Raw genomic sequence first — 144,179 nt, 5'->3', positions numbered from 1 at the left:
ACCTGGACGGATGGCCATCGTTGCAGAGCTATAGATGGATGACTACCATTGCAGAACTAGATAGATGGCCATCAGCAGAACTAGATGGATAGTCAGCATTGCAGAACTGGATGGATGGTGAACATTGAGGACCTAGGTGGATGGCCATCAGCAGAACTAGATGGATGGTCAGCATTGCAGAACTGGGTGGATGGTGAACATTGAGGACCTAGTTGGATTGCCATCAGCAGAACTAGATGGATAGTCAGCATTGAAAACCGGATGACTCACCATCAGCATAAGCCTGAACTGATGGTCACCATTGAAGCCACCTATGTAGACCGCGGATGGATACTTTCATTGTAGACCTGTATGTGGGGATGAGGCTTCACGAATTATTATATTGGTTGAAGACTGGTGTGATACAACTCATATGGGTTGAATATTGCTCAGCGTGGCCATACAACAACAAAATAAAGCTATCAAATGATATAACTGAACACTGGCATTAAACACCAACCCACTCACTCTATACTGAAGTGCTTTCTGAAAACCATCATCGTTAAACGCCATAGCTATTTATACAACCGCCAAGGACTTTAGTGCAGTGTCATGTGTCAGTTTGACGTCAAAACATTACGAAATGTATCAGTTGGTAGTGTCACTTTTCTTGTCGATTTTCATTCCATTTGTATCGGAATATCTTCAGTCTTACATTTTCACTTGCACTTCCTGGTAAAGAAGATATCAGATAACTCTCCGGTGTTCAATTGGTTTAAATATATTTATGTCTTGTACATCGTTTTATGTGGATTTCTTCTGTGAACGTTTTCTGATTTGCGTTGACAGATGAAAGAATTAGAAACAGTGTTGTCATAATACACTACCCAATGAGTGTAAATGAAAGATGTGTTTGGAAGCCTTATGAAAGAATTGCCACTCGTGCATGAAGATGAAGGTGCCAATTACGTGGCGGAATTTGTATTTTCGGAAAGGTTTTGGTAAACATTTATTCGACAGACTTACTTTAACACGGGACAAACGTGAAGGCATAATTGTCACAAATGTGATCAGTGACGTTTTATTTAGAAATTCTGTATCTTAACAAAACGCCTTAACAAGACGTTTGACACCTCACGAAGTTCCAATCTTATTGTCGAGTTGAATCGGACAATAATTGGACAGCCTAATTAAGCAGAGACAATGTGCGAATTCCACACAGGGCAAGAATTGTCTAGACTGGAATTGGTCACTAGACCTTGGAGAATCGACAATCGTCAACACTGTGTCAACATACGTGAGGTGATTAGTGCCCGGACTGGGACGTTCGTACTCAATCAAGTGTTAATGTGAGTGAGTGAGTGAGTGAGTGAGTGAGTGAGTGAGTGAGAGTGAGTGAGTGAGTGAGTGAGTGAGTGAGTGAGTGAGTGAGTGAGTGAGTGAGTGAGTGAGTGAGTGAGTGAGTGAGTGATGGGGATTCGAACCCGGATCATCACGAGGGGATTCTTTAATCATTAGGCTACCCGAGAAGAGTTGGATTTAATGCTGTTTTGAACAATAATGTGCAGCTTTGGTGAAACCATCTAGTACGACTATAGTACTGACATAACCAATCAGTAATTGAATCCACGGTCAGGTTTTACATTGGCCGACCATATATTTCACACAAAACATATAACTTAGTATATATTCCCAATTTGCGTTGCGTATGTATTCATCAAATAGCTAATTTATAAATATACATATTAAATCAGATAAAATGCTTACCCGCAGATAAAAACAACAGAAAAAATAGTACATGCAGATAAAATGAAGTGATAAACTATACATGCAGATTACAAAACTGATACATGCAGATAAAATCAAAAGATAACAGACAGGTATATGATATCATTAGATAAAATAAACACATAGATAAGGACTAGATAAAAATCTACATGTCGATATAATCTAAAGATAAAATACAGAAGAGGGGCAATGTACAGTTTATACAATCCGTAAAATCAATCAAACATTTGATATCAACAAGCGGGTTATCATTCCATCTTCATCTATCAATGTTCACGCCGAAGACCCGGGTTCGAATCCCCACATGGGTACAATGTGTGAAGCCCATTTCTGGTGTCCCCCGCCGTGATGTTGCTGGAATATTGCTAAAAGCGGCGTAAAACCAAACTCAGTCAGTCAGTCAGTCTATCAATGTATCATTTCATCGAACGTCGTTTTGTGTTTTTTTTTTTAATGAATGATATATCTTGTACTTATTGAAAACTGCGCCGCAAACAGCGAGTAAACTGTCATACAAAACAGTGGCATAGACTCAACTTCTGAAACAAGAGATGCCAGACTAGTTTAGTACCTCATACAGAATCTAGATCGTCCAAGACCGCCCGCCTAGCGTAGTAATTTAGCACTAGCTCGATACGCTCATTAATAACGAATTTCACGCAGTGATCTCCGAACCAGCTTGTCGAGTCCGACACACAGACCGTGGCAATGGACCAACCGGTGCAAAGTCATGATACGTAGTACACAGCGCCTTGTTAATAGCTGGAACATCTGTCCAATAGTCATAGCCGGTTAAACAACAAACCACATAATTACAGCTTTTTCTTTATTAGCAGTTGTTTGGAATGACTTAATCATTTAATTCTCCATGAAGGGAAAGGTTGTCGTTTTCAGACACGGTGGCGGAGAAGACGACACGAGTTACTTCCCTTACCTCAATTCCCAATGACCCCCATCACAGGACGCTGGAGGGTTTATTTCGTAATGTTGGCATGTTTGATGTAATAGACTCTGAAAGGGCTTCTTTTAAATGGGTTTATGTGTTACGGTCAAAATTACATATATTCAGAGACTAAGCGTTAGTCTAGTTATCGCCATGATGATGATGCACTATAAAAAAATTTTATAGGCTTTACAGTGACAGTTTACAATTTTATTACCCCTGTCAGTGAGTGAGTGATTGAGTTTGATGTTACGCCATTTTTAGCAATATTCCAGCAATGTCATGGCGGGGAACATCAGAGATGGGCTTCACACATTGTACTCATGTGGGAAATCGAACCCCGTTTTGTTTTGTGGCCAGCGTGACGAGCGGACGCTTTAACCACTAGGCTACCTACCGTGCCCTACCCGTCAGTGGATATGTGTACACTCAATGTCAATTCTTTGTTTTGTGTGGAGTAAATAACTCAGGCTGCATGTTAGGGGCTAGAAGTTTAACACATTGCTATTTTATCGTACCTGGTACCCATTCACTGATGGGTAAACAGAGGCGAATTTCGAAGAAGGTTACTTCCCTTTGTTGTATACCAGAGCATGTTACCATGTAGAGTATATTAAAATGGATTACCTTGTATATCAGAATCTGTGAACACATAGTATATCTCGGAATATGTTACCTTGTTGTACATCAGAATATGTTACCTTGTTGTACAGCAGAATATGCTACCTTGTTGTACATCAGAATAACCTTGTTGTGCATCGGAATATGTTACCTTGTTGTGCATAAGAATATGTTACCTTGTTGTACATCAGAATATGTTACCGTGTTGTACATCAGAATATGTTACCGTGTTGTACATCAGAATATGTTACCTGGTTGTACATCAGAATATGTTACCTTGTACATCAGAATATGTTACCTTGTACATCTCAATATGTTACCTTGTTGTATATCAGAAAATGTTACCTTGTTGTACATCAGAATATATTACCTTGTTGTACATCAGAATATGTTACCTTGTGTTACCTTGTACATCAGAATATGTTACCTTGTTGTACATCAGAATATATTACCTTGTACATAAGAATATGTTACCTTGTTGTACATCAGAATGTCACCTTGTTGTACATCAGAATATGTTACCTTCTTGTTCATCAGAATATGTTACCTTGTTGTTCATCAGAATATATTACCTTGTTGTACATCAGAATATGTTACCTTGTTGTACATCAGAATATGTTACCTTCTTGCATATCAGAATATGTTTACTTGTTGTACATCAGAAAATGTTACCTTGTTCCATATCAGAATATGTTACCTTGTACATCAGAATATGTTACCTTGTTGCATGTCAGAATATGATACCTTGTTGTAAATCAGAATATGTTACCGTGTTGCACATCAGAATATGTCACTTTGTTGTACATAAGAATATGTAACCTTGTTGCATGTCAGAATATGTTACCTTCTTGTACATCAGAATATGTCACATTGTTGTACCTCAGAATATATTACCTTGTTGTACATCAGAATATGTTACCTTGTTGCATGTCAGAATATATCACCTTGTTGTCCATCAGAATATGTTACCGTGTTGCACATCAGAATATGTTACGTTGTTGCATATGAGAACATGTGTCGTTAGTCAATACTGGCTGACATGTTTCAACAGAGACACAAAATCCAGAAACATGACACAAATATAAACTCCTCCCCCTTTTCACGTCCACTGTGGCAATGTTTCCACGTTTTCCATCAAATGTGTTTTTGTCACACAACATGGTGACATTCACGACAGCATGAAACAACTCTATCGACCTGTACACCGCAAACTTCAGTGTGAGAGTTAATACCATGGTCATATTACCGAACAACTCTGGAAGGATGAATTGATGTCATGTACGTCGATTCAGAAATATCGTTTCGGGTCACGAAATGAAACTATTTCAGCAAAGCTGACATCGAGAACAAAGATCCACATTTACCACGAAGCCTTTTCAAAGCTTCCAGTAAGAGTGACGTTTTCTCATTTTGCAATGAGTGAGTGAGTGAGTTTAGTTTTACGCCGCGTTTAGCAATATTCTGGCAATATTACGGCGGTACACTTTGCAATGGAGACAAGAAATATTAGACTTATTTTCCATTTTATAAACCCTTTCAACAATATCGGTATTTACAAAATTAGTTTAAAGATGCTAGACGATTCTGTCAAAATCGATTGGTGTCGTTAGGCCCTATTTGTATAATGACTGATCCAAATTGATCCCATTTCTGTGTTGTTTTACCTCGATATTTAATCATGTCATGTAAAATCGGTTTGTATTCTCAAAACAGTGTCGGCCCATAAGTTTTCACATGCAATACAGCAATTAATACTCCCTCGTTGTAACCCGTGTTAGGTGGTATAAACCTACACATGTTATTTACATCATCATTCACTTGATGGTCAGTTAATGAATTTATAACAGGTATAATTAGTGGTAACACATTTAGATTACCCGACAAAGGTTCCCATTTGGCATTTCTTGTGTCTGGAGTAAATATTCAACATTATAAAACATCGATCAAAGGATTAACCGATAACACGCTGATTGATTAATTACTTTTATCTTACACAGCGGAATTGTCAAAAGGTAGTGTTTATGTATGTAGATTTACTAATCTATACTGAATACACTCTGTCGTGTCGGTGTCTGCGTAAAACAACGTCCTTCTTCAAAGGATTAACCGGCAATACATTGATTGATTGCCCATTATTGGGTAACTAAATTACTGCTTTTAAAGAAAGGCGGACATTATGCAATTAGGTGCCATGTGTGCTATCTTGGGTGACCAATGAGACTATACACCAATACCTCGAAAAGATTTATCACTTTTTCGTATATTAAACTGTTAAAAGACACATCATTTGGAACAGTTTTGTGGATATTGATGGATACATTCCTCGAACAAGGTGTAATGGCCTGATATTGTTCCTATAACTTTGATCTGTTTTAATTTTAATATTTGCATTTTGTTTTTATTCATTTTGTCGTAGCATTCAAGCAGAATCATTGTTTTTCGCCGTGAAGTGTAATGAGACAGACAACATGCACTAGGGTGTGTGTGCGAATTATGATTCACATTGGCAAACTATAAAATGTCTAGATATTACAGTTCTGTTATAAATTCACTATAAGTATCAGCAGATCGTCTGCTTTTTATTTAGTTTCAAAATGCATACAAGTGTGATAATAAACTAATTAGGATTATAAGACCGAATATAAAGACGCACATTGACTAGTATCTACATACTGGTGAGTGGACATTAACCATGGGAATGGAGCAAGAAATTTATCGCGCAGTATTGTGTTATAAGTTGTGTCATGCAAAATCCGTTTGGTTATGATTCTAATACATATTTAACAACGAGTAGAAAGTAGTCTTGATTTTCTAACTTGATGAAAACAAACTATAATCTCATTAATTCTAACAGATTTTTTTATTTTTAAAAATGGCGGCGCCCTGTCGGGAACATCCGCCAGTCTGAGGATAAATGGTATTTAGGTTTGTTTTCACCGAGTTACTAAATCAAAACTACTTTCTACTGGTAGTAATATATGTATTTTATTGATGGCCAATAGGATTTTGCATGACATAGCGTATATCATAACAATTTCTCTCCTGGCAGCGAGGTGGGTGTCAATATACTTGATAATGGAAGAAATACTTTACAGTGGCATTTCTCTATCAACATATCAGTGAGTGAGTGAGTGAGTTTAATGCCGGTTTGAACAGTATTTCGGTCTTGACGTTTACCTCCTTGGTGAAACCCACGATCGGATTTGCTAAAGAGTGAAATATGGAATTATAACATATGAACAGCGGTTGCTGGCACGTCTAAGGGAAGTAACTCTGCTCAGTGTCTTTGATCCATCTGTGACACTTTTCCATTATTAATCGGTATTATAATGTGTATATGTAGACTTGATTTTCTTTTACATTTAGAAGTAAATATATTATCCGATGTGGCTCATATTGTATCAGTCGATATGAAGCTTTCTGTTGATTGGTTCGAAACCCAAATTCGACCATCCTGATTATTAACAGATAACTATCCACGCGGATTTCAGGAAACTAGCACACATTTCTGACCACAACTTTCGGCTTTCAATGCCTATTAAGCTTAAGCTTCACGTCGTGACATATACGACTCAAATGAAGGTAAGACCAACCAATTCTTTCATTTATTTTAAAATTAACTGAAGTGGTGTGAAAGAATTGGGTGATCGACAACTGTTCTGAATATTATGTCGATTACTATTGAACCCCATATGCCTCATTCATTGTTGAGGATGATAGTGCAACCTATTGATTTGAAGCTGGTAGAGTTGCATCCCAGAGCCGTGTCAGGATCCGCTAATCTAGGAGTCGTCCTCATAAGGAGCCATGGTGTTTCAGAACCCTTCATTATCACGATTTACTTTTAAATGACGATGCTCTACGACCTGCATACAATGTGTGAAGCCCATTTCTGGTGTCCCCCGCCGTGATATTGCTGGAATAGTACGGCGTAAAACCATCATCTAGGGGCAATGGGTTAGCCTAGTGGTAAAAGTGTTCGCTCATCACATCAAAGATCCGGGTTCGATTCTCCACATGGGTACAATGTGTGAAGCCCATTTCTGATGTCCCCCGCCGTGATATATCTGCAAAAGTACGGCGTAAAACCATCATCTAGGGGCAATGGGTTAGCCTAGTGGTTAAAGTGTTCGCTCATCACATCAAAGATCCGGGTTCGATTCTCCACCAATGAAGCCCATTTCTGATGTCCCTCGCCGTGATATTTCTGGAATAGTGCGGCGTAAAACCATCATCTAGGGGCAATGGGTTAGCCTAGTGGTTAAAGTGTTCGCTCATCACATCAAAGATCCGGGTTCGATTCTCCACATGGGTACAATGTGTGAAGCCCATTTCTGATGTCCCCCGCCGTGATATTTCTGGAATAGTGCGGCGTAAAACCATCATCTAGGGGCAATGGGGTAGCCTAGTGGTTAAAGTGTTCGCTCGTCAAGCTGAAGATCCGGGTTCGATTCTCCACATGGGTACAATGTGTGAAGGCCATTCCTGGTGTCCCCGCCGTGTTATTGCTGGAATATTGCTAAAACCTCACCCACTCACTCACTCCATGACCTGCATCACTCTCCACCAATTTAGCTGACATGCCGTAGTTAAAATGAAATACCGTTACAACCAAGCCCCTTCGCTTGGCGTGTTTCCGTCGCGTAGCGGGACTGTCACGAGAGGTATGAGCCAGGAACGGTGAAAAAAATGCCGGTATTTGCCTGGAGCATGCAATGGCTGCAAACACAGCAGTCGGTCGCCCTGGCACTCAACCACGCCACCATATCTCTCCTGGTCTCTCTCTTGTCTCTCCTAGTCTCTCTCAGTCTTACAGCCAGGTGTTGCCGAGTAGGAGTCATTCGTTCCTAGCCATGCTACAACCATAGAACGAGATGCCATAAATGGTGATCACTTCTTGGACCTATGAGGAGAAGCGAACAAGGATAAAAGGATGACCGCACTACCTACTTGCCTACTTTCGATTCAGCTCAGCTTGACGGGTATGTATATTCTTTTCAACAATGACAGGAAATACAATTCCCTTCTTTTCATTTTTGAAAGCTTATCTGAACGAGTATAAACATGACGAAATCAATACTGCATCTTTTGACTTTTGTGTATATACACAAATAATGAACATTTTATTTTTGTTTGACTAGATATATTTTCTCAGTGACTTCGAGCTGACGAAGTTTCTCTGTATTGGTAAAATCGGCTAAGGAAACAGTTACAAAGAGTCACTGACCCTGAAATGACGTTCTCCGTGTGTTGGCTTCCCTTGCTGAAAAATTCTACTGAATGATAAGTCCATGGATGTACAGTAATTGTATCCTTAAAACAGGTAAGTCTAGATAAGCGGACAGTCTTAAGAATGTATTCTATACGTATAACCTGTTACTATTCATATAATTTAGAAACTATAATTGGAAGCAATAATATATTTCCTAAGGGAAACACAACATTCTAGACGAAACCTCTTCGTGTCGAAGCGGTGGTTGGGTAGCCTAATGGTTAGAGCCACCGCTCCTCATACCGAAGGCCTGGGTTCGATTTCCCACATGGGTACAATGTGTGAAGCCCATTTCTGGTGTCCCCCGTCATGATATTGCTGGAATATTGCTAAAAGCGGCGTGAAACCATACTCACTCACTCACTCTTCGTGCTGATAGCATGTGACGTGTGTATGGACAAAATAAGGCCCCGATTTCTCGAAACAAACTTAAGTCTGAGTTTTGACTTAAGTTCGAGTTTTTACTCAAATAGAGAAAATGCATTTAGCAGAATGAACTAAAATTGATATTAAACTCAAACATACTAGACAATTTGAGTTTGGTGGATGGATTACTTAAGTTGTTTGGGCTTTTTTATTTTAAAAATGCAGTTGAGTTATAAGTTCAGCTGTTTCAAATTGTCAAACCCAGTTTGAAATTTGAGTAAAAACCTAAGTTTGTTTCGAGAAATCGGGACCTGTCCCTTTTCGCGAAAACCTGGTGTCAGCAATGACTCAGGGATCCATACATATAATTTCTCCGCTATATACAGCGACTGGAATCTGTTTTGTCAGATAATCCAGGCTGATTATCATGTGCCATGGCGTTATATTTGCCCACGTCAATACCGCCATTCATTTGTCTCCCTTTAACTCGAACAGAAAGGTCACACTACGTGAAGTAACAGGCTTCTTGTTCAGTTCGAAGATCAATTACTTTTTAACCTGAATATAATCTGTATACTTCATCAGCCGATTCAAAACCGTTCTTGAAAGTCAGCATAATGAGAAAGGCATAAATATAAATAATTTGTTGACTGGAGCGTTTTCCTTGTTGACGCAACAGTTCGGCAAAACAGGGTCGACTTTCAAAAGATCCAAACGCCGTCGTGTTGAAGCTGACGGGACCTCAGTAAACACTTCGAGTTATTCGATGTTCATCCGAACATTCAAATGATAGCTTAAAAAGGGAGACGTCCGGACTAGCTATTACTTCGAGACATTTATTCGACATATCAAACTTCGACATAACGGTGTTTGTATTTTATATGCCACTTTAACACGACCTATTTTTTCCTGTTCTCAGACCTTTCGTTTACAACTCAAACTGTGTCACTCTGCTGTTGTTGACAGTATATTCTCTGGAACGGTGACAAACACAACAACCACGATAAACAAACGTCTATCAAGCACACCTAATGTGACGTGCATGTACACATCGTGTGTTTGGACACAGTCTTGCGGGGTCACAGATCTCGGGGTATTTACAAACTCGCTACTTGTTTAAGTTGAAACAAAACATTTAATCTTCCCAAGTAAGTCCAACTATCAAATAGAATACTTTTCTAAGTACCTCAGGATTTAAAAAATCGGCTTATATCAACGGTAATTTGTGTATAATGTGTATAATATAGATCCATGCCTATTTACACGAGAATATGGTGTAATCACTACCTGTACGTTAATACGAAGTAAGACCGCCTCTGTGGTGTAGTGCTTAGAGCGTCCGCCCGGAGAGCGGAAGGTCGCGGGTTCGATCCCGATCACATCATACCAAAAGACGTTACAATATGGTACTTGCTGGTCCCTGCCTGGCGCTCGGCATTAATGGGTACAACAAGGACTGGTCGGCTCGGAGTCAATATAACGTGTCTGAGTGGGGTATTCATGCTTCACTGCGGCATGGTATCTCAGTGGGCTGGCACTATAAAGCCAGCTTACGGCTGGGCTAGTACAAGCAGCCGCATATACACATATACATGCATGCACGTCGTCATATGAGCGAAATATTCTCAAGCACGACGTTAAACCCACCTCACCTAATACGAAGTAACCTGTTGCGAGTACCCGAAAGAGATCCCGTGAAGATCCGGGTTAGAACTGATCTTCAGTAAACCATGCTTGTCGTAAGAGGCGACTAACGGGATCGCTGACTTGGTTGACACATGTCATCGTATCTCAGGTGCGCTGATCGATGCTCATGCTGTCGGTCCCTGGATTGTCTGGTCCAGACTCGATTATTTTCAGACCGCCCCAAAATAGCTGGAACATTGCTGAGTGTAGCGTTAAACAACAAACCAACCTGAAAGAGAAAACGAAGTTATCTGTAATGACGACCTGTACGAGCATAAGGAGTTAGGTATTATGCAAGACAATAGGAAGGTCTATGTTATGACTAACTGTACGAGGCTACGGAGCTATGACTAACTGCACAATCATATACTACCCATCAAAAGTTTAGACTCACTAGTGTAAATGTAGCCACTTACTTCAGTCAACTGTTCTGAAATAGATTTGCAAAGTATTCCAATACTGTTTAAAGGTACTGTTTACACATGAACTGATGTATTGTAAAACAAATTCGTAACGTTGAAAAGATTATTGTCATGAGTTCACTAAATGATGAAAGTCCGTGAAAATTTGCGAATTTTTAACAAAACTTTACACCAAAATGCAGCTGTTCCTATGCACGATATTTGTACATGCTTTTCAGCAATTTGATGCATGACCCTCGTACAATTCATCTGCATAAGGTTTACAGTTGGTTCTCCCAAGTTAGTGGAGAAATCAATCTTCGATGTAACCATATATATATACATAACATACAGTGTGTGCTTTAAGTGAGTCTAAACTTTTGATGGGTAGTATATTTGGTAAATGGAACTGCGTGAACGTGTTGGAGGGAGGACGGTTTGGACAGATTTTATGGCACTTCGAAGGATTGTAGCATTACGCATGAGACGTCAAGGATCAAGCATCCTCGGCCTATCCCCAAATAACTTGCCGGTCGTGTGATATTTACACAACTGAACAATCATAAACCTCCCTCAATGAGAAGCTATGTTTCACTGCCTGATTTCTAATTTCAGTCAAGGTCAATGCATCAGCGACAGGAATTGAAACTATGCTTCGGTTTAACTAGGAGTGAGTGAGTGAGTTTAGTTTTACGCCGCACTCAGCAATATTCCAGCTATATGGTGGCGGTCTGTAAATAATCGAGTATGGGCCAGACAATCCAGTGATCAACAACATGAGAATCGATCTGCGCAATTGGGAAGCGATGTGTCAACCAAGTCAACCACCCGATCCCGTTAGTCGCCTCTTACGACAAGCATGGGTTACTGAAGACCAGTATTCTAACCCGGACCTTCACGGGTGTTTAAATAGGATTACCAGTTCGTGCCGAGACTTATTGCTAAAGAAAGATTGTGACATAAACCATTCAATATCCGATCCATATATATATATATATAGAGAGAGAGAGAGAGAGAGAGAGAGAGAGAGAGAGAGAGAGAGAGAGAGAGAGAGAGAGAGAGAGAGAGAGAGAGAGGCGGAGAGAGAGAGAGAGAGAGAGAGAGGGTGCAGAGGTGCGCATCCCCACCCTTTTGTGCTGAAAGTTTGTTAAATGACCATTGAAACTCGGGTAAAGATGAAGTGTGCACCCCTCCTTTTCTCAATAGTATGCACCCCCCCTTTCTCAAAAAGATGTATCCGCCCCTGGAGATACAGCCTAACGCTTCAGTCGCCCCATAGCGATTTATTAAAAAGCGGACCAAGAAAAATCGCCTTGTACCCAGACAGATTCGGAGTTCTGACTTCATACGTCCGATAACCACAAACTATATGCACTCTTGTGATACATGCAAAAATATTGTGTTTCAGGAGCCATGGGAAACTCAGTCAAGTGAAATGATGCGCGGAATGGGTGCGGTATTTGTATAATGTTCCAGGACCATGGTGAAAGTTTTAAGCATACAGAAATGATTGCTGTGTACGTCCGATTGAATCTTACTTAAAGGACCAAGACATCCTAAGAGTGGTCGAGTGGTCGCCCCAGGTTAAATTTACATGCCATGATTCATGACATCTGCAGTGTATCAAAACATCACGTCAGAATCCACGGAGTTCCACATTATTTTAAAATGATGCATCTTCGCTTCATCCCGTAAGCGATCCATCGTCACACATTACCGAAAGCACGTACACCGTTCACGTAATCCATCTCTATGCGTTATCTAAAACTGCAAACAAGTAACAAAATCCACAAAACTACAGTAATGTTAAGATTTATGTACCATCACACGCGACTACCAAGACCCTGTGTGAGCCACGCCATCTTGCTTCTTACAGGGAGTTTAATTTTGTGCACGATTTTTCTTAAGTCGCCGTGTAGGTTCGTAAACCTGACCCGATGCTGCTGTATACAGAGTACCAGTCCACCGCACTCCAAACACCTCATCCCCAGGAACAACATCAGTGACAGCACTAACTTCATCCTCAACTCCGACCACTGTAGACTCCGAGCACCTGTATGGATGGTCATAGGGGTAATCTCTGACGTCAGGAACTTCCAACGACGTCATGGTATTCGACACACGTGGGGGTCAGCTGTCCGTCGATCCAGAATTCCAACCAGAAACGTTTGTCTGATATTCCTTGTTGGTCTCTGTCATCCGTCCGTACAGGAGATGCTAGAAGCGGAGCACAAGCAATATGGCGACGTTGTTCAGGTGAACACAGACGACACTTATCAGAACCTTGTATGGAAGAGCGTTGCGTTGTTAAAATGGACGACCGAATTTTGTACAAGCTTCAGCTTCTTGTTAAAGATCGACGATGACGTTTTCGTGAATTTGGCACAGCTCTTCAAAACGCTGGATATGTTTGAGTCTGAGCCGAAATTTATCATGGGTCAGATAAACAGAGGTACTAAGCCAACGAGGAGATCAAAGTCAAAATATTTCGTCTCAAGAAATGACTACCCTGACGACTTTTATCCAACATACGTCACCGGTGCTGCTTACGTTATTTCCGGTTTACTGACACGTGATCTCCTGGAGGTGATACCTACCTCACCGTTAGTGCACGTGGAGGATATTTTCATCAATGGAATCTGTGCACAGAGAGCAGGGGCTGTTCTTATTGGTGACTGCGGTTTTTCCACTCGACATGTTAACGTGGAACATGTCCACTGGTATCCAAATCAGATCACATTTCATGGATATACACCGAGTGGAATGAAAGAGCTGTGGAGACAAACAAGAGTAATCACTCCAAGTTATCACTAAATATAAGCGAGTCTTGGCTTACAAAGCGATGCATCCTGACTGACTGACTGAGTTGGTTTTACGCCGTTGTTAGCAATATTCCAGCAACATCACGACGGGGGACACCAGAATTGGGCTTCACACATTGTACCCATGTGGGGATTCGAACCCGGGTCTTCGGCGTGACGAGCCCATGACACACGAAGCAATTAAACCCTTAAACCTTGCCGCCATTTAGGTTGTTGCAACACCAACGCAACTGACGCCACCCTTCTAAACTCACATGGGACATATAACACTGTCATGGAAACTAATGTGTGTGTGCGTGTGTGTATGGTATCTGTACAACAGATTACAATCAAATTACTTCGTTTTGATAATGTCTTTATAATATAAAAAATCTACACAACAAATTATTACCTTCTTTAACACTGTTGTATTTTGATTAAACAACTGGGCCAGTTGTCATATCCTCAGAAAGAATTTGAGTCAGTGAGTGAGTTTAGTTTTACGCCGCACTCAGTAATATTCCAGCTATATGGCGGCGGTCTGTAAATAATGGAGTCTGGACCAGACAATCCAGTGATCAACAGCATGAGCATCGATCTGCGCAATTGGGAACCGATAACATTAGTCAACCAAGTCATCGAGCCTGACCACCCGGTTAGTTGCCTCTTACGACCTTCATGGGTCTTTCAAAGCAAAGTAAGCATGAGGTGTGCATTTACGGGTTGTCGTCAACACTTAAATATTGACAAGCATGTGTGCGTACGTGCGTGCGTGAGTGCGTGTTGATGCACTCTAGTGTAACACAGATTTTATTGCGGCAGCCCACTGAGATGATCCATCATGGTTTAACAAGGTTACCCCACTCAGACATGGTGTACTAACTCAAGGAAACCCATCCTTGTTTTTACCCCTTGAATTCAGGCACCAGGCAGGGCAACAACAAATACCACCTATTAACATATTTAAGTGAGACACAAACCAGTGAAACCACTCCATCCAATGGCTCCATCCACCAGATCATGGACAGTCTAACATAAGCATGACCTCAACAAGACTGGCTGGCTGGCTGAGTATGGTTTTTCGCCGTTTTTAGCAATATTCCAGCAATATCACGGCGGGGGACACCAGAAATGGGCTTCACAAGTTGTACCCATGTGGGGAATCGAACCCGGGCCTTCGGCGTGACGAGCGAGCGCTTTAACCACTAGGCTACCCCTCAACAAGAAAACCAAGAGAATTTAAATAGAAAAAGTATTGCTTTATTTGTTACATAGTTAAACAAGCAAACAGAACAGCAGCCAAGTGAAGCCTAGATAGGTATGAGTCTCTACGGAGCAGCTACATACATCATCTTCTGCATCTACTGATCTCATAACATGTCTTAATAGAAAATACCTACAATCCAAATACAAGGAAAACATTACTCTTGCTGCTCTTGATACCATTATTTTTATAAATATTCGATAGTCTTAAAGCTTCAAATTAAAGCGCGCTTAACATTTTTTCTTTCAACCCATCGCATTAATAAGCACAACCAGGAAGCTCTCTTCACAATTTATATCACAATACTTGTTTCCCTTTCAACTTAGAAATATTTGTATCACATTTCAGATGTTTCTGATATGTGAAACATTTGTCCTGGAATTTTCAAAGTGTTAAATAAATTTTGCTGACAGATACAACAATGGCAGTTAGGAATAGATATCAAAACAAATTTACTAAAATTCTCTGACCATGTTAATTTCATTTCGTCTAATGGTGAAAATACCAAGAAGCAGGCACTGTAAATTCTGGTTTAAAGTTAATTTTCCTCTTGAAATTAAAGAAAACAAAATTACAACTATCAAAAGATAGCCAGATAGCCATTTTAATAATATTTTCTCTCACATTCAACTTATAGGATTATCTGGAAAACAACATGACATTTACTGGTCAAATAGATGATTCTAAACATATCAAGAATTTAAGAGTTTCAGCTTGTCACAACCAGGAATACAATGTACAACAGGAGGGTGTACAATAAATATATAAGAAAGACTTACGTGATTGACGAAGATCACTTTAAACAAAATGTAAAACGAAGATAAATTTGAGGAACTCTATTAGCCCTAAATAGCAAACCAACCCGATGATGTTATAGGAACAAAATATACAATATGTTCAACAATCATAAGGTCACAACCACAGTTATACTAGGGTCTGCTTGAACCTTTAGGCAGGCATTGTTCCCAGACAATGAGCAAGAATGTCCTTATGCTTTGTCTTTAATAAGGCATGTTTAATTTGCTCTTGACGCTTCTATTTTAATGAGGTCACAAAATTTAATTTACTGTTTTCATGACAATCTGTGATCTTATACAGCCTGAAAATAAGTTAGGTCACAAAATATTCCAATCAGTCTTGTTATCCAAATCAATAGTATCTATTAGAAATTTAAATTCTTTGTGATAAATTACCATATGTTAACAAAGAAAACAGCAAATAGCTTTTCATCTTTGAAAAAACACACCAAAATTTGATATTATTTTGACAAAAAAATTCTAATTAAAAATGTTTTCAATTTGAGGAACAAATAAAGGATTTAGTGTGATGTTACTTATAATACATAAATATAAACAAATATGTTTCTGTCCCATATTTCAGTCATTTTATATCAAATTTTGAGAGTCACGAATTATAAAGGTGGATCTTGACCCACATTACTTTAGCCATTGTCTATAAGTCTGTAAAGACCAATCCTCGATAATCTCCAAGGAATACAATCCGATAAATCTCCACTATACCCTAGATGCATCTACGGCTCGAGCCGATGAATTTATTACCTCCCGTTGCTGGCTTTTTATCCAATCAGGTGTCTACGCTGGGAAGTTGAGCGTACCAGTGACAACACACTTTCACTTTTTTAAATTATCTAACCGATTAAACTTGGCAACACAATAATATATTGTTGCAGAGGTACTCTGAAAGAGGTAGAAGGAGTTCTTGCATATATTTTTTCTAAGATTTCAGACCTGTCAATTTGTCTGTATCTGAGTAACACTGCGAACAAACTTTCGCGGCTGCGACCGCTATCTTTGTTGACACTGGCAAGCTCGGTTGTAACAGAAGCTTCTCTTATTGGCTACTGTGAGAATGCGGATCCAGCAAAAGGAGGTAATAAAATCATCGGCTCGAGCCGTAGATGCATCCAGGGTATGGTGGAGATTTATCAAATCGTATACCCTGGATATTATCAAGGATGGTAAAGACCCTGCCAAACATACAACATCCAACTGAAAATGAGTAAATGTCTAAGCTGTCACAAGTTAATGGTACTGAGCTGATTCTCCGGATGCCAAATTGTATTAAAAAGCTCCACAAGCTGATTTAGCAGGCCCCTACATACAATCCACCTTCCATGTTGAGAAGAGTCCTTAAGGACCCTATTCCACAAAGCGATCGTAACTCTTAGGTGATCGTAACTCCCATACTTTGACATCGGCTTACGATCATCCTAGCACCAAGAATGGTTTGTATAATGGGACCATCCTCAGCATAACTTGCACTGCCATTCTAATCAAATAATCAATCAATCAATCAATCAATCGACATGATTAAATCTAATTGAAACTATCAGCTCGAACCATTCGTATCAAATAAATATTAAACATACCAATACGTGTATATGTATGTGAATAAAATAATTGTTAAACATTTAATAACACAAAATAGTTACATTTGCCTTATTGCAATCATCCATCCTTCTTCCTAGAGATTACACCATGGAATGGTTTAGACCACCAGGTTTGGCCATGATCACATGCGATCAGCCCTAGAATACATATGGAAATCTAGGCACACACTTAAGATACCCTGGACTGGACAGAAATATAACATAAACTATATATTACATATGTTCCATCAGCACTAACAGAAAACCTGACAGTTCAGTTTAACTTGAAGGAGAATAGCAGCTGTAAATGACATAAGTTACATTTCCGTGGAAAGACAGTCTGTGTGGTTCTAGCAGGCAGTGTATTTATCTATTAGTGGAACTAAACTGAAAAATCTGTGGAAACAGAGCTGACATACGGAATTTGAACGATTCCTTCAAAGTACTATTTTGGTACAAACTGATTAATTAAGTTAATTCACCTGCAGTCTGTCTCTGGGATCCTAAAATAAATCCAACTCACTTCTGAAATAATTTTGCAATGCAGGTATAAACTTAAGCATTATTATAGGCAATATTTAGATGTTATTCATTATTTTGTACATATATATATTTTAAATCAGATAATGTTTTGCCTGCGACTAAATATTTGTCCACTTCTATTCATATCAAAACACAGAGAAAATAATGTCTGAGTGAGTTCAGTCAGATCATACAATTCAGATCATTGCGGAGAATTCTGTTTTTTGTTTAAATCATGCAGCTGTGGCTCCAGGCCACACAGATGAGATTCACATTAAAATGTACAATGTATGCTTAATTTCATGAATCTGTGTATTATCCCAACACCTTCAAGGCTATTCCTCACACAGCAAAACATTGTGCTTGTACACTGTATCAAAATCAAGAGACAAGGCCCTGCATGGTATTCACAGCAATGTCGGCAATGTTTGGTAAAGATATAATATAGACAAAGACAGACCTACATGTAGACCATTTTCATTAGAGAAAGTGAACCCTGCATATAATTTGTACATAGTGAGCGAGTATGGTTTTATGCCAATTTTAGCAATATTCCAGCAATATCGCGGCAGGAGATACCAGAAGTGAGCTTCACATTGTATCAATGTCTGGAATCGGACTCAGGTCTTCGGTGTGACAAGCCAATGCTTTAACCACAAGGCTATCCCCACTGCTCCAATTGGTACATACAGTGAGTGAGTAAGTGAGTTTGGTTTTACGCCGCTTTTAGCAATATTCCAGCAATATCACGGTGGGGGACACCAGAAATGGGCTTAACACATTGTACCCATGTGGGGAATCGAACCCGGGTCTTCGGCGTGACGAGCGAACGCCTTAACCACTAGGCTACCCCACCGCCCCTGGTACATAGAGACACTATAACTGAACAAAGCTGAATGAATAACATCATCAACTGAAAGTACCAAATTTACCATAATTTACCCTGGATGCTTATATAATTATCAAAGGGGTGGAGGCGAGGACATTTATTAAATCCATACACGTTAAAACTTTTGTCAGAGATGAAACAGTGGGGAAAAGACTTATTTCAAATAAATTTATTAACATTCATTCTGAAACAAATTTCGCCAGAATTAAACATTATAACCCTTTACACAAGAAAATAAAGACTGGTTTTAAAATTGTCAGGGGGTTTAGTAGGAGCATGGCATTTAAAACAGTAAATATGGTAGCAAACATGACAGTGTGTCTGGTCTAACAGAGCCAAACGTACAAGGCAATTTGCAAAGTAAGATGAAAAAGTGTTTTCTAGATCAAGCCTTTTGTTCCGTCTGCAATAATAAATGTATAAAAAGTAAAGATATTGAACACATGAATACAGAGTTTCTAACAAAGCCCTGCTAGAAGCCAGCATATGAGACAGAGAGGAAAAAAGGACAGTCAACCTTGGAAATCACAAGCAACAAGATGAATGAGAATTCAACTTCTGGTCCTTCTTGGCTAAACAAATGTAAAGCTGTGTTAGAATTGAATCCCAAATTCATCTGGGAGTTCCATATGCAAAGGTTCAAGATGAGCTTGTATGCCAACAAGCATCTTTCTTTTACAAGCCATTTGAAATTTGTATTTAGCTGTTGGCCAGCCGTGATGTCTCACATGGCAATAGTGAATGAGTGAGCTTAATATTACGCCGGCTTTAGCAATATTCCAGCAATATCACAGTGGGGGACACCAGAAAATGACCTTCACACATTGTACCCATGTGGGGGATCGAACCTTGGTCTTCGGCGTGACGAGCGAACACCTTAAGCACAGGGCTACCTCACCGCCCCCACTTGCCACAGCATGAATGACCACAGTGATGATAAGGGCATTGGTCAATTTCCAAGATATACTGACATCAGAAACTTTATCATGTTTATCAGAAATTTGCGGGTCAGCTGCAATGATAATACCAAGCACCATATATATCCGTCAATATAACATTAAATTAGAAACAAACGATTTCACAGAAGACATCCATCAGTCAGGATCGAAGTATTATGCTAAACAATTAGTGAAGACACTGCAGTGGGATATTGACATATTGTACAACTTAGCAGAAAAATATAACATCAAGTTGTCAAAAAAATATACCTGGAATCTAAACATGCAGTGAGAAATCACATTTGCTATAGTGGAGGGAAAATATGATATTGTGGAACTTTCTTCCATGACCACAGACGCTGGTGTGTCTCTATGACAGTGTGTGAGTGAGTGAGTTGAGTTTGACACTGCTTCCAACAGTATTTCAGCTATGTCAGTGAGTCAGCTCATCTGGAGTAAACTTAAAATGATGAAGTTTCCGTTTGAATTCAAATTTAAACCCACAAGTACAGTACTGACAACCTTAGAAAATAATTAAGTTTAAACTCACAGTTAGTGGTTTCTTGAACACATCTGTGCCAAGAAAATTACAATGCCCTAGACAACTTGGTCTCTTCATTTTCAGATTCTTTCATTTCATGACACATATCACATTTAAAAGTAACTGTGAGTGAGTGAATATAGTTTTACGCTGCTCTTAGCAATATTCCTGCAATATCACGGTGGGGGGACACCAGAAACGGGAACCACACATTGTACCCATGTAGGAAATCGAACCCGTGTTTTTCTCCGTGCCGAGCGAACGATTTAGTTAGTGAGTTTAGTTTTACGCCTCCTTTAGCAATATTCCAGCAATATCACGGTTGGGGACACCAGAAATGGGCTTCACACAGTCATTGTACCTATATGGGCAATTGAACCCCGACCTCGGGCTTAAGGAGTGACATTTCACCACTAAGCTACCAAACAGCCCCAAAAGTAACTATGAAAGAAAATGTGAGTCCCAACATTGTCAAGAATTTTAGGGCTCAGATTATATTTTAATCACATCTCAGTCCCTTCCTCAGCTTATCAAATGGTCGACTATCCTCATGCTTCAGGAGTCAATATTCACCAGCTCAGCAGTTCATCTGGAGGAATGTTTGAAGACACTACATGGATCATTTCCATGACTTCCTTGGTTAGCAGGGCAATCAGGTTACTTTATTTCCATCCATTAAGAAAACTGAAAATTTATATTTACATTAATATTCCGACAATACAGTTAAAGTATCAGTTGACGTCAGGATTCATACAGGTTATCACCCATCAAATTTAAGGCCTCTTTAGGGGTTTTCATGGTCCTATCAACAATTTCAAAGATCTATGCAAACACATAAATGGTTGAATACACAGGAGGTTGGTCAAACATGGGACCAACCATCAAAGGGAAATAACTCTTAGCTACATCGCTGCACTGGGTAAGTTTTGTTTTGCGATGGAGATTAAAAAACACCCACTGTCATTGCTAGCTATTCCTATTATGTGTTATTTTCCAGTAAAATCATAACTTGACAAATTTTGCTAACTATAAGGACTTTTCAGGGCAAATCACTTGCAATTTGGGCCTTGTCAAGGTTAAAACAAATTTAGGGCCTTTTAAGGGTCAAATGTCTCAATTTCACGCTTTTTTCAAGCCTGTAGGACCCTTGACAATATGGTTTAACACTGCTTTCAGCACTAATTCAGGGTCATAGCATGTCCATTTAAGGAGGGAGAACATTTCAAATTAATCCAGGTCATTCATGGTCACCACCATAATTACAGCATGCATTTAGGATCAAAATTGAAAATCTGGATTCAAACTCACAACCATCGACAACAGTAGGAAACTACTGTGATTTGATACAGAGAAAAAAATATAAAACTACAACAAAAAAATATATAATTATAATCAGATCTTTCACTTGGATGTGATTAGATGTGCAGGAAGATCTAAGGACACCAGTGTTAAAGGTCACCTTACTGATCAGCCAATCAGCATCAAGGCAAAGAATTTTTCAGTATGAGTGTGTGTAGAATTAGCAAAAGCAAATCTCATTTGGTTATTTTAAAAGCAAACTGAAACAACCTAAACAGAAGTGCCCTTAGATCTTAATGTAGTTTCTAAACATATCGGTATAAATGGGATGATTTTAATGATATTATTATAAAATGAGGAATATCTAGAAATTGAAATCTTGAGTGCATTTGAGACTTCAATCAAAATTCCCATCCCAACAATAACATGAACAACAGGACACAGTTTGTAATGCCAATGAACAAATTAATCAAAGGATCAAACAATCAAATCTACAGATCCAACAAGTTTAACAGCCATGCTACCTTCAACTGACTTCAAACTTCTATTCAGGGGGAGATAACTCTGGTTCCCCTCCTCACAAGGCTGTGCTTGCATATTGTAGCTTATGGGAATAGGAAGGCACCAGCACCGTGCTGTGTGAGTGGAATATATACATGGACATATATATACATGGACATAAAAATGGACATTTTTTATGGACATCATCGTGTAATTACTGGGACAGATTTCTCATTCTTGTGTGTGGATATCAGATTACAAAATTTCTCATTTTTGAAATTAATCTTTTAATACTAAAACACTTCTTAAACACTACTTTAAGACCATACATTTCTATTAGGCCAGACCAATAACATTTCATTTTACCAGTATATTTGTTAGCAAAGAAATACACTCAACATCCCTCAAGTCATCCCTGGCCACATTTCACATCCAGATCTTTGTTAGAGAAGGACAAACTCTGAACAACTTCCTTATTCAGGTGATACGACGTTTTGATACAGATTCTTTTCTTGTATCGTTGTCAAGCAGGTATAATACCAGCATACCTTATTGACAATGATAGAAGTGAGTGAGTGATTTTGGTTTTACGCCACTTACGCAATATTCCAACAATATCACAGCAGGGGACATCAGAAATGGGCTTCACACATTGTACCCATGTGGGGAATCGAATCTGGTTCTTCGGCGTGACGAGCGAACGCTTTAACCACTATTCTATCCCACCACCCCAACGATACAAGAATCTGTATCGAAACGTCGCATCACCTGAATAAAGAAGTTGTTCATCCATAAAGTTTGTGCTTATCTGACTCTCCAACTTCTAAAATGCCACTCAAAGAAGTCGTATCATTGTTCACATTGGTCTGGCCAAACAGTTCACACAAAAGTCAGGAGTTAATCCTCAATTTCAGACATCGGAAAATCATAGCATGATTAATTCAAATATTAATGTGGCAATCAAAATACCGAGTGACAAGTAAAATATATGATCCTGGCTATGACGCAATGATGATATGGTATTCCAGGAATTATGAAAAATAGCGCCACATAAAACTTCAAAATCCTTACAATCCCCAAATGCCTGCATGGGGATATAACAACATCCCCCATCCCTACCCTTTACAGAAAACCCAGTAACAATGGCAACATAAATACAAATATATACAGAACACGGGGTACAAATAGCACTATGATGAACAGACAGATCTTCAACGTATGACATTACCTCGTCATCAGAACTCCAAGGTAAAAGGATGACAACAACACAGGGTTAAAATGATGCTACAGTAAATGGACCACGAGCACCTGGTATGGTCAAATATCCCATGCTGACATATTCACAGAATTTGGGGACCATTCATAAATTATGGCTAGGGGGGTGATGATGATTTTTATGGAGAATCATGTACAATGTGAATGCCCCCAAAAATTAAAATAAATTAAAAATTATGTACATAGAAAGTGACCCCCACCCACCCCTGCAAGTCATGTACAAAATCAAGCCCCCACACACACACAATTTTTAAGCATAATATATTATGACCACCCTACATCCCCAGAACAAAATGGGTGCCCCTACCACACACCCTAAAATCATTATCACCCCCCAGCCATAAATTATGAATGGTCCCTTACATCATCAATTATTATTGAACACTGTCTAAACATAGGTGATATAAAGTTGTCAAAATCATGTCTCAAAAGGGTAAAAAATCTTACAAAAACGATTATGTATACAACTACATCAAACAGCAAAGGCATCTGATAATGATAGTGATTCGTACTAACAGAAAAGTCAATCCCACTGTTTCACATTAAGCATGGTAAGCTTGTCGACTGTGTTAAATAAGGCAATCAGTATAACCACGATTTTCTCTATTTTATTTTTAGGTGGGGGATTAAATTTTTTTTAAAGTCTTGCCTGTGTTAAATAAGAGCATGAATCAGCAAAAGACATGTGGAAGTTAATATTTCTGGTGCAATATTGTATGTTGCGTAGTTGAAAGCATATTCTGTGTTTTATACAAGTTTGGCCTGTGTCTCAACAGTCAAAATGGCTAGAATGTGTCTGGTCCAGATTGTATGTGTTCGATCTGTTTGTGCCTGTGTCTTATACAAGTTTGGCGTGTCTCAAAAGTCTTGTACCACCGGACACCTTGGATCAAAATATGTCTGATCTGTTCTGTATGAGTACGTGAATGCGACCAAAAATTTGAACTGCACATGTGTTTGTGGGTCTGGTTGTCAGACAGGATCACATAAAAAATTTGTCTGATTTGAGTCTTTTTGCATTGATTATACATGTGTCTTGGATGTGTCTTAAAACTCAAATGTGTCTGAACAGTCTTGCATGTCACATCTATATCTAGACTGTGTCTGAGTGGAATCTTGCACGAGAATTGTCTGATCTGCACGAGAAACTCCAGTGTTGTCCCCAATCAATACCTTTGTCCAACAGAGAAGATGAAGTCTTGGAACAGCATTTAGGGAAGTTGAAAATGGACAATACACTGTTTTCAATAACCAGATGCCAATCTTGTTTGTACCCTCCTAATTGGAGCAACAAAATAGACCCAAACATCTTAATCAAAGGGATGAGAATGAAGTTTTGAGAAAAACTCTGAAAACTAACCAAAGTTCCTGATATTTAGGCATTTTAGACCTTTAAAACTGGTTCAGAAATGACAATATCATGAACACAGCAACCATTAAAACCTTTAAATCTGCTGAAGCACATTCATACAATTGTCAACTGATTTAGGCGATTCACAAAATGGCCTTATGAAATTCCCGAATTCCACAGATCTGCGGAAAATTCTCATCCCTGTAATCCTCGCATCTGAAGGCGTTAATATTCTCATAAACATTTCTAACATCATGAGGTGTAATCATAAACAATTATTGCATCAACATGATATATGAGTTATTTCAACAGCACATTCAGATAATTTCTAGCATTTGATGGCCGAGGTCACCAAGGAACCAATTCTCATTATAAACCATATGAAGAATCAAACTCGAACCTTCTGAAATCAAACACTAACCACTCGGCTACAGCACCTCCCAGACATGACAAAGACAAGAAAATGATCTACACTGCCCTTCTACTCTACATGGGTTCCAGGTGTCTTCTAGCTCATGAGATGTGTATCCATCAATGAGAAGTGGATGGATGAGATGACCTGATGCCCGTGTCTAGTAACTGTTGTTGTAGTACTCCGGCATGGAGGTCTTCTCCCGACTCACTTCCTGGTTCTCCTGCTTCAGGAAGAAGAAGATGGCGGCCCCCAAAAGGAAGAGGAGCCCACCGAACGCCACGCCATACGTCCAATCGATATCCCAACGTTCCATGTCACCGCGATGAGCATTCATTATGTCTTCGGAGAACTTCACGGGGAAGATGATGACCGATATCAGGATGAACACAGCTGCAACCAAACAATAAAGTACCATAAGCTCTTTGACTCATTCCACAAATCCTTTTAACTATATTGGAATTGGTCATCTTAACTCTTGCTTAATGGAATGAATGTTGATATCAAAATATACAGAAAGTCAATATGCATGGTTACATAACCATTGGCGGATCCAGAGGGGGGGTTCAGGGGGTCGAACCCCCCTTTTGAAAATGACTTAAGACCACATTAAAGATTATTTTTTGCGTTGGCGAGCCAATGGGGAGTGAACCCTACCCCCCTCCTTTCAAAATTCCTGGATCCGCCCATGACATAACCATTATATTTATTTGTTTAAAAAACAGTTGGAATTGGATGTAGAATGAGTGAGTGAGGAAGTTAAGTTTTATGCCGCTTTAGCAATATTCTAGCAATATCACAGTGGGGGACAGCAGAAATGGGCTTCATACATTGTACCCATGTGGGGTCTTTGGCATGATGAGCAAGTGTTTTTAACCACAAGGCTACGCCATCGCCCAGGATGCAGAATGGGTAACCAGAGCAACGTATCATGATGACAATGGTCATAAATCATCGTTGCGTAACCATAACAACACTGCTACTCCCTGTTTGTTTGATGCTGCACTCAGCAACATTCCAGTTGTATGGGGTGGTCTGTACATATCTGACAATCCAGTGATTAACATCATGAGCACCACTCCAGACAAACTTTGGTAGCTGAAGACCAATCCTACACAGCGTTTTCAGAGGGACTACCGCCTCTGTGGTGTAGTGGTTAGAGCATCTGCCCGGAGAGCGGAAGATCGTGGGTTCGATCCCCGACCATATCATACCAAAAGACGTTAAAATATGGTGCTTGTTGGTCCCTGCCTGGCACTCAGCATTAATGGGTATATCAAGGGCTGGTCGGCTCGGAGTCAGTATAATGTGTCTGAGTGGGGTATTCATGCTTCACTGCGGCATGGTATCTCAGTGGGCTAGCACTATAAAACCAGCATCAGTCTGGGCTAGTACAAGCAGCCGCACATACACATACACACACATGCACGTCGTCATATGAGCGAAACATTCTCAAGTACGACGTTAAACCCAATTTCACCTCAACTCACCTCACCCTCAGAGGGACTAATTCTCACCCAGATCTTCATGGGGAAAAAAGCATGGGCTGCTGAAAACCAGTATCAACCCAGATCTTCATGGGGAAAAAAGCATGGGCTGCTGAAAACCAGTTTCAACCCAGATCTTCATGGGGAACAAGCATGGGCTGCTAAAAACCAGTTTCAACCCAGATCTTCATGGGGAAAAAGCATGGGCTGCTAAAAACCAGTATCAACCCAGATCTTCATGGAGAAACAAGTGTGGGTTGCTGAAAACCAGTTTCAACCCAGATCTTCATGGGGAACAAGCATGGGATGCTAAAACCAGTATCAACCCAGATCTTCATGGGGAACAAGCAAGCTAAAAACCAGTTTCAAACCAGATCTTCATGGGGAACAAGCATGGCCAGATCTTCATTCATGGGAAAAAAGCATGGGCTGCTAAAAAACCAGTATCAACCCAGATCTTCATGGGGAAAAAAGCATGGGCTGCTGAAAACCAGTATCAACCAAGATCTTCATGGGGAACAAGCATGGGTTGCTGAAAACCAGTATCAACCCAGATCTTCATGGGGAAAAAGCATGGGCTGCTGAAACCAGTATCAACCCAGATCTTCATGGGGAACAAGCATGGGCTGCTGAAAACCAGTTTCAACCCAGATCTTCATGGGAACAAGCATGGGCTGCTGAAAACCAGTATCAACCCAGATCTTCATATAGAACAAGCATGGGTTGCTGAAAACCAGTATCAACCCAGATCTTCATGGGGAACAAGCATGGGCTGCTGAAAACCAGTTTCAACCCAGATCTTCATGGGGAACAAGCATGGGTTGCCGAAAACAGTTTCCAGATCTTCATGGGGAACAAGCATGGGCTGCTAAAAACCAGTTTCAACCCAGATCTTCATGGGGAACAAGCATGGGCTGCTAAAAACCAGTTTCAACCCAGATCTTCATGGGGAACAAGCATGGGCTGCTAAAAACCAGTTTTAACCCAGATCTTCATGGGGAACAAGCATGGGCTGCTAAAAACCAGTTTTAACCCAGATCTTCATGGGGAACAAGAATGGGTTGCTGCAAACCAGTTCTGACACAGACCTTCATGGGGAACAATCACAGGTTGCTGAAGACTTGTTCTACGCCAGATCTTCCATGATGACAGATGGGTTCTTGAAGACAAATTCTAACCCCATGCTGACATCCAGTCTGTGACAGAAACCAGTTTTATTATCAAGTAATACTGTCACAAGATTCAAAATGTATTTTAAGAAATTTGATTTCTACAAAATTGCTCCAGGTCATTTAACTTACAGGAAAATGTAATTAGTGGATCCCAATAAAAAATGTCAATCTTTGAGTCTTTAAAGTTTGTGCTTGCTTATTTGACAGTTTTACAATGGATATGAGTCTCTTGTGTGTACACAGACCACAAATGCGAGGCCTAAAGCTCCTACTGCTCCAATCAAGGCCAGAACCATCAACGCTGCACATGCTGACATCCAGATCTGTGACAGAAACCAGTTTTATTATCAAGTAATACTGTCACAAGATTCAAAATGTATTTTAAGAAATTTGATTTCTACAAAATTGCTCCAGGTCATTTAACTTACAGGAAAATGTAATTAGTGGATCCCAATAAAAAATGTCAATCTTTGAGTCTTTAAAGTTTGTGCTGCTTATTTGACAGTTTTACGATGGATATGACAAATAATCCATTTCTGGACCAAACATTCCTTTATTCTACCTTCATGTAAAATACTTAAATTTTATTGGTCAATGACGCTTTACCAAGTATCCGTGTCGCCCCTCCCAGGAAGGTGACAACTGGAAAAATTATTACCAGCTGCCACGGTAACCGCCAAATTCTCCGCCGAGAAGCTGTATTGTTAACAATCATATGACATCATAATATGACGCACAGAGTTCAAAAACTGTTCGATTAGCTGTTTTTGATTTCTCTATGTACATATTTATTTACCGACTTTCGCTGCTTTATTTAAACTATTTTATACACTGCATCATTGGCACACTAAACTTAAACATAATCAACCATTTTTCCAGCAGTTTTAGACTTGTCAGAATATGTCTCACTGATTTTAAAAATCCAGTCGAGAAACAGAAACAGTTCGGTAGTTTGCACAGGAGGTAGGGATGTGTTAACTTGTTACTATACTCTGTAGTGACTCTGGGTTAGCTCATTAATTAAATAGGGGTGGACAGCATGGCTCAGCTAGTTAGTGTCCTCATTGGGTCTGCCTTATGGGAGGTCTGTCTTTTGGGGACTGACTGACTGACTGAGTTTGGTTTTACACCGCTTTTAGCAATATTCCAGCAACATCACGGCAGGGGACACCAGAAATGGGCTTCACACATTGTACCCATGTGGGGATTCGAACCCGGGTCCTCAGCGTGACGAGCCAGCGTTTTAACCATTAGGCTACCCCACCGCCCCCTTTTGGGAGTGAACCTTTGAGTCTGGTGTTAAGGGGCCTGAGGGTTTCGCTTTGTATCAATTACTATTAGGCCTGGCTTCCATTTGTTTCTTACCACCCTGTTATATGCCACTATTGTTACCTCATCAACTACGCCTGGATTTCTGGATTAACAATAACCCTCGTTATACCGTTGTTGTTTCAACCATATTGTCCATCCACCCAGTTAGTGCCATCCACTTTGTCGCTTCATGGTAATTCTCTGATTATCCGAAATGGACCAATTTCTGGACAACACACATTGCTGTTTAAGCTCCCTGGCGATGGATTTGCTCATTATTTACTAGTAATTATGTTTTTCCATACAGCCGCAAGTATGATTCTTTATGCTACTCAGTGTTTCGTAGATTTCTTTGTTTCAACATGTACATATATAGCTGTTTGTTCCTAATTGTTTGATTCAACTGATGAAGGAGTAAGAACATACTTCGAAATGTCGTGATCCTTCACAATAAAGACATTGTCATCCATAAAACAAACAAGTTTGGGTTAAGACCAGATCTATTTGACTGGATATAACATACATCCAGGGCTCCAGATAATTTTTCAACATCAGGAGTACTGGAAAATCTTAAGAGTACTGAATGAAATTTAATGGCATATTTTAACCTTGTGTTTCGTGTCATATATGCACCACAACGTTGCTAGTCTTGTGTAAACAGGTTAATAAACAATAAAACAATACTTTTTCAGATACTGTACATATCGTCTGTAAATGATTCTAGGACCATTGTCGTCGTCCGTATCTGCTACGTTTTCCAAATTATTTCCTGCCTTATCGTGCATATTTTTTATCTGTACGTACGCCGATACGGCCCTAATCCAAAGACTAGATGGACTGCTGCTTGTATAGCATGCAAAGCTTCATTGTGTCGATAAAATATTGCAGACATCATCAACAAAACAGATGTCTCACCTTTCTTGACACAAGCCCTGAGGGAAGACGTGATCTCGTAGCACTCCTCCCATAGACCCCAGGACCGCCAGCCATCCTTTACAGTCGTGAACTTGACATCCACCCAATCAGCTGCAGCAATGCTGATGATGAGGAGCAGCAACGCGATCCCCGTGAAGATCACAGCTAATAGCTGTTGGAGAACAAGAAATGTCAATCAGTTGATAGCAACACTTGATCAGCTCATTAGCAGATGGGCCCAATTAGATGATTATGTGTACCTGACAAGACCAGGATGTTGTACGTCTGCTGTTTTGATGGGTCATTATTCTACAGTAGATGTTGTACAGGGTTGGATGAGAAGGTAGCGAGTCTGACTTTACAGTTTGGAGTGAGTGAGTGAGTGAGTGAGTGAGTGAGTGAGTGAGTGAGTGAGTGAGTGAGTGAGTGAGTGAGTGAGTGAGTGAGTGAGTGAGTGAGTGAGTGAGTGAGTGAGTGAGTGAGTGAGTGAGTGAGTGAGTGAGTGAGTGAGTGAGTGAGTGAGTGAACTGACGAGTTTAGTTTTACGCAGTCTTCAGCAATATTCCAGCAATATCACGGCAGGGAACACCAGAAATGGTCTTTACACATTGAACCCACGTGGGAAATCGGACCTAGGTCCAATGATGACCAAACGCTTTAACCTGTGACTAGGCTATCCCACCACCCCCAACATGGAATAAGTGAGCCCTCCTCTTTGAGCAATATGGACATGAACTTCTCAGCTGACAAACTGAGCCATGAAGGTCCACATCACCCTTGAGAATGCACAAACGGTGTAAAATATCAGCAAGATAATTAGAGTTTTATACAAACAACAGCACACTTTTAAATGAACTATAGTTAAGATTATACTGAGGTTAGCTGCATAAGAAGTTATGCTGGTATAAAAATCGTAAGTTGGAACAATATTTCAGTTATATTTGGGCATATCTGCCTCACCAGTGTTGATATCGAAAGGGATTTAGAAAAGGGGTTTAGAAGTTGTGTTGCATTCAAGAATACTGCACTCTTACAGAAACATGCATGCATGTGTGTGTGCTACAAATAGTCTTGAGGCCACTGAGATGTAGACTAACATCTATTCTCTGAAATGAACATATTTAACAGAAAAAAACAGTTCCTGAATTATAATAATAAAATACAAAGAAAAGGAGTGCAGAGACTTTCTTCATTTTCTGAAACTGTGGAAATCTAGACTTGCCACATATTTTGAATTGCATGGGCTTTCTGGGATATTTTTGTTTCAGGGTCTGTATGACAGATTAACTGAGATGCAATGCCACAGATTAAAATGGACAGCCCACAGCCCCTACATTATATGGATTCTGACCAGCATGTATTTTATCTCATTAACACTAAGCACCAGGGCCTAGATTTTCGAAGCTCTCTTAGCGTTAAGATAGTCTTAAGTGCCATACATTAACAGTAACTTATGACTATCTTAGCGCTAAGAGAGCTTCGAAAATCTAGGCCTAGGCAGGGAAACAACAAGTACCATCTTTAAGATCTGGCATGCTGTGTTGAGGTGAACATTAAGTATCAGCTTTGCCACATATCCTGCACCAGTATTCCACAGATTCTCATTAGCGACGAAGTGGAAAAACTTTGATATGTCAACATGATCAAACATGGGTTTATAAGTCAACAGTAACAACTGACTCACTACAGTGAGACACATACTCTACAAGGGTCTACAAATTCCAATTTAAAACAAACCCAAAACAAAAACATTCAAACAATTTTCCACTCTTGATCAGAAATTCGTACAAAGTACAAAACATGAACTAATTTGCACAGTCAGATCCTCAAATAGAACAGAAAAGGGAGCGAATTCATTATACCTTTCTGCACTCTATAAAGAAGCATGTTTTTCCAAGCCAGTGCAAGCAAGAGAACTGAAAGGTGTGGTATGACATGCTCAGTGAGAATATCCGTGTTAGTTTATTTTCAGACTATTTTCAGCCACAATTAATTGCCAGGTCTGCCAGTGTAAAAGCTACTGTTGATATACCTCATAACTGGCACATTATGTCATGGTGTTTGTGAAATGTTTCACATAATTGCTGAATGTCTATGAGTAATACAATCAGGAATGCCTGGAGCCGAACAGCCAGTGTTTAACAGCATACAACACTGTAACTGAGACACTGTCTAAACACTGCCATAATTCCTCGTATCAACAAGGTGCTCCCTCCTGTTCAAATGTATTCACTATGACGTAATACATATTTCTCAATATAAACAAATCTGTACTGGTTATTTAAACCCACTAGATCTGTGAGAATACTGAATAAGATTACAGACTCCTAGGGCTGCGCAATATAACCGGTTTACCGGAATTTACCGGTTCAGACATGAAAATGATACGTTTTGCGATACGCTGATCGAAAACCGGTATTTTGACTTGCATTCGGAAAACTTCGTAACACTCGGAAATCTTCGGATATTTCCTTGTTTCATTTGTGCCAAATAGTATTCACATTTCTATTTTATCATGATGAAAAGTCGTTATTAAAGCTTAATCACGCATAGTGATTTTGATGTGTTTTTGCTCTATAAATCAAGCATTAACTCGATTATAAGTTTTTTTTGTTTAAAAATACTTCATGCAATATATTGCAATACATATCGCAATACATGCTTTCGCATTGCAATATATCGCAACATGAAAATTCTCTGCTATACCCACCCCTACAGACTCCCAGTGACTGTTTGTCAAAAGAGTGAGTGAGTTTAGTTTTACGCCACACTCAGCAATATTACAGCTATATGACGACTATCTGTAAATAATCAAATCTGGACCAGATCTACCCCATTGGGGTATGATGACATAGGTCAACCAAGACCACCCAAACTTATGACAAGCATGGGTTACTGAACACCAATTCTAACCCAAATCTTCAAGAGACAACAAAACTGATCAACTACACTTCATTTGGAGGCATGAGTAGACACAATATGATTGTGAATTCTTTGAATAATGGGGACCGAGGTTGTAATTATCGGTAACTGCCAGTTGTCTGTGGTCTGTGTTTGCCAGGATTAGGACCCCATCCTGGGGGATCGGCTTATGTATGAAACATACCATTTTGACACTGATTTTAAGGGTCAAGTTAGGGTCTCGGCTTATGTATGGGGTCGGCTTATCTACTGTAATATACGGTAAATGCACAGTGTCCAGCTGGATGACTTCAATTTATGTCATTGTATCTCAGTTCGTGCATCATTTCTCACCACTGCAAATTTGTCTAGTCCAGAATATTTACCAGGGTTTTACGGGATGATTCCTCATAATCAGAAATTTGATGAAACAGAATATTGCTGATATTGTTCGATGTTGTCCATAAACATTCGTTTACAATCATTTTTCTAATGAAATAGAAAGTAAAACATATTATAACCTAATCATGATCAATTATTGCAAGCAAAGTGAGAAGTTTAGTTTTATCCAAACAATGCTGGGACACGATGACATTTAATGAGTGAGTGAGTGAATATGGTTTTACACCACTTTTAATAATAATAATAAAAATAATACAAAATATTTATAACGCGTCATTCCAGGCTTCATATCCTGCTCAAAGCTCACAATCTGATTATAAATATCCCAGATAACCCAAGCTGCCTGTGCAACATTCCTGAAACATCACAGCTTGGGATACCAGAAATGGGCATCACACATTGTACCAATATGGAGAATTGAACCCAAGCCTTCAGCGTGACAAGTGAACACTTTAACAACTTGGCTACCCCACCACCCCGACATTTTATGAAATACATCACCATGATCACCAAGTCTGACCCTCCAGTCCATATAGTTGCCTTTTACAATAACTTAGGTTGACAGGAACCATTCCAACCAAGAATCCCACATGTGGGAGTGTCAACTCGATCACGCTAGTGTTGGTAATTGGTTAAAATCTCATAATTGATGATTGGTATCAGTGTTTCCGCTGACTTAATTATTTATCGGACACTGTGTCAGGCGACCTAAAATTTTACCGGTCATGAATGAAATTTGACGGTCGTATCCTATTGCCATACTGTAAGTACTCATTTTAAAGTTATTTTTAGCCTGGGTATTTCCGAAACAAAAAGAATTTTTGCGACCATGAAAGCACAGCTAAGACTGTCATTTTTAAACTGTTTTGTTTTCACCATATTGTTTTTATTTTGATACATGATTATTTACCAGACACAATGTCCAGTAGTGGGTTTCAATTTAGGTTGACGGTCCCCAACAAATTTTACCGGTGATTTTCAGGTATATACCGGAGAACGGAAACACTGGGTATATTACAACCGATCAATCATCGAAAAAAATCGGTTGGCGTCATTAATGAAATCTGTTAATGCACATAAAAATAAGGAAAAAACATGTAGTTCTTTTGGGGTGTTTTGGGCAAAATTTCACTTCTTTAAAGAATGACTAGTATGTCAGGAACATAAATTTCTTGGAGTCTTTAAGATAAATTCAATCATGACTTGAAACGAGCTTGTAGTGCTTATGAAATGTAACAGACAAAAATAACCATGTGAAAAATATTGTTTATAAAAACAAGTGTTCCAGAATTGTTTGTGTTCGATTATGAGAAAACATGATCGATTGCTTGGTCGTTTAGTCACTGCGACCAATCTTCGATTATTTCAATTAATCGGACTACCACTAGATCACGCTTAACACGTATATGTATGTGTATGTATGTATGTGTAACAGCATGTTATTAAAAGCATCAACCACTTAAAACCAACCTCAACAATAAAGATGTAAATATTTATAATTTTGGTATATACAAATTCACTTTCAAACCATGGCAACACCAAATATGGCAAACAATCAAATAATACACAAAACATAGGAAAGCTTTGTGAAATACTATTCTATCACTCCACAACTAGGAATTACTTGGGGCATGTATTTTAGGGCCCTAACACAGAATAGTTAAGTCCTACTGGTTAAAAAGTAATGTTACCTGTTGAAGCCGGAAAAAGATGGTCACAGATGGATGCAAAGGCATGCAGTTAAAAATAGATATGGATTTCCCGAAATAAACCAATTCTACAAGTTACCTAGCACTTTTTAAGTGGCATTTAGAAGCTGGTATGTTGAAGAGGGACAATTTTCATGGACAGACTGACTGACTGACTGACTGAGTCTGGTTTTACGCAATATTCCAGCAACATCACGGTGGGGGACACCAGAAATGGGCTTCACACATTGTACCCATGTGGGGATTCGAACCCGGGTCTTCGACGTGGCGAGCCAACGCTTTAACCCTTAGGCTACCCCACTGCCCCCTCATGGATAGACAACCTCTTTAATGCAATACATAAATGTTTCTGTGTAGACGCTGACACTGTTGTCACTTGGTTAGTAACAGAGTTAGCATTTACACTGAAATGCCTTATGTATTTCAATAAACAAGTTATCTATCCATGAAAATATTGACAATGTCAATCTCCAAGTTACCTTGCATAAGGAAATCCTAAAGCATTGTGCATTGAATGTTTCAATGATGACTTGGTATATTGGAAGATATTAAAATTGTACCAAATCAGACAACAACAGTTACTCCTATCCCAGCAGGGGTGGAAATAACCCATTGCCTGACGTCCGAGTCCAGTGTTTTTTCCAGTCGGGCAAGCTAATTTGTATATCACACTGTACCAATGTCCAGTTGACTTTCCAATGTTAATTATGTTGTTTATTTAAAAAATCAAAAAGAAAATTGGCCAGTATAGAGGAAAAATTATCAGATTTTACATGTGCCACTGTACCGGTGTACACTAGCAATTTTAAAGTTATTTCTACCCCTGCCCAAGTCGATGTTCATGCTGTTGATCACTGGATTGTCTGGTCCAGACTTGATTATATACAGACCGCCACCATAGAGCTGGAATATTGCTGAGCACAGTGTTAAACAACATCCCAAACCAAACCAAACCAAACCTAAAACATGCATGAGTTTTCCGCATCCCAGTGGAATAATTTCCATATTTTGAATCCATTTTCAATGATTACGCATAAAGGATGTCGGACTATGGTCCAAAACAGCGACATTCATGAAGAAGCTCTAACATCCTCTGACCAGGTCAGAAAAGGTCAAACCATCACATATTACTGTCCATGAGAGCCATAATAGATTTACATCACGTCCAACCATCCTCACCTTATATCCACATGTTTGAATCTGATACATATAAGTCATCATGGAAACAGCAACGGCAGGAGCAGCATCACGCTTCTCCACACTGCGAGATGGAGGGATGTACTCTGTTGTGACAGTGCCAAAACATTCTCCCCTCAGTATCAATCCTTGTGTTAACCCTCCCACTCACAACGGTATGGCATATTTACCCTTTAGATGCTGATGATCACCTCGACCTTTCTAAACTGTTTTCTCTCTTTGCCATGTTTATTAAGTCAAATATATGACTATTTTATGTTTAATCGACTGTATACCATCTTCTTTGATCTGATGTGTATTGAGGAAATCCAGAATTGCTGTTTTAGAGAGAACAAAGCAAAGCTGGGATAGATCAAATAGCTGGCAGAAGAACAATATGATCGATATTTTTTTTTGCTTATATTAGGCTTTCTGTTACTTTTAGCATGTTTAGCTGGTTGATGTGACCGACTGTGAGTGAGTGAGTGTGTGCATACGTGGGATTTTACACCCTGTTTAGCAATACTTCAGCAATATCACAGTGGGGGACTCCAGAAATATTACTTAAAGTTGTAAGGAGTATTGCAGTAGGAATAGAAAGGGTGTCTCTTTGAAATTCTTTTAAATATTAAAAACAAATTGAACCTTACAGGAATTTGTTTGTGTGATTTTATCTAGCATATCTGTTCAGTTTTTAGAAATTGTAAAGTATCGGGATATGTATCATATCGCCACCATTGAATCGTGATGATAATCGTCTCTCAGGTTCCTTGCCAATACTATACGTGTTATATCTTCTCACCTTATTAAAATGGTATCGGGGTATATCATCTTGCCACTTAGGTAACGAGACACAACTCTAGTTTAAATAATGGTGAATAATACACCTAAAAATAAATATTCCACAAAAATCCAAATATATATTGGCATATTGCCATGTTTGGTTTCCAATCATTCAGCACTAATATGGAAGATATGTTTTAAACCACCTTTGTTGAATATTAGGCCCAAATATGTGTACACCAACTACGAGAAAGAATATATGGATTCAGAAAATATCTTTTGGGTCTGGGCTACCAAAAATACAATATCTAAGATATTTACTTCAGTTACTTATTAAGATTTGGCAGGTGTGAGAACATCTTATCAGCAACAAAACCCATGTTGATTAGGATTAGGATTAACTACATTGTAATTGTATTGGACATGAAATTTGTTTCAATATACACAGTAAATACGTTTTGCTTGTTTGATCCAGTTAACCGGACGCCTCGCTATCCGGGCGATTTCCAAGTGTAAACAAAATGTCCGGATAAACGAGGTTCGACTGTATTGTAATAAACAGGTTAAACAAGGATGTTTTGACTCACATAGGACCCCCTACTAAGCATAACCTGCACTGTGAGTGCACCTATGGTGTGCATACTAACATGCATGTGCACACACACAACACTAACATAAGTGCAATCTTTAAACGACCTTTAACGCTTCACTTAAACCACACCTCTCCCACATTTTAATGAAACAGAGAGTTACCATGGTTACATTCTTCAAGTGCCAGACATTCCTTCCTCTAAAGTTCTTCAGTGATCATGGTGAATTATATACATGTTCTACAACATTTGAGGTGATTATGTTCAAACCCAGTCCATTATTTATAATTCATACCAGTGACATTTCTCAATGCAAATACAGCATGTATAAACGTCTCTATTAACTGTCAGCTGCCGAATCTCTTCAAGCATCATCCTTCAACATGCATGAATAAGATAATCACGACAATGAATGTGAGCGAATGACTCACTTAATGATATCAGAGAATTCAAGCATAACTGCAGCTTTTGAACAATTTGTTTTGATAACAAAGGGCAATGTTTTTTTTTTAAATGGTCGACAAGTGTCACCTTTGAGAATCTCCCAAGTCAGTTGTATGATCGGCATTTCCTCCCAAGTCCACCTGTGAAGGTTCGGGTTAGAATTGATCTTCAGTAACCCATGCTTGTTGTAAGAGGCGACTAACGGGATCGGGTGGTCAGGCTCGCTGACTTGGTTGACACATGTCATCAGTTCCCAATTGCGCAGATCGACGCTCATGCTGTTGATCACTGGATTGTCTGGTCAAGACTCAATTGTTTACAGACCCGCCATATAGCTGGTATATTGCTGAGTGTGACGTAAAAGTAAACTCACTCACTCACTCACTCCCAAGTCATGCCTAGACATTATTCAGTGACATGTGGTCATAGCTACAGATTCATAAACTTCATCATGTTGAACTACCGGTAGTTAGCTGTTTTTTTAAAGACAATGGAGTTCTGCAGTTGTTCTGCGGAATAACCCAAACTCAGTTGATCAACCAATCGAAAATTGAAAGCATGGCTCTCAGTGAGCATACTTTTACTGTAGAAAATTTCTTTATCATGTTTATGTCATCTTTTATAACATTTGCAAAAACAATATAGCTTGGGTGGGATTCTAACACTGACCATTGGCTTCTTGTACAATGATTTGTGGAGCCTGGCTCACCTGTGTGCCCAGTTTTTATATTAATATTCAAATTTACAATTTAAAATAAATACCGTAACCATGGTAACAGAAAAACTCTGAATCGTGACTCCCCTCATTCCCTCCAATTAAATAATATCCCAGATGCCAGTGGTAGTGTTGACTTTGTCAACAGCCCAACTACAGTTTCTGGTTGTCATCAACCAGGGCACCAGCATGTAAGTTTCTCACTTTTTCACTCTAGGATTTTGCCTTCACAATCAATGAATAAACTGCCCCTGTGCTTTAAGGGTTAACAATAAGCTGGAATTCTAAACAGCAGGAATGCCTTGGAAGACACATGTATTTGATATCAGCTGTTTCTTGCCAGTGTGGAGGGATAAACGCTGTGCTAAGTTGAGCTTCAACACGTAAACACAATTATTGACAGAGCGATTTCTTCAATTGCTAAGAGATTGTGGAGGATTTTATCACTTTGAAGTTTGGGGCCCAACCAAAACAATCAGTTCATAACTCAACGACCTCGACCTTCACACTCTGAAAAACTCAGTCTCTAAATTCGACTTGGATCTGTCTAGACAATTAGGCAGCCATGACATGCACAGCCAATATAAAGGTTGCTTCAGTTTTACTTACATATGATGCTGTTAATGATTATAAATTAATATTACTATTATGTTGAACACTTGGACTATTGTATCTCACTACGAATTATTAAGGCCCACAAAGAGTATTATGTTTCTAATTCCCATCGGAACATTTTCAATTCATGGTATTTGACTTTTAAATAAATAATTGATAACATGGATAGGGTTCCTACAATCAGAGCAGCACACTTTCAGATAAATTTCACTTCACTTCAGCAGACATCACATGTGCAGAATGGAGGGCATGATTTCATTTTCTTTCACATCCTGCAACAGGTGCAAGCAAGTGAGCTAATCAGGTTGCACCATCAAAATATTGGTTGCTCCATGTTATCAATCCTATTGCTGTCACTGACAAAAGATGATACTATTATCAGCAGTCAGATGGATATTCCTAACCAACTTCAATATCTCCAGCAAAGCTCACATTATTTGATGTCTGAAAGCATGTTTTAACAGATATTTGCTTTTTAACCAACATTTTCATTCATGAAATTAATCCCTTTGCTGCTTAACAAAATCATATTGTCCACCATTACAAATGATGTACATGTATTACACAGAGACCTCTGGCCTGCCACACAATGTCACATGACTGTTTACAGTGAGTGAGTGAGTATGGTTTTACGCCGCTTTAGCAATATTCCAGCAATATCACGGCGGGGGACACCAGAAATGGGCTTCACAAATTGTACCCATGTGGGGACTCGAACCCGGGTCTTCGGCATGACGAGCGAACACTGTAACAACTAGGCTACCCCACCGCCCCCCTGTTTACAGTGTGTGATCCACACACAACAGACTTGTTTACACTTTTGGTTCTGGTAGTTCATTCACCTGATACACACCATAAGAGAAAATTTATTTAATACTGGAAATTTAAACCAATAAAACTGCTGCCATCCACTAGTGTTGGGAGTTGGGTGAAATCTCACAACCGATGATTAGTTCATTACCAACGAGCAATCAAAAGAAAACCAAGCTCTATGGATAGTCAACTCACTTCTTTATTGCAATGAGTGCGACGTTTCGGTGTAGGTACTAACACCGTTATCAAGCAAGATAGTCAACTCCTTTATTGCAATGAGTGCAACGTTTCGGTGTAGGTACTAACACCGTTATCAAGCAAGATAGTCAACTCCTTTATTGCAATGAGTGCGACGTTTCGGTGTAGGTACTAACACCGTTATCAAGCAAGTATCACTTTCTTGATAACAGTGTTAGTACCTACACCTAAGTGAAGTGAGCATTCTAAGAATTAAACACATTTTCAGGCCCTGTCAACTTCTAAAATATGGTCCATTGTCAAGTGTTTTAAAGTTAAAACTTAGTTCCAAAATTGTTTGTGTTTGATTATGAGAAAATATGATTGTTTGGTCACTGCGACCTATCTTTGATTATTTCCATTAATTGGAAAACCACAACCATCCACTTGTGGTTCAAAATGTTATCTGCAGTGCGTGCAATCTGACTATAAAAGTTGCTCGCATTATTAATAATATACCTTCCCTGGAGCAGCCCGGGCATAGCAAAATTATTCCCTGGTACAACAGCTGTGAATTAATTAACTGGCATCAGGCACTTACAAATATATTCACATGTTACGTCAGACCATGGAAACCATCAATTTGGGAATCAGATCCTGGGACGGCAAAGGGAAGTGACTCTGTACAACAAAAAGGGCACCTTAATCTTTCCCCTTCCTAACAGCTGACTGATGTTAGCAGGACCTATGAGAAACTGAGGATATATCTGGCATACACACAGCAAGTATTTCAACATATGGCTGACAAACCAAATAACTTATCTAAGGTAGGTCACTCTGTTCGACATAGCAAAGGTAGGTCACTCTGTTCCACATGTGTAGTAGAAACATTCCTGAATAATCCTGAAATATCGGTATGATTTAAGTATGGGATAGTGAATTGGAGCTTATCAAAGAACTATCTCACTTATGATAATAGTGATAAGCATGTGTGTGTGTGCATGTGTGCATGCATATGTTCACATATGTGCTCATGTAACTTGGATCAGTCCAGAAGAATACCAGTATTTTAGCACTGGCCTGCTAATGCCCCCCCCCCCCCCTCCAATATATATATGAAATTATAAAACAGGGTTGGTAGGTAGGGTTTATCGTATATTTTCTTACATTTTGTACATTACAAAGTTTTGTAGACTCAGTATAGCAGTGTAACGATTTACTTAGACTGGTTTGTGATAGGCTCGGTCAGGAAACTGTAAACACACATTTTTGGGGGGGGCCTAAGACACCATGCTGCAGTTTAACATAGATGACCACACTCAGACACGTTAAGAGGCGGTGGTGTAGCCTAATGGTTAAAGCGTTGGCTCGTCACGTCGAAGACCCGGGTTCGAATCCCCACATGGGCACAATGTGTGAAGCCCATTTCTGGTGTCCCCCTCCGTGATGTTGCTGGAATATTGCTAAAAGCGGCGTAAAACCAAACTCAGTCAGTCAGTCAGTCAGTCAGTCAGTCAGACACATTACATAGCGAACCTGTCCTTGTTTTATCCACTTGCACATTGTAAATGCAGATCACAGGGAGTGTAACACCAAACAATATCCTTCTATATAATTTGACATGATGGTGCAGGCAGATCAGACCATGACCTTACACTCCTCGATCTTCACTAAACAACAGTGTCCACTAACCCACATCAAAGGCTAGTTTCCTCAGCTTACTATTTCAAACCTACTTTTCAGTGCAAGAATATCAGCGGACTATCTTTGAGCAGAGTTGAGTTGTTTTAATCTAAATCCAGATTCCCTCCATGTCACTTCAAGCCTATTTTTCTGTGCAAAAATTACAGGACTATATAGAGCTTAGTCCGTTGATAATGTTTGGCTCTGTTGTAACCATACCCGTGAAGATCCAGGTTAGAATTGATTTTCAGCAACCCAGCCCAGCTGAAATGACACCAGAATTGATACCTGATGTTTTTCCGTGCTAAAGCATGGTTACCTACATTTCTTCATATGGTATGCCATGGCAGACCATCTTAGACAAAGCAATGGTAGACCATGGTCATCTCAGAGCTCCAGATAAGATTTAGCTCATGTGGGTACTGTACCCACTGTATTTTTTTGGAGTGGGTATTATGAATGTTGAGTGGGTATTTCATTTTCCGTTACCCATTGTTTTCAAATATGTGCATATTTCAGTCATTTTACTCACCTAAGTATTATGTCATTGAGTAAGTTTACTAAGCAGGTATGTTCTGATCAATGGAAATGATTTCATAAAAAATCACTCATCCTATACTGACAGTAAAACACTTGTCCTCTACTAACAGTACAACTTGATAGCAATCGATGTCTTTTTCATTACGCAAGCGATTTTTATAAATATATTCCGTACGCATTTGTTTTAAACCTTTTGCGTATCTAACATTGTAAATGCGTAATTGGTACGCAACAATTATTTTTCAATGTGTAATTGGAAATTTTATATGCGTATTTTACCCGGATACGCAGCTTATCTGGGCCTCTGAGTCATCTCACAACAAATCTATGACTGTAGACCAATTTTACATTTCAAACAATGAAAAATATTAATTAATATTGAAATCCTGACTGTTTCATGACATTGTGTTTCACTTATGAATAACAAAGAACGAGCATTCAATGAAGTGTTACCATGGTTATACGAGCATATCAAGAGGTGGCTAACAGGATCGGGTGGTCAGGCTCGCTGACAGTTGGTTGACACATGTCATTGGTTCATAATTGTGCAGATCGATGCTCATGCTTTTAATCACTGGATTGTCTGGTCCATATACATATCTGGTCCAATTATATACTGACCGCTCTGAATATTGCTGAGTGCGGCATAAAACTAAACTCACTCACTCACTGTCATAGCAAATACGCACATACGTTCTTTAGGTAGTAATACTTCACAAAGTCATGTTGTACATGTAAATCCCCAGTCTAAGTCTGCTGTACAGAGAAAGTACACATGTACAACCAGTAGTAACACCATAATAATATCCAGGTATAGATGGTGTAAAGCGATGTTGTTGAACTCTGCCATACTGAGAGATGCACACATGTTCTACAGGGTAATAACTTCCTGATGTACAGTTGTAGATGCTGTAAATCCCTCATCAGTGGGGAGGAAGTGCCCCTATTGATACCCGAGGCTGCCAAGGCGATGCAGAGAAATGATGCTGAAAGATGGCAGCAATCACATTTGATTCAAGGCAGCTGTCTAAGGGAGATAATCCACTCAGCAGTTTTCCCAGATTCATCCTCTGTCAGCCTATCTGAGTGAGTGAGTGAGTAAGTTGTGTTATATAAGCCTCCCTTTCACAATTGTCCCACAATATCTTGGCAGGAAGCACCTGGAATGGGGTTCACACATTGTACCCATGTAGGGAATCAAACCCAGGAATGATTTTATGTTTTGTACTATCAGGTTTGGTTTTTTTTGGTATGCCTATTTTCTTAAATTCAAGTGTGTGGGTGTGTGCGTGGGTGTGTATAGCCTAGTGGTTATAGTGTCTGCTAATCGGGGTTCCATTGACAACCTCAGGGTACTATGTGTGAAGCCAATTCTGGAATCCATTGCAGTGATATTGCTAAAAGTGGCGTAAAACTAAACTAAACTCACTTACTACATTGCATTTAATGTAATCATCTAAAACCAAGCAATACAGCCTCTCCTTCTTGATGACCCCTACTGATATCTTCAAGGCAATAACATCACACTCACGATATATCATGAACAAGGCAGTTTTTAATTACATTTTGGGAATTATCCTGACATTTCCTGTAGAGCTGGGGCCAAATATTGACCTCAATGAAGGAATAGATATCATACAATCATCATACATAATACATTGCAATAATACATTTCACAGAACCAAAGATCAATACATTCTTGGAAATAGAGAAGGGAGGAAAATGTTGATGAAAATGTTGATGTAAATGTAACATTTTCCATCAGTGTGACCTTTTTAGCTTGCAGATAGCAGTAACATTTAGCCAGGGCACTGACCATCTAAGCCACTGAATCTTTAGTTGCCTTTCTTATTGGTTAACTATCTCAACAAATTCATCATTTATACCTCCCACACGATAGCAGGCTTTGGTATTAGAATGTTCATCATTACTATGAGGAACAGGAAACCAGTGTTGGGAATTGGTTAAAATCTCATAATTGATGATTGGTTCATTACTACCGATCAATCATCGAAAATAATTGGTTAGCGTCATTTATGAAATTTGTTCATGCACAAGCAAATAAGGAAAGAAAACATGTAATTCTTTTGGGTTTTTTTGGCAAAATTTCATATCTTTAAAGGATGACTAGTATGTTAGGAACGTAAATTTCTTGGAATCTTTAAGATAAATTCAATCCTGACTTTAAACGAACTTGTAGTGCTTCAAAATGTAACAGACAAAACCAACCATGTGAAAAATATTGTTAATGAAAACAAGTGTTCCAGAATTGTTTGTGTTCGATAATGAGAAATTATGATCGATTGCTTGGTCGTTTAGTCACTACGACCAATCTTCGATTATTTCAATTAATCGGACCACCACTACAGGAAACAGCAGATTCCACAGCTTAGAAACAGTGTGTATCATGTTTATAATTTACATATATATATATATGTTTGAGTACGTTTTTATGTTTATTGAGTTAGATATGCAAATTTAACAAACATTGCACACACATCACAACTGATACATAACATATGCTAAGTATTTACATAGTATGCACATTTTCATGTCCATACCCTCAAAAATGCAAAAAATATATGGCTCTTTTCTACAAAGAAAGTGGAACGTAAGTTTATGTAAAAGTTACAACTGTTTTAGTGCTATGATTGTTTTGTGGACAGAAGTGTTGGGAATTGGTTGAAATCTCACAATAGATGATTGCTTCATTACCAACAAAACAATCATCGAAAAAAATTGGTTAGCGTCATTTTTCAGATTTTCCTATCCAGGTTGTTATTCCAGATAGGTATAACATGATGCAACTTACTACTTTAAAGTGATGACTAATATATCATGAACATAAACTTCCTTGAGTCTTAGAGAAACATTCAGTCATGGCTTTTCAGTTAGTAAAGTGAGTTTTCTAAGAATTAAACACGTTTTCAGGCCCTGACAACTTCTAAGATATGTCCCATTGTCAAGGTTTTCAAAGACTAAAACAGTAGTTCCAAAATCGTTTATGTTCGATTATGAGAAAATGTGATCGATTGCTTGGTCGTTTGGTCACTGCGACCAATCTTCGATTATTTCAATTAATTGGAACACCGCTAGTGGACAGTTCCCAGGGTTCTACACAAGACAGAAATGAGCGCCTTGTATGCACAAATCAAAGTATAGATTGGACAAAGGAAAAAAATTATTGGGTCTAAAGGGACAATATTCATCATACCAAATACTTGACAAGATATATGAAGTTAATTCAATTAAAGTAACTATTAAATCTTACAGTAAACTACTAGTGGTGGTCCGATTAATTGAAATAATCGAAGATTGGTCGCAATGACTAAACGACCAAGCAATCGATCATGTTTTCTCATAATTGAACACAAACAATTTTGGAACACTTGTTTGCATTAACAATATTTTTTCACAAGGTTGGTTTTGTCTGTTACATTTCATACGCACTACTAGCTCGTTCCAAGTCATGATTGAATTTATCTTAAAGAGTTCAGGTAATTTATGTTCCTAAGGTATCAGTCATCCTGTAAAGATGTGAAATTTGCAAATGCATAGCGTGCAATTTAAAAAAAACAAAGAACGACATGTTTTTTCATTATTTTCTGTGCATCAGGAAACATAACCAGAAAAATTTGATAAATGACGCTAACCAATTATTTTCGATGATTTATGACTGACTGACTGAGTTTGGTTTTACGCCGCTTTTAGCAATATTCCAGCAACATCACGGCGGGGGACACCAGAAATGGGCTTCACACATTGTACCAATGTAGGGATTGAACCAGGGTCTTTGGCGGGCGAAATAGCGCTTTAACCACTAGCTACCCACAGTTGCCCCTCAATGATTTATGAGATTTTAAACAATTCCCAACACTATATAACTACACAACACCATTTCATCACTTTATCATTGTTTATGGGAAACACAGTAGTCTTATATTTGCTAGGACTACCCTGAAAAAGTAAATACATTAGGGATCCACTTGGCCCCTTGTATTATAGGTCAAGGACAAACCCTGAAATATTGAAGTCAATATTATAATGGTCTTGCATATTAAAAATGACTATTAGGTACCTATGAAGAACTGTCAGCTGAATAAATGCTGAGAATGACATGTAGTGTTCACTCAGTTTTTCATTGCCATCTTTTTGTACTGACTGACTGACTGAGTTTGGTTTTACGCCGCTTTTAGCAATATTCCAGCAACATCACGGCGGGGGGACACCAGAAATGGGCTTCACACATTGTACCCATGTGGGGATTCGAACCCGGGACTTCGGAGTGACGAGCCAACGCTTTAACCACTAGGCTACCCCACCGCCCCCCATCTTTTTGTAACACAGTGTTTTGACATCATAAATATGAATAACAGCATATGCTTTAGAGTTAGTGTTGGGAATCGGAAACCAAATCCACTATCGATTATCGGAGGATTGTGGTGAACGATTATTAATTATAATCGAAATATATACATTTTTAATGTAATCACCAATTTTAAGGGTTTTCTCCAGGTTTTTTTCTAATTACTAGTTTCTTTTATAACTAGTGCAGTCATGCAATGAAATGCACACCTGCAAGAAAGACACTGGAATTGTAATTAAACAATAAAAGTGGTTAAAATTTTACAATGTGCATAGCTTTACGCTGTTGAGCGCATGTTTGTTCGTGAATATTCATCAAATTTGATTGTTAGTTTACTTCATTCAAGGGGGTTATACAAAAACAACAGAATTCTGATAAATCAAAAATATGTTTTTTACATTCGATAATCATTTTTAATCCTTCTTTCGATCGATTTTCGATTATTTTCGATCATCGGAACATCACTATTTAGACGTACATGTATAATGATCATGATGATAGAAAGAGATCTCCACAAGATATGTATCCAGTTAATACGGTACACTAACAACTAATGTCTGAAATGAACATATTTTACAAAAAAATTGTTCATAATCAAAAAATGTTTATATAATGAAAAGGAGCCCTGAGACTTCTTCAATTTCAGATTTCCCGAAACTGTGGAAATCTAGACTTGCCATATATTCTAGACTTTGCATGGGCTTTTTTAGATATATTTGTTTCAGGGTCTGTATGACAGACTACTAATACGGGTGTGATACGATTTGTATCACAATACAGAACTTTTATTAGCTTAGTTCATAACCTCTCCCATTTTGAAAATAAATCACAACCCTGGATCACTGGTTTCCAAACACAAAAGCTTGGGGGCACTGTGCAGATTCTGCTATTTATAGGAAACCAGGAAATACTAGAGAACCTGTATAAACTTGGTTGTCTTGCAACCAGTGCCAGGAATCTGTGTATCTATAGTATACATAGAAATGTTTGCTTGTATCAGCATCTCTTCATCTAATATGCATATACGGGGGGTAGGGTAGCCAGTTTAAGGGATTAAAGCCTTCGCTCCTCACGCCGAAGACACAGATTTGATGGGTGTAATATGTGAAGCCCATTTCTGGTGTCCCACGCTATTGCTAAAAGGGTTGTGAACCAAACTCACTCATTAATGCATATCCGGAATACTCGGAACAGCATATTCTAAACAATGCTGAAACAATCATCCAGATTCATTTCTTATACCAACTGTGACATATTACCTTATATAATCCGTCATTGTGAACACTAATGGACATATCTGGCATATAAAGCTTGCAGGAGCTAAAATTTCAAGGCAAGACACCCTCTCGTTTCCGATAACAGGGCACAGGTGATTTCGACCTACTAAATCGATCGTTGTTTAAGAGTTTTAGGCGATCTTAAATACGTCAGTGTAAAGTACATATATACGTCTGTAAACATTATACCCCTGTGTAAACACCTTTCCCAGGCTATCCAGTTTCTCACCTGTCAAGTTTTGCAAAAACATCGTAACAAATGATATCCCTAAATATTGAGGATCTACATTGCCAGAAAATGTCCTCACATATATGACAATGAAAAGTAACCATACATATTCTCACTAATCTCAGTGTCCGAATGTATCATTTCATGATTTTATGTCATTTCACCTGTCGCACCTGCAGCGTTCTGCACCTTGATTGCCATACTGCCGTTTAATTAGTCCTTACCTTGATGGGACGGAACTTGACAACTTCTATTTCCACCATGTCTTTGTTGATTACGAGTTCAAACACAGTAAGTCTTATGTCAACAGTGAAATAACTCGAGTTGGCACACGGTCAAGATGAAGACAACACTATTTACCTGATGCTATACGTTTCACAACTAATGATATATATCAGTGCATTCCGAAACCTTCTGTTGGCTTCCGCGCGATAAAATCAAATAAAAACAAGGAACTAAAATTATTGGGTATACAGTAGAATAGATGGGATTTGGATAATTACGTCTGCACATCTTATTAATATACGCAACAATGCTTCACTCCTGATAGGTGCATCACCTTTGTTTGTTCAATTTTGAATGAGGACGGACGGAGAACTAATTTCCACCATTTTGTTTCCAACTATATTTCTGGATGTTAGTAATGCACTATCTGTCATATAGCCACAGTCGATCAGAATCCTTCGGTAGGTATAAACCGAATTAGCCAGAACATGTTGAAAGTTGTTGGGAAAGCACTCCATACCTGAGAGCTGACACACTTCCGCATGTCAGAGGTTAGAATTAATGCATACCGTTGTGTTAGCTCACAGATGTTTGAAGCGGTGAGCGGTGGCTTCGGAAAGTTACACTTTCGAAATGTTGAAGCGTTACTGCTAGATATGGTCTCCGATTTGTAATTATGAACTTATGATTTCTTTAAACACAGACAACTTAAGACTTTATGGGTAATTTTTTATTTGTATTTAAGTGAACACACTTCGCTTACATGAGAAGATAAGGGTGGTTAAAGGTTCAGTTTGAACGGGTGTGCCAGATCAGGTTGGTCTGACTTTTAAATTTGTTTGTTCTGAATGACTGGCCTCAAAGGGAACGCAAACATAAATATGTGTTGTTATATAAGTCTTTTTGAAATGGGGTAGCCTAGTGGTGGTTAAAGTCTTTTGAAATGGGGTAGCCTAGTGGTTAAAGGTCCGCTCGTTACGCTGAAACGCCTGGTTCTACTCCCTCGCATAGGCACAATGTGTGAAGCACTTTTCTGGTGTCCTCTGATATTGCCGGAATATTGCGGCGCAAAACTAAACTCACTCACTCACTTTAATAAAGCCTATTTTTGTTTTCTGGTGTCCCCCGCCGTGCTGTGTGTGCGATATAGATAAATTTCGAGCGACAAGTAGTATTCATTTCCAGCAAATATATGTTATATGCGATGATATTTGTAGTGCTCATGACATGAAGTCATGTATTTTTGTCCTATATCTAGTGCGTGTTTGGACATCGTAGTTCGACAGAATTTGAAGTGTAAAATCCTCCCATACCAATTCTTTCCTGGTATAAGTGTTTGTAAAAAATAGTTCGTTAGCTGACAATAAAAATACATGGTTCCACCAGTTGAAACTATAAATGTGTTTAACAATACAATTCATTTTAAAAACAGTAGATACTTGATTTTAAGTATTTTGTTTCTTCCCGAAATTCCTACATTCAACTTCGGCATAACGCGAAATAAAAGGAGGGCACGGGTGGCACGGTTGAATCTGAGGGAACGTCAGACACCTATGATCTGGGTTCGAATCCCGTTTCTACCGGATTGTACTTCACGGTTTGTTGAGTCCATATCCGAGCTCTTAAGTTTCATCGACCTGGTAAACTCCATATACCTACTTCACTTTAGGCTTCCCTCACCCTTCACCCCCACACCCCCACACACACCGGTGTACTACACAGTCCCTGAACCACATTTCCCCTGCCCACCCCTAAAAAGCCCTAAATAAAAAGCAAGTCTATTTCAGGAAGCTCACACGCCGTGGTGTAAACCGGTGTACTGTCATAAGGAGATCAGTGAGCCCCGCCTCAGGGTACTTGACCCTTGCAGGCACGTGTGTCTAAAGTATTATGTCTCACAAACAGGGTAGATTACATAACGGTTCTTCCTGTGCACTTATACTGATTGAACGGTCATATTATATACCTGCCAGTCATATCATTACACGCCTCAAAGGAAATAATAGAGCGTTAAGAAGTGCTTCAGGTACTATAAGAGCGAAAAAGTCTCGATAAAGTTGGTGTCTAAATGGTGGACTGACTGACTGACTGAGTTTGGTTTTACGCCGCTTTTAGCAATATTCCAGCAACATCACGGCGAGGGACACAAGAAATGGGCTTCACACATTGTGCCCATGTGGGGAATCGAACCCGGGTCTTCGGCGTGACGAGCCAACGCTTTAACCACTAGGCTACCCCACCTCCCCTCAAATGGTGGAACGTTGAGAAGTACTTCCGGGACTATAAGGGCGAAAAAGTACATATGACATATACATGTATTTCCATAACCTTGTCATAATAACACGTCTGTCTTAAGTGTCTCGATAAAGTTGGTGTCTAAATGATGGAACGTTGATAAGTTCTTCCGGGTCTGTAAGAGCGAACAATTCATGCACAAGAAATAAGGAAGATATTTCCCTAACCTTGTCATGATAACACGTATATCTCATGACGTGTCTCAATGAAGTTGGTGTGTTAATGACGGTATGTTAAAAAGTACATCTGTTCTATATGAGCGAAGAATTCATGCACAAGAAATATAGAAGATATTTCCCTAATCTTGTCATGATAACACGTATATCTCATGACGTGTCTCAATAAAGTTGGTGTGTTAATGACGGTGTGTTAAAAAGTACATCTGTTCTATATGAGCGAACAATTTATGCACAAGAAATAAGGAAGATATTTCCCTAACCTTGTCATGATAACACGTATATCTCATGACGTGTCTCAATGAAGTTGGTGTGTTAATGACGGTGTGTTAAAAAGTACATCTGTTCAATATGAGCGAAGAATTCATGCACAAGAAATAAGGAAGATATTTCCCTAACCTTGTCATGATAACACGTATATCTCATGACGTGTCTCAATGAAGTTGGTGTGTTAATGACGGTGAGTTAAAAAGTACATCTGTTCTATATGAGCGAACAATTTATGCACAAGAAATATAGAAGATATTTCCCTAACCTTGTCATGATAACACGTATATCTCATGACGTGTCTCAATGAAAGTTGGTGTGTTAATGACGGTGTGTTAAAAAGTACATCTGTTCTATATGAGCGAACAATTTATGCACAAGAAATAAGGAAGATATTTTCCTAACCTTGTCATGATAACACGTATATCTCATGACGTGTCTCAATGAAGTTGGTGTGTTAATGACGGTGTGTTAAAAAGTACATCTGTTCTATATGAGCGAACAATTTATGCACAAGAAATAAGGAAGATATTTTCCTAACCTTGTCATGATAACACGTATATCTCATGACGTGTCTCAATGAAGTTGGTGTGTTAATGACGGTGTGTTTAAAAAGTACATCTGTTCTATATGAGCGAACAATTCATGCACAAGAAATAAGGAAGATATTTTCCTAACCTTGTCATGATAACACGTATATCTCATGACGTGTCTCAATGAAGTTGGTGTGTTAATGACGGTGTGTTAAAAGTACATCTGTTCTATATGAGCGAAAAATTCATGCACAAGAAATATAGAAGATATTTCCCTAATCTTGGCATGATAACACGTATACCTTTTGAATTGTCTCGATAAAGTTGGTATGTTAATGACAGTGCGTTAAAAAGTACTTCTGGGTCTGTATGGGCGAACAATTCATGCACAAGAAATATTTCACTAATCTCGCCATGATAACACGTATGTCTTATGACTGACTGACTGAGTTTGGTTTTACGCCCGTATGTCTTATGAAGTGTCTGGATAAAGTTGGTGTATAAATGACAGTGTGTTAAGAAGTCCTTCCTAGTCTGTAAGAGCGAACAATTCATGCAGAAAAATGTAGAGTATGCCCTTATCTGGCCACGATAACACGCCCGCCTCTTAAATTGTCAACACAAAGTTTATGTGTTCGTGATATAAAAAAGTGCTTCCGGAAATATAAGAGCGAATAATGCTTTAACGATATTTGCGTGTAATTAATTTGGATGTCTGTATATCTGCGTGTATGTATACATACCTCGTAGATACATACATTATGTATTACACGTTCGAGTATGTTTGCTGCATAAGGATCCAAAGAGGAAAGCTGAATATATAAGTATGTTAACTGTTCGATCCGTGCAGTCTGACATATACCCGTGAAGATCCGTGTTGGAACTGATCTTCAGTATAACCCTTGCTTGTCGTAAGAGGCGACTAACGGGAGTCGCCTCTTATACAACAAGCGGCGGTGGGGTAGCCTAGTCGTCACGCCGAAGACCCGGGTTCGATTCCCCACACGGGTACAGTTTGTGAAGCCCAATTCGTGTGTCCCCCGCCGTGATATTGCTGGAATATTGCTAAAGGTGACGAAAAACTAAACTCAGTCAGTCAGGCAGTCAGTATACGACAAGCATGGGTTACTCAGGATCAATTCTTACTCGCATCTTCACGGGTACGCAGCCAATTTGAAAAAAAACAACAAAAGTTGGACATTTTGATGACAATCCGTCTCTTTAGTTACAGTTTACAAACTGTTTCATTAATCGTTGTTTGGGCCATGGAGAAGTCAAGATAGGCATCCGCCCGTCATTTCGGTAAATGTATAGTTAGTGAGTGAGCATAAGTATGGTTTTTACGCCGCTTTTAGCAATATTCCACCAATATCACGACAGAAGACACCAGAAATGGGCTTTACACATTGCATGCATGTTGGGAATCGAACCGGGGCGTTCGGTGTTAACTACAAGCCTACCCCTCAACTTGTCTGTCTTACAGACCCTGAAACAAATATATCCAAGAAAGCCCACGCAAGTCTAGATTTCCACAATTTCAGTTTCTGAAAATGAAGAAAGTCTCTGGACTCCTTTTCATTCAATATTATGATTATTTTTTATGAACATTTTTTTCTGTAAAATATGTACAATTAAGAGACTAGATGATAGTCTACCCCTCCACCAAAGACGTATGAAGCACTGGTTCGGCATCACATCTGCAGATGGTAAAAAATGTAAGACCATAGCTCTCACTTTCACTGCTTACCAAATGGATTCATAGTAAAATATCCCACAAAATAATTATGAATATGTTACAATTTCCTAGAATGTATGCACTCTGGAAACTTATATTTGACACAAGGTACAATCTTCTTTCGTTAACTTATTCTGCAATCGAAAAATCACTCGAATCTAATGAATCCGGAAGTAAAATCGATGTAAAGGCCGTTTATAGGGCCCATATACCAGAACCTTCGAATCTACTTCCGGGGTCAGATGCGTGTTATATCGTTAACTTAATCAATGGTATAGCTGGTATTCAACTTTTTTTTGTGTCTTCCGCACTCACTCACTTACTCAATTCAACATTTAAAAAAAAAAAGTTGCGTCTGTTCAACCTGCAAAATTGTCAGTTCCGAATGTCCGGTCAATTCCTGGCTCTACAATTCCATTGTAACACCAGAACAGCATGGACGTATCACAAAGGTTAAACTGGAAATAGTTAACGGAAGTTCTCATGAAGTCATTTATTCTGAGAGAAGTGGAACAGATGAAGTTTTGGTCTTAACAGCAAACATGCTTTAAGTTATTTTAAGTTTCATTTTTCAGACACGTACGCACCGTTTCAAAATTTTCAAGAGCCCGTTATATTTTGACAGACATAATATTACACTGTAAAATCGATAATGATATTCAGTATTTGCCATTTTATCACAAGCGAATGAATTTATTAATTAAATTGTAAATTCATGCAGCACAACCCAAAACCTTGAATATTTTCCAATTTTATTCAAGTGATTAATATGAGCCGGAAACGGATCTTTCCGATTAATTACTGTTGAGAGTAACTCTAGGTGCGTGACTACTTGAGTTTCGAAGTCTGCGCAGTGTTATATACGGAAACATATATCTACTTCAACAGATTAATTTAATCAAGCGGGCCCTCGATCAATACTTGTAAGGAGTTGTCAGCAGGGGAGGTAACTCTCATCATGTACCCCACAGGGTCTTCACCATCAAACGAACCTCGAAAAGCATGGACGGAAAGATGAGTTTGTTCGAGGACGCAAAGACGTAGGCTAAAGAGGGTCCGTCTTTGTCATTTCTCCCTTTCGATCTGCAGTTTGAGACAAAGGGGTGAACTGCATATAGAAACTGAGCTGAACTTCACCATGTAGTCAAATGATAGCGAGCTGGAGGGACAAATCTTGTTTAGAAACGGAATCTCAATGTTGACCAACTGGTCACTTCCGTAGTTCGATGTTTCTGAACTTGCACTGTGGTAAAATGGCTTTTCAGCTAAGGAGTATCTGCCGGAAGCGCGGCATATGCAAATGTCTGTGTTATGCATTTTTGGTGATTGTTGTTGTGGAGGTCGTGGTGTTCAACGCTCTGGTGTTTGTGGCGTTGATGTCGGTGAAGAAGGAGTTGTCAACGATACTGGACGCTCCAGGAAATTCCCTCATGGACAAGTTAATGAATAATAGGAAATTTCAGGTAAAAGGAAGATTTTATTTATGTGCTTTCCCCCCTCACTGTTTTATAGGTGTCTTTGTTTCACCGGAGCTCATCTTTTATCGAAATCTAGATTTTGTGCACTTCTCTACTCAGACTGACAGGGGTAGGGCTGTCTAAAAAGATCAATAATACGAATTATTGTCAGGGGAATTATTTTGAACGATTATCGATATAACTATGTGTCATCAATAATGTCTTGTAAATTATTGTGAGGAAATAGCGTTTTAATTTGCACCGTGACACAATATAGAAAATTGTGTCTTCTGTCAAGGGTTTCTTTTTTATTTTCAGAATGCTGTTTGTTTTATTAAGTCATGCATAAATGTTTTACCACTCACAAATGACATGATATATGCTGATTGTTTTTGTCTTTTTACGCTGTTTTTGCTCAAAGTAAATTCTCCAATTGTTGTTAATAAAGGATCAGGGGTGGTGGGGTAGCCTAGTGGTTAATAAAGCGGTGGCTCGTCACGACGAAGACTCGGGCTCGATTCCCCACATGGGTACAATGTGTGAAGCCCATTTCTGGTGTCCCCTGCTGTGATATTGCTAGAATATTGCTAAAAGCGGCATTAAGCCATATTCACTCACTCACTTATATTTATTTATTAGATAACGGTTATCAATCTCAGTGTTCTATACTGATTGCCAACTATAGCTTTACAAGTTTAATCAACCAATTATTTTGAGTTAAGAGACATAGATTATCGTTTCATTAATAGAGTATCCATCTACTCAGATATCTATGACTATTTGCATATTTATCCTTTTAGCCAGTGGATACCTGATTCAGAATTGGGCTTCAACAACCCGGCTATGTGGCTCCACCCATGCTTGTCGTAAGAGGTGACTAATGGGATTGGGTGGTCAGGTTCGCTAAAATGGTTGATACATGTCATTGTATCCCAATTGCGCAGATCAATGCTCATGCTGTTGATCACTGGGTTGTCTGGTCCGGAGTCGGTTATTTACGCTAATATTACAGACCATCACCATATAGCTGGAATATTGCTGAGTGCTGGATTAAACAACAAACAAACAAACAAACAAACATGTTGAAGCCCAATGGAAAAGGAGCAGTACAGTCATTTTGATGTGTAAAGATAAATTATCACACTCCTCATTGTCATCTGTGTGATTATATAAAAAGATTTGTTAATCACAAAGAAAGGATTTCATTAGCTTAGAGTGGACCAGCTGATTTTAGAATAGGCTGGCTTGCTTACGAACAAGAGAAACATTTGACCTTGAATGCTTCCGTGAGCGGGAAACGGTACTTGTATCAACACTCCACATGCAAGTTTCATGGTGTCTTATGTTTGAACTTCTGTTTATGTAATGACCATTCTTTGATTAACACTGAATATGTAGATCAGATATGTAGATCAGATATGTACACATATATATAATTGTGAGATATGTTGATGGCCATTTCTGTCTCTATGTCATCATTACATCATTACACCACTCATAAGCCTAGTAGTTAAAGCGTTTGCCCGTGACACTCACTCACTCACTCACTCACTCTCTCTCTCGCTTGCTCATACATAAACTCAATGATGTTGAGGGAGATGGTGAACCCCATTTTCCCCTCATCTCATAGCTCTTGAGGGGCGGTGGGGTAGCCTAGTGGTTAAAGCGTTTGCTCATGACACCAAAGACCGGGGTTCGAATCCTCACATGGGTAGAAAGTGTGAAGGCCATTTCTGGTATCCCCCACCTTGATGTTGGTTTAAATTTTACTAAAAAGTGGCATTAAACCATTCTCACTATTCTGTGATTGAATATTTATTGCAGGAACTGGTGGATGTGGGCCGGAATGGAGGATTTGCCAAACTGATGGAGGAAACGGTCGGTCGAATGTACATTGTATCGAATCCAAGCGATCGGGGCAACAAACCATCCCAGCCACAGCTGAGTTTCCTAGGAATCGACGTGTCAAACGCTCGTGAAGCCACGTACCTGTATCGACGTATACAGTCTCGGCCAGACTTCCCCTACACACGTCTCATTGTTGACATTGGCGCCAATGACGGCCTTGTTTCCAGTAACTCGTTTAACTTTATTCAGTGGGGATGGAGCGCGATACTCGTTGAGCCTCAGTCACATGAAATGAGCTTGGCAAAACTAAACAACAAGAGGTACAGTACATTTTGTCTGAAAACTGATTATTGCTTGAAAATTGAAATTTGGACATTTTACCCTAAAGAGACCCTAAATTCATTTTAGCCTTCAAAAGGCCCTAATTGCCATTTATTTCCCCTAAAAAGCCCCATATTTAGCACAACTTGTCAAGTTATGATTTTACAGGAATCTAATGCATTATAAAAATGCCTTGCCATGACAGTGGATGTTAATCTCCATCACAAAGCAAAACTTTCCCAGTGCAGCGATGTAGCTAAGAGTTATTTCCCTTTGATGGTCTGTCCCACATTTGACAACCTTGTGTATATTCAACTACTTGTGTGTTATATGTGTTTCCATGATTCCCTAAAATTGTCGACTGGGTCTTTAAAAGCCCCTTAAAAGGCCTGAAATTGGATGGGTGATAATCTGTATGTGCCCTGGGTACATTTTTTTGGTCTTTTATGTTTAAAGGTGATTTTTTCCTTGAGAAGGATTTTCATTGTGTCAGTTGGTAAAGATATCTCTGAGACATAATTATCAGTGTGTTCACTGTGTTGGGATGTAGGTTCATGTTATTTGTTTTTTAGTGCCAATCTCAGGGATATTAGCAGTCTGTAAACAATTGTAACTAGTGATTGACAGCATGAGCATCTATAGTCCGTTTGGCTCAAAAGCAGACCGATGAATTGCAATCTAACTCGAAAACTAATAAACATAAAATACTTAATGAAACGCTGATCATAATCAAAACATCATACCCACTCTGTGAGGTTTTTGCAGAATTTTTGTCCTAAAAATAAAAAAGTTGTTTAACAAACTATCATTAAAATATTGACACAGTTCACTGTTTGTTATGAGGGAGGAGTGCAGAGAAAGGGACAGCCAGGTGTTCGAGTAGCACGTTCACAGACAAAGTTATTTATTCATTAACCTGTGCTGTGCCGTCTCCATCAATTCTCGAACACCTGGCTGTCCCTTTCTCTGCACTCCTCCCTCGTAACAAATAGTGAACTGTGTCAATATTTTAAAGATAAATTGTTAAACAACTTTTTTATTTTTAGGACAAAAATTCTGCAAAAAGTTCACAGAGTTGGTATGATGTTTTGATTATGATCAGTGTTTCATTGAGTATTTTATGTTTATTAGTTTTCGAGTTCGATTGCAATTCATCGGTCTGCTTTTGAGCCAAACAGACTTTAGTAAGTACTTCTCCAAGAAAGGGTAGTCCGAAATATAGCATGTTACAGACCACTTTTCAAAGGCATTGTGTTTACACAATGTGGACACATCTGTTTAGAATTTTGTCAACTTACTACGATGTAATTTGTAAAGCAAATGAAGAATGTTTAACATAAAACTTATGTTATCATTTTCTCAAAGCCATTTTGTATTCATAACTGAGACCTGTCTGTGGAATTTGCTTATCTGACAATATCAAGTAAATGAAGAATTTTGTTAACTCTATTCAAGGTATATTTTCATGTCTTTTTCTCCGGTCTGTTTTCAGGAATTTTGACCCTTACAATGAGGGTAAACAGAACCTGACGCTAGTTCAAGGAATATTGTCTGACAAAGATGGCATGGTAGACTTTGTGTTGTCGAGTTCTGTGGACAAAATGGAGAGCCATGCCATGAAGAATTTCCAATATGAACAGGCCAAAAACACAAATCCATTCATTGTGAAGGTGCCTAGTCTCACTGTCAGAACATTTGCAAGGAGATACAATGTGCCAAAGATGTTTGGAGTTCTCTCCCTTGATGCAGAAGGTTTGGGAGATAAGGTAATTTCTGCTTTGAGTGAGTGAGTTTTACGCCACTTTTAGCAATATTCCAGCAATGTCACGGCGAGAAACCCCAGAAGTGGACTTCATATATTGTACCCATGTGGGGAATCGAACGCAGGTGTTCGCTGTGACAAGTGAACACTACCCCATCGCCCCTTTCTTCTTTGAAACACAAATATGTCCCATATCTACTTTTTAATGTCTGTTTTTCAATCTCATTAACATCCGATCTTAGTTGTCACTACCCCTAAACAACATTCTGAGAAGTCTTATTATCAACGCCACGAAGCCTGCACGAGAGGATGGGGACAGATTTTCTCAAAAAGATTATAGATCTAAATAGGAAAAGCAAATTTGGTATGTGTTTTCAGGACACATATGCCTTGATGGAGTTTGAAAATGGAAACCATGTTATAAATTGTTACAGACTTATGGCCCTTGTCATGCGTTTCTTGAATTAGTTCATGGTATCCCCAATGGGGACATATTTTCTTAGTAACCGTTATAGAAGGGAAACCAAATGTGGTATGTGTTTTCAGGACACGAATGTCGTGGTGGAGTTAGAAAACAGGAACCAAAATAGGAACAGAACACCATGGCGGGAGATATTGACGACCATGTCTTCTTTTTCCAGATTTTTTTCTGTTTTGTTTTGTGGGTTTTTTAAAAGAAAATTAATAATCAGAACAACCTGTATACTTGGACTCTTGTCTGCAAGAAAAGGTTGCTTCGTTCATTGTAAGGGACCGTTCATAATTTATGGCAAGAGGGGGTGATGATGATTTTAGGGGGGGGTCACCCATTTTGTTCTGAGGAGAGGGGAAGGGTCATCAAATTTGTACACATGTACTAGAGGAGGTCAGCAATTTTGTACACAAAAATATAAAAAAAAATTATGCTAAAAAATATGGGAAAGGGAGGGAGGGTCACTGATTTTGTACATGACATGCTTGAGGGTGGAGGGATGTGTGGGTATGTGACTACTTTGTAAATTTTTTAGGGGGTCACTCACATTGTACATGCTTCTCCATAAAAATCATCATCACACCCCCTTGCAATAAATTATGAACAGTCCCTAACTGATAACATCACAATTGACATCACGTTGCGATGCAGTTTCATGGCAAAGTTGTCTTCTGGGAAATATCACTTGATCTCCCACAAGCAATATCTCATTTTGAAGCCAGCTCAAAATGATACATTTTAAAGGAACTATTGTTTCACCTGTTTCATGTTGGTACATTGTGTTTCAGCTGTTGCACCAGTGGATGGACCTAGGCTTCAAGCCTGCATATATTATATATGAACAGCTTCATAACAGTGAACCAATCATCACCACTGTCGATTACCTGGAGGAAAAAGGATATCGCTATCTCAACAGACTGGGCTGGAACTATTTGTTTGAACACATGCCCTTCCCAGGAGAGGAAAATTGATTGTCAGCAGAATCTGATGTTTAATAGAATGCGAAAGCATATATTGCGATATGTATTGCAGTATATTGCAAGAAGTCTTTTTAAACAAAAAAACTATGTATAATTGAGTTAATGCTTGATTTATAAAGCAAAAACACAACAAAATCACAATGTTTGATTAAGCTTTAATGAAAACTTTCAATCATGACAAAATATAAATGTGAATAATATTTGGCACAAATGAAACAAGGAAATATCCGAAGATTTCTGAGTGTTACAAAGTTTTCCGAATGCATGTAAAAATACCGGTTTTCGATCAGCATATCGCAAAATGTATCGTTTCCATGTCTGAACCGGTAAATACCGGTAAACCGGTTATATTGCAGAGCCCTGTCTCTTTGTGACGATCTGAGGACACCTCTGTAGGTCACGTCATGTGAGTGAGTGAGTGAGTGAATGAATGAGTGAGTATATTCTTAGGCCGCTTTCATCTATATTCCATTTATATCACACTAGGGGAAAAAGTAATGGGCTTCACACATTGTACCCATGTGGGGAATTGAACCCGGGTCGTCGGAATGACGAGCGAACACTTTAACCACAAGGCTACGCCACCCCTACACGTCATGTGAACTATGATCGAACAATCCAAGTAATCAATGGTTCATGAGCCAATCAGATGTCAGCTTTCTAAACTAATTATGTTTCATCCTGCCTTGCTGGAACTTCAACATGTTCACTATAAGGCATTTTTTTCCCACAGAGGTTACTTGTCATATCTTCCTACGAACCTCTGTTCTAATACGGCCCTTTCATGGTGCGAGTGTTCAGGATTCGTGATTGGTTGCAATCAGTTTTAGTTGTGCAATCAGCGACGTTGTTTCAAAAGTTATCATTCGCAAGGCCTCAGTAATTTCCGTATGCTTTGGGAAAACTAGAACCTCTTCCCCTGCGCGATGCGCAAAAGTTTCTTTTAGACAGATCTCAGTCATGTAATGGCGGATCAATGGCGTCTCCATTGCCCTCGTTGACAATGGACAAGCTGGCCAGTAAATGTCTTGTGTGTCACATCAACACAAGTCCCCGGCAGAGGGGGGATATTTGTGGCCCCACATTTGCTTGTATTAGTCAAGTTGGATCTAAGTCGATGTAATACATGTTCTGATTGGATAGAAAGAAGGGAGATAATACGTGTTGCGATGTTTTGCGGCTAGGGGATTTTACGAGAACCGGGATATGGCCGTATTAGAACAGAGGTTCGTAGGAAGATATGACAAGTAACCTCTGTGGGAAGAGAATGACTATAAGGCTGTCCAACTTTGTCTCTGTTTTTCATCTGACCGTCTCCGTGGTGTAGTGGTTAGAGCGTCCGTCCGGAGAGCAGAAGGTCGCAGGTTCAATCCCGACCGCGTCATACCAAAAGACGTTAAAATATGGTACTTGTTGGTCCCTGCCTGGCGTTCGGTATTAATGGGTACAACAAAGACTGGTCAGCTCGGAGTCGGTATAGTGTGTCTGAGTGGGGTATTCATGCTTCACTGTGGCATGGTATCTCAGTGGGGTAGCACTATAAAACCAGCTTAAGTCTGGGCTAGTACAAGCAGCCGCACATACACATACACACGCATGCACGTCGTCATATGAGCGAAATGTTCCCAAGCACGACGTTAAACCCAATTTCACCTCACCTCTGATTGGATAGAAAGAAGGGAGATAATACGTGTTGTGATGTTTTGCCGCTAGGGGATTTTACGAGAACCGGGATATGGCCGTATTAGAACAGAGGTTCGTAGGAAGATATGACAAGTAACCTCAGTGGGAAGAGAGTGACTATAAGGCTTTCCAACTTTGTTTCTGTTTTTTTATCTCCTGCCTGCCCTGAACTTTCTTTCTGACGTTAAACAATACAAACTTTTCCTATCACAATTTTCCCCGCTGCTGTGAAAATTTATCCCCCAATTAGAGAGCTTCATCTTTCTTTATTAAAAAACAGTTACTAAAGCAGTGCGATTGAAAGACTAATAACAAGTAATATAGATTTGAGTAATGTAGAAAAATATCAATGAATTAACCTAAAGAAAAACAGTGTGCAATTATACCCCAAATAATATTCACTTCGAATTTAGATGGCGTGGTCCTCAGAAATGACAGGATTCAGTGTGTAAAATATCTTCAACACTATAATTGCTTGGCTTATTCACCTTCGTGTTTCCTGGATTGTACTGGTGGCGAGATGAATGTTCACTGAACAAGACATATCGTGGGTAGTTCCTCAGATCTTTACATCTTGTTCAGCTTGACCTGATCAAGTGAATACTAATGCAATGCGTGACTGTGTCACAACTGGTTGGGTCTATTATTGTGAAGGGGTGCACCTTTGTAAGTTGATTGTCAACATGTCCGAACAGTCGAGACAAAGGTCGCCATTTGACATCTTGGCGAAATCGAAATGCGTCAGCAATGTCCTAACTTTCTTTAAAAAAGAAGCTGCAGATGGTTTAATGTTTCCGAATCGGGCTTTTAGGGGAAGCGAGCAGCAGCAGCGACGTTAATAACATTTTCTGCTCCCCTACTTAATGAAGTTAAGTCGACCTGCCATTTGTGCCATTTGACCTCCCGGGTCATGCATATGTAGAGTAGCTCAGGTCAAGCTGAACAAGCTGTAGGCAGGGAGTTTCAGAGAAATATATGGGATTTTATTGAGCCTGCCTTATAATCAGATGACAGTGGTGATTTGTCCAAGGAGAAACAGTGATAAGATGATATCCAGTTAAACAGTGATATAGAGATTATTGTCACAATGACTTGTCATATGACTTATCCGAAGCGTGTGAAATTTTGTATTGCCCGAGCGAGAGTGAGGGCATACACAATTTTGCACGAGTTTCGTATAAGTCTTGTGGCACACTTGCGAGTGTAATAATTTCTTTATTATCCATTTTATTCATGTTCGTTTGTGCAGTAAAACACGGTAAGCAAGTGTGACTGCCCTGTTCATTGATGTCACATTCAATTGTTTAATGATGTCACATACGTCGAAATATAGAAACAATGGTTGCTAGGCAAAAGTGATATGTGCACATGTGTACATATGATATATATGACACTGGTTATGTTTCACCATATGGATAATAAATGATGATATCCAATGGGAAACGGTGATATGATGATATCCAATGGGAAACGGTGATATGATGATATCCAATGGGAAACAGTGTTATGCTTGTGTTGAATGATAATCAACCTTTGATGTGTTGAATGGTGCTCAGTCATAAGATGAGATGTTGAATGATAGATATTGTGTTGAATGATGAACTCTATGTTGAATGATATGTTGAATGATGAACTGTCACGATATGTTGATGAATGGGTGTCATCTTTTGATTTATGAAGAGATAAACTGTCGCCATCTATTCAGTGGTGAATAGTCACCATCTGTTTCTTGTTGAATGGTGAACTGTTGCCATCTGTTTCTTGTTGAATGGTGAACTGTAGCCATCTGTTGATTAGTTGAATGGTCACCATCTGTTTACATTTGAAAAGGTCACCATCTGTTGATTAGTTAAATAGTCTCTATCAGTTTATTACAAAAGTCGCATCTGTTGAATGCATGGTCACATCTGTTGATGTATTGAATAATGATAAACTGTCATCTGTTCATGTGTTGAATGACGACTGCTCCTTTATTATGTAATTATCATGAAGGTTGTCTAATGCAATGTTCTTCATCAGATGAATGAATAATCACATCCATCAACCAGGTGTCATGAATTCTAGGATGTATGTATACACTTAGCATTTGAGTATTGTTGGTGCTCACAGATCTGTTAATCTCAACTTTTCCCTAAATCAGATCAGGTCACAGGTTGATATTGTTTTATTCCTGTTGCCATGTAAATGTTCCTGCTTCATAATTCAAATTTCTTATGTGTACAAGTACTTGAAGATAAAACCGTTTTCATTCCTAATAACCAGTTTGGTACCCCTAACAATCCTGTTTACGGATAATACCGTTTTTATTCCTAATAACCAGTTTGGTACCCCTAACAGTCCTGGTTACGGATAATACCATTTTCATTCCTATTTATCAGTTTGATACCCCCTAACAATCCTGTTTATGGATAAAACCGCCTCCGTGGTGTAGTGGTTAGAGCGTCCGCCCGGAGAGCGGGAGGTCGCGGGTTCGATCCCCGACCGCGTCATACCAAAAGACGTTAAAATATGGTACTTGTTGGTCCCTGCCTGGCGCTCGGCATTAATGGGTACAACAAGGACTGGTTGACTCGGAGTCAGTATAATGTGTCTGAGTGGGGTATTCATGCTTCACAGCGGCATGGTATCTGATTGAGCTAGCACTATAAAACCAGCTTCAGTCTGGACTAGTACAAGCAGCCGCACATACACATACACACGCATGTACGTCGTCATATGAGCGAAATATTCTCAAGTACGACGTTAAACCCAATTTCACCTCACCTCCCCTGTTTATGGATAATACTGCTTTCATTCCAAACAACCAATTTGATACACCTAATAATCCTGTTTACATTCTAGTCAGATAATATGACTTTGCCATTTATGTCAATCTGATAAACATCAATATTCATGCTCCTTACTGATAGCAACGATCTGAAGACATCCTGTTATAATGATTATAGGTCACATCAGAATGATGTTTCAAGAACTTTGATAGAACAATAAAAACAAGTTTACATTGACCAATCAGAATGTATTATTCTTGAGAACTTCCAGAAGACACTTTGGGAACTATTGCTTTAAAATTTGAAAATTCTATTTTAAAAATCCTGGAATGTCTTAGTTGATAATAATAATAATATATAGAGATTTATATAGCGCCAATATCCAGATGAGTCCTGCTCAAAGGCGCTTTCTTATGAGTCTGACGAGGAAAGAGTCGCTCGGAACTGTAACATGATTTGAAAAAGAATGTTTAATGCACTTTTAATGCCCAATGGGATGTTGTTCCAAACCATAGGACCTGCTTTTGAGAAACATCTGTCTCCAAATGTCTTTGTCCTAGCGTTTATTGCATTAATTTCCATGAGAAAGTTTCTTCACTTTCAAATTTTTATCGCATGGAAGTGAGAAATAAGTGATGCTTTTGACAGAATCAATCATACATTCAAAACTGTTGTACAGAATACAGTATTACATTTTCAAGGTTGTATCATGAGAAAATACATTCCAACTTTCATTTTTCTAATTCGCTAAACAGCATTCTGATTGGTCTCATGAATGGTCATTTTGATAATGGGATACCCTCAGATCATTTTATAGCAATTACACGTTCGAATTAGGGCTGCAATGATTCACCCACACCTCGATTCGATTCGATTTTCAATATTGGACCCTCGATTCGATCATTTTCGATTCGATTCTTCATACAAGTAAAACCATCGGATTTCATTTAACTCTCAGAGCTTAAGTGAGTCATTTTTTTTAGTGTGAAATCAATCGTCAACTTGGCGATGTCAACGACAATGCTATTTGATAATGAGCCTGGCGACAACCAATCACGTTTCGCCTTATTTCAGCACTCGAAACTGCTTGAGTTGGATTAAAAATTACGTTCTCGCTGTGTTAAAATAATTTTAATAGATGTTCAAATATCGAATCGAATTAGTGATAACGGTTAGCGAAAATCGAAACTAAGGTGTCAGATTCGATTTTCGATGAATCGAATCGTTGCAGCCATAGTTCCAATATCAGATTTTAATGAGATTGCCATGTCGATTTTCAAGATTGTTTTTCTTGTATTTGACTTCAATGAAATTTCCATGTACATTTTCACGATTGGGTTTTCAAACGGAAAAGGATGAAAACAAGTTGAACCAGATTGTGTAGAGTGATTGTCTATGGTTGCAAACTATATGGTACTGTGATTAACAGGGAGATAACTAGTCACAGTCCAGGAAATGAAGTTTTAACCAAATATGCAAATTGTTTTAGCCTTGTTTTTTGTTGAAATGTGTCAAAATATTCTTAAGTTGACAGTGTAATATGTCATGACAATATCCATGAGTATTTAACAGTACTTCGTGGTCATGAATAATGAATGGAATGTAACAGTTCTATTTACCAAATACGCAAGATTTTATGCCACTTCCATCAATATCCCATCAATATCACGGTGGAGTAGTGTTGGGAATCGGACACGAAATCCACTATTGATTATCACAGGACTTGTGGTGAATGATTATTGATAATATTTGAAATATATACATTTTTAATGTAATCACCAATTTTAAGGTTTTTCCCCAGTTTTTTCCGGTTAATGTTTTTTATAACTAATACTGTCAGGCAATGAAAGACACTGGAATTGTAAGTAAACAATAAAAGTGCTTAAATTTTACAATGCTTTCTGTCATCTTCTCATTACTTAAATTATTCTATTCTATATCATTAAATATATATCCCATCATTCATGAGTATCCTGAATATTCATCAAATTTAATGGTTAGTTTACTTCATTCAAGTGTGAGTCACGATATGGCTGAAATATATTGCCGATGTGACTTTAAATCTTAACTCACTCACTCACTCATTCAAGTGTGTTATACTAAACAACAAAATTCTGATTAATCAAAAATATGTCTTTTTACAATCGATAATTATTTTTAATCATTCTTTCGATCGATTTTCGAATATTTTCGATCATTGGAACACCACTAAGGCAGAGTACATCAGCAATGGGCTTCACACATTGTACTAATGTGGAGGATCGGACCAGGCAACTAAAGAGACGTTTGGTTGTTTCAGTTGGAAGTTGGGGTGGTTGGGTAGACTCGTGGTTAATCCAGACGCGTGGTTAAATCGTCCACATGACACGACAAAGACACATATTTGCACAACTTGTGAAGACCAACTAGTTTTTCTATTTATTGTGCCTGGTGCCTTAAGTTTTTGTTACCTATAATCACTATAATGTTTTTGCAATTTTATTGTTAATTTTACTTCTAATTTTATGTCCTATAGTTTTTACAGAGAAGTGTATACAAAGTAACCTCATCATTCTCACTTCCTGTATCTTGTCATGTGTTTATCTTCCAGTGGATAGTATTATCCTGAGGACATTTTACAGCATTATAGCAGATTCTAAAGATATGCCAAAACCACTTTTTGTCACTTTTCACATTTTGATCTTCCCATAAGTAGTACAAAAGTACTGTTCCATGGTATATTTGTACAGTTCATTTGAGACAAAATGATACCGATGAATTGCAATCTAACACAAAAACAAATAGACATAAAAGAATCAAACCAACGCGGACTGCAATAAAAATAACAGAACAACTCTAGAAAATAATTGTATAATTTGTGTGACAAATATAAAAAAGTTGTAAATATAAATATTTTATATATTGGGGGTATATTCCCTCACTTTAACTTCATATTGATGCAATAAAAGACTTATTACTTACGACTTGCCTGAAATCGATAATTGAAACGCCTGAGGCGAATAGCTTCCAAACAGAAACACCTGCCAGATATGGAATGTAAACAATTGCTCTGTACATCAGTTTGCCGAACTGGTTTCAATCACAAGTTGTGAGTAGGATATTTGTATTTGTGCTCCAATGGACAAAACTCTCTGGGGTTCGCTTGAAATAATGTTCGGCTGGTGGAGGGCGCAAGGGTCGATTTAATGCAACGTTGTATTAATTCATTCAACTTTTAATTCAATATCGTAATCTAAATACGAAATTAAGTTTGGAAGAAATTATATGGTAGCTTCCCTGAGGGCTGTTTAGTATTACTGAGAGAAATGCATTATGTATTTTTAGAGAAATGGGGTGCGACATTGTGCCTTTAATGTGGACATCAAATTAAAGTCGGTGTATGAAGGATTAAATTTGTAGTCAAAAACAGGTTTTGAGTGTAAAATGGAATAAATTGAAACCAGTATTGTTTAAGATTTTTATACATTCATGTTTTAATAAAACATTTAGGGAAATGGTTTTATTGTTCATTTAAATTATGTTTGTTGTTTCAATAAAGATACAAAACTGTGATGTTAATGCCTCGCATAAAACAATTCTTGTTGTATTGTTGGTAATTTGAATGGAATATCACTGACCCAGTTTCATGAAACTGATATACAATTTCACTCAACCTCGAACATGTTTTTCCTGAGAATTCTCTCATGTCTCACTGTATCTGACTTTGATGACACTTTTCGTTTTTAATACTACATCAATTTGTGATCTCCTTAGCACTTGTTGTTTATAGGTTGACATGTCAGATAGGTACATGCTGTACAAATTTCTGGTTGTGAATATATGGATTTGTATGTAAACAACTAAAATATGCAAATATATACATGCCTGTTTCCTTTGTACATGTATGTTCTCCAATTATGCATTATATTGAAACTTATTCAAGAATAAAGTTATTGATTCTCATGTTAGCGTTTTTTTTGTCTCAGATAGTAATTCGGACCAGCTTGGGACCGACTAAAAAGTCCGAATTTTACAGTAGTCCGAAGTACACAGATTCTATCACATTTCACAATGTCTAAAAACATTATATTATCAGCAGAATTAAATTTATAAACTATTTTTCTCAATGTTATTGTAAACAACGATTCTCAGACACCTGCTTCGTCCACAATAACATTGTCAAAGAGCAAAGTAACGATGTTTCGAGGAATTCATTAAATAAATTGAATAAACTAATGAATAAAATCAACAACGACATTCATAAAAGTTGTCAAACGTACATATAAAATTACTATTTCCATATTTTTGTGCGATCATGTAATGTAAGTCAAGTCACTGGCAAGTGACATCTCGGCTCTTCGCCGCCTCAATCTTCACGCTCGGACACGATGTTTAATGCGAAAATATATACATGAAGCATTTTTGTCACAGGTCATAGCCTAGCACGATAAGTCGAATAAGTTCCATAATTTACGTATAGGTAGCGATTTCTTACTTAATATGTTCAGAATAGCATTATTTTACCCAAAACTTTTGTCTAAATCTAAAAGTTTTCGTTTCATTTCAGAATGACGGTATCCATTGCCGTAATATGAATGATCAAAGCTGCCTTAGGTCGAAATCCGAAATAATGAGAATCCGAGATACAGAACTTTTTTATTATGACAACAAAGAAGGATTACGTCGGGACCGTGAGTTCAGTCCTGTTTATACAGTAATCCGAGAAAGACAGAGTCCGAGTTTGACAGAGTGCACTGTACATGATGACAGCCATTCTCTTCCCACAGAGGTTACTCCTGTCATATCTTCCTACCTCTGTGGGAAGAGAATGGATGATAGCAGGGATTTCTTTGCTTCTAATCAGATGCCAATAGTTTGGCCCAAGGTTTCCAAGGAATTTTTCAATTCAAGTTCACTATTTGGGAGAATCGATGTTATTGACAAGATGATCTACGGAACAGGAGTGAATTTTATGAATGTTAAACACTTTATTCAAATACCTATAAATGTAAGAAAATGGAAACACTTTCTCCAAATCTTACTTTGAACGAAACAACACTCTCTTCTCAGTCTAAGTAAACTTAGGCTCAGTATTATTCGTTACACTGCTATACTGAGTCTAACAAAACCTAGCAGAGGGTCGAGTCAGCTAACCTTTGAGCGACCTATGACCGTCCAATCAAACGCGACGGCCGAGCGGATTTAACCAATCAGACAATGACTACTTGTTAGGGTTTGGCGGGACTTACAAAATGGTTTTGGGATTTTCTCTTCCCTGGTCGCTGTCACTGATCTATCAACAAACGAAAATCCGCATAAAACACAGACATTAGACCTGCAGTATATACGCTTACGGGTTTTTAATGACATGGTTTCTATTTGGTTATATCTTCGCAAGATGACATCCTTGAATACTGACAATAACGCTATTTTAGCAACTGTTTACTCATTGCGTGTATAAATCGGAAGCGATCGTGTGGAAAATAGCATTCAGAATCTTTCGAGTTTTTAAGGCAAAGGTTCAAACGATATGTGCGAATGTTAACTTTCGCGATTTGGTTAAGCTGTGTTCTGATTGGTCAGTCCAAAAGGTTAGCTGACGCGACCTTCTACTAGGTTTCGTTAGAATCAGTATAGCAGTGTAACGAAGTTTACTTAGACTGACTCTCTTCTCAATTTGCCAGACAAGGCCATTTGATTTGGAATCACAGCTAAATCCATTGACAAATCTGTTAGGCAATCCACACACAGCACCAGTGTATTCATTTCATTCACATTCTGCAGATCACAGATGAAAATATCAGGTGCCCCTGTGGACAATGACAATCGAAGGAAGAATGTAAGATCATTTCCAAGAACTGAAACAGTATTGATGATGACATGTCAAAACTTTTTAGTTAGGTCTAGACGTACAGTATTCCACTGTGTTGGTATTTCACTTCGTGTCCATGACGCTGTTACATTTGCACTTTACTGCAATATCCAGATCATCCAGTTACCATGACAACAGTCAACCTCCCTTAGGCCTAAAAAAAACCCAGTGTTGTGGTTCCGATTACCTGACCGACCCTTGAATTCTGGTGCCGACCCTATTTTGTTTATGAGGTATGAATAAAATAAGCTTTCAGATACCATTGTTTCTTTTTGGCACCAACGGACATCGGTCATTCTGATAGAGAAAGTCGACATGATGGCCGCAAAATTGATTGAATAAACAATTACACATTGATAAATGTGTTATTAGTTCGTACTTTACTTCAGAAAAAAAGGTAAAAAAAAATTTCCTTCCTACCTACCTACCCTAACATCTAAAGCGTTGTAATCAGAACCACAACATATCTTTTATTTGGCCTTATATAGTTCCTCTTTGAGGAGGGGCAGTGGGGTAGCCTAGTGGTTAAAGTGATCGCTCATCACGCCGAAGACCCGGGTTCGATTCCCCACATGGGTACAATGTGTGAAGCCCATTTTTGGTGTCCCCCTGTCATCATATTGCAGGAATATTAATAAAAGCAGCGTAAAACTAAATTCACTAACTCCTCTGTGAATATGTGGGTTAGAGTTTGTCTTCAGCAACCGCTGTTGCAGGAGTGAGTGAGTATAGTTTTACGCCAATAAGCAATATTCCAGTAATATCACGGCAGAGGTCACCAAAAATGGACTTTTACAAATAGAAACCATGTCGGGAATCGAACCCCAAGGCTTCCCCACCGCCCATGTTGTAGGAACTAGGCAAACAACAGGATAAGGTGGTCAGCCTCGCTGACAGGGTTGAAACATGTAAAGTATCCTGATGGTGAATAACGATGCTCATGACATCAATCATTGAATTGTTTGGTCCAGACTCAATTATTTACAGACCACAATCATACAAACAAACAGACAAGCAAACAAACAAACAAGCAAATACAAAATATACTGGCCACATAAAGAAACTGTGCACACAGAAAATATAAAGATAGGCAGACAGTGTCTTTATGCATAAATAAAGGTGTGAACATAGCAAGTATTGGAGACAATCAATCGCTCATGCAGGTGCCAGGCGACGTGACATCATTGATGGTGGCCTACGGACTTGCAATGTGTTACTGCACATGCAGCCTGTGCAGCTGCACACAACATGTGAAACTCAGAAATTTATGTCACTGTCGAAAGCTTGATCTTTGGTCATTCAAACGTTCACAAATTAACATGAAAAGCCACATGCACATCATGCCAAGATTAACATGTGCTCAACATCATGAAGCCATTGGAATGGTTCGAGCAGGCATGAGCCAACAACAGGTGGCAGCACATTTCCAATGCCATCGTAACACGATATCTGCATTGGTCAGCGTTAGGAAACAGTAATGGCGTCGCCCGACCACCCACGTTCTGAAGGCGACCGAGTAAGCGGCGCCAAGACAGGACAGATGGATTCGGGTGACTCATACCAGAGACAGGTTCCAGGCGGCAGTGACCACGTCCCAAACCATTCCCCAGGCCTTCATTTGGAAAATTTTGTAGCCTCTATGCGTCGTCGATGCACTGCTGTGCTTCACGCACATGATGGTCATACCCGTTATTGACTTTGTGACTTCGACGTGTGACCCCCGACTCAATTTTGAACTTCTGACGTCATTGTTACGGATATTGTTCATGTTCTTTTGACATGTTGTTGAGGCCCAATACTTCAGCTTATAAAGTGTCTACATCATGTCGTCTTTTCTGTGTTGTATTCCAATTCTGAAGGAATTTCTGTGTGCACAGTTTCTTTATGTGGCTAGTATATAATACAGCTTCATCACATCAGGAGTTTCCATCAAGATCCCACTTGCAGCATAAAGACACCTGCTGTATTCAGCCCATTATTCTCAAGTTGACTTTGCTTTGGCAGTTCATATTCAGCCAGTTTTGTAAGCTGTGATTTCATTGGGTGATTTTCAAATGTCAATCTGCCTGGGTCGCCAATGAGAACACATGTTCCAGCCTTCAGATAATGACTCAACCAATCACCGATGTAGCTTACAAACTCACTGTCATAGAACATATCACCAAGAATAATAACATCCCATTGGTTGCAGACTGAGCCAATCAGATTCCTGGAATCTACAGTAATGTCACAGAGGTTCACATCTGCATTCAGCTTGGCTGCCACTGTTGCAGCTGAAACAATAATATATACCATGTACCCTTGTAATAATGCCAACACTGTTAAAATGCCACCGTTTTTATAATGCCCCTAGTTATAATGCCAACATGGTAACAGTTGCCAATGTTTTTAATAATGTTTATATAATGCCCCTAGTTATAATGCCAACATGGTAACAGTTGCCAATGTTTTTATAATGCCCCTGGTTCTAATGCCCTAATGCGGGTGCTGCAATACATACAGACATGACTTATTTCCATAATGGATAAATACAAAATTGAAAATGAATCCCAAATAAATACTGAATTGTTTTTTCTGCTTAGTATTCAGGGATGAGAATGAAGTTTTGAGAAAAACTCTGAAAACTAGCCAAAGCTCCTGATATTTAGGCATTTTAGACCTTTAAAACTGGCTCAGAAATGACAATATCATGAACACAGCAACCATTAAAAACTTTAAATCTGCTGAAGCACATTGATACAATTGTCAACGGATTTAGACGATTCAAAAAAATTACCATTGGCCTTATGAAATTCCCAGAATTCCGTGGATCTGTGGAAAATTCACATCCCTAAGTATTGTAATCTGTGGACCCCAGAAGTTTGTTATACAAAGATATCTTAAGAGTTGTCTCCCATACTTCACATCATCAGCCTTTGCATGAAGACAGTTTAGTGGCCCTGCGCTGTTCATTGTTAACACTTGGGTTAATACAATGGCTCCTTGACTTTCACACTTAGTTTGAAACCTGCATATACCTGCTTTAGTGTGATCGGTCAGCACTGTCTTGACCCTCACGTACCTGCTTTAGTGTGATCGGTCAGCACTGTCTTGACCCTCCTGCGTACCAGCTTTAGTGTGATTGGTCAGCCCTGTTTTGACCCTCACGTACCTGCTTCAGTGTGATCGGTCAGCCCTGTCTTGACCCTCACGTACCTGCTTTAGTGTGATCGGTCAGCCCTGTCTTGACCCTCACGTACCTGCTTTAGTGTGATCGGTCAGCCCTGTCTTGACCCTCACGTACCAGCTTTAGTGTGATCGGTCAGCCCTGTCTTGACCCTCACGTACCTGCTTCAGTGTGATCGGTCAACACTGTCTTGACCTCGCGACTGGTACCAGCTTTAGTGTGATCGGTCAGCCCTGTCTTGACCCTCACGTACCTGCTTCAGTGTGATCGGTCAGCCCTGTCTTGACCCTCACAGTACCTGCTTCAGTGTGATCGGTCAGCCCTGTCTTGACCCTCACGTACCTGCTTCAGTGTGATCGGTCAGCCCTGTCTAGACCTTCCGCATACCTGCACTATTGTGATTGGTCAGCACTGTCTTGACCCTCACGTACCTGCATCAATGTCATTGGCCACCACAGCCTTGGCACCAGATTGAGCAGCAGCAATGGCTGAAGCCCCACATCCCGACCCAACATCCAGGACCATCCTCTGTCGGAACTTGTCACGGTTGTCCAGAATGTACCTGCAGGTAGCAGCCACATGACTTTCATTTAGCTAATTTACTACATTAAACCTGCTCACCAAAAATAATTTTTCCATTTTCATATCAAAATATCTTAAACAGCATTTCAGGGTTTTCAGGGTCTTCTTTGTAAACAGAATCTTAATCATGACTGACACTTTTTATGGACTCCATGAAAATAAGGAGACTCTAATTAGTAAGCTTGAACCAGACAATCTCTGAAATACAATTAAGAAAAAAGATTAACAAGAAATACGTCTGAAATAATCTCAGTTTTACAGAGGTAGCCCACTAAGATAACAGAATAACATGGATACTCCAATAAGAAAACAGAAACATTTCCAAACTGACCAGTCCTTGTTCTGTACCCCTAATGCTAAACAACAGGCAGGGAAACGACAAGTAACACCTTTTAGCATGACATGACACCTCTTGACATGACATGGCTGAATAGTGAAACTCTTATCTTCCGTTCTCCAGGCAAACACCTTTTCTACTCGACCACAGCAGCAGTCTTTAAACCCAGAGGAAATGTAAAACACTTACTCAAACAATCTTGTAGTTTGCTGATCTATAGCTCTATCCAGGGTTTTACACGACACGCATAAATATGCATCAAGTACTCCAGGGCTCGAAATACCCCATGTATTAGCGTGCCATGGCATGGTAAATATCGAAATGGCACGGATAAAAGTGTTGTCAGTGCCCTTAGGGCACACCTAATTTTTTAGAGACATAACACACCTTTAGTCACTTATAAACCAAAAACAAAACACTTATGCAAATGACAACCAAGCAAAAACATTTATTGACTTTATCACCCAGGAAATCACTGGAATTATGATGGTTCATGTAAAGAAATCTGGTTGTTTTTTCATTTAGAGTGTTGGGAGTACTGATAGTTCGGTTATTGAAGAGGAAATTGTGTATGTTAGATATATTGAAAAAAGTGAACCTCTCACACAATTCTTAGCTATTAAAGGTGTTGGGAAAGCAGAACAAATGAAACATAAGAAAGCCATCTTAAACAGAAGACATATCAGTGATAACAGAAAACTGGTTACATTTGTTGTTTTTTGGCAATAAATTTCAAAAGATCATCATCCTTGCTACAGTCATTTATTCTAAAAGCGTGGGCACACCTGATTTCTGAAAGGCACACCTAAAATATTTACCTGGTGCCCTAAGGCACACTTAGAAAACAAAGTATTTCTATCCCTGTACTCACAAATGTAGAGAATGGAAGTAGAAACAAAATTCACTGCATCCAAAGCAATATTATTCACTATACTCACAACACATCTATGACTTTGTTAAGTGTTTGGTAGTTTCTTCCAGAGCAGTTCCGTGCATCATTTCATCCATCAGTCCACATGATCAACGATTCATTCCAGGCTCTAAAGAAATTATCAAAACATAGAGTTCTCTACACTTTTACTTCATAGGACCCTGTTAATGCCTGCAAAGGACCCTTAAAACTAATAATTAGGGGTCCCTGAGACCCCCATGTTTGTGAGTCGAGGTAAAACACTGTCTATCCTAACCTTAACACACTCTCGAACAGACAAACACAGGACAGGAACTTTTAGAAACAAATACCTTGTCACTGCCTGGCCGCCTGGCCAGAAGAAGGCCCAGAAGGGGTCCACGAAGGGAGAGTTATCTCCCCTGCTGTGCCAGAGTTCACACTGTCTTGTCACTAGGTAGAGCTGTATCTCTGGTGTCAGGTGATCTCTAGTGAGCTCTGTATGTTTCATTATCTCAGCTCTCATGCTGCTTTGGAAGAGTAAAGATTGGCTGGCATTGTCACTGCACAGGGTTTTTGATTGGCTGTTGGAAACTCTTCCAGACTGGCTGTTGGAGATACATCCTGATTGGCTGTTGGCAACATTTCCTGATTGGCTGTTGGAGATACTTCCTGATTGGCTGTTGGAGACATTTCCTGACTTGTTGCTTGAGAACCTTTGTGATTGGCTGAAAGAGACACTTCCTGATTGGCATTTGGAGCCCTTTTTGGATTGGCTTTTGAGTTTTACTGTCTGGCTATTTGAGATATTGTATGAAAATATGGGGCTTATATGGCCAGTGTTTGCTGATGCTATAACATTTGTTAATTGGCTGTAGTGTGCACAAAGTCTTCGGATAACCATTGCTTCACCCTTATACCTGTGGAATAATGAACAATATTTAAATACAAAATTTAACAAAGGGTGAGTGAGTGAGTGTGGTTTTACTCTGATTTTAGCAATATTCCAGCAATATCATGTAGTGGTGTTCCGATTAATTGAAATAATCGAAGACTGGTCGAAGTGACCAAACGACCAAGCAATCGATCACATTTTCTCATAATCGAACACAAACGATTTTGGAACTGCTGTTTTAGTGTTTGAAACACTTGACGATGGAACATATCTTCGAAGTTGTCAGGGCCTGAAAACTTGTTTAATTCTTAGAAAACTCACTTCACTAACTGAAAAGTCATGACTGAATATTTCTTGAAGACTCCAGAAAGTTTATGTTCATGATATATTACTCATCACTTTAAAGTAGCAAGTTGCATCATGTTATACATATCAACCTTGGTGGGAAAATCGGAAAAATGACGCTAACCAATTTTTTTCGATGATTATTCGTTGATAATGAAGCAATCATCAATTGTGAGATTTCAACCAATTCCCAACACTAATATCATGGCAGGGACACCATATTGATACACCAAGCCACAACTCCAGTGGGAGACTGACTGACTGACTGAGTTTGGTTTTACCCCGCTTTTAGCAATTTTCCAGCAACATCACGGCGGGGAACACCAGAAATGGGCTTCACACATTGCACCCTTATGGGGATTCGAACCCGGGTCTTCGGCGTGACGAGCGAACGCTTTAACCACTAGGCTACCCCACCGCCCCTCAAGTGGGAGAAGCTCTCGTATAATGACTTTTGTTTTGTAGCTGTGGGAACTTATCAACAACGACACTGCTTTTCACAGCGCTTCACAGCTCAGCGAGCCTAATACAAATCAAATCAATGATAATATTGGTAATGTTGGCCTGTAGTGTTGTCCCCGGAACTGAATCAGTCACCGGGAGCGCCTGTATGATATATATGACTATTATTATGAGCCTTCGGCTTTGAAAAGCCGGTTGAGAAGTCCAAACATGAGCGTGAGATCGCTTGCCATTTTCAGCTGATCTTTGGTCGGAGATTAACTGTTATGTTTAATCTCTACATATCTCAACCATTCGTACCAGAACGTGATTGACCCAAGTACATATTGCTGACCTATATCACGTGACTTCCTTGTTTGCGGGAGGATAGGCTTGATAAACATCCGAATGAGATCTACGGTTTTTCTGTTTGAAACTCGCCTGTCGGAATGTCGGCCGGTGTATATGATGATTAGTTCCCTGTGTTATTATGTTCATTTTCAGCCGGACATAGTCAAGGTGACCTCATGTTATGGCCCTTCTTTCGGTTGCTGGCAAAACGGACCCCGTAAAGAGACAATGAATAGGATGGAAATTTAAGATTTTGTGTAAACCACTATATATTTACATAAACTATATACACAGCCGTTTAGTCAGCTCTCAAAGAATACTTCTACGTGGTTGTATTTTTTATATTAGATTATTTTCTTTAAAACTTTCAAAATTTATCTTTGACATCTTAACTTTGAAAAAGAAAGAAGATTTGCTTATTTTAAACAAAATGTAACAATGTTTCAAACATATTATTGATTACATGTTTGAACATTTATTTCTAAATCCAGTCTTCAGTGAACCAATTTGTTTTTGCACAATACGTGAACTACTCAGCCACAGAGTACCTTTCATAGACGAATAAGTGGCATTTAAATACACACAACAAAATGACTTTCGGTTTTCAGTGGCATAGAAATCCAACTTCGTTTATTCTTCCTTGCCCTTGGATATTGTACTATTATATTTGAACATTATTTTTATATAGACAGGGAAAAGTTATTGAGGACATGGGACAAAACGTCAAGCCGGACGTCTTTGCGCGAAATTCATTGCATAAATGCAATTACCGCGGGTCGTGCATTAGAACCAGGAGTCATATTGTTTTCTGTAGCCCTACGAACTTCTTAAGCCGATTCTTAACACGCTGACTACGATCAAAGTTAATAATTCCTAGGGCTACGAACGTTTCGAGAATAAGGGCCCATATTGTTTTCTCTTGAGTAAACAGATTAATTATAGTCCATGTATTGAATATCTCCTTACTTATCGGATAGGCACATATTCCGTGCGTAACCGACAGCTTGTTCATCCAGTTAATCGTATTATAGTGTAACGAAAACTGACCAGTGTTACAAAATATGGATAGTGTTGTATACCATAACGAAATTGACATACTGTGTTTTTAATGCAGGTTCAGTTTACCAGTATATTTAACCCCGCTAAATTGAAATTGGAACCGTACGCGATTTGAAACCTCTGATTGACCAATCTGAAACGGGATATATAAAATGCCAGTGAAAAGTGAGTGAATGAGTACTGTTTTACGCCGTTTTTAGCAATATTCCATCAATATCACAGCAGGGGACACCAGAGATGGGTTTCACACATTGTACCCATGTGGGGAATCGAACCCAGGTCTGTGGAGTGATGAGCGAACGCTTTAACCACTAGGCTACCCACCGCCCCTCCAGTGAAAAGAATATACACTCACCCGTGTTTAACGGTAACTGATAGGGACAAAACCAGAAATGTCTGCTTCATGTGGTTGTATTTGGTAATCGACATTACAAGCATCTCGTGAATTAGACTAACATCTAGTCTCCAAAATGAACATACTTTACAGAAAAAGGTTTCTAATTTATGTTAATAAAATGTAATAACTTTCTTTATTTTCAGCCGCCGTAAAGTGTGTTGGAATAATGCTAAAAGCGGCGTAAAAACATATTCACTCACTCACTCTTTATTTTCAGAACTGTGGTAATCTAGACTTGCCACAAATTCTAGACTTGCATGGGCTGTAATGGGTTATTTGTTTCAGCATCTGTATGACAGACTACCAGCACAACGAGCATTTTACAGCAGGAGACGTGCATATTGCATTGCAAGAACTCTGGGTTCAACAGTTCACAGTAAATGGTAGATGCTTTCATTTGCTCAGCTGTTAATATAATAATAGCTGTTAATAATATTAGAACCAACATTTGTAAATAGAATACATGTTTAGACAAAGTTCTTCTGTTCACACTAACACATTCATTTTAAAAATAAAATCATATCTTCCCTCAAAAGATTAATTGTTGCTATTTTTTGTTTAGCTTGGTTAAACGCCGCGCACAGCATTATTGCAGCTTTATGATGTCAGTCTGTAAATGATCTTGTCTGGACCAGACATTCAGGTGATTGACATCACGAGCATCGATTCATGCATGTGGGATAAAATGGCATGCAGGAAATAGAGCGCCACATACTCCAGAATATCAAGGGTAGTTCCCCAAAGACAGTTAAAAAGTGCCACATACTTCAGAGGTTCAAACGTATCTCCCTTGAAACAGGTAAAAGAGTGCCACGAGCTTCAGAATATCAAAATTATCTACCTGAAGATAGGTAACAGAGTTCCTCATACTTCAGAATTTCAAAGGTATCTCCCTTAAAACAGGTAAAAATAGCGCCCTGTACTCAAGAATAACAAAAGTATCTCCCTCAAGATAGGCAATAGGGAGTCCTGTCCTTAAGACAGGTAAAAGAGTGCCACATTCTTTAGAATATCCAAAGTATCTCATGGACAAAAAAGAAAAGAAAAAGTATCTCCCTCAAAACATGTAATAAATCTGCGGTCACCTCGAATAGCAATCAGCGTGTACCGTTATGGGTGAGTGAGTTTAGTTTTACGCCGCACTCAGCAATATTCCAACTATATGGCGGTGGTCTGTAAGTAATCGAGTCTGGACCAGACAATCCAAGGATCAACAGCATGAGCATCGATCTACGCAATTTGGATAGGATGACATGTGTCAGCCAAGTCATGAGTCTGACCACCCAACCCCGTTAGTCGCCTCTTGCGACAAGCATGGGTTACTGAAGATCAATTCTAACCCGGTGTAGCAGCCCAGAATAACCCCCACCAGATTATACCCCGGGTTAAACTATAGGCTAGCCCGTTTGTTCAACCCTATCCCCCAAAATGCTCGAAGGAATTTGGCTGCTGCATTAGGCCTGAACTCTTCAAAGGACATTTATTACGGAAGATCAACAGACTTGACAGCACCCCGACGGACATACAGAACCAAAGGCGACGGCAACTGCTACTTCCGCTGCATCAGTTACAGCCTGACAGGATCCGAAGACAGTCACAGCACTATCCGAGATCGAGTGGTTCAGCATATGAACAATGACATTAACGATGAACTAAAACATTTCCTGAACCAAAATGTCAGAGTACATCACTAATTGGGGAATTTCACGAGATGGAGTGTGGGCAACAGATGCAGAAGTTATGTCAACAGCCAGTCTGTTAAAATGTGACATTTATATTTACAGTGCAGTTGGTCAGTCAATGCAATGGCTGATGTACCCTGCCAGCTTCAGCTTGAAAACTCACACTGATTATGCTTTGTATCTGGAAAATGTATCGGACCATTTCAATGTTGTAACCAGTGTTTAATTGAGTGAGAAGTACAATAAAATTATAGTAGTATCCTTAATCACTTGTTTTCTGTAGGGGTATAATCTGGGCTAGGGGGTATACTATGGCCTAGTTCAGAATATACCCCGGGGTATAAACTAGGCTAGCCCAGATTATACCTGGGGTATAGTCTGGGCTAGCCCAGTTTAACCCCGGATATAGTCTGGGACAGGGGTATACTCTGGCCTGTTACACCGGATCTTCACGAGTCGTGATTCGCTGTGTAGTGTAACTGACCTTAGCGGTGACAGGGACAGCTTGCATGCACAAACAGATCCCTCACTAACAACCTCAAAATCAGAAATCGCCAAGAAGCTATCCACATAAAAATTAAGACTCCAACCATCAATCGACCGTGACCAAGGCTATCACAAACTCCCAAATTACCATCAGCTCATCAAAGACTTCAATCAAACATAATCCTTCTGCGTTTTTACACAATTGGCTTCATTTGCAGGGGGCGGTGGGGTAGCCTAATGGTTAAAGCGTCCGCTCGTCACGCCGAAGACCCGGGTTCGATTCCCCACAGGGGTACAATGTGTGAAGCCCATTTCGGGTGTCCACTGCCGTGATGTTGCTGGAATATTGCTAAAAGCGGCGTAAAACTAAACTCACTCGCGTCAGTTGCAGGGACCTGATAAACATTTTTATAATCTTCTGCACTGTATTCTTAATAGGCTTCCGTGCTCTATTGTATAAAATACCACTTCATATCTATACATTTACCTCCCTACACTACATTGTACATCATATGCTTGATAACGGCGTTAGATTCTACACCGTCGCTTCTCGTAAATAAAGAAGTTGTTCATCCATAAATCTTATCCTTCCAGTTACGTCATCTTAATTCTCGCGGATCCTTTGTATCTTTTCGTTCTTACAATGCCTTTCCTAGCTCTGAGTGAAAATTAATGTTTTCATGTGTACCATAATCCACTTTAGACATGCGAGTTTTTCTGTATGGCTGTACTGTTATTATCAACAAATGCTGTAACTTCCGCGACGTGTCACAGTCGCATTGATGTTTATTGTGCTGAAGTGGGTGAAAGTATCCGGGGCATTGTTACCGGTGCTACAAGTCACATGATCAAAATATGTCAAGATGGCGACCACTGGCGAAATCCAGAAAAGTTTGTGGCACGCATTCAATGCTTTAGATGCCCAGCAAACAGGGATAGTACAAAAATCACGTCTAAAGGTTTGATGTTTTTAATTTGTTTTTATTTAGATTCTCTTGGCGTCGATTTTGAGAAAGTTTAGTCGTGTTTACGTTACTCATCGTTCCGTGGGGGCCCACTTGGGGTTGGACAATGTTTCCACACGCCGAAGAGAATGAAAGTTGATGTACGTTTCAGTGATATAACGAGCTTGTGTTGTATTTATTGATGTTGTTTGTAATTGATGAATTAGGTCTTGTGTAAATACACGAACGAAATTAATAGTTATAAACAGTTGATGTAGTGACAAGCAACAGGCGAGGCCACGTTCATTGTACTTTGCAACATTGCTATTGTGCATTACACATGACCCAGTTTGTAGGTGATAACATCCAAAAAAAACCGTGGTAACTTTTAAACTGTACTTCTGACCCTGTGACTAAAGCTTAGTGAGTAGGCACACTACCATTGCCAAGTAATTAATCTACTAACAGAAACTCCAGTTTAAGGTATGGGAACAGCTGCGAAAGAACCTGTAAACAACTCTCAGCCCTATAGTTAGGTTGTACTTGTAGTCACTCTTGATTGCAAAAGGTTTGCAAATCAATATTTAAAAATTGTGAAATGAAACAGACCAGATGTTGTTATCTATAAAGTGGTATCTTTTCTTAAGTTTATGAGAATATGTAATTAAATTGCTGACTTTGTTTTGTCAAGTTTTAAAGGCACAATGTCACATATCACACTTGCACAATGCATTCTCTCAATAATACTATCAGCCCTTCAGGGATAATAATTTATTCCAAATAAAATAACGCAATTAGATTACAATTAATATGTAATTAAAAAGTTCGAATAAGTTAATGCAAAATTGCATTAAATCGACTCTCAACTTTTCGAGCGAACCCTATAGAGTTATGTCCCTTGGAGGACTCTTTACGAATATTCTATAATGCAACTTGTGATTGAGACCAGTTCGGCAAATACCGACAACACTGAATGCCACAGTTTTCTATGTGCTGAGCAAACGTATACATTCCATATGTGGCAAGTGTTATCTGTTTGGAAGCTATTCGCTTCGAATTCGAAGTTTCAATTTTCGATTTTACTTTTTTTAGGCAAGTCGTAAGGGATAATAACTGTTTGCTATGGCATCAATAGGAAGCTAAAGTGAGTGCATATGCCCTCAATGTATTAAATATATAGGCCGAAATATTGTCAAAAATGTGTGACATTGTGCCTTTGAGCGTGTCATGTCTTATTTTTGTTTAATAGGCATATATAATAATGTTGTAACTTTATTCAACATGTTTGAGTCAACACTTCGACTCAATCAAAAGCAGTTCCCTGAAAGAACATATTAAGCTGAACTATTTAAAAAAGCTCAACTCAATGGCATAAAAATCATAGTGGACCAAGTGAAAAAATACATTGAAGAAGTAAGTGTATCAATACCAAATGTGATTGATAACTTGTGAGTAAATATTCAATATCTCAAGGAAAGTATTTGGAGGTCTGAAAGAGTGTTTTTCCAGTGTGAAAACCCAGTGTAGCAGGTTGAAACATGCACACAATTCTCTTTTTATTACCTCTCTGTGTTGATAAGATTGCCCTCATTGAAGTGCTATCAGGTATTTGTATGTCAAATTTTATTGAAGTTACATGGTTCTATACGTTAAGTGAGTTTAGTTTTACACCGCTTTTAGCAATATTCCAGCAATATCACGGCAGGGGACACCAGAAATGGGATTCACAGTGATTCACACATTGTGCCTATGTGGGGAATCGAACCTGGATATTCGTTGTGACGAGCGAATACCTTGACTACTTGGCTACCCCTCCGCCCCGGTTCTATACAAAAGAAGGAAATAAGCTTTTAGGGGTATGCAGTGTTCACGAATCGCATCTGACCCTCTGACAAATCTGGCAGATTTGCCAACAGTCCGACAGAAGTCTACAACCCGCCAGCCCCAGTGTCTGACTGTATATTTCACAATGACTTTGACTGAAGTTGTTTTATGTGACATGTGTCACTTGTTTGCTGTTTATAAATCTTATGTTTGTTTATAATTTCAATGCCAATTATAAGAAATGTTAAATCTGAAATGTGTGTTTAATTTTATTCTATGGGTCCTGTGAATTTTCAATGGGTCAGACAGACATCTGAAACTTCCAGGACCCAATGTCCTGTTACTTTAAAACACCATTCGTGAACACTGGGTATGATGACTGTTTTTCAAAATAAATGGGTTTTATTTTACTCCGAGGTGGGGTTGCGGGTCTCGAGTGAGTGAGTTAAAATTTACGTCACATCAGCAATGTTTCAGCCTCAACGTGACATGGATCTCAAGCAGCCGATTCAGGTGAACAAGGGAAGACCTGGTTGATGATGTATGTCATTGCTCATCATATTGACCACTGGTTTGTCTGGTGCAGTCTCAATCCCAGGGACAATCATGCTTATAAGAATATCGCACGACTGTGCAGATCGATGCTCATGCTGTTGTTCACTGGATTGTCTGGTCCAGACTCGATAAGTTACAGACCGCTGTCATATAGCTGGAATATTGCTGAGTGTGGCGTAAAACAACAACAAACAATCCAAGGGTTTGAGTGAGTTTAGTTTTACGCCGAGCTCAGCAGTATTCCAACTATGAGGGGTCTGTAAATAATATAGTCTGGACCAGACAATCCAGTGATCAACATCATGAGCATCGATCTATGCAATTGGTCCAAGACTATCGCAGGAATATAGTAACTTGGCATGGTTTACTTACACTTCCAATGAAACCAAAACTTTCGTCATGTCCAGTCACCTCTGTAACAACCAGGATGAAGTTGATTATCTCAGTGGAAGCAAACTGTGTCTGAAAGGATGCTTAAGATTAAACAAGCAGATTATCAAGGTTGCCTGATAACTTTGTTATGTGAGAGATTACATGGCTTTTGGAGCTCTTGTGTGGGATGGAGTAATCTGGGATTTCAAAGTAAGTGCATCTGGAAGGCAGTTTCCGGAAAGAAATATTTATGATCATAAGTGGGATCTTTTGCCAAGTTATTTTTGTCTTAAATCCATAAGTGGTTTAACATTATAGTTTTGGATTGCATTCAGTGCATTAATATACAATGAAGCATAAGAATCTATTTATTTTTCTAGGATTCTTAACTAAATGATTGTGCTTTAGTGGACCTGTCTACACAAACATTTAGGGGCGGTGGGGTAGCCTAGTGGTTAAAGCGTTGGCTCGTCACGCCGAAGACCCGGGTTCGAATCCCCACATGGGTACATTGTGTGAAGCCCATTTCTGGTGTCCCCCGCCGTGATGTTGCTGGAATATTGCTAAAAGCGGCGTAAAACCAAACTCACTCACTCACTCACTCACAAACATTTAGGGAAAGAAAAAAAATCATATTTTTGCAATAATTATATATATTACATTATGTCTACCAAATAATCATATACCTTTTCCTCTGTAATATTCTCTTTATCTGTGTGAAACAGGCTATCTCCACAAAGACTTTTTGCAATTAATTATGTGTTATCATTTGATTTGGGAATTTTTAAATTCCTGTTTGGGAATTTTTTATGACATTTGCTGCGGACTTGTAAATGAGTATTGACCTCTGAGTAGGTCTAGATTGTTGGTGTAATTAAAAGCATGGTGACAGAAATCTTCATTAAGAGTAGTGTCCCTTTGACATACCAGGAGCCAATGCTCATGGGTTTGAAACACTGATTCTCTGTGATCACATTTAAAGGTCTGTCAGCATGCCACTCCTCATAGGGTTTAACCGAAGTGTTAAGAATGTCATATATGCTGCTCCAGGACTCCAGATAATTTTTCTACATCAGGAGTACATACTCTTTATTTGTTCAATATAGGAGTACTGGAAAACCTTAAGTGTACATTTTAGAGTACTGAATGGAAATTAGTGGAGTATGAGTAATCTTGTGGTTCATTTCATATATGCACCACAACATTGTTTCTCTTGTGTAAACAGGTCAATGAACAATAAAACAATACTTTATCAGACGAATACGCCTGTAAATGATTCTAAGACCGAACACCATTGCTGTGGTGCGTATCTGCTACGTTTTCTAAACTAGTTCCTACCGTGTCGTGCATATTTTTGGTTCGTACATACGCTGATACGGCCCTTACCTGGTGCCCTGCTGCTCTTCTGATATGATATTTTCCTGCAAACTGATATGATGTGATATTACTGAAATGGTGATTAAAGAGGCATCAGACCAACTCACTCACACACCAGACTTACAAGGGTCTCTATGCTGTGTTTTCATTGCTTTTAATGCAGTACATTTGAAATGTATAAAACGTAAACTCTAAAAGAAGCCCTGTCTATAACACATTGCAATTACTTTTTGTGCAGGTAAGGAAATCTTATTTGAGTGGCATTTTAGAACTTGGGACATTGACAAACTTTATGGATAACAACTTCTTTTATTTTCTGAGCGCAACGTTTCGAACAGACTCTTCCTGTTTGACCGTGGTACAAGGATCTGTATTAATACGTCACACTCAAAAACTAGAAGTTGTTATCAATGAAGTTTGTCGATATTGTTAGGGGATCTGTTAAAGAGAATAAGGCTTTAATTCTACTTTCATTATTTTTAGTGCAGTGTTAAAAAGTGTTAAGGGGCGGTGGGGTAGCCTAGTGGTTAAAGCGTTGACTCGTCACGCCAAAGACCCGGGTTCGAATCCCCACATGGGTACAATGTATGAAGCCCATTTCTGGTGTCCCCCGCCGTGATGTTGCTGGAATATTGCTAAAAGCAGCATAAAACCAAAACTCAGTCAGTCAGTCAGTAAAAAGTGTTAAAGTATGAGTGAAATTAAGAAAATATGAACTCTAAAAAATCCTAATTTAACCAAATTACAATTTCGTTGCTTTGATTATGCATGATATGACCTGATTTTTTATCAAGAGTTAAACCAGTGTTCCTTCACCTTTGACTTTGGATGAACTATTGACAGTGACAGAACTTTTTTGTTTCCTTTATCAGTTTTCCTTGATGATAGAACAATTTCACAAAAAAAACATGTTGCCATGAGAATTTGGAATTGCAAAGTTTGTCCTGAAAGTAAACACATGATGTCTCCAGCTGGGGTGACATGGGGGTCATTTTGTCAAACTTTTCAACTAAATACAGTGGAATCTGTCAAATCCAGACACTTTATAAACTGGTTTTCTCCATAATCCGGACTACACCCTGAGCCCCAACAAAAATGTTCTTAATTTATCATTAAAGCTTGCTTTATAATCCGGACTCTCTCAATTCGGAATTATGGACTAAAATAACAGTCCCGGCAATCAACTTGTTATGAGAACAATGCTTTGTAATGCGGACAGTCTGTTTAATAAACATCTCCATGTCCAATCCATATATGTCCCCTGTGCAGCAGTATCAATTATTTCAAAGCTTAGTACTGCCAATTTTATGCTATGGCTGTGAAGTTTGGGGATTTATGGAAGCGCCAGCTATCGAAAGAGTCCACTTAAAGTTTATTAAGCAGGTTCTGCATGTTAAAAGATCAACACCTTCAGCTTTTGTCTATGGTGAAATGGGCATACTGCCATTGATTACTATTAGATTGGTCCACATTGTGAACTATTGGATTAAGATTATCACCTGTGATGGAAACCGATATATAAGCATTATATATAGGGCTCTAGTCGACAATGCTTGGCAGAATCCAACATATACGACATGGGTTACTCTCATTAGAGACTTGTTGTTTCATTATGGATATGGTTTTATCTGGTTACAACAGAAATTGACTCTAAATTGTACAGCATTTATCAGTGCTTTTAGACGAAGGGTTATTGATATACATTCTCAAATGTGGAAATATAATCTAAGTTCACTTAGTGAAACAAGAATATATTTGCTTATCAAATCATCACTTACCATGGAAAAGTATTTATCTCAAATTGATATTATAAACTATAGGGTAGCCTTGACACGACTATGATTATCTTCTCATTCACTTATGATTGAGAAGGAAGATGGGCTCGACAAATTTTTTCTTTGCAATGTATGTACTTGTGATTTGATTATGTTTTGTTAGGATTGAAGAAATTGAAAAAAAGAATATGCCTATTTGGTTAGAGCAATGTTTGCTTACAATATAGGCACATTATCAAATGAACCTGGGTTAAAAATATTTCATGATCGATAACTGCACTCAAACTGTTTAGATAAGAATTGTACGCTACCATGGGACATTCATTTCAGAACCTGAGTCACCAAAGAACAATCTGTATGTGTGAAAGGCTTAGGGAAGATATTTCATGTCAGCACATAGGGCATATATACGCAATGTTTTCTGATCCCAGAGTTATGTATTGAGATCGTAAACGTCTTGTAAAAAACACTGATTTGTTTGTCCAGCTTTCTCTATTCATGCCATTGCATCAGAACGAAAGTTCTATGTTGTTCTATGAAAGAAAAGTACAAAAAATCGAAACTGGCTTTAGGATTTCTTTCTTTGTATAGGCAAATTTCCCTCTTTTGAGACGCAGTAATTTCGAAGCGCTTACGCTTAGCAGGTTGGCTAGCCATAGTGAAAATGCATTGATTTGTGAAATGTTTACCCGTACATATTTATAGCGGAAGATTTTAACAACACACATTGACACTTCTCACTCAATATATTTGGAGTAAAAGTTGTTAAAGTGTTAACTGGACTGGTTAGGCTTTATGATAAAGGGATCAAGGGATGAGTTGCTAAGTCGCTAAACAAACAACGTGTCACTTTGGGTGGACCAGTCGGCAGCGCGGTCAACTTCAATCGTTCGGATTAACGCAGCTGTTTATAACTTAATTAGTCCAATCCGTTCCGACTGACCAGCGTTTGGAGGCGGAAACTGAATCATTGGACTAACGAGGTGTCAATTGTATACAATATATAGGGAGATCATTTGGTGCCCAGTGAGTAGCGTTCGGAAGTCGGTGGATTCGGATTAACGAGGACCGGATTACCGCGGCCTAAACGGTAGATGATAAATGATCATTGGCTGGCAGCATTCGAAAGCTATGATCCTGAATTAATTCTCAGAGTTTCAATTTCATTATAAATTTAATGCTGAATAAATCTGACCTAACTGTGAAAATGGTAGACATTTTTGTGTCATTCAAGCAGGGCTTGCTACAGACTCTAGGGACAAGGGATCCAAGATTATGCCAGTTATGCTGAAAGTTTATTTTGCAGATAATCCAAACTGGTTATTGTTTCGTATAAGCATTTTAGTTTTATTACTCTTGTTACTTGTGAGGTCTTCAGTAACCCATGGGGCGGTGGGGTAGCCTAGTGGTTAAAGCGTTGGCTCGTCACGCCGAAGACCTGGGTTCGAATCCCCACATGGGTACATTGTGTGAAGCTCATTTCTGGTGTCCCCCGCCGTGATGTTGCTGGAATATTGCTAAAAGCGGCGTAAAACCAAACTCAGTCAGTCAGTAACCCATGCTTGTTGTAAGGGGCGACTAATGGGATCGGGTGGTCAGGCTCGCTGACTGGGTTGACACATGTCATCGGTTCCCAGTTGCGTAGATCGATGTTCATGCTGTTGATACCTGGATTGTCTGGTCCAGATTCAATTATTTACAGACCGCCGCCATATTGCTGGAATATTGCTGAGCGCAGCATATAACTCACTCACTCACTTTCTTTTCCTCTGGACTAGTCTGAAAAATAATAAATTTCCGAGACTGCTAAATTGTTTGTCCCAGACTGAAATATCTGCAGCCTATTGCCGACTGCAGCATAAAGGACTGGTGATTATGAATGATAAATGACTGGGGCATTGTAACTGGAAGGAAAAATGTGGCCCTCAGATTTTATCTACACAGTTACCTAATCAGTGGTCACGTGACTAATAGTGATTTTACAATTGTAACGCATAACCTGTTCAGTTGCATCATATTTCAAACATTTTGGAATTGAAAAATTTAAATATGTGTTTGACTGACCAATTATAGTTCTTTTGTGTGGTTTAAAGCAGGAAGTATTGTCAGAGTGTCAGGAAATACATATCCGAATAAATATCCGAATTTGTTCGGTAGGTAAAAGTATTTAAGTAGGTACTTCTCGCTGTAGGAGATCCTTGTTTGACAACAAAGTGTAACATGCAACTGGTTTGTTGAATAACTATCACTGTTTATGATCCTTGTTTGACAACAAAGTGTAACATGGCAACTGGACTGTTGAATAACTATCACTGTTTATGATCCTTGTTTGACAACAAAGTGTAACATGGCAACTGGACTGTTGAATAACTATCACTGTTTATGATCCTTGTTTGACAACAAAGTGTAACATGCAACTGGACTGTTGAATAACTATCACTGTTTATGATCCTTGTTTGACAACAAAGTGTAACATGGCAACTGGACTGTTGAATAACTATCACTGTTTATGATCCTTGTTTGACAACAAAGTGTAACATGGAACTGGACTGTTGAATAACTATCACTGTTTATGATCCTTGTTTGACAACAAAGTGTAACATGGCAACTGGACTGTTGAATAACTATCACTGTTTATGATCCTTGTTTGACAACAAAGTGTAACATGGAACTGGACTGTTGAATAACTATCACTGTTTATGATCCTTGTGTGACAACAAAGTGTAACATGGCAACTGGACTGTTGAATAACTATCACTGTTTATGATCCTTTTTTGACAACAAAGTGTAACATGGCAACTGGACTGTTGAATAACTATCACTGTTTATGATCCTTGTTTGACAACAAAGTGTAACATGGAACTAGACTGTTGAATAACTATCACTGTTTATGATCCTTGTTTTTGACAACTAACATGGACTGTTGAATAACTATCACTGTTTATGATCCTTGTTTGACAGACAAAGTGTAACAAAGTGTAACATGGAACTGGACTGTTGAATAACTATCACTGTTTATGATCCTTGTTTGACAACAAAGTGTAACATGGAACTGGACTGTTGAATAACTATCACCTGAATTTATGATCCTTGTTTGACAACCAAGTGTAACATGGCAACTGGACTGTTGAATTATGATCCTTGTTTGACAACAAAGTGTAACATGGAACTGGACTGTTGAATAACTATCACTGTTTATGATCCTTGTGTAACATGCAACTGGACTGTTGAATAACTATCACTGTTTATGATCCTTGTTTGACAACAAAGTGTAACATGGAACTGTTGAATAACTATCACTGTTTATGATCCTTGTTTGACAACAAAGTGTAACATGGAACTGGACTGTTGAATAACTATCACTGTTTATGATCCTTGTTTGACAACAAAGTGTAACATGGAACTGGACTGTTGAATAACTATCACTGTTTATGATCCTTGTTTGACAACAACAAAGTGTGACAACATGGAACTGGACTGTTGAATAACTATCACTGTTTATGATCCTTGTTTGACAACAAAGTGTAACATGGCAACTGGACTGTTGAATAACTATCACTGTTTATGATCCTTGTTTGACAACAAAGTGTAACATGGCAACTGGACTGTTGAATAACTATCACTGTTTATGATCCTTGTTTGACAACAAAGTGTAACATGGCAACTGGACTGTTGAATAACTATCACTGTTTATGATCCTTGTTTGACAACAAAGTGTAACATGGCAACTGGACTGTTGAATAACTATCACTGTTTATGATCCTTGTTTGACAACAAAAGTGTAACATGGCAACTGGACTGTTGAATAACTATCACTGTTTATGATCCTTGTTTGACAACAAAGTGTAACATGGAACTGGACTGTTGAATAACTATCACTGTTTATGATCCTTGTTTGACAACAAAGTGTAACATGGAACTGGACTGTTGAATAACTATCACTGTTTATGATCCTTGTTTGACAACAAAGTGTAACATGGCAACTGGACTGTTGAATAACTATCACTGTTTATGATCCTTGTTTGACAACAAAGTGTAACATGGAACTGGACTGTTGAATAACTATCACTGTTTATGATCCTTGTTTGACAACAAAGTGTAACATGGCAACTGGACTGTTGAATAACTATCACTGTTTATGATCCTTGTTTGACAACAAAGTGTAACATGGCAACTGGACTGTTGAATAACTATCACTGTTTATGATCCTTGTTTGACAACAAAGTGTAACATGGCAACTGGACTGTTGAATAACTATCACTGTTTATGATCCTTGTTTGACAACAAAGTGTAACATGGCAACTGGACTGTTGAATAACTATCACTGTTTATGATCCTTGTTTGACAACAAAGTGTAACATGGCAACTGGACTGTTGAATAACTATCACTGTTTATGATCCTTGTTTGACAACAAAGTGTAACATGGCAACTGACTGTTGAATAACTATCACTGTTTATGATCCTTGTTTGACAACAAAGTGTAACATGGCAACTGGACTGTTGAATAACTATCACTGTTTATGATCCTTGTTTGACAACAAAGTGTAACATGGCAACTGGACTGTTGAATAACTATCACTGTTTATGATCCTTGTTTGACAACAAAGTGTAACATGGCAACTGGACTGTTGAATAACTATCACTGTTTATGATCCTTGTTTGACAACAAAGTGTAACATGGAACTGGACTGTTGAATAACTATCACTGTTTATGATCCTTGTTTGACAACAAAGTGTAACATGGCAACTGGACTGTTGAATAACTATCACTGTTTATGATCCTTGTTTGACAACAAAGTGTAACATGGCAACTGGACTGTTGAATAACTATCACTGTTTATGATCCTTGTTTGACAACAAAGTGTAACATGGAACTGGACTGTTGAATAACTATCACTGTTTATGATCCTTGTTTGACAACAAAGTGTAACATGGCAACTGGACTGTTGAATAACTATCACTGTTTATGATCCTTGTTTGACAACAAAGTGTAACATGGCAACTGGATTGTTGAATAACTATCACTGTTTATGATCCTTGTTTGACAACTCGGTGCAACATCATGGTTGTCTACCAAATGGGGTGCTGACAGGAAATGTTTATTACTGTTGTATCGTGCCCTCATTAGATCACAGCTTGATTTGGATCTGCATGTGCTACTCAAAAGGCAAGACTAGATGTTGTTCAGTCAAAAGCTATACGAATATGCCTTGGAGCATTTAGAACTACCCCTGTTGAGGCTCTACATGTTGAATCGGGTGAAATGCCTTTAGATCTCAGACGTGAACTGTTAGAAATTCGGTACGTGCTTAAATTGAAATCTTTTGGAATGAAACACCCTACTTCAGCTGTGTTGGGAGATTGTGTTGAGTATTTCCTAGATCCTTGGAAAGACGGTATGGGGCCTAATGGGATGTGTTCTCAGAGAACTGCTTTCCACCATAATGTACGTGATGTTGCCATAGATGATGTTAGTGTTCTGCCAAAGAAGCCACCATGGTTGCTTGACCTTCCATCAGTTTATCTTGATGTCCTGGAACAAGCAAATAAATCTGAGCCGGCGCCTCGTGTTAAAGCTCTTGCCGAGGAACATATCCGGAGTTTACAGTGGATCAATGCAATGCAGATTTACACTGATGGATCTAAGTGCTCAGTGTCCGGTCGTGTTGGTGCAGGTATCTTCATAGCCACTAATAAAAGAGAAATTTCTATACGATTAGCTGATCACTTATCTGTATTCTCTGCTGAACTTGCAGCAATCATTGAAGCTTTGCGTTGGATTCATTTTTTCAGACCTGTATCAGTTCTTTACAAGCAATTCGGACAGGTGCCTCCTCAGCAAGACAAGACTTGATCAATATTATACTCGACCTTTTTAATGAATTAAGTAAAGATCTTTTAGATGTTGAATTTTCATGGATACCAGCTCATGTTGGAATATTTGGAAATGAAAAAGCTGATCAGTTTGCAAAAGCTGCATTAGATTTTGATGTCTCAGAACAGGATGAGACAATATTGCCCTCTCTGTAGAATTATGCACCGTCAGTAAGACCCATGCTCAAGCGAAATGGCAACAGAGATGGACCTCATCCTTAAAAGGACGCCATCTTTATGGCATCGAGCCTTTTATAGCTAAAGCAAAATTATCCAGAAACAATCGTAGAGAAGAGGTTCTTTTAACCAGACTTCGTCTTGGGCATTGTGGTCTTGGTGCATATCTAAACATTATTAATAATGATATTCCTGCAAATTGCACAGTGTGTAATCAGCTAGATGATGTGGCTCATTTTTTACTGCATTGCCAAAAATATGTAACTCAACGTAAGGCGATGGTTGAATCTTTGACAGCTCTTAATATTGACATCTCATTGACTGGACTGTTGTGTTCAAGTAATATCACTCGCAATGATGTTCAGAATGTCATTCTTGCTTACATTCAAGCGTGTGGCAGCTTAACTACTTTATAAAATGTAGAAACTTAGCAAACCTTTATGATGGGCAAGGTGTAAATGGGCCCAGTTGCCTGAACACCTATTAAACTTTCAACTATCTATCTATCTATCTATCTATCTAACGGACCACACACAGTGTAATGTAGCGACCGGTCTGTTGAATAAATATCATCATGAAGTAGAACAGTGATAGTGTTTAACAGAGTTAGTGTCACAGTGTTCACATTCATGAATGCAGTCATATAATTCATGCTTATCTTCTAACATGTAAACCTCAAAGATGGCTGTCCTCATTGATCATGAATGACAAGTAACATTTGAGGGTGATAATTCTGAATCAGTTATCATGCATCAGTTTTTCCACATAGTAAGAAGGCAACATTCTGCCTTGTTAAAGGGAACTTGCTACAGATTCTGAGGAATAATGATCTTCAGTTTACAGTAGTTGTCTGGACTGGAAGGATGTCTCTTCAAGCTTGGTTTCATTTTCAATAAGGAGCAATATCAGACTAGTCTTCTAAAGGACTGTGGGGCAGTGGGGTAGCTTAGTGGTTAAAGCATTTGCTCGTCACGCCGAAGGCCTGTGTTCGATTCCCCACATGGGTACAATGTGTGAAGCCCATTTCTGTTGTCCCCGCCTTGATGTTGGTGGAATATTGCTAAAAGCGGCATAGAACCATTATACTCACTCACTCTAAAGGACTGTGGGGGCAGAGGGGTAGCCTAGTGGTTAAAGCATTCGTTCGTCATGCCGAAGACCCGGGTTGGAATGGGTACAATGTGTGAAGCCCATTTCTGGTGTCCCAACCATGTGCAAAAGCGGCGTAAAACCATACTCACTCACTCACTCTAAAGGACTGTTAGTATGTTGAGTTGTGCCTCTAAGAAATACCAGATTGTGTTTGAATCACAGTAGGATCCCGAGTTTCAAGGCAGCACTCACTAAGAAAGTCTCATATGTCATCCCTAATATTATCTGTTTGGCTGGCATTGATGAACAATAAGAAAGGAAGGATACTTAATGGATGACAATTTCTTTTTTATATTATGATGTGACGTTTAAGTGAAGATTCTTGTACCATTGTCATCCCTTACCTTCATACCATCATGTAAGGTCAGGGGTAGAATAGGTCTTCAGCAACCCATTCTTGTCATAAAAGGCGACTATGCTATAAGTGCAGAATCTGCACAGTGCCCCAAAGGTTTCTATGTCCCGACCGTGAGATCTAAGTTAGAATTGGTCTTCAGCAACCCATGCTGGTCGTAAAAGGCGACTAACGGGATCGGGTGGTCAGGCTCGCTGACTTGGTTGACACATGTCATCGGTTTCCCAATTGCGCAGATCGATGCTCATGCTGTTGATCACTGGATTGTCTGGTCCAGACTCGATTATTTACAGACCACCGCCATATTGCTGGAATATTGCTGAGTGCGGCGTAAAACTAAACTCACTCACTCATACCATCATGTTGTATTTTTTTCCTGTTTTATGTACATATGTCTGTTCTGTGCTGTAGTACTTCGCTCTTGCTTGACAAAGATATTAGAATCTATATCGAAATGTCACGTCATAATATAAACCAGTATCCTACCATTCCTATACCAAAAATAATTTCAACTTTTGGCTAACTGGATGCTTGATTGGCATTTTAGAAGATGCTATTTGATGAACTTAAATTTTTTCTGGATTTCATCTTCTGTTTATTCTTTGATACAATGTTTTGGGACCTGTTCCATCCCCAGTACCTGATGATTGGACCGGAACATTCCCGAAACGTTATATCAAAGAATAAAAAGAAGATGAAAGTTCTTTATGTTCATTTTGGCTAACTGGTAAGAGATCTTCTCATTAAGTGGCTCTTCTCAATTAGCATTCATAAACTGACTAGGGGCATGGGTGGTCCATTCATCTGTGGCGAATGTGAGTTGCTTCCCTTGGGAACGGCAGGATCTGTGATCATGGGATGGTATGCTGTAATAAAAAAAGTTGGCTTTGGATGTTTTTCATTATAATGCAAACTGAACTAATCCGCAGGCGATAAGCCAAGTAAAGACAAAGTGTTGCTCATGTAGATGCCATTAGTATTGTGTGCTTCTGGAGTGGTCAGTTGCTGCCATTTTGTAGTCATGGATACAGGGGAGATAACAATGTGGGTGAAAGTCATTTCCTTGCTTCTGTATTTTCTGAATCAATTTTGATGAGAATGATCACTTGTGAATAAAGTTCAGTCAGATTTTAGGTAAAATTATAAAAATAGTTATGATAGTAATAAAACTTTTTATTTTTTTTAATTATTTTTACCCAATATGCAGAAACACTGAATACCATATATTGCAAATATATCATATTAGAAACTTATAACAATTTCCAGATAATCTCTTATAGCCCTAGTGTATATATGGCATTTTCATCATGTTCATCCACGACTGCACACACAGGAACAAAATTCTGTTCTTCACTTCCTCAGTAATTAATTAAGTTCCAGTTACCGTGGTTACTGCTGAACAATAGGTTGCATATTACAATTAGGAGATAAACCTACTGTGTGGGAAAATCAGAGGTATATAACGAAATTATAATAGCTCTAAATTTCATTTAAAACCGAACGCCAGCGTGAGAGGTTTTTAAATGAACAATTTAGAGCTATTATAATTTCGCTATATACCTCTGATTTTCCAACACAGTAGGTTTATCTCCATTCTACCATGACAATTTTATGAACAATTTCAGGTGGAGCTCTTTCTTTGGTTACGAGTCAATACATTGAAGTGGCCTCAAGATTCCAATCTCAAGTGGTATCGCCCGAAACGGGGGTGTTTGGTGGCAAACCGTCAATGACTAACAAACTCCAGATTCAGTAATAACAAATCACGTTTTGTTTTTCAATGCATCAATCACCAATCATTAACTGATAAGTTGGAAAACATATATCAAATAAGTTTCAAAAGCTTGGTTCACATTTGAAAATTCCACCAGACCCTTTCCCCACCAGAATAGTGGCAGCAACCTCATGGCCTTGACCTTTTCTCAAGTCATTGTTTACATTTGGAAAGATGCGACAGGAGAGACACTGACAGTTTGCGCAAGGTTAACCTGATTGTATGACTGAGATAGTCTTTGATATCTAATTACTGGTACTGGTACAAAATTTAAGAGTAGGGCACTTTTGCTGTAACGAGAAGTCCGTGTTGTTAAATCAATTTAGATACTGTTGAATTTTTGCCTCTGTCAACTTGACGATTTCACGCACCTCTCGTCTGCTCATGCGGACAGCTGTGGTGACTCTTACACACTCATGTGTACTTTGTGCTCAAATTCGATTCTCACGGATATTATTTTCTACATTTTGGAAAGTGTTTTGTGACCTAGTGGCTTCAAAGTGTAGTGAATTCAAATTGAATCGGATTGGCTGGCATGTTCGCGAAGTCTGTTGACAAAGAGCCAGATTTGTGGTGATATTTCCAAAAGGATGGATCAGGACACGAGGGTGTACCTCTGGCATAAACACGTAAGGTAATTAATTATACTTTAATAGACTACTTTAGATCAAGCAGTGTAATGGATAAGAGGGATCATGACTAAGCTAAATAACTTTTTCAACGATATTATACATTTAGAAAAAAATATGTTGGGCTAAACAGAACGGTTTGCAGATTCTGTAGATCTAATTGTGTTTTACTACCGCTAAATTTGAAACAGTACAAATTTCAAAATATCATTTTGTTTGAATTGATAACCCAACTGTTTATTTATGTGGACGGAAGGCATTAGAATCTAAAATTTCTTCGGCGTTCGATGTTAATGCATCCTCCGTTACCGGATCAAGATCAGTGGCGATATCGTTGACGAAAGATGATAATAAATTTAACACGGAAATTTTGTAGCAGTCTATTGCTGGATCTATTCTGACATAACATAGAATCAACGTAAACATATTTGTTTTTGCTGAATTTTTTTTATTCGAAAGCAGGCGATGTTTTTATCTTGTTCGACTGAATATTTGTTTCCATGCTTTGAAGTACTTTTGTATGTATAAACACCTATTGCTGTGATTTACGCAAGTAGTGAGTCGTGCCCGTCATCGCTAAATCCATCTTTAAAGACATATGTGTAATTTCCGACAGTAAAATCGCCGTAATTTATCGATGCATCGGTAGGTTGTTCGGTGTCCGCCATGTTAGTGGGCAGACAAAAATAGTGCATTACCGTAAACCATGTATGATTGCGCACGGAAAACAGAGACCTGTATAACGTGATTATATACCTCTGAATGACTTTAATTAACCAATCACAATCCAGTGTTTACTGAAGTCATGGTAGAATGACTGTTCATTCATGCATACATGCTTTTTTCATGCACACTGATAATGCGGAATATGTCTGCTCATAATTTTGTCATAAAAACAACTTTTGTCAAGTGTGATAAGCAATCATGTGGTTTAGTTGGAATGTTTGGAATGTTAAATGCCCTTTTGAATGTTAAATATATTTTGAACCATCTATGAAGTCTTTGATTTTTTAAAATAATCTGTAGTGGTAATTTAGAATGTATCACCGGTTCCTATTGATTGAGCATGTGTAGAAGATGATAATTCATATCTTGAATTCACATATTTATTTCATGAATAATGAAGTGCTAAACTATAATGTATTCATGACTATGTATGTTTGTCTAGTTGAAATGTGCATTTTTACCTTTTATGACAGAACTAATCATCACCATGTAATAATCAGCATTTCCTGAATGTCTCCTTCACTGGAAGACCGCCTCCGTGGTGTAGTGGTTAGAGCGTCCGCCCGGAGAGTGGAAGGTCGCGGGTTTGATCCCCGACCGCGTCATACCAAAAGACTTTAAAATATGGTACTTGTTGGTCCCTGCCTGGCGCTCGGCATTAATGGGTACAACAAGGACTGGTCGGCTCGGAGTCAGTATAATGTGTCTGAGTGGGGTATCCATGCTTCACTGCGGCATGGTATCTCAGTGGGCTAAAACCAGCTTCAGTCTGGGCTAGTACAAGCAGCCGCACATACACATACACACGCATGCACGTCGTCATATGAGCAAAATATTCTCAAGCACGACGTTAAACCCAATTTCACCTCACCTCACCTTATCTTCACTGGGAACTTGTTTTAACAGTGCCTTTATGGTTTCATTGCCTATTTCATGGCATTTTGAACCTTGTCTTCATGTATATTGATTCAGGAAGGATATTGAAGATCACACGGCTTTGAGTGCACATTGCAATTTTTATTGGGTGGTGACTTTTCCCAAAATCACAGTCTGCTCAGTTTATGAGAGAACGTTTGAGATAATTATATTCGGACAGGGATCCATGTCATGATATACATGTATGTCAGATTCTCAAATCCAGTGTGCGAAATTTACGCTGGTCCTGTGGTCCGTGGCTAGTAAAAATTTATCACGAACACTAAATGATAAGTTTGCAGTGGTCCTGGTGGCCAGTGAATTTTGTATTGATAGTGAAGTAAATCTATGTTATTTTGTTATTTTGGACCAGCGAGGTACAGACAGGACCACTAATTATTGTCCACTCACTGGTCCTGTGGTCTTGTTGAAAATTTTGAAAGGTTTCTTTCCCTGCAAATCTGTGGCAGATCCAGAGGTACAGATAAGCTGTGTATCTGTGTAAATTATGCAAATATTTATGTGAAAACCCAATTCCTATTAAATCTATTGCGTACAAGTACGCTTGAATTTTTGTAAATACTCAATAAATGCGATCTTACATGCGTACACACAAAAATGTCAAATCTTAGCTTGCGTACTGGTGGATAGATAAAATAACTGAGGTTTATTGAGAGGTTCTATTTCAGGACATGAACTTGACAACTTGCAGTCTTTCTTATCGTTTCTCATATTACAGATTAAATATAAATAACAAACACTAATATATAAGCTATATTATATTTTTAAAATTAATAGAAAATGGCAAAATACCCAATTCAGTTTGAGTGAGCTGAGTACAATTTATTTGGTTACTCAAAGGAAAATTAGGATACCCAATTGAGATGAACACAAGCGAGTACATAACTCAATGACCTAAAAGTTATCTGTAGCTCTGCAGATCTATAGCTGGACAATAATCCATGTCAGATTCTCAAATCTGTGGCAGATCCATGGAAGGATCACAGGACATATTGAACCAAAATATGTGTGGCAGCTGCTTAGTAACTTTTGTTTACAGTGTAATGAAAGTTCTTACATTTGTAGTTAGTTGATGGGTTCAGTGCAATTGTCCTCAAGCAGCATTTATTTTGACCACCAACCTTCGGTCATACTGAAAAAGGAAACCAGTTATGGTAGTTACTCAAAAATTGGAAATGACAATGTCCAGGCTGGAAATGAGCAAGTGACATTTGGCCACAGTTGTAATTTGATATCTGTAAGCACAGTTCAAATTACATTTCTTATGCACAGTTCCAATTTGATATATTTAGCACAGTTCCCATTTTGATATCTTTAACTTAGTTTAAGCACAGTCCCTGTTTAATATGTTAAGCACTGTTCCAATTAAATTTCTTATGCACAGTTCCAATTTGATATCTTTAGCACAGTTCCTATTTGAAATCTTTGAGCACAGTTCCTATTTGATATCTTTAACTTAGTTTAAGCACAGTCCCTGTTTAATATGTTAAGCACAGTTACAATTAAATTTCTTAAGCACAGTTCCAATTTGATATCTTTGAGCACAGTTCCTATTTGATATCTTTAGCACAGTTCGTATTAAATTTCTTAAGCACAGTTCCTATTTATTAAATTTCTAGTGGTTAAGCACACCGGGTTCCTATTTATTCATTTTCATATTTGGGCTAACGGGCAGGTGGTAGGCTCTCTAGTGGTTACACATGTCATCGGTTGGCTCGCTCATGCTGTTGATCAGATTGTCTGGGTCGAATTTACAGACCGCCCACATGGGTACAATGTGTGAAGCCCATTTCTGGTGTCCCCCGCGGTGATGTTGCTGGAATATTGCTTAAAGTGGCGAAAACCATACTCAGTCAGTCAGTCATATTTGGGGCAAAATAATTATCTAAGATATGTAAAGTCCCAAGCTACTGTTTTGTCATAGAAGGAAGAAACCCAACAAATTCAACAGCATAACTATGAAAAGGATAATAAATGTCAAAGGTCACTTCCTTCACTTGCTTGAGTGTTCATGTACCGGTAAGTATTGTAGGAAGGTTTTAGCATTAGGTAAAGCCTGTGTAAACATGACCTGCAGAGCGTGACTGACTGATGTCCCACCACAAGATTAATGGAGGGTCAAACAGCTGGCAGCTTATAGAAATGAAGGGCCATTACTTACAAAGCAAAAAGAACAAGACACAAAATAGAATTAATTTAGTTTTGTCATTATTACGTTTGTATGTACAAATACTACGATGTCATGGTAATTGCATAATATTTTGGGGATAATATTTATTTGTTAAATTAATTCAATTTTTATTCTTTCCTTTTTGTTTTGTGTCTAACAAAAAGAACAAGAACAATGATAGAATTAATTTAGTTTTTTGTCATTAGGACTTTTGTAGGTGCGATTATATGCTAAATGCGTAATAATGGTTTTAAAGTAAAGATATGTTATTGTTGTTTTATGTTATGTTATCTTGTGCTGTTTTGGGTTGAGCACACAAAGTCACATAGGCGGATCCAGAAATTTTCAAAGTTGGGGGGGGTTCAGGGGGTTTGAACCCCACCTTGGCTCTGCCACTGCAAAACATTAACTTCAATGTGGTCTTTAGTTATTTTCAAAAAGGTGTGTGTGTGTGTGTGTGTGTGTTCCGAACCCCCTGAACCCCCCTCTGGATCCGCCAATGAGTCTAATGTTGTTTTATTTCAACTCAAAAGCTTATTAGTAGGGCTTTGTATTTGAAAAAATTCCATTGTACAGCTATATACTGTCATATAGGTATCTGTAACATGTGAAGGTCTGGGTGCCTATTCTCGAAAGTGTCCCAGCTGAGACAGAACCTAACTAGTTAGGACAGGAGTTAGGACATCCTACCGTTAGGATAAGACTCATTCTCGAAACGATCCTATCCCTGTCCTAACTTGAGCTACCGATCCCAGCTAGGATAGCGAGCTCTTCAGTAGGTGAGATAGAAAAACATTCACTAAGTTGGGGATTCCCCTAAATATTACCCATGATTCATTCCATAAAAAACACACATACAGTGAATAATGGGCAACTACAATCTCATTTACAAGATAAATGGTAAGACTAGAAATCGATGTAAAAAGCTTGAAAGCGGTGAAATTCAGCTTTTGGTGCACTTAGTAGATCAAGACTGACTGAATGAGTTTGGTTTTACGCCGCTTTTAGCAATATTCCAGCAACATCACGGCGGGGGACACCAGAAATGGGCTTCAATCATTGTGCCCATGTGGGGATTCGAACCCAGGTCTTTGGCGTGACGAGCCAACGCTTTAACCACTAGGCTACCCAACCGCCCCAGTAGATCAAGAAGAAATTATAATTAACCCTTCTTAACTCATCAAAACTGTGTGCTGTTGTAACTTCAAATGTAATTTAGGCGAGTTCTTTTGTTTGACAACGTCAATATTGGTGAACAAACAAGAACCACACCATGTTGACTTCCACTAAGATAGACAAGTCAGAACCTATCCTAGTATTTGTTCTAAGTTAGAATATCCTAGCGCTAGGATACTTTTCGAGAATAAGGTAGGACACCTATCCAAGACCCTAGGATAGTAAGCCCTCCTCAGAGTCTCCAACGACTTACTTACAGCTGTTGATGAAGGCAAACTAGCTACTCTTATCTTGCTTGACCTCTCTGCTGCCTTCGATACAATCGACCACCAACTCCTTCTGGAAAGACTCAAGGGCCAATTTGGAATCCATGGGGTACCCCTCATCTGGTTACAATCTTATCTCGAAAGCAGAAGTCAGACTGTCCTGTTAGACAATATCAAATCACAAACCTCCTTGGTCCACTGTGGTGTACCCCCAGGGATCGGTACTCGGTCCGCTTCTTTTCATAGCATACACGACCGATGTTGCAGACGTAATTGACAAACATGGCATTTCCCATCATTTGTTTGCAGATGACACTCAACTTCAGAAAAACTCAACTCCCAAGGACTTTCACACTGGTCTTCATAAAATAACAGACTGTACTAAAGATGTTAAGTCATGGATGACAAACAACTTGCTAAAGTTAAATGATGACAAAACTGAGGTGATGGTTATTGGATCCAGGCAAATGCAAAAAACAAATTACCACCAAAACTGTTCTGGTAGCAGATGCAGAGATACAAGCTGTCGACTCTGTTAAAGACCTTGGAGTTACACTTGACTCACACCTGGCGATGGACACTCATGTAAATCAACTCTGCAGAATATGCTTCTTTCATCTACGAGCCATTGGCAGAATACGCCATCTCATCAGTCGTGATGCAGCTCACGGTCTGGTCCAGGGACTTGTTATATCAAGAATTGATTACTGCAATAGCCTCCTTTTTGGTATTTCTCAGAAGCTGCTATCAAAATTGCAAAATGTCCAAAATACAGCCTCCCGAATCATAAGCAGAACTTCAAAGCTCACACATAACACCTGTCATGAAAAACCTCCACTGGCTGCCTGTTAAATCAAGAATTGACTTTAAAATATTGTGTTTTGTCTACAAATGCCTCAATGGCATAGGCCCAGAATACCTGAAGGAACTCCTTACCCCGTACACTCCAGAAAGACAGCTCCGTTCTCAGAATCTGAACCTACTCTCTGTGCCTCGGTTCAAACTGCAAACTTTTGGAAGGAAATCCTTTGTCTGCTCTGCCCCTCTACTCTGGAACTCTCTCCCTATCACCATTAAATCAGCAGTTGACTTTTATTCCTTCAAACGACTTCTCAAGACTCACCTGTTTTCACTGCATTATGACTAGCAACTAGTCCCTTATTGTATATATGTATTATTATCCACTCACTTTGTTAGCGCTTTGAGCATGGGCCTTGTGCATGGAAAAGGCGCATTATAAGTTCACATTTATTATTATTATATATGATATCCTAGGGCTAGGATCCTTTCGAGAATAGGGGCCATGGGCTAGAATTGATCTTCAGCATATCTGAAATAAATCGAGGATCGAACCCGTGACCTTCCGCTCTCCGGGCGGAGGCTCTAACCACTACACCAAGGAGACGGTCTACAGTGATTGGTACTATGGTGGGTTGGTTGTCTTGCTCACCGCATTCAACAATATTCAAGCTATATGGTAGCAGTTTGTAAATAATAGAGTCTGGACCAGACAATCCAGTGATCAACATCATGAGCATCGATCTACGCAACTGGGATACGACATGCGTCAACCAAGTCAGCGAGCCTGACCACCCGAACCCGTCAGTCGCCTCTTACGACAAGCATGGGTTGCTGAAGAACAATTCTAACTAAGATCTTCATGGGTCGGGACATAGAAACATACGTGACAGAACTTCGGGGCACTGTGCAGATTCTGCAGTTATAGGCCAGTCAGAAATTTTTTCTTTCTTTGTGGTTTTATGTCACAATCAGCAATATTCCAGTGTATCAGTCAAAGCCATTGATTATATATCCGGGTGAGCCATGATGCTGTGATCCTGTTTTTTCTTGTTGTTGTACTTTTATTGCTTTAAAGGTCATACCCAGAGATATGTATTTTTTTCAATTTTATGTTCCCCAGTCTCCTGAAATATGTTTGAAAACAATTAGATAATCATTTGATTGTCTGGATGTTTTTTTTAGGACAAGTGGAAAATGTCAAGCTTTAATATATATATCATGAATATAATATCTTGTTTTAGTTCTGGAAGGAGAAGTGTTTTTGTCTTCAACCTTTTTTGTATTTTGTGAATACTGGAATGGAGACATTTTGTTTGTATGCACAGACATAAATACTGTATGTCCTCCAATAAAGTGCAAGGGGTAAAACAGCGGTTTAAGAAATAAGTACCAGGCTTTTAATAAGCACCGGGTACATTCTTTATGAATGTATTCTCCCTTGATCCAAAAATAGATTTATTAAATTAAGGAATGGTCCCTAACTTTGACATAACGCTCACTAACAATTAATTTCACCCAATAAGCACAATATAAGCACCGGGCCTCTTAAAAGTGACAGGTCTGGAAGTCCATTTAAAAATAAGTGCCTGGGCACTTATTGGAGGAAATATGGTAGATATATAGGCTGAAATATTCTTCTGTGCCTTTGTTCTGATTCACAACACCGTAATGTCGCTCATATTAATAATAGAGAAGTTGTATGTCCTTATAACTCTCCCTGTTGTTCATCACACCAACTTCTAAATGCCACTCAAAGAAGTTGTCCTGATGCAGTTGTTAATATTGAATTATGAATATGCTTTAAAACTGCTCACAGCTACACAGCTCAGTGTTGGAGATACAGTTTGTGGGTTGGTATTCAGATGAAGGTAACTGACAGTAGATGAGAGATTACACATTATACTTTGCCAGGGGCGTTATATACACACAATAGAGATTGTTTGCAGTCGTTACGTACAGGCCTTGATGTTACTGTCGGGATCATTATTTTCAACAGTGGTTACGAAAATACAGAGGATTTGCAACAATAATTTGCTTTGATCACAAATTATAAGAGACTGCTTTAGTCCAATGGATAGAGAACCTGCCTTGAAAGTGCAAGTGGGTGGCTTGAGATCTATACTTAGCTATGTCGTAAAAGACTTTGAAAAATTTTGGCATTTAGCAGATAAAAAAAGACTTTGAAAAATTTTGGCATTTAGCAGATAAAAATGAATGCAATAGCTTTAGGTGTTTTTTAGCTTCTTTTAAGAAGTAAAATCCTTGATAATCTTGGATATTTACAGATAAAAATATACTTTGGAATTTTGGGTTAGAATTTGTCCCTTGCAATCTCTGCTGGTAGTAACAGGTGACAAAATGGACAGAAGGTCTGTGAGTTGGTTGATAATGTGTCTTCATGCCATGATACAGTGGGTCAATCACTGGATTATCTGGCCCAAACTTGATTATATGCAGATGGCTGTCATACGGCTGGAATCTTACTGAGTGACACATGTGCAGGCACGTACAGAGGCTTACACACGCATGCACGCGCGCACCAAAAAGTGAAAACATCATCTACCCCATAAGCCTGATGATGCTCTGAGCTTTTATCTTAGTAAACAAGAGAATTGTGTCATCAGTAAGTTTGGATTGACAAGGTTATATAGTACTCAAAAGGAGTTAAAGGACATACATGACTAAAGTGGTTAAAAACAGTGTTTGCCATGTCGTAGAAAAGCTACTTATTTGACGCACAAATTACCTTAAATACGCAGTGAATTTAGAAGCTTGCATCATTGTTGACACAATGCTACTAGGCCCTGGGTTCAGATAATCTAAACTTCTAAAACTAAATGTTTGCTAGTTAACCGCTCAGTGCTGATTAAATACCTGACCTGCCTTACCTGTTCCAAACTGAAGTTGACTCCCCAGTACATGTCCATGACCCTTCTCTTATGACACCAGGGAGTCATGATGACTCCTAATTTTTAAGCCCAGGGCAAACACTGTTAAAATACTTATTTCTTGTGTCTGTCGGTAATTTGTCGTGGCTCTAAACTTTTGTGTAGTATGTTTATGAATCAAAAAGCTTGACTGATTTATCAATTATTCTTTGTTTTTACAGGTGTTTACGAACAATATTGGGCATGTGTTTGATCTGGAGAAGGCAGAGGAACTGCTGGACGACATAGAATACTCAACACCATGGCAGGCCTTGAACTTCACCCAGTTCTACGAGGTCATCGAAAACAACTTGTTGTTTCAACTCAACGGCAACCTCAGCAGCAGCTCCACATCTCACATCTTGGAGCAAATAGACAATATTTGCTGGATGCTATGTGAAACAAAATACTTGAAAAAACCCAACAATGACACTGGGCAGGTGCAGAAGATGTACGACAAGGAAATATTCAAGTTGGTCAAGGTGTTTAATTTCTGTGTGGAAGTGAGTGAGGATGATGGTAAGGTTATTTTCCCGCTGACAATTGACGTGGAAGAGGCACAGCATGTGTGCTGTATCATGTCCCGGGGCCTGGGGCTCTGTCCCGACCGCAAGCGGGAGTTTTCCAGGAAGGGAGATAATCCACAGCTAGGTGATCAGTTGGTGGATTTTCCTGCTTTTCTTGACGGACTAGAGGCTTGTTTTCATGATCTGAGTGCGATGGACCTTTCTCAAGGGATACACGAAGTGCATGACATGATTATTGGAGATACACTGAAGAAGGTATGCACTCTATTTTCTGTTTGCTTTTGTGGATTTTTTAACAGATAAATACTTGTGATGGGGTAGCCTAGTGGTTAAAGCGTTAAGTTTTCACGACGAAGACCCGGGTTTCGATTCTCCATATGGTTAACAATGTGTGAAGCAATTTATGATCCCCCTGCTGTAATATTGCTGGAATATTGCTAAAAGTGGCATAAAACTAAACTCACTCACTCACTTGTAGGTCGGAGAAAGCAACAATTCAGTTTTCTTTTTCAGTTTTTTCCTACACTGCATCAAGGGTGGTATAAAACAGAATATAAATTGTCATATTAAAGCCCTTAACACAGGTGTTACTTTATGCTGTACAGATCAGGGGAATTATGTCATGTAACTGTACATCCTTTAAAGAGCAACAAAAACAAACTGCATTTCATCTCCTCCAATGTTTCATCTATGTCATCTTCAGTATTATCAGCTGTATCATAAGTCACAACTTACCGGTATAAAATATAGATCAAAAGATCAAAAGATCAAAAATCATCAGCTGATCATCACATATTCTGATTGATCACAACCTCAAACTATTCAGTAACTCTCAGAAAAGGGACACAAGTGATGTTCACAACTATAGATAAATGGCCTGTCTGGTAGCAGTCTCTTTGAGGGCTTTTTATGTCAATTCCTGGGTAATTGCTCATAATGAAAATTGCTCATAATAAAGACCCCCAACTTGTTAAAAATGTCTGTGTCTCATTTCCAATATGTTCACCATTTTCTGGCGATATTTTAAATATGATTGTCATTTGACCTGTGCACTTTAGACATACTGAAAGCTTAATTCTCTTTCCTTTGAAATGTTTGTTCATCTGTAATGAAATTTGGAATATGTGTTGTTTGTAGTTTTTCCGTTTACATGATATATGTTTAGGTTTTCACAATATTTTAATTTGTTTACATATATTAAACCTGTATACTTTGACTATGTTCCCTACCTTCTGTCAAAGTGCTGGCACTATATACTAAATAGTCTTTGAACATGTTTTGAAGGCAGAGGACACATTAAGCTAATGCATCAAACTCTTTATGACAAAAGTGACACCCCATTTTGTTCTGGTTGTTTGAATTCCTTTTTCAATGACCACCTTCATGTATGTATATGTTCCCTACCTTCTGTAGTGCTTAGTAAGCTACCACCGAGAGCTGAAGGTCCATGGTGTAGTGCTAGTTAGAAAAGCGCAGCCTGGAGAGCTGAAGGTCGCGGGTTCGATCCCCAGCCGCATCATACCAAAAGACGTTAAAATATGGTACTTGTTGGTCCCTGCCTGGCGCTTGGCATTACTAGGTACAACAAGGACTGGTCGGCTCGAGTCAGTATAATGTGTCTGAGTGGGGTATTCATGCTTCACTGTGGCATGGCATCTGATTGAGCTAGCACTATAAAACCAGCTTAAGTCTGGGCTAGTACAAGCAGCCACACATACACACACATGCGTCGTCATATGAGCAAAATATTCTTAAGTGGGATGTTAAAACCCATTTTACCTCACCTCACCCTTTTTCAATATATCCGCATTGCTGGTCATAAAAAAACAACATATTTCCTAGACGTTCTAGTAATTTTCATTCAGAATTATCCAGATTTAGTATGTGATTTGTCTTGAACTTCAACACTGCTCATCTTCTATGGTCTGTTTTTGCAATAATTTAAATTTTGATCTCAATCTGACCTTGACCTTTGACCATATTGAAAGTTAAAACTTTTTATGGCCCTTACTCAAATTTTTTTATTCAAAACATAATGGAATCTGGCATTTGGTGAGTTAGGAGTTTGACTCACGTATATACATTCCATGTTTCACAGTGTTTTATATTTTGACCTTTCCTTGACCTTTTCACTTTGATCATGCTCCTATACTCTTCCAAAAGTCACATAATGGCACTGTTAAACTAATCACAGCAGAAACCAAAGGAAGATGCTTATTTCCACAATGATGCCATCTGAATTTATTCATGATTGAATCTGATTTTCAATATGGTTGCCTTGAGTCAAGTCTCCCCATATACTTTAGGAACTTGGTTGACAGAGACAGGGCATATTGAGGGAATATAACCCATAAGACCGATACAGGGTTCTTTCACACCGTCGCAAAAAATAAACAAAAACTAATTGCAGTGCAGACTTCTTTATTGTAAAATGATTGAAATCAGCAGGAAAAAATAACATTACATATTGGTCACCAAATGCCATATGCCGTAGGAAAAACACGTGCATACAGACATAAAACCAGCAACAAACTGGGAGCACTGCTGCGGATCTGCTAAAAGTGCCAGAATGTGTGTATGCAAAATCTCCAGCTTGACTAATAAACACTTTCACCGTCAAGGCTACCCTACCATCTTCTTGTTGACATGTACATTGATATGTAAGTTCAGTAATCTTGAAAATGATGATAAACCCACTTCCTTGTGTGCAGTCATCGCACAGATAACATCCTTACCTTGTCAGCTTGCTGACGGGGTTAACCTCTTTGGTCTTTGGACTTGGAAATGTTATGGCTGCTTCATTGGCATCCAACGTTGGGCTGAGGATGTTCATATGAAATTTGAGCAACATAAGTCACAGTACCCTGCTATGTGGCTTGGGATGTACCTCCAGTTGACAGGGGAGTATGTAGCAATGCGTAGAGTCATCCCACAGATGACATCCTAAAATACCATGCCAGCTTGCTGAAGTGGATAACCTCTTTGGTCATGTGGACAAGGCATGCGACTTCAGATCAGGACTGGTTCGAATCCCAACATGGGACTCGGAAATTTTATTGCCGCTACATTGGCGCCACTTGAACCTAACATCTGATCATGAAGTTGAAACAGTTTATTAAAAATCACTTCATGATTTGTTATCATTGTGATCATATCAGATAAGGTGTTATAACAAGTAAACAAATCCTTGGCCAATTTGTAAGGGTGGCTTGCATGTCACTGATAACACATGAAAGATAAAGTGGTATCAATTCCATTCTGCATAGTGTCATCCATGACTGATTATCCTTGACACCTGAGTCACATTTGCAAAGATAAAACATTTAACATTATAGTCCGTTTGGCTCAAAAGCGGACCGATGAATTGCAATCTAACTCGAAAACTAATTAACAAAAAATACTCAATGAAACACTGATCATAATCAAAACGTCCAACCAACTCTGTGAGGGTTTTGCAGAATTTATGTCCTAGAAATAAAAAAGTTGTTTAACAAACTATCATTAAAATATTGACACAGTTCACTATTTGTTACGAGAGAGGAGTGCACAGAAAGGGACAGCCAGGTGTGCGAGAAAGAATGGAGACGGCACAGCACAGGTTAATGAATCAATAACTTTGTCGGCACTTGTGCACATGCTTCTCAATCACCAGGCTGTCCCTTTCTCTGCACTCTTCCCTCGTAACAAATAGTGAACTGTGTCAAAATTTTAATGATAGTTTGTTAAACAACTTTTTGAATCTTAGGAAAAAAATTCTGCAAACAAATCACAGAGTTGGTCTGATGTTTTGATTATGATCAGTGTTTCATTGAGTATTATATATTTATTAGTTTTCGAGTTAGATTGCAGTTCATCGGTCCGCTTTTGAGCCAAATGGACTATACATGTATAAACAAACGTCATACCTAAACTGGAAAATCATGATTATGATATGTTTTATTGAAAATTGTATCTATTTTGTTTCCATTTCAACAACTGTGTTTGCTTTTTTAATACACTGCAAAATTGTGAACCGATAAAATTAGTTAGATAAAACTACATTGGATATTTAAGTGTGCAGCTGCCAAGGCAGTCATTTCCAATATTCCAGTTCCATTCATGTTTTATGTAAACCTTATCTTTGTCTTTCAATTGTGAAGGTTAATGTTATTGATATGGTATTTGCTTCAAAATTATTCATGTAACTCAAATCAGTTTATGATATCTTTGTTTGAGGGCGGTGGGGTAGCCTTGTGGTTAAAGTGTTCGCTTTTTATGCTGAAGACCCGGGTTCGATTCCCCACATGGGTACAATGTGTGAAGCCTATTTCTGGTGTGATATTACTGGAATATTGTGAAACTGGCGTAAAACTGCACTCACTCTCCCCCTCGCAAGCTTGCTTGCTCACCCGGCCGCCCACCCACTTTCTCACTCGCTTTGTTTTCAAGTGTGGTTCTTGTAGTCTACTGGATTATTTTGGCAGGGTCACATGGGCAAATTTGGCAACCGACTGACCAGTTGGAAGGAGCGATGGTTTGTGCTGACGGCCCAGGAGTTGAGGTACTTCACGGGGTGTGACGAAAGGGAACTGAAAGGAGCGATAGATGTCACCAAGACCTGTAAGGTGGAGGTAAGGACAGACATTTTGTCAGATGCTTCATTTGTATACATGGTATGGGCCACAAATACTGTAGAATACTAATGTTTGAGAGAACATGAAAATAACATGAATCTGTGGAATGCGAAACCAAGTTTTTATTCACACAGTGTGAAAATGCTGAATGATTTAATGCAAGGTATGGTTTGAATAGCTTTTGTGCATTTCTGTGAGGTTGATATTGTGTGAATTTGATATTTGTGGCTGCAGTAGAGATAAGTCCTTGAAATCTTTGAGACGTATTAAAAGAATGTGAATTCATGACAATTTTTATAGATAACAACTTTTTAATTCTTTATCATGACATTTCAGAGATAATTCTTGCCCCTTCATTACAGTAGACTTGCTTTTTGTTCTTTGACTTGAGTTTTGCATGGTGCAGAATTCCTGCAGTTTGAATTTTGACAAAATTGTGATAGGTCTTGGTCAACACTACATAAAGGTTGGCATTTGATCGTGAAGTTTGTGAATATTTTACAGTCATGATCACTGCAAAAAATTCCAGTTAAGCATATTCAATTACATTTCTACAATCTCTTTCGAAAACAATTAAATCAGAATTGTTTCTGCTTTAAAAACCTGATTTTGAACTTTATTCATTTCATATTAATATGCTTCTTTATCATAGAAGAGCTCTTTCTATGGCTGCATGTACTGCATTCAGCTGTGTTGCTAAGTATTTTCCCAGCAGTAAATCCGACCAAAAAAAGAAAGTTTGAAACCTGTTGTATTTTTGGAAACCATGAACAAACAAAGGTGCAAGTGAGTCAAAATGACAGAATGCTTAAAATTCCACTAGACATCTATCAACTTCACTGAACATTGAGTGAAAACCTGAATTAACATTGTGATACAGTAGCACACCGAGGTTAAGGGTCCGGCATTTGCTATTCTGGAGGAGAGGGATGTGATGGGGGTGGATTGTGTGTTGAGCTTGAATTTTTCAGCCACAGCTTCAAATGCTGATTTGTGTTCAATTACAACTCACAGAGAGCCAAAATAACTTTCCTATATAAAACCTCTTGCATTAATGTACTTTTTGTTAATTACAAGCTTGCTTTTATAATAGTTTGCAGCAGGAATTAACTGGGACTATTTAAATTTTTTTCAATCCCAGCCAAACATAGCCCCAGCTCCAGTCCCAGCCCCAGCCCCAGCCCCAGATGTCAGATCCTATCCCCATCCCCAGCCCCAGATGTCAGATCCCAGCCCCAGCCCAAGCCCCAGATCCCTAACCCCAGCCCCAGCCCCTAACCCAGATCCCAGCCCAACCTAACGAATAAAAAGGTCAGACCCTAGAGTTGGAGGTGGCCACCTTGAAATGCACATGAATTGTTTGCAGAAATTATTTGTTTGACAGTATTATGACTAACCAAAACTTGTAGGTTATAAATGATGTTTCAAATGCTATGTGAAGATCATTTTGTTTTCTTGTTTTGTGTTTTGCATGTTCAGCTCATTTGAACTGACGGTTCATGTGAGCAATTGTTTAGGCATGTTGTCTGGCAAACTGCAAACATGTATTTCATGTGTTTCATGTCGCCATGATCTTAAGCTGGGTCAGTTGGTTGATTTTCTTTGGTGTTTGAGAATTTTAAATACAGCAATACTGCAAAATCGGTCAGAGATAAATCCATTTCCCAAACATTTTTCTTTACTTATAAACACTGCAATCTCTGTACTTCTACACAAGAGACATAATTCCAAATTATCAAACTGGATTTTCCAGTTCATGGATCTCTTGGTTATCTGGTTTGTTTTACAACGTCACTTTGCAGGTGTACTGACGTGGAGGGACAGGCAAAAACTATTTCCAATTGTAGGAATATTTGTGAATGGCGGCTGCCACCGATAGGGCTGGACATGTTTACCTATTTCAAGAAGACATGGAAGTCATCACTGATTTTTAGTGATCCATTCATATAATTTTCACAGCTACTTTTCCCTTTACATCAAACAGAATTTGTTTCTGAGGATAGTGGAGACTGGGTATTGTTTTGCACTGAAAATATTGTGAAATTTGCCGATTTTGAACCCATAACTCAGATTGCATTGCAAACAAAAACAACTGAGAACAACAAAGAAAAGCAGCAGAGATCATCGAAATAGATTGAATCATCATACTGTCACAAATTTAGACATTTTGGTTATTAAATGGTTTCTTAACTCTTTATTATATGATATTGTATTGAAAAAGGAGATGTAAAGGAAGAAGAAAGTTAATTCCCTGCACTCACTTTTTTCACTTAACCTCTAACTACAGCCATCCTCTCAGCACTGGAAGGAAGTAGCTGAATGAGCTTGTTGGTGGACAAAACATCTTTTGTCTGTCGGGCAATGAGAGACAGAAAGAAAAATACTGTTGCTCTGCATTAGTGGTGAATCAAACCAGGGTCTTCGCCGTGATGAACGAAGGCTTTAACCACTATAGTCTGTTTGCAGTGAAAACGTACTGATGAATTTCAATTTAAACAAAAAAGTAAATCGGATAAAGTGGAATTACGATGCCGAATCCTCATAATTTTACGTCACGATATGGCTGAAATATTGCCGATGTGACGTTAAATAATAAAATAATAACTCACTCATAATTTTACCTTGCCAAATGAACATTAAAATCTCAGAATTTTATTCAACTTAGGATAAAAGTTGTTTACCAAACTATCATAGTTTCAAATCGGTATTATTGGTTTGTATTACAAGGGGGTATGCACATCAAATGAAACACCGAGAACAAGTAGAGTTGGTCTAAGTTAACGCTCATCACGAACCGCACATGCATTTGTTTCACTGTTCCAACTACTGCTCTTACCCCTTTGTAATACAAACCAATAATAGCTATTTGAATGTATGATCATTTAGTTAACAACTTTTATCCTAAGAAGAGGGGCGGTGGGGTAACCTAGTGGTTAAAGCGTTGGCTCGTCACGCCGAAGACCCGGGTTCGATTCCCCACATGGGCACAATGTGTTAAGCCCATTTCTGGTGTCCCCCGCCGTGATATTGCTGGAATATTGCTAAAAGCGGCGTAAAACTAAACTCAGTCAGTCAGTCAGTCCTAAGAAGAATAAAATTCTGAGATTTAAATGTTCAATTGGCAAGGTAAAATTGTGAGTATTCGCAATATTAATTTCACTTTATTTGATTTACTTTTTGGTTTAAAGTGAAATTCATCGGTATGTTTTCACTGCAAACAGACTATAGGCTACCCCACCACCCCATAACCTAAGATGAACATCAGAGCTAAAACCAATCTTGTAAGGTGTACCTTTGAACCTTTGTTGTCTATTATTTGTATCAAAGTTTTTGTTGAAGGATATGTAGTGGTATATTAAACCACATAATAACATTAATATTGACTGACAATAATGCTTAGAGCCATGTTCGGACAATAGTCTCAATGGTGTGGCAGTATGGCCAATGATCCCTTATATCCTTATGTGTAAGACTGGGTTCTTGTATCAAGAATAGAGGGGTGTGAAGGAGGTCACCTCATGCCTTTGTGAAAGATCTGATGTTATTATATATACTAGAGTTGCAACAAACACACTAATAGGCTAATATGATAAGTTTTACGATTATGTATGGTAATGTACACAAATATTTATTGATGAATACTTTATGGTTCATATCTAGATGAATACTTTATGGTTCATATCTAGATGAATATTTAATGGTTCTTATCATTAAAAAACTGGTCATGTAATTGCTTCAGTTGAAACATTTAAATAATATTTTCTATTGCTAAAAGTGACGCCTATAGCTTAAGGGCCCATTTAAAGATAACACAAGTTAAGCTAAGGACTGCATGGCTTGGATATATTCTGTTTGGCATATCAGACTTTGATAAACAACAAACTAGTTCCAAGTCAAAAAACACCCTTAAACAAACATACAGTCATCCCTCGCAATAATGCATGGAGTCAAAAGGCGCATAGACATTAATAACACCATCAAATAACACATGGTTGGATGTGAGTGATTGAGTTTAGTATTATGCCGCATTCAGCAATATTCCAGCTATATGGTCTGTAAATAATCGAGTCTGGACCAGACAATCCAGTGATCAACAGCATGAGTATCGATCTGTGCCATGTGCCAACCAAGTCAGCGAGCCTGACCACCCGATCCCGTTAGTTGCCTCTTACGACAAGCATGTGTTACTGAAGATCAATATTCTAACCGGATCTTCATGGTCACATAACACATGGTCACATAACACATGGTCACATAACGCATGGACAAGTGACTCATGGACATTAGAATATATTGTTTCAAAATTTGATATTCAGAGATTTACAAAACAGTGAGGTTTTCATGAAAGCTATTGATATATGCAGACATCTTCCTAGTGATGAAAGCATTCATAAAATGAAAAAACCCAACCCAAACAATTGCAATGATTTTTATAACAGGTCTTGTTTGTATAATTTCTGCAAGGTAGAAATTTGCTCAATAATCACTACCAAACAAAACCATTATTGTCTATAGGTCAACATGGTGTATGTCAATCAATTAATTAAATATCTCCATATAGCGCAAAGTTTATGGTTTCTGATTAAAACTTTCCAAACCTAGTAAACATAATGTTTTGGAATATCATGAGGCTGAGCTTATGATAATATGTTTCAAAGACAACAGCGTAAAGACAAACATCGTTGAGGAAACCAAAGCAATTGCCGATTGTAACTGTGTTGTCTCCAAGTAGTGTTGCAATGGCAACTGTAATGTTATGTAATACATTGATAACACAGCCAAGTGTGCATTGTTTGGTTATTGATTAGGTGCATGCAGTTTCTCAAGTATATATGTGCGATCTGGTGTCGTGTGTCTGTATTGATTACCCTTGCCGACACAGTGGAGGTTAATGTTTCATTGCAGCTATCTTGTGAAGATGGAATTGACACATACTGTTCCCTGGTTAACACATACTGTGATCAAATTGACACATACTGTCCCCTGGTTAACTCATACTGTGATTAACTGACCATACTGTGATCAAACTGACATATACTGTGATCAAACTGACACATACTGTTCCCTGGTTAACTCATACTGTGATCAAACTGACACATACTGTCCCTGACTGACACATACCTGTGATCAAACTGACTTATACTGTGATCAAACTGACACATTCTGTCCCCTCGATCAAAATGACACATACTGTGATCAAACTGACACATACTGTCCCCTGACTGACACTCACATACTGTGATCAAATTGACACATACTGTGATCAAACTGACCCTGAATGACACATACTGTGATCAAACTGACATTCTGTCCCTGACTGACACATACTGATCCCTGGTTGATCAAACTGACACAGACTGTCCATACTGTGATCAAACTGACACATACTGTCCCCTGATTGACACATACTGTGATCAAACTGACACATACTCTCCCCTGACTGACACATACTGTGATCAAACTGACACATACTGTGACCTGACTGACACATACTGTGATCAAACTGACACATACTGTGATCAAACTGACACTGTCCCCTGATACTGTGATCAAACTCAACTGTCCCTTGACTGACACATATACTGATCAAACTGACACATACTGTGATCAAACTGACACATTCTGTCCCTGACTGACACATACTGTGATCAAACTGACACATACTGTCCCTTGACTGACTGCATACTGTGATCAAACTGACACATTCTGTCCCTGAATGACACATACTGTGATCAAACTGACACACACTGTGATCAAAGTGACACATTCTGTTCCTGAATGACACATACTGTGATCAAACTGACAAATACTGACCCCTGGTTAACTCTTACTGTGATCAAACAGGCACATACTGTCCCTTGTATGACACATACTGTGATCAAACTGACACACACAGTGATCAAAGTGACACATTCTGTTCCTGAATGACACATACTGTGATCAAACTGACAAATACTGTCCCCTGGTTAACTGACTGACTGATTGACTGAGTTTGGTTTTACGCCGCTTTTAGCACTATTCCAGCAACATCACGGCGGGGGACACCAGAAATGGGCCTGATTAACTCTTACTGTGAACAAACTGACACATACTGTCCCCCTGAATGACACATACTGTGATCAAACTGACACATACTGTGATCAAGCTGACACATACTGTCCCCTGAAAAGCTTTGAGGTGGCAAATTTGCTATTCAAAATACTATTTTGCTACCTGAAATAATAACACAGTAGCAACAACTTGCTACCTAAGGAAGGATAACAATATATGGATGAACAACTTCTTTATTGCTGTGAGAGCGACGTTCCGGTGTAGGTTCAAGTTATCACTTGCTTGATAACGGTGTTAGAACCAACCTACCTACAAATGATAACTTGCTTGATAACAACCTACACCGAAATGTCGCTCTCACAGCAATAAAGAAGTTGTTCATCCATATATTGTTGTCCTTCCTTACTGCTCCAACTTCTAAATGCCTCTCAAAGAAGTTAACTTGCTACCTAGTATTTTTTTACCGAAACTGCTTATGTTCACCAACTAGCCGTCATTTTCAAAGGATTGATCTCTACTTGTGCACTTTCACTCATGAACTGACCGATACTGGTATTTTAATTTTTTTAAATTGCCGAACGGAGCTTTTGTTGGTCACTCAAACATCGCAAAATGCACATAATTGCGACAGAGATCCAGTCAACTCAGCGCGCACTGCGCATAAGTATAACATTACTGCTTCCGATGTTTAATAATGGACATTCACTATTTCCTGAAGTGCAAGGGCTCGCGATAAAACGTTTCTGCTAGTGTAGTACTTAACACGATATGAACTGATTAAATGATGTAATTTATGTATGTGTTTTCGTTTCAAATGTTGAAATATCAAAACGAAAGTTCAATTTATTTCAAGACTAAAATTTTCAATTATCATATTATTCTTTGCAGTCAATATGAAAATTTGAATTATTCATGACTAAAAATTTTAATTATCGTATAGTTTGGTGGGTTTACAGACAATGTCAGTCACAGTCAAGATGATCAGACTATTTCCGACTTGATCGCTAAAGGTTATAAGGATAAAACAGCTCAGTTTGTTGTTGGAACTTATAATTTTAAAATGGAATCTTTCAAAATTCATTTTCAGTCTCTGCTTCATTCAGATTTTGTTAAAGCCAAACTAGCCAAACTATGTGTAGACATAAATAATGAAACAGAAATTTTAAAGGGCCTTAAACAAATGGAAAAATCCTCAGAAAAAAAAAAAAAATCCGTACTGCTTTTCACCTAGCTTTCTATGAAAGACCATTCACAGATTTTGGTCGATTGCTCAAGAGTTACAGGAATGTAATGGACTGGTAAATGGCGACTCTTACAGGAATGAGAAACAGTGTAGACATTTTATTGAGCAGATTGCTGGAATGTATCATAATGATTTGAAAACACATCTGTCCAGTTCAGATTTTCTCCCAATTTTGTGTGACTGTCAACGCGTAGATATGTCGACTGGGGAATTAGCTCATGTTTAAGATGAAGTGTACGTACAATACATTGACAAAACGAAGGAATACGTTGAGCTCAAACTTCTTTAGTTACATGACAAACAAATACACAAGACATAAATGAGGTGAGCGGAGTACCTGCTGAACCCCAGGGCGTTTCCTACGAGCGGCATTCTCCTGCTCGTGGTCGTCCCTACAGACAGTCGGAATACCGGACTTGTACTCCTTCACTGTCTAGATGTGACAGTACTAAGTATATATATACAGTTTTTAACAACAATGGACAGGCGATGACTCATCAATGGACAGATAGAAAAACATAGCACTTCCTTGACAGGTTGATGTGATGGCAGACACGGCCAAGGGGGATGACCAATTAAGGCTATAAATGTCATATACAATAATTAATGGGCTGACAAGTCAATGTACAATGAGGTAGTGATAAGGATGTACAGTAGTGATTAAGAATTCAGGTTAGCGTCATATATATATTACAATAAAGTCTCACATGTCTTGACAACATAGTTTTGGACTTTTGAAATATTGGGACGATGGCTGTCGTGAATTAGTCACTATAACATGACTCTAGTACAGACAGAAGTGAGGTTGAGAAGGAAATTGTGGATGTTAGGGTGATGTCTGATGGATATCCGGCATAGTGAACAGGTGGTGGTTGAGTGGAGAGAGGGCGAGGAGACCTAATACAGTTCCAGATGGCTAAAGACCGTGTAATGGGACTGGGAGGGAGGGATTAACAGCAATAGGGAATTGTGGTGGTCCGATTAATTGAAATAATCGAAGATTGGTCGCAGTGACTAAACGACCAAGCAATCGAACATGTTTTCTCATAATCGAACACGACCAATCTTGGAACACTTGTTTGCATTAACAATATTTTTCACTAGGTTGGTTTTGTCTGTGTCATTAAATTTACATTTCATAAGCACTACATGTACAAGCTCGTTCCAAGTCATGATTGAATTTATCTTAAAGAATCCAGGAAATATGTGTTCCTAACATACTAATCATCATTTAAATATGCAAAATTTGCAAAAAAACCCAAATTACTACATGTTTTTTCTTTATTTTTTGTGTGCATTAACAAAACTAACAGGAACATTTGATAAATGATGCTAACCAATTATTTTCGATGGTTGATCGGTTGTAATGGACCAATCATCAATTATTAGATTTTAACCAATTCCCAACACTAATAGGGAAGAATGCTGCTACCAGGTAAGGGATTTTGCTACCTATTTTTAAACCAGGTAGCAAGTACTTGCTACTTGCTAAAAAAGTTAATTTCGAACACTGCTGAATGATACATACTGTGATCAAACTGACACATACTGTGATCAAATTGACACATACTGTGATCAAACTGACACATACTGTCCCCTGACTGACATATACTGTGATCAAACTGAGACATACTGTGATCAAACTGACAAATACTATCCCCTGACCGAACCAACTGAAATATATTGTGATCAAACTGACACATTCTGTGATCAAACTGACACATACTTTGATCAAACCAACACATACTTTTATTAAACTGACACATAGTGTGACCAAACTGACATACTGTTAAGGGGACACCCTTCATAGCACATATTGTCCCATGAATGACACATACTGTCCCCTGACCGACACATACTGTCCCCTTAATAACACATACTGTCCCCAGAATGACACATACTGTACCCTGACCGACACATACTGTCACCAAATTTTAGCTCAACAGCTTCTGTTGTTTGGGGGCTGAAACATAGATAGTAATTCTCTCAAGTTGGACTTGAAGTAACAGTCAGAGGCCCAGATAAGCTGCGTATCCGGGTAAAATACGCATAGAAAATTTCCATTTACGCATTGGAAAATAATTGTTGCGTACCAATTACGCATTTAAAATGTCAGATACGCACAAAGTTTAAAACAAATGCGTACGGAATATATTTATAAAAATCGCTCGCGTAATGAAAAAGACATCGATTGCTATCAAGTTGTACTGTTAGTGAGTGAGTGAGTGAGTGAGTTAAGATTTAAAGTCACATCGGCAATATTTCAGCCATATATCGTGACTATGTACTGTTAGTATAGGACTAGTGTTGTACTGTCAGTACAGGATGAGTGATTATTTATGAAATCATTTCCATTATATTTAAGTTGGTTTTGATTAGGTATGACATAAGGCAGAACATACCTGCTGAGTAAACTTACTCAATGACAAAATACTTAGGTGAGTAAAATGACTGAAACACGTGAAATATGTGAAATACGCACATATTTGAAAGCAGTGGGTAACGGAAAATGAAATACCCACTCAAAATTCATAATACCCACTCCAAAAAAATACAGTGGGTACAGTACCCACATGAGCTAAATCTTATCTGGAGCTCTGAGATGACCATGGTCTACCATTGCTTTGTCTAAGATGGTCTGCCATGGCATACCATATGAAGAAATGTAGGTAACCATGCTTTAGCACGGAAAAACATCAGGTATCAGTCATAGCATTTGTTCTTACAAATTTGTGGACTTTTGGCGGGGTGGGGTGGTGGTGATGGGATTTGAATTTACCATCATCTGATAGCTCTTGTTTATAAACTTCTTATGAACTCAAGATTACGACTGACTGATTCAACAACTTGTATGTGAGCAATTTGATACAACTAACAAAACATACCCGGTAGTACAACACCAGACTTTGTCAACAAACTAACAAGTTGAACCTCTGGGGACCAGTCATTGTTGTTTGTTTGGAAGGATGATCTTACCATCATGTCTCCTATTCCTCATCATATTGACGCTTCTTCAGCATCCTCTTTATTATTAAGTGTTTGGGTGTGTTGCCATTGACGACAGTAACATGTTTCAGTTTTAGATTTCAAAGGCATTTGCAGTTTCGGTCCAGATCAATTGTTTTTTCCTCATATCTAATTTATGTTTGGGGTTAGTTTTATGGACAAAAATAAAACAGTAAACTACTGTAGTAAAGAAATCGAAGGGACTGATAATTTTAGCTTGTTATAACCGTAGTTGTTATTCACATTATAACGAAAAGACAAAAGAAACCCAGTTTGTTATATCCGTTATTTCAGTTTAAACCTGTTGGTTATTGATGTAGTGATCTATTAATGCTTAGTGTATGGCTATGTGACAATGGAATGGATTTTCAATTGTCTTTTGGGCTAATATTGTGACCATTTCTATAATATGATTTGAGGGATGGCTTCTCAACAAGATTAATGTTGAGAGTTGAGAGTTTTGAACAGATTTTTAGTTGCATTAGAATATGTAAGCTTAACAGGCACTCATCAATATTCCAGGTATATGACGGCTGTGTGTAAATAACTGAGTCTGTGATCAACAGCGTGATCTGCACAATTGAGATATGATGACATGTGTCAACCAAGTCAGCGTGCCTGTGCACCCGATCCCGTTATTCGCCACTCACGACAAGCATGGGGTACTGATGACAATTCAAACCCAGATCGTCACAGGTCAAGCCCAAAGTCATTCATGTTGATGGCCCGCCGTGATGTTGCTGGAATATTGCTAAAAGCGGCGTAAAACCAAACTCAGTCAGTCATGTTGATGGTTGCCATGGTGTAAAACCTATGAGTATGGTATGGTTCTGAGAGATCCAGACTCGTTGTTAGGGTGAATCTGTTATCTTGTAGATGAGCTGCTGTGATATTACTCCATTAAACATCTCTATTGGCGGAAACATCTTTAAGAATTAATAAGAATCTGCTAGTGACAGAGAATTCAATCATCCACTAAAACACATTAGGGAGGAAAGAAAATAGTGTTGAATTTTGTATGGATACATTGCAAAACGTCTGTGACAGAGAACTCAATCATTCACTGAAACACTTTCAGGAGTAAAGAAAACTAGTGTTGAAAATTGTATGGATGGATTACAAGACATCAGTGACATCAGGTGTTTATGAAATGGGTAAGCATGCCCTCCTCAACTGGTAGCGCCACCACTCACACAATTTGTGGAATAAAATTAGTTTGTTGTGGACGTCACACAGCACTCACACAAGTGGTCAAGCCAGCATAGACTGTACACACTGTATGGATTCGGTGAAGAAACGCTTGTTGTTACATCCTTGTTGCCTTGTCAAACTGACCCTTGCAGATCCAGGTTAGAATTGGTCATATGCAACCCATGGTTGTCGTAAGAGGCAACTGACGGGATCGGGTGGTCAGGCTCGCTGACTTGGCTGATACATGAACAGAAAGAATTTTTTATGGATAGACAACTTCTTGATTACAATGGATATGGGTGAGGTGAGGTGAGGTGAAATTGGATTTAACGTCGTGCTTGAGAATATTTCGCTCATATGACAACGTGCATGCGTGTGTATGTGTATGTGCGGCTGCTTGTACTAGCCCAGACTGAAGCTGGTTTTATACTGCTAGCCCGCTGAGATACCATGCCGCAGTGAAGCATGAATACCCCACTCAGACACATTATACTGACTCCGAGCCGACCAGTCCTTGTTGTACCCATTAATGCAGACGCCAGGCAGAGACCAACAAGTACCATATTTTAACGTCTTTTGGTATGACGCGGTCGGGGATCGAACCCGTGACCTTCCGCTCTCCGGGTGGATGCTCTAACCACTACACCACAGAGGCGGTCATAATGGATATGACGTTTCGGCCAAGCATCTTCACCGAAACGTCATATCCATTGCAATAAAGAAGATGTCTATCCATAAAATGTCGTTCCTGTTCCTGATACAAGCTTCTGAATGGCACTCAATGAAGTTGGTTGATGCATGTCATCGGTTCCCAATTGCATAGATTAATGCTCATGCTGTTGATCACTGGCTTGTCTGGTCCAGACCTGATTATTTGCCATTGTCATATAGCTGGAATATTACTGAATCGCGGCTAAACAACAAACAAACCTCTTTAACTGCTGCCCCAGTATGTGAGTCATAATAACATGTTATTGTCAATGAAAAGTAAGAGTTTTATCTTGTAAACTTGAGACCGCCTCCGGGGTGTAGTGGTTAGAGCGTCCGCCCGGAGATCGGAAGGTCGCGGGTTCGATCCCCGACCGCGTCAAACCAAAAGATGTTAAATGGTACTTGTTGGTCCCTGCCTGGCCCTCGACACTGACGGGTACAACAAGGACTGGTTGGCTCGGAGTCAGTATCATGTGTCTGAGTGGGGTATTCATGCTTCACTGCGGCATGGTATCTCAGTGGGCTAGCACTATAAAACCAGCTTCAGTCTGGGCTAGTGATGGGCACATACGCATAATAACACGCATGCATTGTCAATTGAATAATGGGGATAAGACGTTAAACCCAATTTCACCTCACTTTGTAAACTTGTATTACTAAATTCAATACATGTGACTCAAGTAGGTTGCACTGGATCTCACAGTGACACATTCTTGAGTCTGTGCTTTTGAAAGACTATTCACATTATGTAAAGTAGGGTCGAGAGCAAAAATCAATTATATGTAATTATTTGTTGTTATGTAACAACTGAATCGAGTGGCCCAGCATGCTAAGGAAGTGCTGGTTTCTTTATAGTTTATGTCTATAGCTGCTGCAACATGTTGGTGACATGTTGAGATAGTCAGAGATCCAACACGTTCATATGCTTGTATTTTCTGTAGTGCATGTGAATTGCTCACACTTTTTGTTTTTTGTTTAACACTACACTCAGCAATATTCCAGCTATATGGCTGCGATCTGTAAATAATTGAGTGTGTACCAGACAATCCAGTGATCAACAACATGAGCATCGCTCTACACAATTGGGATATGATGACATGTGTCAACCAAGTCAGCGAGTCTGAACAACTGATCCCGTTGCTCACCTCATAGACTGCTGAAGACCAATTCTGACCTGGATCTTCACTGGTTTGCTGACACTGATAATGCTGGCAAAATTTAATAGCAAACATACCTTATGTCGTCTTTAAATGATGCTACCGACTCCATGGTCTCGTGGATACAGCTTCTGGCCAGATGGTGGAAGGTCGGTGGTTCACTCACTGGCTGCGTCGTAAGGAAACATGTTAAACTTCAAATCTCTTTCCATTACGTATCAAATTAGTTTAAAATTTAAAAAATGTTTTAAAATTGTGCCATATTTTTTGTTCCATTAAACTGATAAGATCACCAGTGCTTTGTTAGAATTTGATGTAAAAGTAAAAATGTTGATATTTGTTGTAATTCTATGATAATGTTAGTTTTATAGTTTTGACTGTAATCAGTAACTTTCACATAGTTCTAACTGCCTACTTTCATTTTGGTAGATATGCTTGATTAAATGTCATTAAGTTACATTAATGCTTAGATTTCCATATCAGCAATCTCTAATGCAAGAACAGTGGATGACTTATTCAAAACATACTTTATCTCAATAACATAAATTTCTATGACTTTTGTCCTTTTTTAGATGTTAAACACCGTTATCAAAAGCTTAGGAGGAAAATTAGTCATGAAACATGTGATTGTAGTGCTAAACTCCCATACTATACTCAGTTCCAAAAGAAACGCAAATCATGTAAACCTGTGATACTGTGGTGAATATACCTGATCCCATTGCTCACCTCATGGACTGCTGAAGACCAATTCTGACCTGGATTTTCACTGGTTTGCTGACACTGATAATGCTGGCAAAATTTAATAGCAAACATACCTTATGTCATCTTTAAATGATGCTACCGCCTCCATGGTCTCGTGGATAGAGCTTCTGGCCAGATGGTGGAAGGCTGGTGGTTCACTCACTTGCTGCGTCGTAAGGAAACATGTTAAACTAAAGAAAGCCCTTGTTACACGCATGGCACTTGACATCAGTGCATACTCGGGCATAGTACATGTATGTTCACTCACTGGCTGCGTCATAAGGAAAGATGTTAAACTAAAGAAAGCCCTTGTTACACGCATGACACTTGACATCAGGGCATACTCGGGCATAGTACATGTATTTCAGTAGACTAGCTCTAGAAACCTGGCTTTTGTTTTGACTTGAACAAGCTGACGCACAAACATTTGTGTTCAAGTCCATATGTCTTGCACCCATGAACATTGGTCTTCAGTAACCCATGCTTGTCATAAGAGGTGACTAATGGGATCGTGTGTTCAGGCTCGCTGACTTGGTTGACACATGTTAATTTGAACTGTAGTTTGAGACCGAATGGTTTACTACAGGTGAGCTTCTGAACGGACTCTGCTTTAATTTGAACTAATTAATTTTGAAAGTAATGTTACAACAACAACAATAACAGTATAAAGGGTGTTTTAGCTGAAGGTGAGCTACATTGCCATTTTATTACTTGATATGTTTTCTTGAGTTGTTTCGATGTTGTTTCCAAATGCATGAATGTTGTTTGATGTTGCATGCACTTTCTTCCCCTGCCAGCCCCTGCCTGATAAGATCGGCACCAAGACCAACCGTTTCATCCTACACACCTCTGGTAAACAGTATGAGTTGTCTGCCCCTGATCTCAAGTCCCGAAATGAATGGATATCAGGTACAATGATTTACAATGATACTGAGCTCTCAGATTAGTGGTGATATGTGTTGTTGGCATGACCTAACAGAGTGGCAATGGATTTATTTTATTTTTAAAAGACATGTTTGAGTTACTGATGATTGTTTGTTGTCAATCTACTCACCCTTCTATAGCTATGTTCCATTTCAGGATGTTGACATTTTAATAAGATTTCCAGATTCTGTATTGACACAATGTATCTGCTGCAATGGATCTATTGATACCATATTGATACATTGTTGGTGCTGTATTGATACAATGTGTCTGTTGGTGCTGTTTTAAATTAATACAATATGTCTATTGATGCTATATTGATACAATGTGTCTATCGGTGCTGTATGGATGCAATGTATCTGATGGTACTGTATTGATACAATGAGTCTACCGGTGCTGTATTGATACAGTGTGTCTATTGGTGCTGTATTGATACAATGTGTTTATTGTGCTGTATTGATATAATGTGTATATTGGTGCTGTATTGATACAATGTGTCTATTGGTGCTGTATTGATACAATGTATCTGATGGTACTGTATTGATACAATGTGTCTAATGGTACTGTATTGATACAATGTGTCTGTTGGTGCTGTATTGATACAATGTGTTTATTGTGCTGTATTGATATAATGTGTATATTGGTGCTGTATTGATACAATGTGTCTATTGGTGCTGTATTGATACAATGTATCTGATGGTACTGTATTGATACAATGTGTCTGTTGGTACTGTATTGATACAATATGTCTACCGGGGCTGTATTGATACAATGTGTCTATTGGTGCTTTATTTCATACAATGGGTCTATTGATGATGTATTGATACAACATGTCTATTGAAACTGTTTTGATATAATATGTCTATTGGTGCTATATGGATACAATGTTCCTGAATGCTTTGATTGTTTAAGTTACTATTTCTATGTTGACATAGAAATCAACTGAAGAAAAACAAATAGCATGCACTGAAATTACCTTGAAATATATGCAGACATTTAAAACAAACTCAAGAATGTCAAAACATCCATTTTATCCCCTCCAGCATGGTGATGATAGTTTTCCCCAAAAGAAGATAAGGGCAACCCCCCACCCCACCCCCAAAAAAAAATCAAATAAAAAAAAATCAGAAAAATATGAGTTCAAATCTCTTTCCATTACGTATCAAATTAGTTTTAAAAATGTTTTAAAATTGTGCCATATTTTTTGTTCCATTAAACAGATATGATCACCAGTGCTTTGTAAGAATTTGATGTGACTAGTAAAAATGTTGATATTTGTTGTAATTCTATGATAATGTTAGTTTTATAGTTTTGACTGTAATCAGTAAGTTTCACATAGTTCTAACTGCCTACTTTCATTTTGGTAGATATGCTTGATTAAATATCATTAAGTTACATTAATGCTTAGATTTCCATATCAGCAATCTCTAATGCAAGAACAGTGGATGACTTATTCAAAACATACTTGATCTCAATAACAAATTTCTATGACTTTTGTCTTTTTTTAGATGTTAAACACTGATATCAAAAGCTTAGGAGGAAAATTAGTCATGAAACATGTGATTGTAGTGCTAAACTCCCATACTATACTCAGTTCCAAAAGAAACGCAAATCATGTAAACCTGTGATACTGTGGTGAATATACAGATTGAATATATTGTTTGCTCATGAAAACATTCAATGCAAACATTCAATGAAAACAATGTGAGTGCATAAAGTGAAGACACAAGTGATGTTTAATTATGACCAGACTTGTTTTGTGATAATGTCGATAAGACGCAGGATTGCATCATTTGGTGAAGTATCTTGAGAGTCATCAGAGAGGCATTTCAGCATTGAGTATGGAATCCATCAGCAGCCACTTTGGTATCATCAGAACACTCTCAGACAAGAATGACTATCTGAGCATAGAATACACACCACTTCTGTCATGTTTCATGTAAATTTAAACATTTGTAATACTCATGTTTCTTTTGTAGTTCAGTATACAACAGACTTATAATGTTGCTGCACTAAAAAGGGAGCCCTGGTTGTTATATAATAGTGTCACACCTAAAATATAGTTTTATTCAAGCCATAACCATATTTATGCTTGTGAAGCAAATTTCTTTATTTTTTTGTATTATTTAACAAATCATGGTAATCTAGAACTAAATTTACCTGAGATGACAAGTGTCTCATTGTTTACGATTAACTTTCCTTTCCATAACATATTTATAATAAAAGAGAATATATGTGTGTGATTTATTCCCTATTGCTTAACTGTATGTTTGTTTATTGTTTAATGCTGGACTTAGCATTAATTCAGCAATAAACAACAGCCTGTTAATGATCTAGTCAGATCACCCAATCCCAGTAGTCACCTTTTGACAAGTCCCTACAAAACAATCCAGTGATCAACAGCACGAGCATCAATCCATGCAATTGGGATATGATGACATGTGTCTAGCTATCAGCAAGCCTAAACATCAACCCGGATCTTCATGTGTGGCTTGTTGGTTGACTCAGCGACATCTTGGCTGTGAAGTGTTTTCAAGACCTAAATGGACTCTCACTAAGAATAGCAGTAATTTTTTTATTAATGACAAATGTGGAATGACATTTTGCCATGCACAGCTGTCTCACAGTTCTCAGTTAGCTGGTAATAAATATATTATTAAACAGTTGGTCTGGGAATTTTTCCAACTGTGAAGTTATTACTCAGTGTGTTCATTTCACATGAATAAATAATAACTCCAAATGGCTTATTTCAAACTTCGAAATGATTGCCTTGTTCACCATTGACTTATAAACAAGATGACTGGAAACGTTTGACTGCTACACCTGTTTTTTTAATCATAGTCACTGGGATGGAAATAACCCATTGCCTGACGCCCGAGTCCAATGTTTTTTTCCTTCGGGCAAGCAAAGTTGTATATCACACTGTACCGGTGTCCAGTTGACTTTCCAATATTAATTATGTTGTTTATTTAAAAAAATCAACAAGAAAACGGCCGGTATAGTGGAAAAATTATCAGGGCAAGTGATTTTACATGTGCCACTGTACCAGAGTACACTAGCAATTTTAAAGTTATTTCCACCCCTGAGTCAAGAATGCAGATGAATAAAGACTTATTTGAGCTGGTTGGTTAGGGTATGGAACGAAGGTGGGATTGGGCATTAGGTAAGTGGTTGCGAATTTGACCGAAGGAATCAAATTTTACATTATAATTTAACCTGCAACTTACTATAAAGTGTGGAAGAATTGATTTTATTGATAGTAATAGTGAGTGAGTGAGTAGACACATTTCAGCGATATCATGGCAGGGGACACTGTAAATAGGCTTCACAAATTGTACCTCTGTTGGGAATCTAACCTAGGTGGTCGGACTTGATGAGTGAACGCTTAAACCACTAGTCTACTCCACTGTCCCTGACAGAAGCTCCCCTGGGTCCCCTGGTAGTAATAAAGTGCATATACCAGGGGTGGAAATAACCAATTGCCCAATGCCCGAGTCCAGCGTTTTTTTCTGTCGGGCAAGCAAATTTGTATATCACACTGTACCGGTGTCCAGTTGACTTTCCAATATTAATTATGTTGTTTATGGAAAAAATCAACAAGAACATCAGCCAGTATAGTGGCAAAATTATCAGGGCAAGTGATTTTATATGTGCCACTGTACCGGAGAACACTGGCAATTTTACAGTTATTTCCACCCCTGTATACACAAATGAGTCCATATAGGGGTTTAACAACAAGTAAAAGGCAAATATTATGGATGACAACTTCTTCTTTATTGTACACACAACGTTTCTGGTCTATTCCTTGCCCCTTCTTCAGGTGAATTGTCACGAAGGGGAAAGGAATAGCCCAGAAACGTTGTGTGTACAATAAAGAAGAAGTTGTCATCCATAATATTTGCCTTTTATTCGAATACCAACTTCTAGATGCCTCTCAAGAAACTCATTTAGCAACAAGCATGGATTGTGAAGACCAGTCCTAACCGGATCTTCATGGGTGTCCATTTGTTCTTAGACACATTTTGCAGTGTGTTCATAGTCTCTTTCCATAATGCTTTGATGCAGATTTGAATATGGGGTACCAACATTATGAACAATTCTTATGAAATGTCTTGTTATGTTTATGGAATACTATGAAGGCAAGTGAATACCCTTCATCAATGTAAGCACAGATCACACTCAGGGACTCACAGGGTCATTTTCTCTTGTCACCAGCTATACAGAAGGCCATTGACCACTCGTACGCCAGTAGGGACGAGACCATCCAGAGGTTGTCGTGGTGGGAGAGAAGGAAGGAGAGGGCAGCAAGGAGGAAAGAAGCTGATGAAGAATCCAAGAGGAGGAAGGAAGAGCAGGAGCTCATGCTGAAGCAGCAGAAGGAGCTGGAGGAAGAGAAGGAGGTATGGGATCTGGAAAGTGTTCACATCTAAGGGCTGGATTTTGGCTCGGTCATCAAAGGCGGTACAATTCCATGTGCAGAATAGCATCAAGGCATGTCAGAGTATACGTCTTTGCCGAGACCTATGATAGTGGATTTTAATACAGGTTCTCTGATTATGTCAAATTTCTATAAGAATATGATGACATATCTGATCATCCCTATCGGTCAACTAAAACTTCTGTCAGCTGTATACTGACTGACTGAGGCTTTTTATGCCGCTTTTAGCAATATTCCAGCAATACAGGTTGGGGAGACCTATGATAGTGGATTTTAATACAGGTTCTCTGATTATGTCAAATTTCTATAAGAATATGATGACATATCTGATCATCCCTATCGGTCAACTAAAACTTCTGTCAGCTGTATACTGACTGACTGAGTTCGTTTTTTATGCCGCTTTTAGCAATATTCCAGCAATATCACGGCGGGGGACACCAGAAATGGGCTTCACACATTGTACCCATGTGGGGATTCGAACCCGGGTCTATGGCGTGACGAGCCAACGCTTTAACCACTAGGCTACCCCACCGCCCCGAGATGTATACATATTTATTTAGGTACATCTAAAAGTTTGACTGAACTACGACTGTTTTTGTTCCAGAGGAACAACAGAGATCGGCTCCTTCTGGAACAGCAGCTTCAAGAACTGGAGGCAGAGAGACAGGTGAGTATATGGAAAGTGATGAGTGATTTGAGAGGGACAAAAGATTGATAATGAGAATATGAGAGAATGACGAGTGACAATAGAGAGATGACAGAGTGACAGAGCATAAAATAACACATTGACTTGGGATTCAGACAAGTAGCTAAAGTCCTGGACTGCGTTCACTTTGCTCATATGAGATCCTGTCTTGATTTCAGGAGGCCAGTTGAATGTAATACCCTGTCGTGTGATTATTTTGGAGCTTGAAGATATTAATTTAGCATCCATATTTGCTCAGCAACTTCACAATCTCATTGCAGGCGAGAGCTGAGATTGAAGCACAGCTTCGTGAGCAGGCAGCGCTCCGAGAAGCAGAACAGCAGCGGCTTAAAGAGTTAGAGGAGATACGACAACAGATGGAGAAGCTCCTTGAGGAGGAACGCCAGGCCAAGCGGGACGAGGAGATAGTCCGCAACCTACAAGCCAGGTACCCACCAGGAGCTGTTCCTCTGCCCATTAAGTCTGGGAGAAGGGGAAGGGATGAGGTGGGTCAGAGTCTGCTTGTTGAGGTACCTCCGCGTCCCCGGCGTCGTCGCCGAGTCAGACGAGAGTTTGAGGAGCTGGAGGAGGTGGAGGATGAGCTGGATAATGTGGAGGAGATGAGGAAGAAAGGGAGGAGGAAGCAGTGTGACAATATGCCTCCGTTGTGTAACTGTTACTGCACACTGATGTAGATTAAACACACATTCCTCATCGTAATGGGTAGATTTGGGAAACTGTGTGTATTGGTGTGTGTGCTGTAGTTATATAGTATTGTCTTTGTTTCTTGGGTGGGAAAATATTTTTGATAATTTTATACTTTATATCTGTTTCATATTTATATATTTGGAAAAGTGGCCTGTATTTACGGCATTTTGTATCTTTGTTTAACATTATGGAAATGAATAACATCTTATGATACAGACACTCATTGCATGAGAGCCTGGAATGAAACAGACACACATGCAGTGATACAGACACACATGCAGTGATACAGTGATACAGACACACATGCAGTGATACAGACACACATGCAGTGATACAGTGATACAGACACACATGCAGTGATACAGACACACATGGAATGAAGCAAACAAATAATGCCTCAGACAAATTGATGAATGGAGACACCCATGATATACACTTCCATGGGATAACACATTTTGGAATGACAGACATATGAAATATTAAAGACATCCATGGAATGATAGAAACAAGGAATGAGACTGAAGTGGAATGATACATGATACGTGAGAAACAAGGAATGAGACGTGATATACATGGATTGGTATAGATATGGAATGATACACACATGGATTGATAGACACATGGATTGATAGACACATGGATTGATACACACATGGATTGGTATACACATGGAATGATACACACATGAATTGATACATGGATTGGTATGCACATGAATTGGTACACACATGGATTGGTATAGACATGGAATGATACACACATGAATTGATACATGGATTGGTACACACATGGATTGGTACACACATGGATTGGTACACACATGGATTGGTATAGACATGGAATGATACACACATGAATTGATACATGGATTGGTATGCACATGGATTGGTACACACATGGATTGGTATAGACATGGAATGATACACACATGAATTGATACATGGATTGGTATGCACATTGATTGGTACATGGATTGGTACACACATGGATTGGTATAGACATGGAATGATACACACATGAATTGATACACACATGGATTGGTACGCACATGGATTGATACACACATGGATTGGTATAGACATGGAATGATACACACATGAATTGATACATGGATTGGTACAGCACATGGATTCATATGCACATACATTGGTATAGACATGATACACTTTGATGGGCTCGTGGATATTGGTATAAACATGGAATGATACACACATGGATTGATACATGGATTGGTACACACACACATGGATTGATACACACATGGATTGATACAGACATGGAATGATACACACATGGATTGATACACACATGGAATGATACATGGATTGATACACACATGGATTGATACACTCATGGAATGTTACAGACATGGAAATACACACTTATAAATAAATAACTGTGAAAACAAGTCTTAAAAACAAGGAATGACATGTAAAATGTATATATCTGTTGATTATATTGATGTTTTAATTGATGCATATTATTAATAGTACAGCATTTAGTGTGTTTGTGTGTCTGTATAATTCATATGTACTTGTATTTAATAACTGCTTATAAATCATGGAATTTAGTTACCTATTTACCTGGCCATCTGATTCTTGCAAACATCTGACTAAGTCAGAGTCCTGTATCTTGATTGGTATGTAGCCAAATCGAAACTAGTTCAGCTGAGAATAACAGGCATATCAACTTAATCAACATTAAAACATATTATTTTTTTAGGAACAGAAAAGATGTATTTTGCAATGAATTATTTCAGAGCATATTTGTCATATTATTTCATAGGATAAGTTTATGCATCCATATATACAGCTTGCTTTTTATACAAATAATGATGTCAGAAATTATTATGCATCTTGCTCCAGACAAATAGCATGTGATGGGTCAGAGTTACTGATGCATGTACCTGGTATCTATGGTAACACCTCCTGGGTATGGTCCCCCCTTGATGTGGTTGGTGTGGCTGTTGCAGGATTCTGGAGGAAGAGTTTGAGAAGAGGACGGAGCTGGAGAAGCTGAAGGACCAGCAGGACCAGCTCCTGGAGGAAGAGCGAAGACAGCGGGCCGGGATGGAGAAGGCCCGGGTGGAGTCCGATCACCAGCTCATCGAGGCCAGGGATAGGCTGAAGGAGCTGGAGCTGGAGGGGAAGCAGGCAGAGAGTCAGCTGTTGGTGAGTACCGGTACTACTGATTAGAACCATGAAGATCCGGATTAGAATTGGTCTTCAGCAACCAATGCTAGTTGTAAGAGGTGACTAATTGGATCGGGTGGTCAGGCTTGCTGACTTGGTTGACACATGTCATCGTATACCATTTGTGTAAATCGATGCTCATGATGTTGATCACTGGATTGTCTGGTCCAGACTCGATTATTTACTGACTGCCGCCATATAGCTGGAATATTGCTGAGTGTGCGTTTAACACCAACCAACCAACTACAACATTTTAGTGGTGTTCCGATTAATTGAAATAATCGTAGATTGGTTGCAGTGACCACTGACCTATTACGTAACTATTGCCTACTGTTCATAAGTTATTAGAGCCTGAGAACACGTGTGTTCTGAGAGAACTCACTTCACTTATTGACAAGTCATGATTGAAGATTTCTTAAAGACTCCAGGAAGTTTATGTTCATTATATTTTCGTCATTCATTTAAAGCAGCAAGCTGCCTCATTTAAATTTGATTTGAAATTTGCAAATGTATTTACGCTGTTATTAAATAAAAACAAGGAAACAGAGAAGCATATGTTTTGTATTTAATTTTATCTGCAATAAAACCTTAAAAGGAAAATACTAAAAATGATGCTAACAATTTTTTTCAATGATAGATCAGTTGAATTGAACCAGTCATCAATTATGAGATTTCAACCAATTCCCAGCACTACTACAGGTCTGTGTACAGGGATGCAGGGAGCTGGGCTGAGTGCTACAGATGTACTGGGATGTAGGGAATGGTCCAAGTACAAAATAGTATCAGAGCATTTTCAGGGGTGGAAATAACCCATTGCCCTAACGCCCGAGTCCAGCGTTTTTTTCTGTCGGGCAAGCAAATTTGTATATTACACTGTACCGGTGTCCAGTTGACTTTCCAATGTTAATTATGTTGTTTATTTAAAGAATCAACAAGAAAACGGCCGGTATAGTGGAAAAATCATCAGGGCAAGTGATTTTACAAACGCCACTGTACCGGAGTACACTAGCAATTTTAAAGTTATTTCCACCCCTGATTTTCAGGAATGTAAACGAAAAAATCCCAGTCCCCAACAGAATGTCAACTTATCAGCCCTCAACATGCCAAAAATTAGTTGTTTCTTGGTTCCTGACAGTTGGTCTCCTCTGTGTTGCAGGAAGCTACTAGTAAGCTACGACTTGCCGAGGAGGAGCGGGTCAAGCTGGAGGCAAGGCTGAAAGTGAAGGAATCTAAAACAATCGGGCTAGCCAGACCCATGTGTGTACCTGATCCCGACCCTTTCACCACACACAGGGGCAAAGGTGCTTTTGTAGAGGCAAACTTCAAGGCTAAGACGGCCCACATTACACCCACCACTACACAGCTATAGTGTAGAGAATGCTTGTCAGGTTATTGTCAGAGACATTGGAAAACATGGTTGTGGGTAGAGTGGCACATGAGCACTGGAACATTACATGGTTAATACACTTGATGTATTCTTGGTTGTCGCTGATGGAACATAGGAACACTATAGAGTTGAGACATCAGAACACGTTAGACCAATACACAGTTGTAGACATCAGAACACTGTAGACCAAAACACACTTGTAGTAGAGACATCAGAACACGTTAGACCAATACACAGTTGTAGTAGAGACATCAGAACACTATAAACCGATACACACTTGTAGTTGAGACATCAGAACACTTGTAGTTCAGACATCAGAACACTATAGAACAATACACAGTTGTAGTTCAGACATCAGAACACTATAGACACAGTTGTGTAGAGACAATACACTGTAGAACAATACACAGTTGTAGTAGAGACATCAGAACACTGTAGACCAATGCACAGTTGTAGTTGAGACATCAGAACACTTGTAGTTCAGACATCAGAACACTATAGAACAATACACAGTTGTAGTAGAGACATCAGAACACTGTAGACCAATGCACAGTTGTAGTTGAGACATCAGAACACTTGTAGTTCAGACATCAGAACACTGTAGAACAATACACAGTTGTAGTTGAGAAATCAGAACACTTGTAGTTCAGACATCAGAACACTATAGAACAATACACAGTTGTAGTAGAGACATCAGAACACTATAGAACAATACACAGTTGTAGTAGAGACATCACAACACTATAGAACAATACACAGTTGTAGTAGAGACGTCAGAACACTTGTAGTTGAGACATCAGAACACTATAGAACAATACACAGTTGTAGTAGAGACATCAGAACACTATAGACCAATACACAGTTGTAGTAGAGACGTCAGAACACTTGTAGTAGAGACATCAGAACACTATAGACCAATACACAGTTGTAGTAGAGACATCAGAACACTATAGACCAATACACAGTTGTAGTAGAGACGTCAGAACACTTGTAGTTGAGACATCAGAACACTATAGAACAATACACAGTTGTAGTAGAGACATCAGAACACTATAGACCAATACACAGTTGTAGTAGAGACGTCAGAACACTTGTAGTAGAGACATCAGAACACTATAGACCAATACACAGTTGTAGTAGAGACATCACAACACTATAGACCAATACACAGTTGTAGTAGAGACATCAGAACACGTTAGACCAATACACACTTGTAGTTGAGACATCAGAACACTTGTAGTAGAGACATCAGAACACTTGTGGTTGAGACATCAGAACACTATAGAACAATACACAGTTGTAGTAGAGACATCAGAACACTTGTAGTAGAGACATCAGAACACTATAAACCGAAACACAGTTGTAGTAGAGACATCAGAACACTTGTAGTTGAGACATCAGAACACTGTAATCTGAAACACAGTTGTAGCTGAGACGTCAGAACACTGTAGACTAATACACAGTTTTAGTAGAGATGTCAGAACCCTATTGAACAACGAACAGCTGTAGTGCAGAACACAATAATGATACCAAGATGCATATTTTATCAGACACTCATCTCTGTAGTGAATACGACCTGTTTCAGTTTTGTACACCTGACCAGGTGAGGGTTGATGAAGTTGTATATATGCAAATGTTATTTTAATCTGTGGAGGCTGAGGATGCAGCAATTGTGATGACTTTATTTTATATATTTTTTTACTGTTACACTCTGTTACAGATAATATGGCAGTGAGCCTGTATGATGTCTGGGATATATTTGTATACATATATCTATGTAAATAGAATCCGTATTGATACCTGTGTGTGATATGCGTGATGGTTATTAATTGAGAAATATTTCAAATTTCATGTCAACATTTTTGTGGTTTAATTTTGATAAATTTTCCCACAATGCCACATGGATGGTTTCTTCTTTAAGGCACAAGTACTTAAGGCATTTGTATTTCCCCAAGTGTTTAAATGTAATTAAGGTCCATGATTTTTTCTGGAGTACATACATTTTTATCTGGAGAGTCTCCAAGTTGAATTTTGTTTCATAAACTGGGATTCCTCAATATTTTGTAACTGAATTTCAAGCACTGTTCCATAAAACCGGATCTTTTGAGAATGTTCAGAATTATTTTAAATAAGCGTGGGACATTTCACATCTGGCAGGGGTTGCAATGTCTGTGATTCGTACACTGGGAAACAATCTTATATTTGTGTTTTTTTCATTTGCCTGTTTTTAAAGGCACTTGTCTTAGCATCTCGTCTGAGGGATTGGTCATTTATTATAGGGTTGGGTTTGCAGGTGGGATGGTTGTCCCTTAATTTCAGCAGCATTTTTCATGTCCCCCATTATTAACTACCACAAAGGGCCTAAATAAATTTCTAGAGGCAAGTGAGTTTATTAAAAAATGCTTCCGTTTATTCAGCAGTGAATGGGTACCCGGTGGGATAAGTCTATTAATCTTCTAGTGTCTCAAAGGCAACTTGAGTTAACCAGGATAAAAATGTCAATAATGTGCTTAAAGCATGCTTGTGTGTCATAGAGCTCAGTGCCATACAAGTGGCATTGTTACTGTTTTCTAAAAAATTAGAACTGTAATTGTTTCATGACAACCCTCCTTACGCCCACTGCCTTCTATAATAAATGACCAACCCCCTAATGACTTGGCTGTGTGCATGATTCCCATTGTAATAGCCCTTTGTGTATACGCTGTATATGTCGCTGGGTGCAGGTTTATATTTATCATGCATGCTGTGTATGTAAAACAACTTCAAACCAATGGCAACCAGTTGTCTGAACCGTCTTTTATTGTGACACTAGTCTTGTACAGTGCTTGTAGGCCTTTTCTTTTTTGATAGTGTAAAATGACTTTTTACAACAGTTCATGACCTTTCAGATTTGTTCTGATTTGCAGTTATTCCACATTTGTCATTGCAATGTTTAATCTTGCCAAGTCATGATGATGATGATGATGATGATCATGATGATGATGGTGACGATGATGATGATTACCACGTGCTTCTAGAGAAACTGATTTTTCACTTTGTTTGTAAATTGAATTTATTTATGTAATAATAAGCATAATTTTCAGAATAAGACTATAATTGTGATGTAACCATATTCAGCTGTTAAGTAGATTAACTCAGCTAATATTTGGGGATTATTTGAATCTCATGACAACTAGCTGAGGAGAGCAATCTTACCTGTATTACACCACTGACACCCATTACACAGGGGGGCGGTGGGGTAGCCTAGTGATTAAAGCGTTGGCTCCTCATGCCGAAGACCCGGTTCGAATCCCCACATGGGTACAATGTGTGAAGCCCATTTCTGGTGTCCCCCTGCCGTGATGTTGCTGGAATATTGCTAAAAGCGTCGTAAAACCAAACTCAGTCAGTCAGTCAGCCATTACACAGGAGAACCATCAGCTATGTGGCAGGATGTAGCAGTCATTGACCAAGGACACTTGACACAGAATATACAATTTCTTACCATCATCAACTTTATTAGTACCAGAGAAGCTATGGTTTTATACAACACAAGGAATGACATAATAACTATAATAATATAAAAGAATTGGGCATTCAGGATACTTAAGGGAAGGTAGTGTTCTGGGGAACACTATGTTTAACCTCCCACAAACATTTATGTCGCAACTGACTGAGAATTTGAAAAAGTGTTGGTCTATTTTTGTCCGAATTTTTCATTATCTGGACCTGTTATGCAAATGTACAGATCTAGACATTGTACGCAAGGAATGTATCCTGTTTGCTTCTTGTGAAATTGTCTGAAGCCCCTTAAATACTAAATACACTGTGAAACTCTTCTCATAAACATATGACAGGGGTGGAACCTTGTATCTTTCTTTGAATAAGTCTTTGCTAAATAAGCATGTTATTGATATGCAATATGTGGGTCAAAGCCCACTGAAGATACATGTTTGATGGTGTATTTTCATGTCAGCTGTTTTCAAAAATTCGATTCCCCACATGGGTACAATATGTCAAGCCCATTTCTGGTGTCCCCCAATGTGATATTGCTGGAATATTGCTCAAAGTGGCGTAAAACCATATTCACTCACTCATGTCACATTATGTGTCAATTTTTGAAAATATATGACATGTATGTTAAATGGAATGGGGGGTGGTTAAAGCGTTCGCTCGTCATGCCGAAGACCCAAATACCCGGTTCGGTTTCCCACATGGGTACAATGTATGAAGCCCATTTCTGCTGTCCCCTGCCGTGATATTGCTGTAATATTGCTAAAAGCGGCGTAAAACCAAACTCACTCACAAAGGATGGAACAGTTGTTACTGATTGTTGGCAAAATGGTTGATGGCTGATTTAGCACTTATGACCATCCATGACAGCTTCAAACTCTGTTGTCATAGTGACAATATTTCTGATGATGATTTGAAACATCACTTACTTAGGTATAACACTCAAAACAAACTGCAGAACTTCACAATTGGAAGATAAAATCAGTTGTTTTTCAATTGAGCAATTTATATGACTTTGAAATAAGATTAAGGTGTTCCCAAAGGTCTTACCAATATTTTATCAGTCATCAGTTCAAAAGATACAATTTCTTTTTCTGATAGAGAAGACCAACACTCTTTGGGGACTCACGATACTTTGGTCTCTAAAATATTCATCATGTTTAGTGAATATGATCCACTTGTATCTCCGTGGGTTGTAACTCACATACCTGAATGGAGTCTTACATATCCATAGCAATAAGATGGTCCAATTGCTTTTGTGTTGAGGAGACATTTACTTTGCCGATCCATGATGCTATCAGTTAGAAAATATTAGAAACGAAAAGCAGTATGGCACAGCTAATATACATCCCTGTCTGAATTGCGGAAAAATGTATGGATGTAACTTTTGCATTATTGGGAATATATATACCCATGAAGGTCGGGGTTAGAATATTGGTCTTTAGTAACCCATGCATGTCGGAAGAGGCGACTAACGGGATCGTGCGGTCAGGCTCGCTGACTTGGTTGACATGTACACATGTCATCGGTTATTGCACAGATCGATGCTCATGCTGTTGATCACTGGATTGCCTGGTCCAGACTTGATTATTTACTGACCGCCGCCATATAGCTTGAATGTTGCTGAGTGCAGCGTAAAACAACTCACTCACCCACTCGAGTATATAATTGTCATTCCTTCATAAGTTGAATGAAAGCTGGGAAGACTGTTGCTGTATATGTTGATATAGTTAAGTAGGGTATAAGGGTGATATTATGGGATAGATAGGATAGGTAAGCTATTGCTTGTCCGACCAACATATACTCTCATCTGTTGATAAGGATATTATTCACAAATTCCATTCTCAGAATGTCAAGTGTGTGTTTAAATATCTCTTGCTATCCTTATCAATAGTTGAGTAGTATGTATTCTAGTTTTTGTTTAATAGGTTGACTGCCACCCGAGTATACTCGTAGTATCAATTCTGGCCGAATGTGCCACTACGAGTTATCTAGTGGTAGTTTGAAACAAGTTTCACATGTTGGCAAAATAGGCACAAGAAACAAAAGACTCCTGGAGACAACTGCTTCTTGTGCCTGCTTTGACAACATGTGAAACCTGTTTCAAAATATCATTGATGAAGCTACGAGATTTTTTATTTTTTTACTCGTAGTAGCAAATTCGGCCACGCATTGATACTACGAGTATACACGGGTGGCAGTCAACGTGTTAAGGGGCAAGCACTATTGGCAAGCAGTTGGAACCAAATGCCTCTTGGGTTGATGACACATACATGAGAATATGCCACTGTTCTTCCTGAATGATAATGGACTCCTCACACAGTGAGTTCTAAAAATAGCATTTCAAAGAATAAGGTCATGAGTTAAAATGTTTCTCAGAGAAATAAACAAGATAATTTTTTCTTGTGCATATGTATTTCACGGCTTTGTGCAATTTATGTCTAAGCATTAAACATTACACAGATGATCGCTTGTTTGTTTTTTTATGACATATTTTACCTGTGCACATACCATTCATGTCCTTGTTCCCTCAGGTAGTTAACGAGATGCCCCCTCACCTGGGAAAACAGATCTTTCAGATTTATCGCTTCATAATGTGAATCCCTACATTTGAAAAGTCCACAGAGTCAAGTGGTATATGCTTGATGGTGAACACCTCATCGCAAGAGATACACATAAAGGAGGTCTATCTCCATCCGTTTTCAGCAGATAGTCATGAGAAACCGACTGTGCCCAATACATCTTCGTAAAATTACCTCATCACGTCTTGACTGACAGGACCCGTGAAGATCCGGGGTAGAATAGGTCTTCAGCAACCCATTCTTGTCATAAACAACGACTATGCTTGTCGTAAAAGGCGACTAACGGGGATCGGTTGGTCAGGCTCGCTGACTTGGTTGACACATGTCATCGGTTCCCAATTGCGCAGATCGATGCTCATGCTGTTGATCAGCAGTGAAGATAAGGGCTTGTCAAGAGCTGCTTTAGCTGTAGCATCGGCGTTTCAACACCAGCTGGAATTGTTTGACCAAACTTGATCAGTGACCAAGATGATGTCTTGATGTTGACTTGCCTTTGCATGTGTTTGTGACACATGCCGCTCACCTATTCAGAAACACATGGTCAGAATTTTTCAGTGGGCTCTGTTTTTAGCTGAGATTTTTAGAAAACATGGTTGGCTGGTTGGTATGTTGTTTTACGCCGCACTCAGCAATATTCCAGCTATATGGCATCGGTCTGTAAATAATCAAGTCTGGACCAGACAATCCAGTGATCGACATCATGAGCATGAATCTACGCAACTGGGATACGATGACATGTGTCAACCAAGTCAGCGAGCCTGAACACCCAATCCCATTAGCCGCCATTTACGACAAGCAAGGGTTGCTGAAGACAAATTCTAACCCGGATATTAACGAACATGAATACGGTAATGTCAGGTATAGTTCCCCGGGTCGCGTACCGATCCGTCGAATTTCTGATTTCAAAGTAGTAAAATGCATTCGACGGATGAGCTCTATTAATTAGTTATCCAAACATTGGATCATACCAAGAAAAAGACACAAGGGGTGTTGGATTGTTTGGCTCTCTTTATTTTTGTACGTTTGTACTTTTGTACTTATCTTTGCCTACTTATATGATACAATGAGAAATTGATGCAATAAATGTAAGTTTGGACTCTCTATATTTTTGTACTTTTGTAGAAAATTGAAATTGATGCATTAACCCTTGTCTTATGGAGCGGGGTCCAAACGG

General features: G+C 38.8%; 4 protein-coding genes and 1 long non-coding RNA gene across 6 annotated transcripts; 3 read left to right on the top strand and 2 right to left on the bottom strand.

Moving 5' to 3' along the window:
- Positions 1-25,036: 25,036 nt before the first annotated feature.
- Positions 25,037-48,900, bottom strand: LOC124278479. The gene is made up of 5 exons (XM_046714180.1): positions 48,768-48,900; positions 30,124-30,295; positions 28,111-28,220; positions 27,915-27,921; positions 25,037-25,667 (listed from the first exon to the last, which is right to left on the bottom strand). The coding sequence occupies exons 1-5, from the start codon at positions 48,804-48,806 to the stop codon at positions 25,399-25,401; spliced, it is 597 nt and encodes a 198-aa protein (XP_046570136.1). The 5' UTR covers positions 48,807-48,900; the 3' UTR covers positions 25,037-25,398.
- Positions 48,901-54,735: 5,835 nt separating this feature from the next.
- Positions 54,736-60,733, top strand: LOC124278490. The gene is made up of 4 exons (XM_046714193.1): positions 54,736-55,237; positions 57,056-57,399; positions 58,893-59,166; positions 60,423-60,733. Exons 1-4 carry the CDS (start codon positions 55,001-55,003, stop codon positions 60,603-60,605), a joined length of 1,038 nt encoding a protein of 345 aa, XP_046570149.1. The 5' UTR covers positions 54,736-55,000; the 3' UTR covers positions 60,606-60,733.
- Positions 60,734-72,702: 11,969 nt separating this feature from the next.
- LOC124278489 (electron transfer flavoprotein beta subunit lysine methyltransferase-like) lies at positions 72,703-78,022 on the bottom strand. 2 transcript variants are annotated; one of them, XM_046714192.1, is made up of 4 exons: positions 77,927-78,022; positions 76,244-76,810; positions 74,514-74,644; positions 72,703-73,189 (listed from the first exon to the last, which is right to left on the bottom strand). In XM_046714192.1, exons 2-4 carry the CDS (start codon positions 76,792-76,794, stop codon positions 72,846-72,848), a joined length of 1,026 nt encoding a protein of 341 aa, XP_046570148.1. In that variant the 5' UTR covers positions 76,795-76,810; positions 77,927-78,022; the 3' UTR covers positions 72,703-72,845. The 2 variants fall into 2 exon arrangements, with proteins under 2 accessions (XP_046570148.1, XP_046570147.1); XM_046714191.1 differs by having other exon boundaries at positions 77,893-78,017.
- Positions 78,023-82,403: 4,381 nt separating this feature from the next.
- LOC124278486 (switch-associated protein 70-like) lies at positions 82,404-137,295 on the top strand. The gene is made up of 9 exons (XM_046714190.1): positions 82,404-82,505; positions 107,540-108,139; positions 112,348-112,494; positions 127,395-127,506; positions 131,737-131,921; positions 132,564-132,626; positions 132,926-133,092; positions 135,325-135,523; positions 136,701-137,295. The coding sequence occupies exons 1-9, from the start codon at positions 82,410-82,412 to the stop codon at positions 136,911-136,913; spliced, it is 1,782 nt and encodes a 593-aa protein (XP_046570146.1). The 5' UTR covers positions 82,404-82,409; the 3' UTR covers positions 136,914-137,295.
- A 752-nt stretch (positions 137,296-138,047) lies between these two features.
- On the top strand, positions 138,048-142,890 carry LOC124278488. The gene is made up of 2 exons (XR_006899103.1): positions 138,048-138,253; positions 138,441-142,890. It is a non-coding gene; the product is annotated as an uncharacterized LOC124278488 (long non-coding RNA).
- The last annotated feature ends 1,289 nt before the right edge of the window (positions 142,891-144,179 follow it).

Source organism: Haliotis rubra, unplaced genomic scaffold (genome assembly GCF_003918875.1).
Source record: "Haliotis rubra isolate DU_JTF1 unplaced genomic scaffold, ASM391887v1 Scf238, whole genome shotgun sequence".
Classification (NCBI taxonomy): domain Eukaryota; kingdom Metazoa; phylum Mollusca; class Gastropoda; order Lepetellida; family Haliotidae; genus Haliotis; species Haliotis rubra.
Note: the sequence above shows the minus strand (reverse complement) of the source record. Positions and strands in the feature narration are given on the sequence as shown.

Excerpts from the sequence above, each read along its gene's own strand:
- LOC124278479 (XM_046714180.1), bottom strand. The coding sequence starts at position 48,806 with ATGGTGGAAATAGAAGTTGTCAAGTTCCGTCCCATCAAG. Across the intron at positions 30,296-48,767 it reads TCAAGTTCCGTCCCATCAAG|CTATTAGCTGTGATCTTCAC; the intron begins GTAAGGACTAAT and ends GTTCTCCAACAG. Across the intron at positions 28,221-30,123 it reads CAGGGCTTGTGTCAAGAAAG|ATCTGGATGTCAGCATGTGC; the intron begins GTGAGACATCTG and ends TTTCTGTCACAG.
- LOC124278490 (XM_046714193.1), top strand. The coding sequence starts at position 55,001 with ATGTTTCTGAACTTGCACTGTGGTAAAATGGCTTTTCAGCTAAGGAGT. Across the intron at positions 55,238-57,055 it reads TGAATAATAGGAAATTTCAG|GAACTGGTGGATGTGGGCCG; the intron begins GTAAAAGGAAGA and ends TATTTATTGCAG. Across the intron at positions 57,400-58,892 it reads GCAAAACTAAACAACAAGAG|GAATTTTGACCCTTACAATG; the intron begins GTACAGTACATT and ends GTCTGTTTTCAG.
- LOC124278489 (XM_046714191.1), bottom strand. The coding sequence starts at position 77,975 with ATGTTTATCAAGCCTATCCTCCCGCAAACAAGGAAGTCACGTGATATA. Across the intron at positions 74,645-76,243 it reads GGCGGCCAGGCAGTGACAAG|GTACATTCTGGACAACCGTG; the intron begins GTATTTGTTTCT and ends TGCTACCTGCAG. Across the intron at positions 73,190-74,513 it reads GGCCAATGACATTGATGCAG|CTGCAACAGTGGCAGCCAAG; the intron begins GTACGTGAGGGT and ends TTATTGTTTCAG.
- LOC124278486 (XM_046714190.1), top strand. The coding sequence starts at position 82,410 with ATGGCGACCACTGGCGAAATCCAGAAAAGTTTGTGGCACGCATTCAAT. Across the intron at positions 112,495-127,394 it reads CCAAGACCTGTAAGGTGGAG|CCCCTGCCTGATAAGATCGG; the intron begins GTAAGGACAGAC and ends TTCCCCTGCCAG. Across the intron at positions 135,524-136,700 it reads AGGCAGAGAGTCAGCTGTTG|GAAGCTACTAGTAAGCTACG; the intron begins GTGAGTACCGGT and ends TCTGTGTTGCAG.